Source organism: Heterodontus francisci, chromosome 18 (assembly GCF_036365525.1).
Source record: "Heterodontus francisci isolate sHetFra1 chromosome 18, sHetFra1.hap1, whole genome shotgun sequence".
Classification (NCBI taxonomy): Eukaryota; Metazoa; Chordata; class Chondrichthyes; order Heterodontiformes; family Heterodontidae; genus Heterodontus; species Heterodontus francisci.
The window spans coordinates 68,010,739-68,154,917 of NC_090388.1; the positions used below are offsets into that span (position 1 = coordinate 68,010,739).

The 144,179-nt window shown below is 41.5% G+C and overlaps 1 protein-coding gene across 6 annotated transcripts; it reads right to left on the reverse strand.

Annotated features, from left to right (window-relative positions):
* Positions 1-764: 764 nt before the first annotated feature.
* znf800a (zinc finger protein 800a) lies at positions 765-115,816 on the reverse strand. 6 transcript variants are annotated; one of them, XM_068050918.1, is made up of 7 exons: positions 115,581-115,816; positions 63,869-63,949; positions 50,530-50,644; positions 42,370-42,465; positions 40,823-40,966; positions 12,024-13,760; positions 765-9,295 (listed from the first exon to the last, which is right to left on the reverse strand). In XM_068050918.1, the coding sequence occupies exons 2-7, from the start codon at positions 63,905-63,907 to the stop codon at positions 9,282-9,284; spliced, it is 2,145 nt and encodes a 714-aa protein (XP_067907019.1). In that variant the 5' UTR covers positions 63,908-63,949; positions 115,581-115,816; the 3' UTR covers positions 765-9,281. The 6 variants fall into 6 exon arrangements, with proteins under 6 accessions (XP_067907019.1, XP_067907015.1, XP_067907016.1 ...); XM_068050914.1 differs by lacking the exon at positions 115,581-115,816 and adding an exon at positions 115,419-115,570; XM_068050915.1 differs by lacking the exon at positions 115,581-115,816 and adding an exon at positions 114,827-114,934.
* Positions 115,817-144,179: the final 28,363 nt, after the last annotated feature.

The following is a 144,179-nucleotide window of genomic DNA, read 5'->3' on the forward strand; positions in this document are numbered from 1 at the left end:
CTTTCTGATTTGGCACTTTACAGCCTTCTGAACTCAATATTGAGTTCAACAATTTCAGACCATGACCGCCATTTTGATTTTTTTTTCACTATGTGCCAGTCTTAGCTTGTTTTTCATGTTTTTGCTTTTGGACAAAGCTGTTCATTATTCTGCCATTAACGCTCTCTCTGGACAAATGCTTTGTCTTTTACTACAACTATTACCACTCCCTTTGCCTTTTGTTCCATGGCATCATTATTTAATCTCTCCCACCCTACATCCTATCACAGACTTTCCCATTTGTTCTTCTTTCCCCTTCCCCCCTTCACTTGCTCAAAACCTATTACATTTCTAACCTTTGCCAGTTCTGATGAAAGATCATCAACCTGAAACGTTAACTGTTTCTCTCTCCACAGATACTGCCAAATCTGCTAGCATCCGCAGTATTTTGCTTTTAGCTTTGAATATAGGGCTGGGGGATTGATACCCAAGGTGAAAATGTATGATGCTCAAAAATGTAAAGCTGCAAGAAATAGAGTAACCAAAGATTGTAATCTTTGAGGACTACCTTCTAGTAATATGAATAGTCCTTCTGATCCCTCAGTATAAATATGAAGACTCAATATGATAAGCTTTGGTGAAGGCAATGTACATTGTCATCTAGTACAAAAGATTCTTCAGTTCAGAGTTTAAAGTCTGAATGCAGACACTGTAGGACTAAGGTGAAAACATATAAACTAAAAATAGTTCTGCAATCTATAACAGAGAGACACCATGCACAGAAATTTAAGTTTGAATGGCTTTATTTTCTGTTATACTTAATGTGGCTGCCAGTATTATACTCTATTGCTAGTCACTGCTACCCAGAGGAATTTTCAGGCAACTTTTCTATTTTTTTGTTTTCTGAACAATTTTCAGGACAAACTGTCATATGATATGATCATAGAATAAACTGGTTTATTAAGTCAAGGATGGTATTCAATTGCTCTGCAATGACAACTACTCTTGTTGCTGCACCAGTGCAGTTTCTTCATTCAGTCTTCCTCAGTATATCTTTGTTCCTATATTTTACTTCAGAAACAAAGTTCGTCTACATTCAATTTACCTATAGCAGCAAGTAATATCCAGTACAATTGAAAACACATTCCTTCATACACACACACACAAAGATGCAAATTTATAAAGAAAAAAACCTACAAAAATTGCACACTGTATGATTGAACATCTCTTCTAAATGAGCAAAATAATTGAAAATTTTGATTTTTGTAGAACTATTTCCTTCCCTCCAATTTTTTGACACATACTATGCCCCCCACGACCTGAAGCAAACCTGATTTGTTTTTGTCACTTTTCCTGTTCCCACGAGGGTAACAAACTGTACTGGCACCTGTAGCACTCTCTGAAACTCTGAAAAAGTATCCTTTCAAAGAACAAGGTTGAGAATTGATGACGTCTTGTGCTTGAAGCCAAAGATCAACTGACCCAGTGACTTGAGCGCCTGTTTCAAGCTTCAACTTTCAGGCCCCTCCTTGCTTCAGTAAGCTGCTGTCTCTCTTTAGAAATCAAAGAACTAACTAAAAGCTGCTATATTCGAAGAGACATCAATCATGTTTGGCAGCAAAGGTGGCACTGGTTCCATAGTCCTAAAATCAGGTAATGCTTTCACTAAATGAGCTCCTAATGCATTCAGCGGCACTCTAGATTCTAGTTTATGCTAGAAGTTGTGTGACCGGATTACTCAAAAAGTGGCTCTGTAGCTTTAATTGTCAGGACAATTCATTCTCAAGTTGGAGTTTTAGAGCTACTTGACAATCTAGGACATATTTAACTGATGCTTGGTTTTAACAGAACAGCCACGGTTTGCATAAACTAAATATTTTATCTATTTTTTTGGAAGGGAGGGTGATGGACATCTTTTCTTTTGTCTTCAACTTTATGAACATATGAATTAGCAGAAGTAGGCCACTCGAGTCTGCTCTGCCATTCAATAAGTTCATGGCTGAACTGATTACTCCACATTTCCACCTACCCCCGATAACCTTTCACCACCCCCTTGCTTATCAAGAATCTATCTACCTCTGCCTTAAAAATATTCAAAGACTCTGCTTCCACTGCCTTTAAAGGAAGAGAATTCCAAAGACTCATGAAGCTCAGAGAAAAAATTTCTCCTCATTTCTGCGATAAATGGGCAACCCCTTATTTTTAAACAGTGACCCCTAGTTCTAGATTCTCCCACAAGGGGAAACATCCTTTCCACATCCACCCTGTCAAGACCCCTCAGAATCGTATATGTCTCAATCAAGTCGCCTCTTACTCTTATAAATTCCAGCAGATACAAGCCTAGCCTGTCCAATCTTTCCTCATAAGACAGCCCGCCCATTCCAGGTATTAGTCTAGTAAACCTTCTCTGTACTGCCTCCAACGCATTTACATCCTTCCTTAAATAAGACCATTATTGTACACAGTACTCCAGATGTGGTCTCATCAATGCCCTGTATAGCTGAAGCATAACCTCCTTACCTTTATATTCAATTCCCCTCGCGATAAACGATAACGTTCTATTAGCTTTCCTGATTACGTGCTGTACCTGCATACTAACCTTTTGCGATTCATGCACTATGACACCCAGATCCCTCTGCATCTCAGAGCTTTGCAATCTCTCACCATTTAGATAATATGCTTCTTTTTTATTCTTCCTGCCCAAGTGGACAATTTCACACTTTCCCACATTATACTCTATTTGCCAGGTCTTTGCCCACTCACTTAACCTATCTATAGCCCTTTGTAGCCCCCTTATGTCCTCTTCACAAGTTACTTTCCTACCTATCATTGTGTCATCAGCAAATTTAACCATACCTTTGGTACCTTCATCTAAGTCATTTATATAAATTGTAAAAAGTTGATGCCCCAGCAGAGATCCCTGTGGCACACCCCTCATTACATCTTGCCAATCAGAAAATGGCCCATTTATACCTACTCTCTGTTTCCTGTTAGCTAGCCAATCTTCTATCCATGCCAATATGTTACCCCCTACACCATGAGCTTTTATTTTCTGCAATAACCTTTGATGTGGCACCTTATCAAATGCCTTCTGGAAATCTAAGTACAATACATCCACCGGTTCCCCTTTATCCACAGCACATGTAACTCCCTCAAAGACCTCCAATAAATTGGTTAAACATGATTTACCTTTCACAAAACCATGTTGACTCTGCCTGATTACCTTGAATTTTTCTAACTGCCCTGCTATAATGTCATTAATAATAGCTTCTAACATTTTCCCTAAGACAGATGTTAAGCTAACTAGCCTGTAGTTTCCTGCTTTCTGTCTCCCTCCTTTTTTGAATAAAGGGGTTACACATTTGCTGTGTAATCTAGGGAATTCTGGAAAATTAAAATTAATGCATCAACTATCTTACTAGCCACTTCTTTTCAGACTCTAGGATGAAGTCCATCAGGACCCATTGACTTGTCAGCCCGCAGCTTCAACAATTTGTTCAGTACGACTTCCCTGGTGATTGTAATTTTCTTGAGTTCCTTCCTCCCTTCCATTTCCTGACTTACAGCTAATACTGAGATGTTACATGTATCCTCAATAGTGAAGACCGATGCAAAATACCTGTTCAATTCATCTGCCATTTCCTTATTATCCATTATTAATTCCCCAGACTCACTTTCTATAGGACCAACACTCACTTTGTTAACTCTTTTCTTTTTTAAATATCTATAGAAACACTACTGTCGTTATATTTCTAGCTAGCTTTCTCTTGTACTCTAATTTTACCTTCCTTATCAATCTTTTAGTCATTCTTTGCTGTTTTTTATATTCTGTCTCCCATCTTTGTGTAATTATAGGCTTTTTCTTTAAGTTTGATACTATCTTTAACTGTTTTAGTTAACCACGGATGGTGGGTCCCACCTTTGGAATTTTTCTTTCTCATTGAAATGTATCTATTCAGTGTATTCTGAAATATCCCCTTAAATGTCTGCCACTGCATCTCTATTGACCTATCCCTTAACCTAATTTGCCAGTTCACTTTAGCTAGCTCTGCTTTCATGCCCTCATAATTGCCCTTATTTTAAGTTTAAAAGACTAGTCTTGGACCCACTCTTCTCTCCCTCAAACTGAATGTAAAATTCAATCATATTATGATCGCTGCTACCTAGGGACGCCTTACCTATGAGGTCATTAATTAATCCTATTTCATTGCATAATACCAGGTTTAGTATAGACTGTTCTCCGATTGGCTCCAGAACATATTGTTCCAAGAAATTATCCCGAAAACATTCTATGTACTCTTCATCTAGGTTATCGCTACCCATCTGATTTTTCCAGTTTATATGTAGGTTAAAATCCCCCATAATTATCGCTGTATCTTTCTGACAAGCTGCCATTATTTCTTCCTTTATACCCTGTCCTACAGTGTGGTTAATGTTAGGTGGCCTGTACACCACTCCCACAAGTGACTTTTTGCCTTTATGATTTTTCATCTCTACCCAAACTGCTTCTACATCCTGGTCTCCTGAACTTAGGTCATCCCTCTCTATTGCACTAATACCATCATTAACTAACAGAGCTACCCCTCCACCTTTTCCTAGCCTCCTGTCCTCCCTAAATGCCATGTACCCTTCAATATTCAGGTCCCAATCTATGTCGTTCTGCAGCCACGTCTCTGTAATGGCTATCAGATCGTACTTATTTATTTCTATTTGCGCTCTCAGTTCATCTGTTTTGTTTTTTGAAACTTTTTGTTATAGTTTTCTGCCCTCATCTCCCCAAGGTATTTACTCTCTCACCAGAGAAAACAGTTTCCAGTGCCTCATCCTAGAAGCCATTATTCACAAGAGTCTCGACATAAATTGCCGACAAACCATCAGTGCAGAGGACATCACAGCCAAACCTCATCATGTCCTCACCCAGAATTCACATAATCCTGCATAATGATCAATGGTGAGGAGCTGTATCTGACTTTTTTACTCCATAACATTCCAACCGTAACATTCCTATGACAAGCCACAGCAGCAAACATTAATTTTCTATCTCACCCTGGCATAAGCAGGTCACCTGTCAGTTGATAATAGGATATCAATGGGCAAATTTAAGCTCATGTTGCCAGTAGCTAAGATAACAGTGTGACTCTCCAAAGCTGGCAGAAAAAAAAAGATGCCACTGAAGAAGCAAGCTCTGTAATGGAAAAAATTGGGTGAAGCATTTCAAATTCTTGGCTGTGAAAGTGATTATCATAGTTAACTATTGTTAGCTATCTATTAAATAATGGTCCTAACAGATATCTAATTTCCTTGGAATAATCAGCCTTCAATAAACTCATTCGATTTTACAAAAATTCATCTGGTCAACTACAGTGTTAGGTGGGATGTTATAGATAAAATACCAAACAAAAAATAAGCAATGGTTGAAAAACAGTAAATGCTAATAGGTAATGGAAATTTTTGCCATCATTCATCTGCCTTATTTATAACTACTAGAAACATAATTGTTAACTTTATTATTTCACCTTCAGCTAATTTCCTTTAACAAATGAGTTTAATGTTGTCTTTGTGGTAATATGCAACACAAAACAAAATGCAATTTTGTTTCCTCAAAAATAGTTTTTTGCTGAGACCTCAATTGAGGCACATCATTTAAACTGTAGATTAGTTGCACTGCAAGTTCTTCTCCCTGTAGAATTGTTGAAATGGAGAATTTAGCTTTTAGATCATTTCAACTTAATAACCAGTCACTGTATCTTCTTAGTGCAAAGCTTTAGTAAGACTATTTTTGTGCTTCATTTTCAAAAGTATCCATTTTGTTGTTCCTACAGCATTTGTTGATCATATCACACTTGTAGGTTTGCTAAACCTTTTAGCAAAAAGGTTGCATCTCTTAATACAACAAATCTAAACATGTGTACTCAACAATAACTGGGCAACTATAGCACTATATTGCCCAACAACTGTTCATTTCATTGCCAATGTAATTCAGGAGTAATTCAGTCATATCCTTATTCCTGTACAGCCAATCAAAAAAAAGTCATCACATACTCCAAGTGCAAGTAAACATTGATACAAATGCCAAACAGACAGTTGTACATGTTTAGCCAGAAGACCTTAGTGTCAACTTTGGTGGGGGAGTATGTGGACCAATATTCCTATACTGACATAGATGTCATACCTTTAACAGAATGAGTACTAGTTACTCTGTTAACCCCTTCATTGATGTGGTGTAATTCCTGTAAAGGCAAGGTTAGCAATCGGTAACTCATCAGACTGATGCAATTTATACTGTTAGCCCTGTGTCACTCTCTGGCCCGGGAACACAAGTGCATTGCAGCCGTTGGCTTTGTCAACATTAGAAATTACATTTAAAAAAAACCTGGGAACTTCCTGCTCGACATGGTCACGCACAACTGACAAAAAATCAATTTGACTTCACACCCAAGTTACATCACACAGCTGCAGCAATGAGAAAACTGCTTCACGACACAGAATGTCTTTCAAGCTGGCTCCCACAGACAGAATTCTTGCCATTTATTTCAATATCTGACTGAACACAAGAGCTTGTTGTGCTGCAATTTACTGAAAATTAGTCATTTGGTAGTACAGAACTTGTGTATTGCTAAAAACAGAGACATTCTGTTGAAGCTTTTCATCTTGCACTCATGAGGACAATACGCAAGAATAGCAATGTAAGGGAAAGCAACAAATTTATAGTATATAAGAGAGTGCTGATTGATTGGCAAGTGGACTCTGATTGGTAGAGACGTTGCCATGGAGAATGCACCAGTTTATGGTGACTGACAGTTAACCGCCAAGCTTTGTTTGAAATTTAAACCAGGCAGCTTGACTCTGATTGGTCATGGCATTGCCCTGAGGAATGAACCAGTGAATGCCTGTCACTTATTTTGTTCAGCTATAACAGGCGCAATGTGTGTACATGTTCTTTCTGTCTGCAAAGAACAGGGCCCTGTGTATTAATACATGCAGCTTCCAGTATGTGCAAATGCAGCACACTGCGAGCCCTACTGACAATCTTAAATTGGTTGTCAGCGAAATTCTTAGCACACTGTGGATTATTTAGCAAATGTTGTCCAATCGCAGAATCACATCTAATGTTGGATACTGTGTTCTGAGTTTTGCAAGCACGGGCCAGTTGGGTACGGTGTGTACCTTGCCAATTGCGAACTGCAGAAGGGACTTGTTGTTTCATACGATCCGCCAGTCTTTGGAACGTACGGCCTATATATCTAGCATCACACTGGCACTGAAATTCATTTATCACATTACTCAGGCAGAACATCTTTCTGGCTTGATAACAGCATCCTGTCAGTAGCGAACACCACAAGTCTACCTCAGATTACCCTGGAACAGTAAGTATCCCAAAAAATTGAGCAACAGGTGAAGCTAGCTGTTTCGCGCTGCTACTATCAGCCACCAGAGTCCACTTGCCAGCCAATCAGCACTCTCTTCTCACATAGTATAAATGTGTTGCTTTCCTTACATTGGTATTCTTGCGAATTGTCCTGAGTGTAAGACAAAAAGTTTTGACAAAATGTCTCTGTTTTCAGCAATACTCAAATTACTGAAAATTGGTAATGCAAAATTAAGTTATTTTACGAAGTATGGAGAATTCCAAATCATAATTCTTTTGATATTGGATCAATATCAAATACTGTCGTTTTTCAGAACTTGACAAATAAAAATAGAAAAGCTGTTCAGATATTTACAGCAAGAGATTCTGTCATTTGCTGCAGGTGTGCATTATTTCCTAGAATTTAATAGTTACCCTATACTCTCACAAACTAGACAGTTCTCCTGCCAAACTGAACTGAATGCTGACAATAAAATCTCTGTTTCCATCAATCCAACCGATCAACCCCAAAGCAAAAATTGCTAGACAACAAATGGGCTGAACGCAGAAGAAAATAAGTTGTTATCTTGACAAATATTAACTACTATTTCAAGACTCAATATTGGAAACTCACAATTTTTCGTCATTTTAAGATTATTTTGGACCAGTAATCATAAAATAGGCAATTTGTAAGGAAAACAATTACTTGATCACTGTAGTTGGTCACAGTACAATTTGCACCAAAAAAGGTTAACATATTTTAGCAGATATACAGTTGAGGGCAATAAATGGTGCTACAGTATTTGCATATTCTGCTTTTGTTCACTTTTGCAACATAAACCTTATCAGTTTCTAAGGGCATCCTGAAATAAAATTATACTTTAGCTGAGCATATTGGACTTTTAAATGCAAACAGTTTGCTGTACCTACACACAGATGATTTGTTTTTAAACTAGCTCCACAATTTAAAACACACATACACAAAGAGAATGTCATGGTTAAAAAAACTTATCATCTTAAATCTATTGCTTTTTCCTGTGAATCGCTATCAAAACATCCATATTTGACTGTGTTAAAGAAAAATCAGTTTACCATGTATGAATTAGATACAAATTACAAGTTTTTCTTACTATCTGGATATAATTCTGTTTCTAGTATCTGCTATAAGTGTGGGGTAATTAATCATATTTCTTACAACCTTTTTATAGATATGTAAAAGTTTTGGATGTGACTGTCACGCATGCAAAAGTTCTGCGCCACACTTAAAAAATATATAAAAAGAAAAAAGTCATTTCCTGCTGGTTTCCTTGTCGTCTAATTGAACACAGGAATGCACAGCAATTGGAATTTGCGATCTTAAAAGGGACATGACGGGGTGCACACAGCAGAGTTTTTGCAGGGGGACAATACAGCGTGTTTTCATGGTGTATTGCTCCTTCCTGTTCAAAACAACATTCCTCTGGCTTACCCTAAGCAATGCCATGGGAGATCTCCCAGGAGTTCATAACAGACATAAAACACACTAGTAGCAGACTGATAAATGTGTCGTGATTTTTGATAACCTTGTTCTGAGGTGATTCCCGTACAGGCTTTGTAGGTCAGTTGTAAGGTTTATACACTCGAGTGCAGATCGCATTTCCGCTAAGGTGTTAGAAAGGAACTTGCCGTTCAAAGTACAGCACAGTACATTTCCGCCAGTAAGGCTGCACAGTCCGTCTGGAATGTTGTACCATCTTACATTTGATACGTAAAAAGGGCCTTGGTAATTTGAATGCCATTATCATCTCTTGTTTTAAATGTCATTTCACAGAATCGCTCCTAATTTCATGTCTGTGCTGCTTTGGTTTCCTGTTCTTTCACAGCCTGCTATTTATTCGGAATGACTCTCAGTGGCTTGGCCACCAAATTCAGTCTTCAAACTACAAGAATTCCATAAAGTTCATTTGATGACATGTCATCTGGAAGTATCTGGGGTGAGAAAGGATTTAAAAAAAGACAAGTTTAATGTTCTGATGTTTGTTACAATGTAAGCAGTGAAAATATCTGCACGTTGGATTGTTTAATCCTTTAAGTCTCCATACTTTCAGGAACCACAGTTACATAAGAAAAAGGCTACTCACAGTAGTAACTTTTCTTCAGATACTGCATTTCTACCATGTATCTTTATTTCCTGGATATTCCACTTACTAGTGGGTAGGAAGGTGCAACATTTTTTAAAGTTTGCACAGTAATAGTCTGTAGCAATTATATGACCTCTATATTCATACTGAATCTATAACGATTGAATTACTGTTCTCTGCTAGGACCAGGAAGACAAGACGCCAGGGAAAGATTCTGCAATCCTTTTGGCTTGTTTCAAATATAGGTGACATGAGCTTCAAATCAGTACCCATTAAACATTCTCCCGCACCAGATGGATCAAGGAGTTTAGCTTAGATAACTTGGCCCTGTATGTTGTTATAGTTATCACAAGCTTCCAGCCTTTCTGCGCCTGGAGTGAAACACACCTCTCAACTTCAGAATCAGCCAACTTAGGACACAAGAACTTCAGAATATTTTTGTCAATTGCATGCATCATCAGACCTTTCTTGAACTCTGTTTACAGATCTCATTAAACTCCTTTCCCTTGTGTTTCTTAAGTGTCTCACAATTATTTAAAGCACTGCGTCTCTTGTTTTAATTTAACTATCCAGGAAGGTTCATTGGCTTGTTGTTGAAGACAAATCATAAGAACATAAGAAAGAGGAGCAGGAGTAAGCCATTTGACTCCTTGAGCCTAGTCCACCATTTAATGCTGATCTTCCCACACTATTCCCATATCCCGCGATTCCCTTCTATTCCAAAAATCTATCAATCTCTGACTTGAATGTACTCAGCAACTGAGCAACAACAGCTCTTTGGGGTAGAGAATTCCAAAGGTTCATAACTCTGAGTGAAGAAATTTCTCCTCATCTCTGTCCTACATCAGCTGTAATTGCCCACGATAGGTCTCTGAATGCACTGAGTCACCATAAGACCACTATTTGAAAGCTGGGCACTGCTGCGATCTCATTCTTGCAGAGAAAGTTTCAAAATTTCACAGGAGATGAAGTATTTATTTTAAGCAGACATCCCACATATTGACGTGGAGTTTATTTATTTTTATTTAGAGATACAGCACTGAAACAGGCCCTTCGGCCCACCGAGTCTGTGCTGACCATCAACCACCCATTTATACTAATCCTACACTAATCCCATATTCCTACCACATCCCCACCTGTCCCCATATTTCCCTACCACCTACCTATACTAGGGGCAATTTATAATGGCCAATTTACCTACCAACCTGCAAGTCTTTTGGCTTGTGGGAGGAAACCGGAGCACCCGGAGAAAACCCACGCAGACACAGGGAGAACTTGCAAACTCCACACAGGCAGTACCCAGAATTGAACCCAGGTCGCTGGAGCTGTGAGGCTGGAACATAATGGGAGTTCTTGTATTAAGTCAGGAAGAAAAGTGAAATGACCATCCCATGTCCAAATGAAACCAAGGGTTCCATTCCCAGGGACGACTCAAAATAAAATCTACTTGCTGTGAGCAAAATTATCTCTGTACTACTTCCAGATTCCCACATTTATGTTTCTGTGCTGAATTTTCACTGGAAGCAGCGTAACTTTAGGATAAAGCCTTTCTGTATATAGCAAATGAATCAGCTTCAAATCAGCACAGGAATTATCCACACATAGGTCTCAGAGCAGTTCCAACGTAATTGCTTGTGAATGAGTGCCTGCCAGAATATTACAGGCAAACCAAGTCCATGCTATGCATTACCTCTCATTCGATGCTGTTGCCACTGCCACCTTGTATAGAAAGCATACAGCACAGAAGGAGGCCATTTGGAAAATCGTGCCTGTGCTGGCTCTTTGAAAGGGCTATCTAGTTAGTTCCATTCACCTGCTTTCTCCATAGATTACAACATTCTCCCCTTCAAATATTTATCGAACTCCATTTTTAAAGTTACTATTGAATCTGCTTCCACCACCCTTTCAGGTAGTGCATTCCAAATCCTCATCTCCCCTCTGGTCCGTTTGCCAATAACCTTCAATCACTGCAATCCAATACCAATGCTAATCTGCAGTAATAAAAATCAAACTGTCCATACACATCCAACAGATTATTGTCCATCGGGATAGGTGGAGGTGATTCTGAGTTAAAGCAAGCTGTTTCCACCAGTAAAACTCAGGTTGAAGCATTGGATCCCCACACAACATACAAGAACAGCTTTGCCGATTGATTAAACAGGGAAACAAAAAAAAAACTTTCATAGTTAAAAGTCAATACTTTCTTTCTAATCAAAAAACTAAGAGGCTAATTTTAACCTAACCCATTGGGCAGGAAACCCATGGCATCAGGTGCAAGGCCAGGTGTACAGAAGGAGAGTAAAATCAGGTCAGGTGTGTAAAAAAAAAGTGTTCCACCCGATCCTGTGGGTTCCTTGATGGATAGGTAAGGTTCACTGACCACCTCTAGGCGCTTACCCATTGTCCCTCGAGACAAGGAGGTCAAAGAAGATGTAAGGTTAAAGTTTATCCCATTAGGGCTTTAAATGTTAGGACACAAACATTGAACTAAAAAAAAGAGTTGGGAACAGAGCGATGGGTGACCAAACAAAATTAATTTTTAAAGCACAAAATGAATGACATCACTGCACCCTTACCAGAGAGAAGGGCCTTGGATCGGGTGCTGCGGCCAACAACATTTTTGTTTCCTTCTAGTGTCACAATTGCGTTTTTGTGTGTCTTCTTGTGATGCTCCAGGTAAGTCTTTTTGGCAAATGCCTTTCCACACTTAGCGCACTTGTGCAGCGAGAAGTGTTTAGTGAATTTTACTTCAGTGCCAGGGTCTGCTCCATCAGTTTTCCTGCCAACAACAGCGGAGCACGGGACAGGGGAGGCAGAAGTGCCTTCATGCTTCTTGGCATGCTTGGTTTCGTCCCTCTGGGGACCTCTCCTCGGCACTCTGTTCAGGACAAATTCGATTGGTTTCTTCACAGCCCGGCTCTCCAAATTGGCAGTAATTTTGCCCAGGTAGCGGGTTGACTTCTTATGCACCACCGTTATGTGCCGGACCACGTCCCTCTTGCGACGTGTCTCATAGGTACAAAGGGGGCACTTGTAGAACTTGACATAGAAATTATTGCCATCCGTGTGCAGCTCGATGTGCTTTGTCAGGTTCTGTTTGGAGGTGAACTGCCGCTTGCATAGCTTGCAGTAAAGCTGCTTGAAGTCAAAGCCCATTGAGAGCTTGGGCTTCCTGGGCTTGGGGTGGCCAGTTGCAGCAGCCGGATTCGAAGCCTTTGGGCTGTCGTTCTCTTGCTTCACTTTGTTTTTCAGCGTTGGAGTGATCTTTTTCTCACCTGTTTGACTTGAGCCTTTGGGCTCACCCTGAGGTGAGGACTTGATGGCAGGCGGAGAGACCTCCATGTTGCCTGTGCAGTTGGTGCTAGCTTCGGTCACCTCCACAATGCGTGCCACGGCCATGCCCTGCTCTGGGAGTTTGGATGGACTCTCGCCCAGATTCATCTTGTGTACAATCAGCATGTGGCGCTTCAGCATGATCTGCGAACTGTACTTCCTCTTGCACAGAAGGCACTTGCACGCTGTCAGGTTGTACTCGGCCTTCAAGGATGACTTGCGCCTGCGGGGTAGACGGGCAACCAGATGCTCAGGGGATGACTCTTCCAAACTGAGCGGCTGCCCTGGTTTGGTGGCTATGTCAGGGGTAATGCAGTCCCTCCTCAGGCCTCTGTGCACCTCATCGAAGTGCCGACGCACATTCGCTTTCGTGGCAAAGAACTTGTGGCAGACAGGGCAGTTCCTGCCAACAGTGACCATTCCGATGCCTCTTGACTGCCCCCTGGTGTTAGATAGGGAGGACTGGTGCCCCATGCTGTTCTTTGTTTCAATGTACTTCTTCAGTTCTTCCATCTTCTTCTTATGTACTTTTCTAATGTGCCGCCGTACGCTACGCCGGGAATTGAATGTTTTTGCACAAAGGCAGCAGACCAAGTGAGAAGCAAGATTGGAACCATCGGAGATCTCCACTTCAGAGAGGAGGGGTTCTGGACTTTCTTCCAATCTTTGGGCAGCTACTTCTTTCTTCATAAGCTCTGCAGGAACTGAACCAACAAGTTCCAACTCTTCCTCTTGTACAGTCTCTGGCATTGGCTCAATGTCTGACTCTTGCACTGGTAACGGGCTGGAAGTTTGTGTACTGTATGTCTCTATGTTGAGTGCTGGATCATCGAGTCTAGTTACGTGCTGGTACACAGCATTCTGATTTGTTTCTATGGGTTCTAGTTTGATGATGTAGTCTTGCTTATCAACCCTAGGATAAATTGCTTCCAAAAGTTCCCGTATAGTTTGGCTCTGTTTATCACTTGAATCTGGGAAATCTAAAATGGTAAAAATAGGTTACTTGGATGGAGTGCACCAAATAATGATCTAGTAATCTCTTTAAATAAATTCAAAAGATGAATTTACAAATTCAACCAATACAAATTAAAATTATTCCTGTATAATTATTTTGGTGGAACAGTGCAGATTATTCAAAGAATTGAGTTGCAGCTTTAACAGATATGTGTAAATATAATCTACAAAGGTCAATGAGTCATGCTTTCCGTAGATTAACTAGTATCTGTATAGTTACTGGGCGTTTCTGTCTTCATTTAAACTGAATAACTTTGCAGTCAGTGAATTTTCATTTCCTGGACAAAAGAGAAGAACAAAACCAAAAAAGAAATGTATGTGCAAGACTCTGACTAATAGCATTGTCTCACATGATGAAACAATTGAGAGAATTTGCATTTCGACAGCACCTTTCATGATCTCAAAAGATCTCAAAGCGCTTTACAGCCAAGAAAATACTTTTGAAACATAGTCCTTGTTCTAATTTAGGAAACATGGCAGCCAATTTGCACACAGTAAAGTTCTGCAGAAAGTAATGAAATAATCACAAGATAATCTGTTTTAGGTGATATTGGTTGAAGGAACAACATGGGCCAAGATCCAGAAGAATTCCTCATTATTCTTGATTAGTGTCATGGGACCTTTTGCGTTCACCTGAGAGTGAAGATGGGGCCTCGTTTTAATGTCTAATTTGAAAGACAATACCTTCAGCAGTGCAGAGCTCCCTCAGTACTGCACTGAATTGTCAGCTCAGATTTTGTGTTTAAATCTCTGGAGTGGGATTTAAATATGACAAAAGAATTACATTTGTGAAGCTACTGCATCTATCACTGCTCAACATATTGTCTGCAAATAGGGAGTGGTTACATATCGATGGGAAATAACAGCCGCACTTCATTCAGCCCAAAGAATCCCTCACTCCCCTCGCCACCATTCTTTAAATGGTGATCCTGGTAGACAGCAAGAATAAAAGCAGCCTTGATACTAGCCAGAACTGGCACTAGGTCTACGTGGCATGTTGCTACCAATATCCTATATTAAATATCCCACTTTAGGTAGTATGCTTTATTGCATGATATTCACCTCAAATACATCACTCTCTTATGAAAATTTCTCAAATACAACACTGCAATCCAAGTAACAACACTGATTGATCAAACTGAAGCAGAAAAACTTCTGGCTCGAAAGACAGTCATCTGGCTCGAAAGAGTCATTTTTATTTAAGGTTTTTGCGCTACACTTACTGACATCTGAAGTAGTGGCAACATTCCTGCAGACAACACTTACTTGGTTCTGAAATTTACAATGACCAGTTTCACAACCTACTACTGGCTGATTACATTCACATAATTTAGCTATGGCAGTAAATTTATACGTTCTGATGAGAATCCTGAGGCTTACTTAAATAAGAACTCTTGCTAATCTCATTACTTGCTGAAGATGACTCATACTGATATACAATATGTACTGAACATAGAATTTTCAAATAATTAACCCAAAAGCTATTTTTGTAAATATAGAAACATAACAAATTTATAGCACAGAAGGAAGTCATTCAGCCCATGATGTCTGTACCAGCCAAAAAGGAGCTATCCAGTCTAAACCCACTTAGGAACATAGGAGCAGGAGTAGACCATTCAGCCCATCAAGCATGCCCCGCCATTCAATATGATCATGGCTGATCATCCACTTCAGTGCCTTTTTCCCACACTATCTTCATATCCCCTTATGTCACTTGTATTTAGAAATCTGTCAATCTCTGGTAAAGAAGGAACTGTATGCTGTAATGAGGAGATGAACACTGTATATTTCTACAAATGATGAGTTAGAGGTTAGAGTTCCGAAGAAGGGTCACTGACCCGAAATGTTAACTCTGCTTCTCTTCCCACAGATGCTGCCAGACCTGCTGAATGATTCCAGCATTTCTTGTTTTTGTTTCAGATTTCCAGCATCCGCAGTATTTTGCTTTTAGTTAGAGGGGTGAATGGGCACTTCACTTACCTTGGTGATAATAATATTATGCCAACTTGGAAACAAAGTATTCTGTGAGACTGTTGGCATAGGACCCAGATGTTCCAGCATGTTCAGGTCCTCAAGCAACTGACAAGGGTCCATCTAATAACATTCTGATACTACAGCATGAGCTTTCTAACATTGCAGGCATTCAATGAGTTATGTGAACAGTAAGTTTCAAATACTGAAAGCAGGTGAAGGGAAAAGAACAGTTGTACTCGCATTTCATTAGCACCTTATTACATACTCAGGGTGTCCCAAAGTGTCACAAGCAGTGAATTACTTCTGAAGAAACAGATGTCTGATGTCCTCTTTTGTTGTTATGTTGGCAACAGGGAAACCAATTTCCACACAGCAAGGTTCACAAATGTCAAATACAATGAAGGTCCTGTAAATCTGTTCTTTGGTGTTGACTGAAGACGGAATATTGGCCAGGATACAAGAGAATTCCCTGCACTTGTCTGAATAATGTCACAGAATCTACAACCTCCAACTGAAACAAGTAAATGTCTCATCCAGAAGTGGACACCTGCCAGCAATGCAGCAGGCCCTCAGTACTGCACTGAATTATCAGGCTAGATTTTCTGCTCAAGTCCAGGTGTTCTGATTCAGGGGGAGTGCTACCAACTGGGCCAAACAATGCGTCTCATTACACAAAAATCTTCTGGAGCCATAAAAGATGAACTCTGAACATCACAGAGATGTGCAAGAACTCCAGAGTGGTGATATAGGGGGAATTTACACAAATATCGATTTTAGAATAAAGGGAAAGGACAGGGAGGAATTTTTGGATTGTGTTCAGGTGAACTTCCTCATTCAGTATGTTCTCAGCCCAACTAGAAAGGAGACATTGCTGGATCTGCTGCTGGGAAACGAGGTGGGCCAAGCGGACCAGGTGTCTGTAGTGGAGCACTTTCAATGTGATGAGAAGGGATCTAACTAGGATGAAATGAAACCAAAAGACTGACAGGAAAAACTGTAACAGAACAATGGGTTATCTTTAAGGAAGAGATGTTTCAGGTACAGGCTAGGTACATTCCATCAAGCACGAAAGGTAGGGGAACCAAAAACAGGGGTCCTTGGAAGATGAGGGAGATAAAGATTATGATGAAACGAAAAGAGGGTGTATGATGCATGTGAGGTGAATTCTTCAAGTGAAAATCTGGCCAAATGCATTAGGTTGAGAGGGGAGGTGAACAGGAAAATAAGACTGGTAAACAGAGAATATGAGAATAGAATGGCAGTCAACATAAAGGGAACCCAAGAATCCTCTATCGGCATGTAAATACTAAATGGGTAGTAAGAAGTGGAGTGGGGCCTATTAGGGACAAAGAGGTAATATATGTTTAGAGGCACAGGGCAAGGCTAGAATACTTAATGAGTACTTTGTATCAGTGTTTATTAAGGAAGAGGAATCTGACAAAATATCAGGAGAAGTGGAGAGAGTAGAGGCAATGGAAAGGGTAAAAATTGAGAGGGAGGAGGAACTCGAAAGGCTGGCTATGCTTAGGGTAGATAAGTCACCTGGTCTGGAAGGCTTGCATCTCAGGTTGCTAAAGGAAGTTGGAGTAGAGATAGCAGAAGGGCTTGCCATAATCTTCCAATTTTCCCTACATATGAGGGAGATGCCAGAGAAAAGCCCGAGCAACTACAGGCCAGTTAGTTTAACATCAGTGGTGGTAAGATTTTAGAAACAATAATCAGAGAAAACATCAACAGACACTTGGAGAGGTTTGAGTTAGTTATTTAAGGATAGCCAGCATAGATTTGTAACAGGCAGATCATGCTTGACTAATCCAATTGACATTTTTGATGAAATAACAGAGAAGATTGAAGAAAGGAATGCAGTGGATGTTGTTTATATGGATTTTAAGAAAACGTTTGATAAAGTACCACATAAAAGGCAGGTTAACAAAACTGAGATTCATGGAATAGGAGGGTCACTGTCCATTTGGATAAAAAAAATTAGCTTAAGGGCAAAAAACAGCGAGTCGTGATGGATGTTTGTTTTTCAAACTGGAGGATGGTAGACAGTTGTGTTCCCCAAAGGTCAGTGCTAGGCCCACTTATTTTTTTGCCATATATAAATGACTTAGATGCTGGAACAAAGTAGAATTTCAAATTTGCCCATGATACCAAACTTGGAGGAGTGGCAAACAGTGAGGATGATGCGAAGTGCCTGCAACAGGACATAGATAGGCTAGTAGAATAAGCAGACAAGTGGCAGATGAAATTTAATACAGAGAAGTGTGAAGTGATGCATTTTGGCAGAAGGGCTAGGGTGAGGCAATATAGACTTAATGGCACAGTTCTAAAGAGTGTGCAGGAACAGAGGGACCTGGGGGTGCATGTGCATCCATCGTTGAAGGTGGCAGGACATATTGAGAGAGTGGTTAGTAAAGCATATAGGATCTTGGGCTTTATAAATAGAGGCATTGAGCACAAAGCAGAGATCTTATACTGAGCCTTTATAAAGCTCTGGTTAGGCCCCAACTAGAGGATTCTGTCCAGTTCTGGTCACCACACTTTAGGAAGGATGTGATGGTCCTTCAGAGGATGATAGAAGATTTACCAGAATGGTTCCAGTGATGGGGATTTTAGTTACAAGGTTAGGTTGGAAAAGCTGGAGCTTTGCTCCCTGCAGCAAAGGAGATTTGATAGAGGTGTACAAAATTATGACAGGCTTAGATAAGTTAGACAAGTAAGTAATGTTCCCATTAACTGATGGTATAACGACTAGGGGACACAGATTGAAGGTTTTGGGCAAGAGAGGCAGGAGGACTGTGAGGAAGAACATTTTTTTTACACAGTGAGTGATAATGACATAGAACACACTGCCCACAAGGGTGGTGGAAGCGAAGATAATCAATGCTTTTAAAAGGAAATTGGATGGGCACTTAAAGGAAATAAAGTTGCAGGGCTACGGGCATCAAGCGGGGGAGTGGGACTGACTGGATTGCTCTGCAGAGAAGTGGCGTGGACTCGATGGGCTGAATGGCCTCCTATGCTGTAAATGACTCTGTGACCATTATGCTAATGGAAGATTTCACTCACTCACATTCAAAGCAGGGGAGAATATTTTCCTTTGGGCATTCTGTATAAACAGATTTACAATTTGAATCTTCCTCCAGGTTTTTAAGCTAATTTAAAGTAACTACAAGGGACTAGTTTGTCCTGACAAAATCTGTTACATGCACTAATTTTGTATTAGCAGGAAGTTATTTTATGATTAGGCATTAAGTAGGCAGGTGCAGCTTTGGACAATGTTCCTAGTGCTACTCCAAGGAGTAAATATTTTTAACATGTTAACCCACAAGATCAACATTAGCATTTTTGTTCATTAGTTGCTTATTAAGCTGCATATGATGTGAAATGTGCAACATTACTCATATGAACATACAAAATTGATGGGTAGGAAGAGTCCATCAGTCTGCCCCATACTCATGATAGCTGGAGCATCTTGATCAAACATTTCCTCTGTTCCCCACAGGCATTCACCTGAGAGAGGCCACAAACAAAAGAGAAAAACCCAGGACCAAGAAGGGAAAAATACTCTGGAAAGTTCCTCTCCGATCCTCTCAGGCAATCAAAGTCAGACAGCTGAAACTGACCACTGGGAGGAATTTAACCCCCAAGGACAAATGGGAGGGTAAATGTTTTCAAATGCTCAAACCGGACCTAAACTCACCTATTTGCAGTTTTAAAGAAAGTGGATCAGGAAATCATGTTTAACCAATTTGTTGGAGTTCTTTGAAGGAGTGACATGTACTGAGGATAAAGGGGAGGCATTTGACAAGATGCCACATAAAAGGTTATTGCGCAAAGTAGAAGCTCATGGTATGGGGGTAACATATTAACATGGATAGAAGATTGCCTGGCTGGCAGAAAACAGTGTGTATAAATGGATCCTTTTGTGATTAGCAGGTTGTGACGAGTGGAGTCCCACAGGAGTCTGTGCTGGGGCCTCATCTTTTTATAATTTATATCGATGACTTAGATGAGGGGAGCAATAGCATGGTAGCTAAATTTTCAGATGACACAAAGACAGGTAGGAAAGTATGTTGTGAAGAGGACATGAGGAGGTTGCAGACCGATATAGATAGGTTGAGTGAGTGGGCAAAAATCTGGCAGATGGAGTATAATGTGGGAAAAGGTGAAGTTGTTCACTTTGGCGGGAAGAATAAAAAAAAGCAGAGTATTACTTAAACGGAGAACGACTGCAGAATTCCGAAGTGCAGAGGGATCTAGGTGTTCTAGTGCAGAAGTCACAGAAAGTCCGTATGCAGGTACAGCACGTAAAAAAAAAATGGCTAATGGAATGCTACCCTTTATTACGAGAAGAATTGACAATAAAAGCAAGGATGTTATGCTTCAGTTATACAGGGCATTGGTGAGACCACATCTCGAATACTGTGTACAGTTTTGGTCTCCTTATTTAGGGAAAGATGTAAATACATTGGAGGCGGTTCAGAGGAGGTTTACTAGATTGATACCTGGAATGAATGGGTTGTCTAATGAGGAAAGGTTGGACAGACTGGGCTTGTTTTCACTGGAATTTAGAAGAGTGAGGGGAGACTTGATTGAAGTTTATAAGATCCTGAACGGTCTAGACAAGGTGGATGTGGAAAGGATGTTTCCTCTTGTGGGTGAATCCAGAACTAGGGGGCACAGTTTTAAAATTAGGGGTCACCCTTTCAGAACAGAGATGAGGAGAAATTTTTTCTCTGAGGCTTGTACAACTTTAGTACTCTCTCTCAGAAGGTGGTGGAGGCAGAGTCACTGAATATTTTTAAGGCGGAGGTAGGTAGATTCTTTTTAGGCATGGGAATAAAAGGTTATCAGGGTAGATGGGAGTGTGGAATTCGAAACACAAACAGATCAGCCATGATCTTATTGAATGGCGGAGCAGGCTCGAGGGGCCGAATGGCCTACTTCTGCTCCGAATTCATACATACGTTCGTATGTTCATTACAACACTGAGTGAAGCGTGGGCCATGGCTCAGTTGGTAGAACTCTCATCTTTTGAGTCAGAAGGTTGTGGGTTTAAGCTTCAGAAAATTGAGCACATAACCTCGGCTGGCACTCCTATACTGCCCTAACGGACAGCTGAACTGTTTTTTTTATTCATTCATGGGATGTGGGCGTTGCTGGTTAGGCCAGCATTTATTGCCCATCCCTAATTGCCATTGAGAAGGTGGTGGTGAGCCACCTTCTCGAACCGCTGTAGTCCATGTGGGGTAAGTACACCCACAGTGCTGTTAGGAAGGGAGTTCCAGGATGTTGACCCAGCGACAGTGAAGGAACAGTGATATAGTTCCAAGTCAGGATGGTGCGTGGCTTGGAGGGCAACTTGCAGGTAGTGGTGTTCCCATGCATTTGTTGCTCTTGTCCTTCTAGTTGGTAGAGATCGCAGGTTTGGAAGGTGCTGTCTAAGGAGCCTTGGTGCATTGCTGCAGTCCATCTTGTAGATGGTACACACTGCTGCCACTATGCGACGGTGGTGGAGGGAGTAAATGTTTGTAGATGGGGTGCCAATCAAGCAGGCTGCTTTGTCCTGGATGGTGTCGAGCTTCTTGAGTGTTGTTGCAGCTGCACCCATCCAGGCAAGTGGAGAGTATTCCATCACACTCCTGACTTGTGCCTTGTAGATGGTGGACAGGCTTTGGAGAATCCGGAGGTGAGTTACTCGAAGGATTTCTAGCCTCTGACCTGATCTTGTAGCCACAGAATTTGTATGGCTACTCTAGTTCAGTTTCTGGTCAATGGATAGTTGATAGTGGGGGATTCAGTGATGGTAATGTCATTGAATGTCAAGGGGAGATGGTTAGATATTCTCTTGTTAAAGATGGTCATTGCCTGGCACTTGTGTGGCGTGAATGTTATTTGCCACTTATCAGCTCAAGCCTGGATATTGTCCAGGTCTTGCTGCATTTCTACACGGACTGCTTCAGTATCTGAGGAGTTGCGAATGGTGCCGAGCATTGTTCAATTATCAGCGAACATCCCCACTTCTGACCTTATGATTGAAGGAAGGTCATTGATGAAGCAGCTGAAGATGGTTGGGCCTAGGACACTACCCTGAGGAACTCCTGCAGTGATGTCCTGGAGCGGAGATGTTTGACCTCCAACAACCACAATCATCCTCCTTTGCGCTAGGTACGACTCCAACCAGTGGAGAGTTTTCCCCAATTCCCATTGACTCTAGTTTTGCTAGGGCTCCCTGATGCCATACTCAGTCAAATGCTGCCTTGATGTCAAGGGCAGTCACTCTCACCTCTTGAGTTCTGCTCTTTTGTCCATATTTGAACCAAGGCTGTAATGAGGTCAGGAGCTGAGTGGCCCTGATGGAACCAAAACTGGGTGCAACTGAGCGGGTTATTGCTAAGTAAATGCGTCTTGATAGCACTGTTGACGACACCTTCCATCACTTTACTGATGATTGAGAGTAGACTGATGGGGCAGTAATTGGCTGGGTTGGACTTGTGCACAGAACATACCTGAGCAATTTTCTTCATTGCCAGGTAGATGCCAGTGCTGTAGCTGTACTGGACCAGCTTGGCTAGGGGCACGGCAAGCTCTGGAGCACAGGTCTTCAGTACTCTTGCCAGAATGTTGTCAGGGTCCATATCCTTTGCAGCATCTAGTGCCTTCAGTCATTTCTTGACATCACACAGAGTGTGATGCTGGGGACTTCAGGAAGAGGCCAAAATGGATCATCCACTTGGCACTTCTGGATGAAGACTGTTGCAAATGCTTCAGTCTTATCTTTTGCACTGATGTGCTGGGCTCCCCTTTCATTGAAATGGGGATATTTGTGGAGCCACTTCCTCCAGTTAGTTGTTTAATTGTCCACCACCATTCACGACTGTTCGAACTGCTGTCTTTCAATTAAATATTAAACTGAGGCCCTGTCTATCCCCTAAGGTGGAAGTAAAAGATCCTGTGGCACTATTTCAAAGAACAGCAGGGGAATTAACCAAGTGTTCTTCCAATATTTACCCCTCAACCAAAATCACTAAAACTGATTATCTTGTCATTACTACATTGCTGTTTATGAGAGCTGGCTGTGTGCAAACTGGCTGTATTTCAACAGTGACTACTGTGATAAAAGTTGGACTTTGTAACATGATTATGTTTTAAAAATTGTGATTTTTAAAATTTTCAGATAGAGTCCAGAAGGTCAGGTGACCTCACATCTGCTCTGCGAAAGGACAAGACAGATCAAAGACTTTTTTTGAAAAAAGAGAGACCACAGCGATAACACCTGAAGAACAATGAGTTTCGCCCTCCCAGACTTTGGGGTCGTAAACAAGGGGGTCAGTGATTCCAAAGATGCAAATGTACCAAGCAACTGTTAATACCTGGGAACAATGGAAGGTCCAGGTGGCTCTGTGAAACCGGACTTTGCACACTGGAACAGGACAATCAGCTATTGACTTTTCAGTCCAGATAAATTTAACAGATATTCTGAAGGCAGACAGGCTGTAAGAGATGAAACCAGGGGTTGCAACCTCAAGGCAAGCTGTAAGAAGGGAACCCAGTGGCTGCAGCCTGACAGCAGGCTGTAAGGATGAGAATCAGCAGTTGAGGGGGTTGGGGGGGAACACCTGTTCTCAGAAGCCTGATACAGTAAAAGACAATGAATAAAGCATTGAACCTGTTTTGAAAGTTGAAGCTTGCGGAGAAGTAGAAGACCAACAGGATCACCAGGAATCGCCTTATTCACAGACAGCCAGGTCACACGTGCTCGGCAAAGTAAGCAAAGGGGACATTGATTTTTGGAAAGGTCTGGGAGATCCAATCCATTGCTACTGGGAGGAGTTTGGGATGACAAAGGATTTTGGCATCAAAAAGGACTGTGTAATGTATAATTGTGGTATGGGGTTTTCAAGTATTTTATTAAGTAAAGAAAATGCCTTTCTTTGTAATTTGGGATATCAGCTACTTACAAAGTACGATTTGATTAATAGGGATTTCTTTTAGTTTATTTGTTACAATAAGTCTTAAGACGTAAAATCTTGTTGTGTAATTCTTTAAATTGGTCTGGGGGTTTATACCTCGCATTTTAACGTTAATGGTCTCACTGAGGTCATAACGCTACACCTAAACATACTTAATTGGCTGTAATGTTCTCATGTTACATGGGTTACATCAACCCAAGCCCATCTACTGTGGCCCAAATGTCCCAGGTTACTGCCTTCTGCTGTTGCTGCAGGAGAGTCAGACCTAATGTTAACCAGTCACATGGCAGTGCCCAAGTATAGAGATTATTCGCTACATCATGTCACCATTCATACACCAGCAGGCAACGCCACCCAAAAAGGGTTACTGTTATCCTCAGGTGGTACATGACCAGCAGCCAAAATAATTATGTAAATGAATGCTCATTTTTCAGGAGATCCTTGTGACACTGCGTGAGAAATTCAAGGATTTCGCAACTGTTCCAGTCGGAGTCTGTGCTGTCGAAGAGGTACTACTACTCTTCTCCTGTGCAAACATTTATCACTTTTGTCATTTTGCAATGTTGCCGTTTTCCACCTTACTTTGGGTTTTAACAAAACATTTGTTTTCCAGTTTAGCTTGCAGCTATGTTCCTGCTGTAATTCAGTTCTCCTCAAAACATGCATAATTACTTCATCTGCCTGTGAGCACATGTACTTACAATCAGTTTTGTAAATTAATAATGTCACTAGCCTGTTAACTGTCACTCATTCACAGTGCAAGTGACTGGATTTGCTTTTTTAAAACAATTTTATTTGTTTTGATGCCAATCTCCCTGGCCATAAATGGCACTTTTAATATTTGCATGCTGCTGAAAGCTCTTGATGTATTTGTGGTTTCCAAAACATTACAGTGACTGTTTGTTTATTGTCTAGTATACTGTAGAGATCCAGTAATTCCACAGGCAATGTCATTGCAATATGCCACTCTTCTTAAAGGGCACCAAACTGTGATGGACTAGAGTATCCAGGGGCTACTTTACTGTAAAGATACTGTATACACAGATTGGTACACTTCAACATTTCGTATCAGTCACAGTTTTAAGTAGAGTGGTAGTGCATGAATTGGTTGTGAGAGCAGTGGTCCTTTGTGCCACTCTATCGCACCATTTCCATAGATAGCTTCAAGGAGCCGGCATCAAGTTTCAGGTATTAGCTGGCCATTACTATCAGTGGGTGACCTAGCCCTATGACGCAGGGCTCCATGCAGCAGACAGCACAGCTCTGCATCTGCCTCTCTGCTGACCCAGACTCTGAGAAGAAAACCCTCTGCAGTTACTGTTAGGTATACCCCAAACCATGGAGCCATCTTGGCCAATCAGGATACACTTGTTGCTGATTACACTGGCAAGCTTATAGATGGCAGACAGTGATTAGGGTGCCCACGAAAAACTATCCAACATTAATGTTAGTCAGGCATTCACCCATTTGAGTAGCACCATTGTCTGGTTTTCTTTAAGAAGAGGAGGCTCCATCTGCATTATCTGTCTGCCAAAGTGAGTCATGTTCAGCTCTGTCTGCAAAGGTCAGTGTGCAAGTACAGGAAGATGGGCACAGAGTACTGTTTGGGAATTGTCTTTTTTTCAAGGCAAGACAAACACAACAGAGACCGATGGAAGGAAAAGAACTGAGGATGGACGACATTAGAACATTACATGATCTCAATAGAAGAGCAAATTGAGAACATAGAAATCTCACATTGAAGATTGCTTTCATCTGTCTCATCTACACATAGCAACTTGAAATTAACTAGTTAGATAGAAAAAGCTCATACCATCTGCAGAACAGTGCTGCTGTGATTAGATTTGATTAGACTTCCCCCAGTAAACTTTTTGTTTTAAAATTGTAAATTCCCCTCCATTCTTCTTCTTTAGTTCTCTTTCACGGATCATTCACAAGAATGCACCTGGTTTAATTTAAAGAAGCAGAATGGACTGAACCAGCCTGAACGTTAGTTTGCGATCTGCCAACAAACGGTACAATTCAGGTGTGATAGGTCCCTGTAGCTTCCTGATCGCAATTACTTAGCTAAGGAATTCTGATGCACATTTAAACAGGAAAGAAAAATCAAAATGACAGATGGTCCCAGGGTACAGACACCAGATATTCTGATTGGGAATCCAGTATTCAAACCAGTTTGAGTGGTTTACCTGCACTCCAATAAACCATTTGTCTTAATTGCTTACTAAACATGCTTTGTCTAGAAGTGTGACCAGCATATGCACAGTAGACTACAAAACTGATGAAACTCTGAGATTTCAGTCTGCAACAGATAGCATTAAAAATCCTCTTGACAGATAAAAAGGGTCACAAGGGAAGAAAGTTTGGATTGATTCAATGGGTTCCTTGTTTTGAACTGAATAAAATAAATTTTAAATTTTAATTATTGCCAACAAAGAAGGTCAAACACTAAAGTTTTTACAGTTTGAATTTGGTGATGTGTGTGAAAATAAACTTTTCAAAGAAAAATTTTGCAGGACACAACCAGCACATAATATAGATCTGCCAGGGAAAAGTAAATCTCTGATAGCAGGTTGATAGAATGTTTGTTTACAGGATATAATGTGTGTGATACTAAGCAGTCAAAAGGCTGCAGCAGACAACATTAATTAGCAGCATTGATTGCTGCACTCTGGGCACCAGAAAGATTCCCAACCGAGTCCCATCGTTGTTAGAAACGCAAAGCACACACTCAGGATTTGGCAGGCATGAAATATAATTGTTATAGTAACAACTATAATAAAACCCCATGAAGCAATAGAAATACAATTTAACTCCAACTGTGTGTCTGTTAACACAAATTTCAGTTCATGTGACAGCTCCTACGCAAAATTCCAGATCTGTTAAAGTTATAGTGCATGTAACAACGTACTATAAACCATAACGTATACCACATCACAGTTATTACTGTGCTCTTAATTACCATTCTGCATTAAAGAAAGTACAAGCAACTTATGAACGTTAAGAGTACCTGGAAATCACAGATTTCGAGTAGTCCATGCAGAATGATATATGAATGCTGCTATTTTAAAAAGGGGGCCACTATCCCTGAAATACTTCATATATATAGCAGAAATCCCTATTCAAAGAACCTACATATTATATAGGCACCAGTAAAGAATAATGATGGGTTTGACATTGTGTATTACCAGCAGATTTCCATGGAGCTGCTCATAATCGAAGGTATGTTTGCTAAATTTGCTGATGACACAAAGATAGGTAGGAAAGTAAGTTGCGAAGAGGACATAAGGAGTCTGCAAAGGGATATAGATAGGTTAAGTGAGTGGGCAAACACCTGGCAAATAGAATATAATGTGGGAAAATGTGAACTTGTCCACTTTGGCAGGAAGAATGGTGAAGCAGTATATTTAAATGGAGAGAGATTGCAGAACTCTGAAGTACAGACGGATCTGGGTGCCCTGGTACATGAATCACAAAAGGTGCTATAGAGCAAGTGGTTAGGAAGGTAAATGGAATGTTGTCGTTTATTTCGAGGGGAACGGAATATAAAAGTAGGGATGTTTTGCTACGGTTGTATAAGGTATTGGTGAGACCACATCTGGAGTACTTCGTACAGTTTTAGTTTCCTTACTTAAGAAAGGAAATAAATGCGTTAGAGGAAGTGCAGAGAAGGTTCACTTGGCTGATACATGGGATAGAGGGGTTATCTTATGAAGACAGTTGGACAGGTTGAGTCTGTATCCATTGCAGTTTAGAAGAATAAGAGGTTATCTTATTGAAACATAAGATCCTGAGGGGACTTGACAGGGTGGATGCTGAAAAGATGTTTCCCCTTGTGGGAGAGACTAGAACTAGGGGACACAGTTTAAAAATAAGGGGTTGCCCATTTAAGATGGAGATGAGGAGAAATTTCTTCTCTCTGAGGGTTGTGAGTCTTTGGAACTTTCTTCCTCAGAGAGCAGTGGAGGCAGGGTCATTGAGTATTTTTAAGGCAGAAAGAAATAATTTCTTGACTAACAAGGGAATCGGGAAAATGGAGTTGAGGCCACAATCAGATCAGCCATCATCTTATTACATGGCGGAGCAGGATCGAAAGGGCCGAATGTATGGTTAAAATCATCGGGACAGGAGTAGGTCATTTAGCCCTTGAGCCTGCACCAAGATTCAATTGGATCAGAGCTGATCTGTACCTCGACTTCATCTTCCAGCCGCTGCTCCGTATCCATGGATACCCTTAACTAACAAAACGCTATCGATCTCAATCTTGAAAGCTCCAATTGTACCAGTCTTTTACAGCCTTTTGGGGAGAGAATTCTAGATTTCTATTACCTTGTGGGTGAAAAACACGCTTCCTTACTTGGTCTTAAAATTAGAGCCAGGCCACTCAAGATCTATGTCTCCTCGTTCTCCCACCTTCAGAAATAATTTATGTACCAAATTCTTCAAATATTTTAACCAGTTGCTATTAGATCAACTCTCAATCTTCTAAACTCAAGGGAATACATGCCAAGTTTATGCAACCTGTCCTCATAATTTAGTCCTCTGAGCCCCAGCCATTCTGATGAACCTGTGACTCTAGAGCTGTTATTGAGCATAATGTCCCTTAAACTCTGCTAGATCTAACCACTGTAAATAGGTCAGAGTCATTTACGGCACAGAAGGAGGCCATTCGGCCCATGGAGTCCATGTGGCTCTCCACAGAGCTATTAAGTCAGTCCCACTCCCCAGGCTGATCCCTGTAGACCTGCAAGTCTATTTCCTTCAAGTGGCCATACAATTTCCTTTTGAAGTCATTGATTGTCTCCGCTTTCACCACTCTTGTGGGCAGCTAAATCCAGGTCATTACCAACTGCTACGTAAAAAAATTCTTCCCCATATTCCCACTGCATCTCTTGCCCAAAATCTTCCATCTGTGTTCCCTAGTCCTTGAACCATTAGTTAATGGGAACAATTTTTCCTTGTCTAACTTATCGAAGCCTGTCATAATCTCGTACACTTCTATTAAATCACCCCTCAATCTCAATTGTTCCAAGGAAAGCAACCCCAGTTTTTCCAACCTAACCTTGTAACTAAAATCCCCTATCTCTGGAAACATTCTGGTAAATCTCCTCTGCACCCTCTAAGGGCTCTCACAAGCTTCCTAAAGTGTGGTGACCAGATCTGGATGCAGTACTCCAGCTGGGGCCTAACCAGAGCTTCATAAAGGTTCAGCATAATTTCCCTGCTTTTGTACCCAATGCCTCAAAGTCCAAGATCCCATATGAAGCAGTGCCTGGAGTGGCTATAAAGGCCACTCTCTCAATATGTCCTGCCAACTTAAAAGATCTATGCACATGCACCCCAGGTGCCCCTGTTCTTGCACACTCTTTAGAACTGCACCATTAAGAATATATTGCCTCTCACTATTGCTTCTGCAAAATGCATCACTTCACATTTGTCAGTATTAAATTCCATCTGCCACTTGTGTGCCCATTCTGCTCGCCTATCTATGTCCTGTTGCAAGCAGTTCATATCATCCTCACTGTTCACCACACCTCCAAGTTTGGTATCATCAGCAAATTTTGAGATTCTACTCTGTATTCCAAGATCCAAGTTATTTACATATAGCACAAAAAAGCAGTGGCTCCAGCACTGACTTTGGGGAACACTACGGTCTACCATCCTCCAGTCTGAAAAGCAACTGTTTACTACAAGTCGTATAACTTGGGCAGTAGAGAGGGCTTTAAACTAAATAGTGGGGGGGGGGGGGGGGCGAGGGATCAAGCGAGGGAAGATGTGATAATTTAAAGAGAGAGAAGGCAAGAGAGCAAGGTAGCAATAAGGATAATGATAATCAGGGTGTGGTTTAGGGACAGTACGTACAAACTCAAGAGTGAGCCAGCAGATAAGACTAGAAGTTGTAAACTAACAGAGTGGGGGAGGGTTCAGGAGAAGTGAGATTTAGAAATCCGAAGCATCGGAACAGTATTGCATTGTGGGTAAAGACAAGCAGAATGCGACAGGAAGGGACACGAAGTTTAACAAAAATTGTACATCAGCAAATAAGGTCATTAAAGGGAATAGAAGCAAAAAATGAAATTAAAGGTTCTTTATCTGAATGTGCAAAGCATCTTTTATTTTTATTCATTCATGGGATGTGGGCGTCGCTAATTGCCCTTGAGAAGGTGGTGGTGAGCTGCCTCCTTGAACCGCTGCAGTCCCTGTGGGGTAGGTATACCTACAGTGCTGTTAGGAAGGGAGTTCCAGGATTTTGACCCAGTGACAGTGAAGGAACGGCGATGTAGTTCCTAGTCAGGATGGTGTGTGATTTGGAGGGGAACGTGCAGGTGGTGGTGTTCCCATGCATTTGTTGCTCTTGTCCTTCTAGTTGGTAGAGGTCGCGGGGTTGGAAGATGCTGTCTAAGGAGCCTTGGTGCATTGCTGCAGTGCATCTTGTAGATGGTACACACTGCTGCCACTGTGCGTCAGTGGTGGAGGGAGTAAATGTTTGTAGATGGGGTGACAATCAAGCGGGCTTCTTTGTCCTGGATGGGGTCGAGCTTCTTGAGTGTTGTTGCAGCTGCACCCATCCAGGCAAGTGGAGAGTATTCCATCACACTCCTGACCTGTGCCTTGTAGATGGTGGACAGGCTTTTGGGAGTCAGGAGGTGAGTTACTCGCCGCAGGATTCCTAGCCTCTGACCTGATATTGTAGCCACAGTATTTGTATGGCTCCTCCAGTTCAGTTTCTAGTCAATGGTAACCCCTAGGATGTTGATAGTGGGGGATTCAGCGATGGTAATGTCATTGAACTTCAAGGGGAGATGGTTAAATTCTCTCTTGTTGGAGATGGTCATTGCCTGGCACTTGTGTGGTGCGAATGTTACTTGCCACTTATCAGCCCAAGCCTGGATATTGTCCAAGTCTTTCTGCATTTCTACATGGACTGCTTCAGTATCTGAGGAGTCACGAATGGTGCTGAACCTTGTGCAATCATCAGCGAACATCCCCACTTCTGACCTTATGATTGAAGGAAGGTCATTGATGAAGCAGCTGAAGGTGGTTGGGCCTAGGACACTACCCTGAGGATTTCCTGCAGTGATGTCCTGGAGCTCAGATTATTGACCTCCAACAACCACAACCATCTTCCTTTGCAATATCTTCTATCTACAATATGATAGATGAACTAGTGGCACAAATAGAGGTCCATGATTTAGATCTAATAACCATTACAGAGACATGGTTACACAGTGATCAAAATTGGAAAATAAATATTCCAGGGTACACAATATTTCGGAAAGACAGACAGAATAGTAAAGGAGAAGGGGTAGCACTGATGGTAAAGGATGACATAAGGGCATTAGTGAGAAAGATTAGGAAATAGAATCAGTATGGATGGAAATAAGGAATAGCAAGAACCAGAAAGCAAGGATGGGAGTAGTTTATAGGCCCCCTACCCATTGGACAGAGCATTAAATAAGATATTATTGGGGCTTGTAACAAGGCAATGTTATAATTGTGGGGGACTTCAATCTTCATATAGACTGGGACAATGAAATTAGCAGGACTGGTCTGGAAGAGGAGTTTGTAGAATGTTTTCAGGAGATTTTCTTGGAGCAATACACTGTGGAGCCAATTAGGGATAAAGCTATCTTAGATCTAAGATTGTGTAATGAAGCAGGGTTAATTAGTAATGTCATACAAAAGATCTACTGGGAAACAGTGATCATAATACCATTGAATTCCATGTTAAGTTTGAAAGTGACATGCTCCAATCACAAACAAGAACCTTAAACTTAAACAAAGCCAATGTCTTAGACATGAGGGGAGAACTGGCTAAGGTAAATTGGGTAAACAGACCAAAAGGTATGGTGGTAAATGAACAGTGAGAAACTTTTAAAGAAACAATTCAAAATGTTCAACAAAAATACATTCCTTTGAAAAACAAAAACTCAGCAAAAAAGACCCATCCATGGCTCACTCAGGAAGTTAAAAGTAGCAAGTCTGAGGATTGGGAGTGTTTTAGAAACTGGCAAAAGGCCACCAAAAAGTTGATGATAAAGGAAAAAATAGAATGAGAGTAAACTAGCCAGAAATATAAGAACAGATTGTAAGAGCTTTTATAAGTATATAAAAAGGAAGAGAGTAGCTAAAGTAAATGTTGATCTCTTAGAAGCAGAGACAGGAAAAATTATCGGGAATGAGGAAATGGCAGAGGCACTGAACAAATATTTTGTGTCTGTCTTCACAGTCGAAAACACAAGTTCCATACCAGAAACAGACAATAGATTAGGGGCTAAAAGAGTGAGGAAATTAAGGCAGTTAATAACAGCAGAGAAAAAGTATTGGAGAAACTTAAGTGACTAAAATCAGACAAATCTCCAGGACCTGATGGCCTACATTTTAGGGTTTTGAAAGAGATAGCTGCAGAGATAATGGATGCGATAGCCATGACTTCCCAAAATTCCTAAGATTCAGATTGGAAGTTGGCAAATGTTACACCGCTTTTCAAGAAAGGAGGGAGAGAGAAAACAGGGAACTACAGGCCAGTCAGCCTAACCTCAGTCATTGGGAAAATGCTGGAATCTATTATTAAAGAAGTCTCAACAATACACTTAGAAAAGCACAGTATGATTAGAACAAGTCAACATGGTTTTAATAAATTTATTTGAATCTTTTGAGGATGTAACTAATGGGGTGGATAAAGGGGAACCAGTAGATGTAGTATACCTGGATTTTCAAAAGGCATTCAATAAGTTGCCACACAAAAGGTTAATAGGCAAGATAAGGACTCATGGAGTTGGGAGCAATATATTAGCATGGATAGATATTGGTTAACAGACAGGAAGCAACGAGTGGGGAGAAAGAGCAACGGATGGCAGCAGATGACCACGGATAGACGTGAACAGTGAGGAGTTTCCTAGGGAGCTGACTGCCCAGGAGCCATCTTAGTCCTTAACCTATGTGGTTTTTGGATGTGGTTTTTCTCTCAAATCTGGCTTCAAATTCCTGGCTTCACTGGACAGCTGTGCTGGACTACGTTGGAAAAATGTAAGACTCTGCTTCCATTTATAATCTACCTTTTTTTCTTTTTCTGATCTGTGAGCTGTGGAAAAAATCTGGAAAGATCTAGATCTTTGAAACTTGGCTTCAAATTTCTGAACTTATCATCTCAACATCAAGAATAGGCTTTTGCTCTGGACTACACTGGTTATAATGCAAAACTCAACTTTGTCTCTGAATTGCTGCTCTGTTGTGATAGTTCAAGTAACTTTGATCAGTTTACTGCCGTTCCCCCACCACTGCTGTGATTGAGCCTGTGACTGACCACTCATTATACTGGTTTTTCCACTTCAGCCTGTTCCTGGCCAGAAAATCACGTGCCTGCACTAAGTTCATTCCTAAGCGACCTACAGTCATCTCAGATTGACCACCTGTGGGCGTAGTAGCTGGAGGGTTCAGGGGATGGAGGTGGCAACCTGGAGATGGGAAGCAGCGACCTGTAGCTGCTCCCTTTGCACACCTGGAGGACAAGATCACACCTACTCTTGTGCCAATCATGGGTCCTGCTGGTCAGTGCCGTCAACACTAACAACATCAAGAGTTAATGACTAAGGGAGTAAACCCAACAAAGTCTGGAGTAGAGTCCCATTAGGTTGTTGGTGTTTCCCTCAAGTTAGCAGCTTCCAGCAACTCCTGCAACCGAATAGGCCCCAGACGTATAGGGTTTCGTCTTTCTTCTGGACACCAGCCTATGAGGTCGAGAGGGGGCTGCAGAAGCTAGGCAAGTCTGCACCTCCTAAAACCATGCCTAGGCTACGCAGCAAACAAAGAAAGGTATGCTTTCAGGTTGAAAGCTTAAATGTGAGGATGTGTGTCCTGGAATGAACAACGACCCACACTCCACAGCTAGGTGTATGCAAGACAGACCTGATTGACTGTGAACTACACAATCGTGGTGGTGACATTGCCGCTCTACAAGAATCCAGATTCGAGAGACTAATTACACCTTCTTCTGGCTTGGAAAGAACGCTGAAGATCGTCGAGAGCATGGTGTAGGCTTCATAGTGAGCAATTGGCTGACACTGTCAATTAAGCCGCCAGCAGCAACTTCATAGCACATCATCTCCCTCTGGTTATCATCCAATGGAGGCACAGTCAACATCATATGCATCTGCGCACCAACTCTGAATGCCAGCATCTCAGATAAAGAGCATTTCTATGACTCCCTAGCTGACATTCTGAGAAACATATCAGATGGTGAGAGGCTATTCATCCTGGGTGACTTCAAAGCACGTGTCGGGGCAGACAGCAATTCATGACCAACATGCCTCGGTCATCATGGAGTGGGCAAGATCAACGATAACGGACAATGCCGTCTTGAGATTTGTGCCTTGAATGAATAATGCATCACTGACACCTTCTGCCAGGGCAGTCATCGCTACAGGATATAATGCTTTCACCCAAGATCTGGCCATTGGCAACAACTAGACCTAGTCATCATGAGGAGGCACGATCTGCCCAGTGTTCTTCACACTCGCACCTACAATAGCGTAGACTGTGATTTCGACCACTCTCTTATCAGCAGCACAGTGAAAGTACATCCCCGAATGTTCCACACCTCCAAACACGATGGCCCGTCACACATCAACATCCCTTGAATCAGCAATGATGCCAAATACCAGCACTTCGCACTATCGCTAGAACATTTGCTACCCACCAAAGCTTTAACGGGAAGCACTGATGCTGGCATCAATGAAACTTGGAAGTCACTAAGCTCAATCATCTATGAAGCAGCAGAAGCATAATTTGGTAAAGACACTGCACAACCTGAAAGTAGCCAAGACAGCAGTGGAAAGGAGAGGGAGATACTGCACAAAGAAACACTGGATCAGTTTATGTCAAGAAATCCAAATTGCATGCGACAAAGGAAATTAATGAGCTATATACGAAGGGATCAAGAGGGCGCTTGGTCTTGCCATCCCCAAAGTTGCTCCCCCGAAGTCGGCAGATGGTGAAGTACTGACTGACAGAAGTCAACAGATGTCCTAAGCTGAGCACTGCTGTAAGCTGTACTCGTGTGAGTCGGACATCTCCAGTCTGCGTCGACACTCTCCCGCAACTTCCTGTCATGGATGAGTTAGATGAAGAACCCTCATCACTGGAGCGCGAGAAGGCCATAGACTACCTAGCGAACAGAAGGGCACCTGACAAGGACGGAACCCCAGCCAAACTGCTCAAGCACAAAAAGTCCCATCTACTGCCACACCTTTATGACCTTCTCCTTTTCTGCTGGAAAGTAGGATCTGTTCCACAAGAGATGCGTGATGCCAACATCATCACACTATACAAAAACAAAGGCGATAGAGGAGACTGCAACAACTACAGGGGCATCTCACTCCTTAGCATCGCAGGCAAGGCCTTTGCTAGGGTCATACTTAAAAGACTCCATTTACTTGCAGACCGAGTGCACCCGGAAACACAGTGCGGTTTCCTTGCCAGCAGATCTACAGTGGATATGATTTTCTCCATACGCCAGCTACAAGAGAAGTGTAGGGAACAGAATATACCCCTTTACCTTACTTTCATAGATCTTACTGAGGCATTCGACACAGTCACCAGAGCAGGACTCTACAAAACTTTGGGAAAAATTGGCTGTCCATGAAAGCTCCTCAATCTCATCCACTTTTGATGACTCCACTTCCAACAGTTTTGGAGTGAAGAATGGAGTGAAACAGGGTTGTGTCCAAGCCCCCACTCTGTTTGGCATCTTCTTCTCCATGCTTCTGACCTTCTCCTTCCCTGCAAATATGGAAGTTTACTTGCACACTAGATCAGATGGCAAGCTCTACAATCTATCAAGGCTGAAAGCGAAGACAAAAACACATCACGTCCTGATCAGGGAATTCCTCTGCACTGATGATGCTGTGCTATTTGCTCAAATGGAAACTCAGCTACAAATACTCATGGACTGTCTCTTCCATGCCTGTAACTTGTTCTCCTTGACCATAAGCGTCAAGAAAACTGTTGTCATGGGACAAGGTGTTGCATCTCCACCCCTGATCACACTAATTAACATCCTACTGGAAGTGGTTAGCAAATTCTGCACCTTGGGTCCACGGTGATAGACAATCTGTCCCTTGATGCAGAGCTCGATACACGGATAGGGAAAGCAGCTACCACCTTTGACTGACTTGCGAAACGTGCATGGGATAACACCAAGCTGACCCATAGGACCAAGGTGATGGTTTATAAGGCCTGTGTTCTCAGCAACTTGCTGTACAACTGTGAAACATGGGTGACTTACATCTACCAGGAACAGAAGATCAATCATTTCCATCTTCGCTGTCTGTGGTGCATTATGGGTATATCCTGGCAGGACATAATCACGAATGTGGCAGTCCTCTCAAAGTCAGAGCTCTGAAGTGTTTTGGAACTAATCAAACAGAGGCGGCTTCCGTGGATCAGACACGTCCACAGGATGGAAGATAGTTGCCAATCCAAGGAATTTTCTGTACAGTGAGGTAGCCAGGGCCAGACAACCAGTGGGGCGCTCAAAGCTCCACTTCAAGAATGCTTGCAAGCATGACATGAGGGCCCTAAATGTCAACTATCACACCCTGGTGAAAAAGGGAAATGGCGACAAATCCTGGGGACTGGTGTGCACTACAACCATGGCCAGTTGCGGCAGCAGCTTGGCAACAGGCACCAACGTCAAAAACAACTCTCTCAGCGTCACTTGGCAGCGTCACGTGCAGCATTTGTAGCAGAACCGGTCTCTCAAGAAGCCATCAGCAAAGGTGCACCCAGCGAAGACATCCCACCTCAAATGGATTGTTTGCTGCGTGTCCATAATCTTCCGTAGATGGAAGGATGCCAACTGTAATGCACTGATACAGTCATAGAGTTATATAGCGCAGAAACAAGCCCTTCGGCCCATCGTGTCTGTGCCAGCCATCAAGCACCTAACTATTCGAATCCCATTTTCCAGCACTTGGCCCGTAGCCTGTATGCTCATCTAAATACTTCTTAAATGTCCTGAGGGTTCCTGCCTCTACCACCTCTTCAGGCAGTGCGTTCCAGATTCCAACCACCCTCCGAGTGAAAAATTCTTTCCTCAAATCCCCTCTAAATCTCCTGCCCCTTGCCTTAAATCTATGCCCCCTGGTTATTGACCCCTCCACTAAGGCAAGAAGTTTCTTGCTATCTAACCTATCAATGCCCCTCATAATTTTGTACACCTCAATCATGTCTCCCCTCAGCCTTCTCTGCTCTAAGGAAAACAACCCTAGCCTTTTCAGTCTCTCTTCATAGCTGAAATGCTCCAGCCCAGGCAACATCCTAGTGAATCTCCTCTGCACCCTGTCCAGTGCAATCACATCCTTCCTATAGTGTGGCGCCCAGAACTATACACAGTACTCCAGCTGTGGCCTAACTAGCGTTTTATACAGCTCCATCATAACTTCCCTGCTCTTATATTCTATGCCTTGGCTAATAAAGGCAAGTATCCCATATGCCTTCCTAACCACCTTATCTACCTGTGCTGCTGCCTTCAGTGGTCTATGGACAAGTACACCAAGGTCCCTCTGACCCTCTGTACTACCCCGGGTCCTACCATCAATTGTACATTCCCATGCCTTGTTAGTCCTCCCAAAATGCATCACCTCACACTTCTCAGGATTAAATTTCATTTGCCACTGCTCTGCCCATCTTACCAGCCCATCTATATCGTCCTGTAATCTAAGGCTTTCCTCCTCACTATTTACACCACCACCAATTTTCGTGTCATCTGCGAACTTACTTATCATACCTCCTATATTCAAGTCTAAATCATTAATGTACACTACAAACAGCAAGGGTCCCAGCACCAATCCCTGTGGTACACCACTGGTCACAGGCTTCCAAGCGCAAAAACAACCCTCGACCATCACAGTCTGCCTCCTGCCACGAAGCCAATTTTGAATCCAATTTGCCAAATTGCCCTGGATCCCATGGGCTCTTACCTTCTTAACCAATGCCTGTTGACCGTGGCAAGCCAACTGGGTGCTGGGGAGACGAGCATTTGTTTAGGCCATCTTTTCTCGGTTTCTCTCCAATTTCGGAGCAAGCAGTGCTGTCCTTCAAAAAGCCTGCTTGGTCACGCAGGGTGCTACCAGGTGATGATGTCGTCTTTAGGTCATCATCAAAACGAACAATATCCTGAGCCGCCTGCATGCAGGACTAGAACTGTGGCTGCCAGTGCCATCTTGCACCTGCCGTTTTCACCCCTTTCCCATCGCTACAGGACTTACTTGTTGAGTTATAGTTGGGGTGGATGGATTTCCTTCCTACCTGCACAGTGGTGCTTTAAGGTGCAGGACAGTTTGCGCTGACTGATTCTACCCTTTAAACCTGGAGCTCATCTGTCGTGGCCCAGTGAACTGGGACGGCAGCAGCAAGGTCTCCAAGCCGTAGATTTGGATTCAGAGTTTCCCTCTCCTAGGTGAGTTGGCGACTAAGGCTTGAAGTCACCCTCCTTCCCTTGCTATTTTATCCAAGGCTGGTATACCAACAGTCGTAGCCCACGCAATATACTGTGATACGCCAAATGACACACATGTGATGAACTGGATAGGTCAGATGCTCAATCATGAAAATCTGCATATTTTTATGATTCCTTCATGAAATTTTGATACTTGGTCAGCTAATGGACACCATGTTTGTTGCTTGCCGGAATTGAACTGCGTATGGTCCTGAAACATACTTAATCCACTCGCATAGATGACAGACAGACTTAGTATTAATGAGCTAGCTTTGAGGAGTAGACAGAGGTAATTGTTTGGGATTGCCAGACTATCAATCAGGAAATCTAACCTTGCTCTGTACATGTGTAAACATAGCACCAGGGAGCTTTGTCAGGTCAACTCTTGCCTTTGAACCCTATTTTGATTGACAGCTTTGTCTTTTGAGATGGTACTCTGTCCCAATTCAGCCTTCAAAGTCATGATGGGTACAATTCTGAGGCTCTGTAACAAGGTTTCTTTAGTGAACATCTGCTTTATTTAAGCAGTCGATGAGATGAAGAGACTGTAAACACTTCATGAATGTCTGGCTTCATGTATAATCTTTTCCTCATAGGCATGTGTTCCAAGCCATCAGAATTACGTCAGTTCAGAGTTATTTGGTTATATTGAATCAGATTTTGTAAGAAAGCCACTTGGATTTATTATTAGCCTATACTCAGGTTTTTCATCTGCCAATTTTATTTTTCAATAAACCTATTTCATAGTTTGTAACCCAATATGTATGGTAGTTTGTTATTTGTCCATAAAGAGGTCAAGAGTTACTAGTGTCAGTGAGTTTATCAGTAGCATGTAGGGTTTATTACTCACTCCAAATTTCTTACATTATCAGATATATTTCACACACGCCATACTTCAGTTCATTGGGAGCAAAGGTTTTGAGTCCTTTATGGCATGCACAAGAAAAAAGTATTTGGTGGAAACCCAAATCATAAGAATATTGAAGTGTGCTAGAATAAAATTAAAGCCTATTAGCACAACATTAAAGCAAATTGGTTTGAGTATGATTTTTCCTGTAGTTTATTGGCATCAACAGATTAAGTATGCCCAGTGATAACACTATTAAAAAGTTAGACATGCTTCCACTAAGATGGCACAGTGGATTGCCACAGTGCTCTTTCAACTTTGGGAGCTGGGATCAGACCAAGGCCAAACTAATGGAATAAATATTCCCCTGTCCACTGGCTGTCATAATCCATTCTCAAATGTTTATGAAGTCTCAATCCAGTACTCAGTTGGCATGGCCACAAAGCATGATAATGTCAATTAGCAATGCCACTCAGAGAGGCTGAAGGATTGCTGGTGGGAGAAATGGAAAATTTCACACTGAGGCAGCAGAAAGTGGATCCAGTATGCACACAAGGCAGAAAAGAGGGCATTTTTCTATTCAGTTAGGTATTTGATGATGATTTGGATAGTACAGTCTACAAAGTTTCAAACATTATCCCACCAACAGGGGTCTCAACCACTGGCAGAAGTCCCACATTGCCTCCTCTAGGAAAGGCCTGCCAGATCAATTGCCAATTGGGAACTTGAGTGGACAGCGGTGGGCCTTCCCCGGTCAAGGACCCTGGCAGCGGAAGTCCTGCCCGCTGAGAGCTGTCAGCCAATCAGAAGCCGGCAGCTCTTTAACTGAGCAGTGCCACCGCGGAGGTGGTGACTGCTGCCGGTACTGGACTCACCCAGGGCCCTGGACACAGGCCACAGGTAACTCACAGCGGGAGGAGTTTCACAGGGTGGGGATCACAGAGGCAGGGGGTGTAGGGGCGTCAGCAGCAAGGGCAAGGGTGGGACTCACAGTGGGCACCCCCCTTTCCTGATGCCAAGTCCCTCATTCAGGCACTGTGCATTTTAATGAGGGACCCCGACCCGACCGCTTCCCCCCACAACCACCGGAGCCAGCAAGCAACCTGCATGGGTTTGCCTGGGGTGTTCCCCGTTCGGGAACATGCCTGCCCGTTGCTGGGCTAATCTCAGCGGCGGCAGAATGAGGCCCTTAATTGGGCATTAACTGTCCACTTAAGGGCCTCAGTTGGTGGCAGGGCAGAAAGGCCATTCACAGACCTTACCACCACGGACTTAATTTGGGTGGAGACAGGAAGGTGGTGGGGTCACCACCAACCCCCACCCGGCCAACATCCCACCCAATTATAAGCTCTCCCTGCCTCCAAACCCAACATGGAGGAGAGTATAAAATTCCTCCCTCAAAGTCAATTTGCTACCTCAAAGCATGATGGAATCTTTACTGCAGTGAGGGCTTATCTGGTCTGTCATCACAATAGGACATCAGATATGACAATTTAATGAAATTTAAAACTCTACAGCATAAAAGTCTTCATCAACGAGATGTATATTCACCAAGTGGAGATCAACACTAGCCTTTAAATCACAGTCTGGAACAAAAAGAATAAGTTTGCTTGCTTCAAGACTGCAGAAATGGGATGAGCTACCAGGTTTGATAATTAAGTAGCCTGAACTGTTCTGAATCATAGGCAAATTCCAACCCTGGAACAAAAGAACAAACTATAAACTTACGTTCATCCATCTTCAGACTTGGGAAGCAGTAAAACTCCTTATGTGTAATCAGATTGGGCAATCCTCTGAATAGACTTCGACACAATTTGCATTCAAAGATGGTGTCCACCTCTTTCAGTAAAATGTGTTTCAGTTGTGTAGTTCCTGTGTGCACAAAATATCACAAATATTCAATACAGATATCCCAAATAAAAGGTTCCTAAAATAATGATTTTCTGAATGACATATTATCATGACATCACTGGCTCCATTTATTCATTTTTTCTATGATTTTGTCAAAAATCTACCAGTTAAAAAAAAATTTTGGTTGATTTAGGATTTTGTTAAAAACAGAGTATATGAAGGAAATGGTTAATACTGTGAAAATATAAAACTACAATGACTTTCACTGCCTCGATTTGCATGGTATCAGCTTGCAACAAAATACTATATTCTTAAAATAGCCATTAGCATTTAAAATGTGTGTTCGGGGAGATGATAAGAAGTGGAGAAAGTGATAGAAGTAGAAGTAAGCAATCCAATGGGTGACAGTGCAAGGTGTTAAATTTAATTTCTATTCATGTTGCAGGTAATAATAGGAGCCTGACACCTACTTTTGGATTGCACAGGACTCTATAGGGGTGATCCTGTAATTCATGTTTCCATTCTTGCTTTTAGGAGCCACAGATCTTAGATAGACCTCAAAATACTGTGACCCCAATTCTCCCACTGGCACCTCCTGCTGGAAGCTTAAGGCTGCAGATTCACCCCTTATAACACATGTTACAAACTTGATGCCTTAAATTTGGAGATTTTGGTGGTGTTATTCAAAACATTACTGTGCTCAACTGATCAGCTGTCTACAATCATTAAAATCTGAATTACAGCATAATGATAACAAAGGTTGCTTTCACTTTTGAAAAGATCTTACTTCTTTTGCCAGAATTTCACACTAGCCACTTCATTTTTAACTGCAGCTATTACATATTATCAATGTGAAACTGTTGCTGCCACAGGTAGTCTTGCATTGGCGCATATTTTCCCATTTGAAATTGTGCATCAGATATCAAACCAGCATACAAGATAATGCCACACAAACATTGACAGCGCAGTACAAAAGTGCCACTAAAAGGTCCCAATGGCAAGAGATAACATATTAAATTCATGCAGCCACCATTCCCATAAACACATATTACAAATAATGAGAATGTCATGGAATTAAAGTGAAGATAACTTAATTATTCAGCCATTATATAACAGAAACACTCGTCTTACCCTCTCAGTTACAGACAGAATAAAAAACTGACTGTAAATTACCTGAATAAAACTGAATTAAGGTACCAGTGAGAAAGAGAGTAGTCATTTTTCAGTTGCACTGGAATGTGATAAATTCTGTCGATCTGACTTCACATTCTTTTTTCACACCATTGAAGAAAATAGGCAAAATGATTTTGTTCAATTAAATCTACAATGGCCCATCATAGCAGCCAATTATGACAGTACAGACTCATTTTACTCTGCGGTACAATCTTGCACTAGAGAACCATCAGTAAATTATTACTCTGTACCTGTGCGAAAACACTCAATGATTTGCTGAATTCCTGATTTTGAAGTCGGAAGCTGTTGTTGTAACAAAGGAGGGTCTCCTGGCTCCTGTGTGTAAGCTGTAAAGTTGATGTATAAAAATCAGAGCAAAGTGACACTGCTACATGGAAATATGGTTGTCAGTTCTTGAATAAATGATACTGGATCAAATCTACTTCACATCCAAGGTAAAATTACACCATGTGCTATTAGTAACAAACCTGTTAATGCATTCGTACAAAATTCCTTTGTCCACTATTTCAACAAAAGATGTGGACCCAGCTTCTTCCTTCCATCAAACTAGGAGAAGAATTTGCTACACACCCTGCAATGTGCTCGCATGCTTATCATCGCACAGCACAACTTCACACCAGTAATTGCTCAACGTTAAAATGCACTAGTCTCAAACATGGATAATGAAAATGGTACAATGCTAATACATATCCCACAGTGTTGCACAGGGGCAGAATTTTATGGGTCTCCGGAAAATGGGATGGGAGACAGGCGGCCAATAAAATAGTGATGGAAGGTGGTGGGGCAGAGTGCCCGGCACCTTCCCGTCGCCCTGCAATTAAGTCAAGGGTGGGAAAGGTCGAAGACGGTTGTCCTCACCTTTTATGTCCAGCATTGGGACCACCGCCGCTGCACAAAATTCATCCCAAGTTAGATGCCATGCTGCTCCATAATGACAGCAATTTAATACCATGCAACACAATGTACTGTGCTGCTGCTAGGGTGAAAACTTTTCAAGCTGGACTCTTCCTTTAAGGTCATAAAATCTAAATTCTGCAAGTAAACACAGCTAGAGGGCAACCAGAATATAACTGCTATTTGCTAAAGTGAGTTGCAGATTGGAAAGTACTTGTATGCCTCTATGTCAGGATGGTCGAACAGATTGAAGGAACTGCATTTTAAATTCTTTTAAAACTTCTACAGGTAGCATTCAAAACATTTCTTCTGATAAATGTATTTTTGCTTGTCGCAGATATGTGTGCCTAGGTAGTTACGCTAAGTGTCTAATTTTAAAAGAAAGCAAGATAATCTGTATCAAATAAACAATAACACACCAAGCCACTATAATAAAAACAAAAAATGCTGGATCGAGAAGGGAAGTAGAAAGCAATGAAGGTGAACAAGGTAGAAAAGTCATTGTAATATTTGGACACTGCAGTGGATTAAAGCTACTCTTGACTTCTTAGTGGGAAATACATAAAATGATTATTAAAGGTTTGCGGGTTGGCGCCTTTCATGACTGTTGTTTAGTTTAGTTTAGAGATACGGCACTGAAACAGGCCCTTCGACCCACCGCGTCTATGCCAACCATCAACCACCCATTTATACTAATCCTACCCTAATTCCATATTCCTACCACATCCCCACCTGTCCCTATATTTCCCTACCACCTACCTATACTAGGGGCAATTTATAATGGCCAATTAACCTATTACCCTGCAAGTCTTTGGCATGTGGGAGGAAACCGGAGCACCCGGAGGAAACCCACGCAGACACAGGGAGAACTTGCAAACTCCACACAGGCAGTACCCAGAATTGAACCCGGGTCGCTGGAGCTGTGAGGCTGCGGTGCTAACCACTGCGCCACTGTGCCGCCCATTGCATTGTTGTAGTGTAGGTCGAGTGTTGTTTAAAGAAGTCTCGGGTTCTTTGGAGGACTAAAGAATAACTCATTTATTATATACAAATAGAACTATTTACACTCTCCATAAGCCTGTCCAGCCAGCACACCTCATGCTACTTCTAGCTTCTTTACAACCTAATACCCATGTGACCCATCATCATCACTACAGTGGATAGGGCTCTCTCTCACTGGCTCAAACATTAACCCTTTCAGGCCCTTATACTACATCTCTCCCCAAGTCTTTGTCCCTATCTATTTTTTATATATATACATTCATTCATTTTGACTTTACATACTACCTCGTCTCCCCCCAAGTCTCTGTCCTTCATAAATTCAGCCCATCAGGAGGCTTCACGACTTTCCCTGAACGTGTTCTTATTGGGTTCAGAAGATCGGTAGTCTTGCTTGAAAGACTTTGTGGACAACTTGGATGACCTTGACTAATGTTTGTAGTATCCTGTTGACTCTGGGTTTCTTGATCATCATCTGGTTCGTCCAGATAAATGACTGATTGTTGCTTCTGCGGAATAGAGATAATGTCTCTCCTATTTTGTCATACAGTACTCTCTGCCGTGCATATTAGATACGATCTCTGATAATTTTCTTCTTTTTGGATGACAACACCTTCCCATTCTAGGTCTCGTATCCATAACTTCTTGCCTTCCTTTGGCGGAGGTAAGTTTCTGATATCAAATCTTTTGTTGTATTTGTGAGCTTGTTGGTTCCTGCAGCACTTCTCTTTTTGGACTTTTCAGTAGTCTTTGACGTCTAGCCCCGGAAGTAGTTTTCTAGGCAAAACGGGAAATTGGGTTTTTGATCTTCCTCCCCATCAACAGCTCAAAAGGTAATAGTCCACACAACAACGGAGTAGTTCAATAGTTAATCAATCCGGTTGAAAGATCTTCATTCTTCTTCAACAGTGCTTCTCTTTCGGCCTCGTCGTTCAACTGAGGAAATCGTGACGAACTCATGAGATGTTCAAATCCCCATTTTCTTGCAAATTGTGTGAAGTATTCATTTGCAAACTGTTGTCCATTGCCTGACATAACTTTATCAGGCATACCATGCACCACAAAGATCTGCAAAATTGTTGAGTACACCCTGTTCACTTCAATCGATCATGAGAAATAATCGATCACGATTATATAGGATTTTCCGTTATGCATAAATAAATCCATCCCTAGCCATTCCCAGGGTCTGGTTAGAAATGTTGTTGTAATCAAAGGTTTTCTCTGTTCTGATCTATGTATTGCACATACTTGGCAGTTTAAAACCATGTTTTCTATGTCTTTAGATATTCCTGGCTACCACACTGATGACTGAGCCCATGCTCTGCATTTCTGCAAGCCAGGATGGTGTGAGGCTTGGAGGGGAATTTGCAAGTGGTGTTCCCATGCATTTGCTGCCCTTGTCCTTCTAGTTGGTAGGGGCGGCACAGTGGCGCAGTGGTTAGCACTGCAGCCTCACAGCTCCAGGGACCCGGGTTCGATTCTGGGTACTGCCTGTGTGGAGTTTGCAAGTTCTCCCTGTGTCTGCGTGGGTTTTCTCCGGGTGCTCCGGTTTCCTCCCACAAGCCAAAAGACTTGCAGGTTGGTAGGTAAATTGGCCATTATAAAAAATTGTCACTAGTATAGGTAGGTGGTAGGGAAATATAGGGACAGGTGGGGATGTTTGGTAGGAATATGGGATTAGTGTAGGATTAGTATAAATGGGTGGTTGATGGTCGGCACAGACTCGGTGGGCCGAAGGGCCTGTTTCAGTGCTGTATCTCTAATCTAATCTAATCTAGTTGGTAGAGGTCGCGGGTTTGGAAGGTGCTGTCTAAGGAGCCTTGGAATGTTAATGCAGTGCATCTTGTAGATGGTACACACTGCTGCCACTGTGCATAGGTAGTAGAGGGTGTAAATGTTTGTAGATGGGTTGCCAATCAATCGGGCTGCTTTGTCCTGAATGGTGTGGAGCTTCTTGAGTGTTGTTGGAGCTGCACCCATCCAGGCAAATGGAGAGTATTCCATTACACTCCTGACTTGTGCCTTGTGGGAGGCTTTGGGGAGTCAGGTGGTGAGTTACTCGCCGCAGGATTCCTAGCCTCTGACCTATCTTGTAGCTACGGTATTTATATGGCTACTCCAGTTCAGTTTCTGGTCAATGGTAGCCCCTAGGATGTTGATAGTGGGGGATTCAGTGATGGTAATGCCTTTGAATGTCAAGGGGAAATGGTTAGATTCTCTCTTGTTGGAGATGGTCATTACCTGGCACTTAAGTGGCAAGTAACATTCGTACCACACATCAGCCCAAGTCTGGATATTGTCCAGGTCTTACTGCATTTCTACACGGACTGCTTCAGTATCTGAGGAGTCACGAATGGTGCTGAACATTGTGCAATCATCAGCGAACATCCCACTTCTGACCTTATGATTGAAGGAAGGTCATTGATGAAGCAGCTGAAGATGGTGGGCTAGGACACTACCCTGAGCAACTTCTGCAGTGATGTCCTGGAGTTCAGATGATTGACCTCCAACAACCACAACCACCTTCCTTTGCGCTAGGTACGACTCCAACCAGCGGAGAGTTTTTCCCGATTCCCATCGACTTCAGTTTTGCTAGGACTCTTTGACAACCATCAAGCTGTTCTTGGAAAAGGACTGCCCCTAACCCTGTGAAATGAGGCATCTGCAGCAATCGTTGTTGGTAGTATATAGTTATAGTGTGCAAAAATTAACATTTCTTGAATCTTTCGGAATGCCTGCTCATGATCTGAACTCCAACACCACGCTTGATCTTTTTTCAGGAGTTGCCATAATGGCTCAGTTACCTGTAGCAGATGAGGTAAAAATTCGGCAAATTGATTCACCATTGCAAGAACTCTTTAGAGCTTTTGGACAGAAGTTGCAGTTGGAAACTCATTGATGGCTCTCGTCTTTTGCAGATCTGCCATTATGCCATTGTTACTTACTATGGGTCCCAAGAAATGGATGGACATCTTGGAAAATTCACATTTGTCATTAAGTCATCTTCAGGAAGAAGGGCTCATGCTAAAGACCACTTTTACTCTCTGGTCATGTTCTTCTATGGAAGCTCCATGCACCAGGATGTCATCCATGTGACATATCACGTTTGAGGCCTTGCAGAATGTTGGTCATGGTCCTTTGGAAGATTTCAGGTGCAAAAGTTATCCCAAAAACAAGACAATTGAAGCAAAATCTTCCAAATGGTGTGATAAATGTTGTGAGTAACCTTGACTGCTTATCCAAAGGAACCTGCCAAAAGCCACTGTTTGCGTCGGGTTTATTTAACCTTATGCTTTTGGATAGCTTTGCCAGGCTTTCATCCACCATTGACATAGGATGAATTTCCCTTTTCACTGCTTTGTTACGCTGTGTTAAATACACAGATACGGAGAATACCATTTGGCTTTGGAACTGGAATTATAGGCAAACACCACTCCATAGGTTTCATGACGGAGGAAATGACTCCGATTCTGGTCATCTCTTCCAGCTGATTGTGTACTTGGTTCATCAACAGGTATAGTATCTTTCTGGGTGTGAAGGTTCATACCGGTCTCGTATCTTCTTTTAGTGTTAATTTTATACTTCGTCTTCAGCCTTCCTTGACCCATAAACAGTTTGGGATAGTCTCCTTGAAAGTGACGGTTTGTCGTTGGCTGTTTGAGTTCATCCATCTTTTTGAGTAGATGTCGGTCTAAGCATGCTTTTCTGCTCAACAGGGAAAATTCTTGGTTTTCCAAAATGTATCGGGTTTCCATAATCTGTCTTCCTTTATATTAGAGAGTTGCTTGAAGCTTACCCTTCACCTTCAGTTGGATCCCTCCCGGACCATGCAATTGTATGTCTGCTGATTGGAAGAAATGTCTTGTGAACCATCGCTCTTGGTGTGACAAAACTGTGTCCAATTAGAAATTAGTAATATGTCCATTGACATAGATGTCTGCCATCCAAAATCCCTGATTGGGGTCATTAATTTCCCCTCGGAAGTCTCCTGGTTTATCTTCCACTGGACGTTGTTCCACCTCGTGTGTGCGTGTGTGTGCGAAGGCTTTTTGTTTTGTAAATTTAAGAGAAGGGTTCTTGCTCTGGCATATCTTTCCAAAGTGGCCTGCCATTCTGCTTTATTAGCAGGACACTGATCACGTCTGTGGGTCTTTCTAGCTCCACAGTGCTGGCATAGTTTCCCAGTGTCTTGCACCCTCTCACCTGTGTGTACCTTCTTATCCGGAGATCGTTTTTCCATCCTGGGCTTCAGGAACTGAACCGTCACTGGATTTTTTCTGATCCAAGGTCTCTCTCAGGCCTCAGAGTAGCTCTGTTTTGTCTTCGGACTTCTGCCTGTTGCACTATTTTAATTGCTTTCTTGAATGTGAGGTCATCTTTGGACTGCAGGAGGTCTGACAAGGACTCGTCAGCTATTCCCACTACTATTCATTCCCTGGTCAACTCAGACTTCAGTTCTCCGTACTCACACCTCTCAGCCAGTCTGTAAAAATCATTAACAGTTCTGTGTACCACACTATAGGAAGGATGTGATTGCACTGGAGAGGGTGCAGAGGAGAGAGACTGAAAAGGCTAGCGTTGCTTTCCTTAGAGCAGAGAAGGCTAAGGGGGGACATGATTGAGGTATACAAAATGATGAGGGGCATTGATAGGTTAGATAGGAAGAAACTTTTTCCATTAACGGAGGGGTCAACAACCAGGGGACATAGATTTAAGTTAGGGGTCAGGAAGTTTAGAGGGGATTTGAGGAAAACAAATTTCACCCAGAGGGTGGTTGGAATCTGGAACACACTGTCTGAAGAGGTGGTAGAGGCAGAAACCCTCAAAGTATTTAAATAGTATTTAGATGAGCACTTGAAACGCCATAACATACAAGGCTACAGGCCAAGTGCTGGAAAATGGGATTAGAATAGTTAGGTGCTTGATGACCGGCATAGATACGATGGGCCAAAGGACCTGTTTCTGTGCTGTATAACTCTATGATTAATGAAAGCATCCATTCTTTGCTGTTCCCCTTTAAGAAATTTTGTTTTTCTTTTTGGCTTGTTTGCTTTAATGGAGGTGTCCACATTCTTGGAGAGTTCTCGCGCTTTTTGGAGATTTCCCGCTCTTCGCCCTCGCGTTCAGCCCGAGTGCAGGATTTGTCTTCTTTCCCCCTTTTTTTTCTGTGCACAATGCCATTAGAAAATTACCTCAACCTTTCCAAAAGGCTTGTTACCCTGACCGTCAGTATCGTGACTCGCCCAATCGCTGAATTCTTCTTGCAGGCCACTACGCTTCTGTGGTGCAGCCTGTATTTCTGTGCACTGACTCCCCAACTGTCTGTGTCAGAGCAGCTCTGGAGAGTTTCACAGCCTCTTCTGCAGGTCAGCAGTTTTCTTCAGTCTTCAGGCTCTACTGTACCAGCAAGTATTTTCTTTAAATTTTTTGTTTACCACTTCTTCTTCTTTGACCTCCTTGTCTCGAGAGACAATGGGTAAGTGCCTGGAGGTGGTCAGTGGTTTGTGGAGCAGCGCCTGGAGTGGCTATAAAGGCCAATTCTAGAGTGACAGACTCTTCCACAGGTGCTGCAGAAAAATTTGTTTGTCGGGGCTGTTACACAGTTGGCTCTCTCCTTGCGCTTCTGTCTTTTTTCCTGCCAACTGCTAAGTCTCTTCGACTCGCCACACTTTAGCCCCGCCTTTATGGCTGCCCGCCAGCTCTGACGATCGCTGGCAACTGACTCCCACGACTTGTGATCAATGTCACAGGACTTCATGTCGCATTTGCAGACGTCTTTAAAGCGGAGACGTGGACGGCCGGTGGGTCTGATACCAGTGGCGAGCTCGCTGTACAATGTGTCTTTGGGGATCCTGCCATCTCCCGTGCGGCTCACATGGCCAAGCCATCTCAAGCGCTGCTGACTCAGTAGTGTGTATAAACTGGGGATGTTGGCCGCCTCGAGGACTTCTGTGTTGGAGATACGGTTGTATCATACGGTTGTTGTAGCATAGGTTGAGTATTGCTCAAAGAAGTCTTGGGTCCTTTGTAGGGCTAAAGAATAACTCATTTATTATAAACATATATAATTATTTACACTCTCCATAAGCCTGTCTAGCCAGCACACCTCGTGCTGCTCTTAGCTTCTTCTCAGCCTAATACCCATATGACTATTACATCATCACTACAACATGGAGGGGGTTACTCTCTCAGTCTCAAATATTAACCCTTTCAGGCCCTTATTCTACAATGACAATGCCACTTCGGTTTATCAATGACAAAAGACAGGACCGCACTGTGTACCCCAGAACTACCTCCCAGGTGGGTCTCCAAGAGGTTGTTCACAAGTATGTCATCAATTCCACGGTACAAATCTGTTGTCAGTTTCAGCAACATGTTACAAAGGTGGGAGGGGAAGGCGGGGGTCAGATGATACGAAACAGAAGAAGAATTTTGGAGATTTCCACTGATGCTTAAATAATTTTGTGAAGCTGATTTGCAAGGACATTTCAACATACCTGGTTCACAGCAGCCATGATGATGGTGGTCTGTCTGGCAACATTTGTCCCTCACCAGCGTTTTTTGAATTCGCGACCTATTTTCTTCTGTATCAGTTTCATTCCGACTATTATACTAAAAGCAGCAACACAAAAAGTGAACAAATGTTACAAACCATGACATTTTTTCACATTTAGATATTCAAATTGTTATAAAATTGCTCAGAATTCTTGCTTTGGGAACGTTTTGGCAGCCCCAAAGGCCAAGTAGGTAAAACTAACCTCCAATGTAGCATTAAGCCACACACCAGAAAATCCCAGGTTCGAATTTCAGCTGGGACAGTAGCTGGAGGATTACATTTGTCTCAGCATCAAGGGAGGAGACAAATCAGCCAGGTTTCTGATTAACATCCAGTAATTCGTATTGGAAAGTGTGTGCGTGTGGAGACATCAGACATCAGACAAGCACTGTGCCTATTACTCGCTGCCTAAGCTCAGTCTCCCTGGAATCAAAACCCAGAAACACCCTTCAAGGAGAAGAACCAGAGGGGAGGTGAGGTATATTTTCATTTTACACAGCGATTTACAATGATCTGGAATTTACTGCCCAGAAGGGTGGTAGAAGCAGTTTCAATAGTAACATAAAATAAGGGATATATACTTGAAAAGGAAAAATTTGCAAGGCGATAGGGAAAATGCAGGGGAGTGGGACTAACTGAATAGCTGTTTTAAAAACTTGGCACAGGCATGATGGCCAAATGGCCTTCCTCTGCGCTGTACGATTCTATGAAAAGGAGAGAATTTGCAAAAAAAAAAGGTTTTGGATAAAATCATACCACAATTTCAACAGAAAGGGTTTGATGAAGAAGACACCAAAAACTCAATGGTAAACATTGGAAAAGATGCATTAAATATAGTCATTAAAATATTGCATCTGGTAGATGAAAACAACACAAAGAAAATATCTGTGCACTATATTAATACTTCCTGCTGTAAGAATCATTGTTCGAGAGCATTAATTAAAATTACCAAATAATAATCCACTAAATTAACTATGAATCAACAACAATTGGATTTGCAAAATGCTTCTAACGTAGGAAAACATCTCAAGGCAAATCAGAGTTGTGATTCGATAAAAATGTATGCCAAGATTAAGGGGAGATAAGGAAAGTCTTAAAGGATATGCAGGTTGAGAAACAGAGGGACAAAAGGAAAGAATTCCAGAGTACTGCATCAAGACAACTGAAGGCACAATCAGCAATGACAGGACAAAAGGAGGGTGGGATGAACAAGAGGCCAAATTGAAGGAATGCAGAGTTCTGGGTGATTGTAAGACTGGAAGTGGTGACAAAGATAGGGAGGGGTAAGCTCCGAAGAGATTTAAACACAAGGATGAGAATTTTAAATTGGATGCAATGAGGGGGGGAACTGGGAAACAAAGAAGCATGGCAAGGACAAGAGTAATAGGTGAGCGAGACTTGGTGCAGGCTGGAATGTGGGTAGTTTTGGATGAGCTGAAATGCACAGAGCATAGAGGATGGGAGACTGACCAGGAAAGCACTGGAATAGGCTAATCTGGAATTGATAAGGACACAGATAAACGTTTCAGCAGGAGCTGGGCTGAGGCAGGGCGAGAGACGGGCAATGTTACAGAATTATAGAAATGTACAGCGCAGAAGTCCATTCAGCCCATCATGCCCGAGCCAGCTATTTGAACCATGAAAACTGTTTCAACAACATACTGTGGTGAAAAAATATTTCAGTAATTACCACTACATTTACATTTCAAAAATATTTTAAAATACACATTACAGGCATTTCCCATTGAAAAGAAAGTGCATAAAAAGATGTGTTGCTGCGTTATCCAAATCCTTTTAGTAATCAAAAATGGTTTCCCCGTAGAGTTGATCTGAAACTGTTAACAAATATCTGCTAAAAAGGTGGCTTTCATAAAACGCTCACCCCATTCATTTTGCAAATAGCTCCAGTTTTTGTAAAGTACTATTTTCCACACGAGGAATGGGTGAGATGACTTGCTTCCAGATCTTTGCTATTATGGCTCCATTAACTGGCCATTAGGAATTTTGTGAAAGTAGCTTTGGATGGGGTTTGAAACTCAACCTTTTAATTTCCCCATTCTCTTGAAGCACCCTCAACAGCTCTCCCTGGTGGCACAGTTAAGGCAGACAACATTTTACCATGGGAAAACTTAAGCACAGACTTGCATTCCATCAACTTGAACTCTGCTGCCAGAAAGGCTCAAAAGAACGAACGAACTTGCTTTTATATAGTGCCTTATCATATCCTCAAGATGTTATGGAGGTGGAAGTAAGAGGTCTTTGTGATGGAGTGTTGGAACTCAACTGAGGGTCAAATGGGCCATCTTGACTGCTAATAGTCTGGTTCACCTGAGGCTGGGAGGTGGAGGTAACTGGTGTCAATGATACAGCATTAGTGGCAAGGACCGAAGATGATGGCTTCAGTCGCCCCATTGTTTCACTAGAGGAAAAAGCAACTCATTCAAGACTGGCAACACAGACACAGTGGCGGGGTGGAGTGGTAGAGCTGGGCATCATCAGCATACATGTGGAAGCTGACCCTCTTTCTTTGGATGATGTCACCAAGAGTAGTATATAGAAAGAGGAGGTGGCCAAGCATAGAGTTAATTATGGAACCATCTGCCCTTCCAAACCCCAGTTTATTGGTCAACGATGGCTGAAAAAATATTGTCTCCTGCTGCCTCCTATAAGCTGAGCTGCTACAGTACTGCTGGCATTGTCCTTCAAGTAGTGTACTAGATTGATGACCTAACACATCTACCCAGCCCACATTTTCCAAAATGAAACATAATAGCCCAATAATTCCAACAGATAAACTCTTGGCTCCTGATCAGGCAATTACAATTTGGGATTCTCATGGCTGTTAGTCATTCAGGCTTCCTTGCATGAGTAGTGTCAGTTCCCACTCAGCTGCCAGAAAGTAACAGTCTGCTAACTTCCTCCCCCACTTGAAGCATACTTCCAATTGATGGCACACAAGTCCACGATCCCAGATTAAGCTGCTTTACAGCTGACAGGCAATGTCAAGTGTTACAAACTGGAATGGGAGGAAGTAACTTGTCATGGAATAAGATGAAAATAGCTATTTTGAAGCCTCAAGTTTCACTCAGAATAGGTTCTGGAAACCAATTTAAATAAGGCTTGATCGTCTATGATGAGTTGCTTTAATTTAACAAAACATCTCATTATTCATGTAATGTATTTGTATATTATGCTAATGATGTAATGATGTGATGACGTAAATAAACACTTCCTTGATCTGTCCATGCTTGGTGTGCATTGTCTCTGCTAGTGCCACCCGGATATATTACAGAAAATGGCAAGGAGGATGAGATCAATGTTTGTAAATATAGGCAGCAACCAGCAGCAGGACTACAGTGAACAAGATCAGCCTGCTCCAAGTGACCTATCTGCTCAGATGGCAGAGATTTTGGCTGGATTGTGAGAGGTGGGAGCCTCAAACTGTCTCCCAGTTGAATGGGATGCCACAGGGTCCTAATGTGCACCGGATTCAAAGTGCTTAATTGGGTAAGAGAATATTTTCAACCACCAACTAAACTGGTTTTAGGTGTCACTGCCATGGACAGCCACAATAAAATGTTTACTGGGTTACAGTGAATTTGGAAATGGGACAATATGGCTGCACCCATGGGATACTTTGGAAGGCTAGGAACATATGAGAGGGCTCGAGAACCATTCAGAATGGACATGTTTTTCAGAGCTAATAATATTTTTCAACTCAAAGATGAAAATGAAGAGATCAAGACTCAGAATTAAGTCAATTCTTGGACGCAGGACAAGGCAAAAGATGGGTCATTCAAAACAGTCACCAAGTTGGAGGAACATTTCGACCCTAAGCCACTAGAGATAGCAGAAAGCTACAAATATAGAACCATAAATCAGAAAGATAGTGAAACATTTGGTGAGTACATTTTGGTACTGAAGAATGTATAAATCACTACATTGCAACTTTGGCACATTCCTCGGCATGCATTACGAGATAGATTTGCATGTGAATTGGTGGACGAAAGAATCCAACCGAAGGCACTGAACACAAAAATCATACATTTGAGCTAGCTTGCATGATTGCTCTTTCTATGGAGATGGCATCAAAGAATGCTCAGGAATTTTGTCCAGCGACAGTACAGCGTCTGTCCACTGCCAAGCCTAAAGTGGACAGACCTAGTCAGAAGAGTGCTGGTGATAGTGGTTTAGTGTTTGTTATTGCTGTCGGAAGCATGCCAGTACAGAAATGCCAAGTGCTTTAATTGTTAAATGAAAGGACATTTCGCAACTGCTTGCCGAGCGAAGACGAAAGCAGGAAAGGGAACTCATTCCAGTGGTAGTGGGAAAACCGCGACATCACATGGGTGGAGTTCATAATCTTAAAGTGAATCCAGAGTGTCTAAGCAAAGAGGAGCGAGGGCTGAACAGCATTTATGCCACCAGCAATCACTCAAATGACAGAGACATTTGTACAAAGGTGTTGGTAACTCAACAGTACATCAACATGTGCACTGATACAGCTATAAATTGCTCCATTATGAGAGCAAAGTCAGTGAAGTACCTCTAACTGACAGCACAGTTCAGTTGAAAACCTACGCTGGTGAGGTGTTAGAAATGTGCAGAAAAATGGAGTGCAATGTCCACTATATGGGCAAGTTCCTGAAGTTATCCATTGTTGTAGTGAGATATGTCAACAAACCAACATTAATGGGCAAAGACTAGCTTTGCAAACTGAAGTTAGACTAGAAGCATGTTGAAATGACCAGGAAGCTTGATCAGCTGTTGAATAGCTACAGCAACATTTTTGAGGACAGCTATGAAGGCATAATCAGTGTGAAAGCTTGCATCCTAATGAAGCCTGACGCAAAACCAGCAAGGCTGGACCAGTTCCTTATGCTCTCAAAACCCAGGCTGAAGAGCAACTAAGAAAGCTAGAGAGAAATGGTGTGCTATGAAAACTGATCACAGTGATTGGACAAGCCCAATTGTAGTAATGTCCAAGTGTTACGCTCATGCAAAATGCATAAAATTGAAAATACAGAACTCACCCTGAGGAGTTATAAAAATGGACTTTTCTTTTATTAAAAATGGACAATGTGCTAAAACATGGCTGCCAAAGGTTAAACGACTTAGCTTTGTACGTTCAAACTGTCTGGTAAAGACAAAAGAATACATTCAAAACAAAGAGGTCTCAACTATACCCATCCTGAATCCACCAGGAGACATTTTTTGAATTGAATGGGTTCTCCTGAAACAAAGAAGGTGTGAAGTACCCACATACTGGGCCATTGTTGGGCACCACAGGGAGGAAGTCCCTGTCTCCCAGCAGAGGCGAGATGTGAGAAACTATTAGCTTTAAAGGTAGCTCCCTAAAGAGAGATAGAAAGGGAGACCCTGGAAGAAACATCACCAAGAGCTTGTCCAGCTAAGAGCTGGGAAAAAAATCCAACAAGCCAAGAAAAAGGGCGCCCTGCTGTGAATTCTACATTTCCAACTTGTGCAGCAGTGATTTGCAAGTGATCCTCTGTCTTCAAACTGAACTTTCAACCAACAGAGAAATCTACAAACATCTCAGGCCTGCAACCAAAGAGAACTTGACCTCCAAGACCATTCAACAGGTTTACAGTGAACCCCCCAAACCCTACCTTACTTGAAAGCCACCTGCCCCTTGTCCTCTCTAGCTCTCTCTCGTGTGTGCACTCATGCGCACACGCGACAATTTCAGGATAAGGCATATTGCTCAATAAATTTATATTCTGTTTTAAACCTACAAGAACATCTGTTTATTTGACAAATAAAACACAAAGGGGTTAAACCCTAATAACAAAAAACACTTGCTACGGTCAGGTGGGAGTTGAACAGTGGGAACCACTCACAGCCCTCATCACGTGGCCATAACATCAAGTCAGCCAAATGCGTAAGACTATGTGGGGACTACAAAATCACAATCAAGCAGGCAGTGGATGATGCGCAGTATCCAATACCGACCTGTCAAGATTTATATGCGGAGTTAGCAAGATTCAAGTTATTCACGAAGTTGGATTTGTCCCATGCTTATGCACAGCTCAATGTAGATTGAGAGAGTCAGCAGTATCTTACAATAAACACGCATATGGGGTTAGACTCCTTCATGAAGCGGCCCGATGGTGTGAAGTCTTCTCCAAAAATCTTCCAAGCTACAATGGATATGATTTTGCAAGGAGTGCTGCATTGCTTGTGCAATCAGGATAATTTGTTGATCATGACCACAACAGAGGAAGAGAATCTTCAAGTGTTGGATGAAATGTTAAAAAGGCTCAATGATCACAATGTGAAGCTGAAAAACAGCAGTGAGCTTTCGTGCAATCTGAGGTAGTGTACCTTGGCTTGAAAATCAATGAGAAAGGACTACAGCCAGTGAAAGAGAAGACAGAGGCTACTGTCAATGCCCCAAAGCCAAGAGATGTGTCTGAGCTTAGATCTTTTCTCAGCATGGTCTAATACTACTCATGATTTCTGTCTGAACTTGCGACGGTGTTAGCTCCAATCTGTGAGCTTTTGAAGAAAGATGTGAAATGGGAATGGCCTAAAGCACAAGATACCTATAATGAATGTAAGAGAAGCTTGATGAGTGATCCACTACTTGTTCAATATGACACGTTTCAAGGTCAGCAGACACATGGGAACACCACCACCTGCAAGTCCCCACCAAGTCACACACCATCCTGACTTGGAACTATATTGCAGCTCCTTCACTGTCGCTGGATCAAAAACCTAGAACTTCCTCCCTAACAGCACTGTGGATGTACCTACACCACATGGACTGCAGTGGTTCAAGAAGGCAGCTCACCACCACCTTCTCAAGGGCAATTAGGGATGGGCAACAAATGCTGGCTTCGACAGCAATGCTCACATCCCATGAACGAATTAAGAAAAAAAATTGTGACCTGAAGCTAGCAAGTGATACTTCAAACTATAGAGTTGGAACAGTGAACAGTCATGTCATGGAAAATGGTCAAGAGAAGGCCATAGCATTTGTGTTGTGTACGCTGACCAAGAGTGAACACAACTATGCGCAGATAGAAAAGGAAGCGCTTGGAATCAATACGTTTCACCAGTTTTTGTTGGGTAGAAACTTTACACTACTAACAATTCATAAACCTCTAGTAGCTATTCTGGGGCCAAAGTCTGCAATACCAACAATTGCAGTATCAAGGATGCAGCAGTGGGCTGTACTTCTCTCAGTACAAATACAACATCAAATATTACAGTTCAAAAGAGAATGCTATCGCTGACATACTGTCTGTCATGTTTGCTGCATGAGGACTCAGAAGCAGACTGCGAAGGTGCAAACTTTACAACAGTAGTAGATGATGACTTTCCAACCACATCAACTGAAATTGCAGCTGAAACTCAAAGACTCAGTGTTGAAAAAAGTCTGCGAACAGACATTGAATGGATGGACAGAATTTGACCGGTGTACAGACGCGGAACTGAAATCGTTCCACAATCGTTGCAATGAGTTGTCATGTGAACAGGGCTGCATTAAGTGGGGTCATAGAGTGGTGGTACCTAGTTCTTTGACAGAAGAGATGCTGGCAGAAATCGACACTGAACACACAGGAATAGTCAGTATGAAATTCATAGCAAGAGATTTTGTTTATTAGCCTTGTCTGAACAGTGATGTAGAATCACTGGTTAGCAAATATACTATCTGCCAAGACAATTGTGGCCATGGCCAACTCGATCATTTCAAAAAGAGTTCACGTAGACTTTTGTGAGAAGTAAAATAACAATTTCTTTATACTCATCAACAGCTACTCGAAGTGGATCAAAGTCAAGAAGATGGGTCAAAACACCACTGCTGAACAAACAATAGACGAGTTAGTCTATTTTTGCTTGGTTTACCAGAGGAGCTTATCTCAGATAATGGTCTTCACTTTCATTCTGCTCTGTTCCAAAATTTCATGAAGTAAAACTGTATCAAACATACCCTCACTCCTCCTTATCATCCAGCATCAAATGGAGCAGCTTGAAGATGCATTAGGATAGTTAAAGAAACACTCAAGAAACAAGTGCTGCATGGGTGTTCAAATTTCAGTATGAAATAGCAGTTGGCTAATTTCCTGCTGAAGTATAGAACAATCCCACACTCCACTACAGGGTATACACCTGCTGAGCTTTTGATGAAGAGAAGGTTAAGGACACATTTGAGTCTGGTCCTACCAAACTTGACTGCTAAAGTTGAACACAAGCAGTTCAGTCAAAAACATTAGCATAACACAAACAGTTTCAGGTAAAATGAGCAAGTTTGTGTTAGGAGTCCCCCCACAGGTCACACAAATGGGATATGGGAAATGTGTTAGAGGTGTTTGGAACCAAAAGATACTTGGTTGAAATTGAAGGAAAGGTGAAAAAAGTTCATGCAGATCACATGATTCCAGCAAGGGATGAACCAAAACATGAGCATTATCCGCTTGATCACAAGCTCATGCCATAGTTTGAACCAGTTCAGAGTTCAGTGTCTGAAGTACCAATTTTTGAGAAAGATACAAGATCTTCTTTAAGCACTGAACCAAAACCAAGCAGTCCAAAACCTAACTCTACACCAAATCCTGTACAGAATTCAGAAGACCTTTTTTTTATTGATTCATAGGATGTGGGCGTCGCTGGCTAGGCCAGCATTTATTGCCCATCCCTCATTGCCCTTGAGAAGGTGGGGGTGAGCTGCCTTCTTGAACCACTGCAGTCCATGTGGGGTAGGTACACCCACAGTGCTGTTAGGAAGGGAGTTCCAGGATTTTGATCCAGCGACAGTGAAGGAATGGTGATATAATTCCAAGTCAGGATGATGCATGGCTTGGAGGGGAACCTGCAGATGGTGGTGTTCCCGTGCATCTGCTGTCCTTGTCCTTCTAGGTGGTACAGGTCGCGAGTTTGGAAGGTGCTGTCGAAGGAGCCTTGCTACGTTGCTGCAGTGCATCTTCTAGACGGTACACACTGTTGCCGCTGTGTGTTGGTGGTGGAGGGAGTAAATGTTTGTGGATAGGGTGTCAATCAAGCGGGCTCCTTTGTAAACCAGTTATTAACTTGATTTGTAGATATAGTTTGTTGAAGAGAAACAAAAAGAAAAATACTTTCTTTTGAATGGGGAAGCAGTGTAATGTACTTGTATATTATGCTAATGACATAAACATTTCCTTTAACTGGCCATGCTTGGTGTTCATCGTCTCTGCTAGTGCCACCTGAATATATTACAATTCACTTTGGACAATGGAAAGGAACATCAGGCAAGGTTTATTACAGGCAGCAGATCCAATCTTGGCTATTTCACCCCTCCCCCAGGCAAGTTGAAAGTTCCAGCAATTGACTCCCTACAGTAACATATCGCAAATGCAGTCTACGCTTAGAATAAATTAGCATGCTAAGTTATACAACATTACTTTCTGCAATTTTCTCATCCTGGTGGCATATCCTGTCTTGTCAGGTCCCCCACTTCCCCACCCAATCATGTTTCTCATGCATCTGTGATCAATTACAGTGTAATCTTTTCGAAGGCTTTAATGAGGTCTGACAACATTGGTGATGCAGGTTACAAGAGCATTCGCTCCAACAGCAGAGTAGGCACCTCAGCTGCAGTAAATGTCAAGAGGGTATGAATAACGAGGGGTTTAATGGCTATCGATTTGCACTGTATTTAAAAACATATTTGTGGCACTAGGCCCATCGAGAAATCTATTCTCTCTCTCTCCATCTAACTTCATGTTTCTTTGACAGAATGTTACAAAGGGAGGCGATGGCGTTAATTAACTATTTGTTTATAAGAGCCACCAGTATTTCATTGCTTTTTAGGTGGTGCACATGCCCATTAGAAATGGGAGCTTGGATTTTCCTCTTCCGCAGGTGAATTTTCCACAGTCAGCCTAATATATCTTGCTGGCTTCCCAGCAGGGTTTCTGCCAGCCCACAGAGGTTGGAAATGGTGGAAAAATTTAAACGAAAAGGAGTGAAACAACACAGTTGTGCTGAGGGGAGGGTCAAGACATGACTGACGCAAATGGAAGGAATGCAAGAAATTCATTTCCTGTTAGCCTAATTTGAGTTTAGTTAGTTTATTTTTGAAGTGCACCCATATCATAAATTTTGAATTTTAATATTGCAAGCTTGAAAAAAAACGCAAATTTGCAAGAGAATCGCCATCCTCAGTGCTTATAATGCATACAAATTAATGATTGGTTAAATATATTATTTATTTTTTTAAAAAGTGGGTGGTGCAGCGAATTAGACACTGGGATTTTACTTCTGGCTCCTGGGTTGAAATCTAGTCCTCTCTGATAGGATGATAGTCCTCTCTATCTGGCTATAAGAGTCCTAGGTGAAATGTTTGGATGGCCTCATTCCAGTTGCGAGTGGGCAAGCCACCAACAATGTAATATTCGGCATTAATTGGCAATGTCACTTAGAGAAGCCCCAATATGGGACAGGGAAAATTTGTCACACTGGTGCATCAGGGTGTGCTCTTCTGAAATTTGGGGTTGAGGTGTGCTGTTGGGGCAGAGCAGAGACAGCTTTACACTGCATCTGGCTGTGCTATGCCTAACTTGGAAGTGCTCAAAGCTGGCAAAGGGTGCCTGAATTGGAAAAGTTCCAATCCCCAGCAATAACATTACTCGTCTTGATGAGCATAAAAATGTTTTAAAAAATAGGAAGATGAAAACTTGATTTACATTTCTTAATTGTGAGGGAATTTTTATTTGAATTAACTTTTCAATTTTGCCAAAGGATTAAGTAACTGATTATCTGCTGCCAGTGTTATCCTTGTGGTAATATTTATAAAACATAATGAAGCTTAATCATTTTGCAAAACAAAGGTCCCACTCTGACCTTGGACTGAATTTTATTAAGTTGTGTGTCAGTGCCATAAGCTGGAGTGTGCTTGGTTACAAGCTAAGTTGGCAAAGTAACATTCCACACCCCCAGTTAAATGTACATTACCCAATATTAAAAGTATTTCTCTGGATGACTATGTAGTGGGATATGTTGGGTATATGGAAGGAAATGGCTCCTCACTGTGGTGTATTAGGTTAGGGAGCATTTTTCCCTGGGCAAAAAGGTAAGGATCAGCATTTTTATTTTGGAAAAACTTGCCATTTATTGAAATTTAGAAAGTTATTAGTGGAACTAGCTTTTGATTTGAATGAATCATTTCCCCTTTCAGTGGCCCACCTTGTAGCTGAGACAAAAACTTAGTCAATTAAAGGCAAGGAAGATTGAATTGCAGCTACTAGTGACATACAAGCTCATAAGGAGAAGAATTCCTTTGCATTCTGTGTAATAAACAGGCTTTTGATGTAATTATCAAACAGAGGAAACTTTACATCAATGTTTGTAACTGGGAGTCCATAACTACAGTACTGAATACTGAACTATCACATACCGTTACACTTTTAAAATCAGAATCAAACCCAGAGTGAAGGTTTTGTTGCTGACATTGCATTTTGTTTTATCTTTCGCCTCACACTTTCCTGCCTTTGCGTCGTGCACTATTCTTTGCAGAAATGTGTGCAACTTTCACCCCAGCTACTGCTAATGCTACTTGTCACTTACTGGCTCACCCTTTAATTTTCTATGCTTTGTCAGAAAGAAGCACAACCACACTAAGGTGTCCCAAGGGTCAAAACAGCTGGGACTATGAACTTGCTGCACGGAGTCTCAAAAGCATAAACCACAATGATATTTGTTTCATTTTTACATGGTTTTCTTTTTACTTTCCAAGGATGAAATTGTTCTGCATTATGATTAGTTATAAAAAGTAATATTTTGCATTACATTTGGGTTAGTATAACATTAACTGAAATAAGAATCATCTCAGTCTCAGGTAATTTATTAGTATGGTTTTATTAGTAGTAGTAAGCTTTACTACCAGTTGTAAAGCTTATTACCAGTAGTGGGGCTTGGTAGTAGTGGGGTTTATTAATTATAAATTAATTAAAATAAATTAATTAACATATAATAAAAATGGCAGGACAGGTGATGTGTTGCAGCTGCAGTATGTGGGAGCTGGTGGATGCCAGTGTGATCCATGGTAAACACACCTGCAGCAAGTGTCTGCTTTGGCTCACAGTCAATGAGCTGGAGGCCAAACTACAGGCACTGCGATGTGCCAGAGAGGGGGAAAGTTACCTGGACACTTTGTTTCAGAAGGCAGTCACACCCCTTAGGATAGGATCTTCTGATTTGGTGAGTGGTCAGAGACAGGAGGGTGTGACTGCAAGTGAGGCAGGTAAGGGGATCAAGAACCCCAATTTACTCTTTGATCGCTAGTGTTTCTTCCAGATGCAATTGGAATTGGATTTTGATTTAATTATTTCCTGTTAGCTTCAATCTGCATCACTAATGAATAAAGATTGTTTTACATTTGAGAGACCTCAGCTCTCTATTGTTTTTGTTGCATCGAATATTAGTTTAATAATCAGAAACCCTCAACTCAATGTTTTTTATTATACGTCCTATTATAACTTTCTAAGATTAGTCTTGCACCTTTGTAAATATGGAATCTGAACTCCCCTTCAGTTTTGGGGATGGAGTTGAGAGACTTGTTCGTGCAATTGAGGAGCCTCAGCCCTTGCAATTGTCCAACAGGCATGAGGTTCTTTCAGCTTGTACAGATGAGAGCAAGGGCTGCAGGGTGAGTGAGCAAACTGACCATGGCACCGTGGTACAGGAAGCCATTCAAGCGGGGAAGTAAATAGGAATGCAGTGGTTGTAGCAGATAGTATAGACAGGGGGAAAGACACAGTTCTCTGCAGCTAAGAATCAGGGACAGTCTCAGAATAAGAGGTGGGCCATTTAGGACTGAGATAAGGAGGAATTTCTTCACTCAGAGGGTGGTGAATCTTTGGAATTCTCTACCCCAGAGGGCTGTGGAGGCTCAGTCATTGAGTATGTTCAAGAGAGAGATCGATTGATTTCTCGATATTAAAGATATCAAGGGATATGGGGATAGTGCGGGAAAATGGCATTGAGGCACATCATCAGCCATGATCTAGTTGAATGGTGGAGCAGGCTCGAAGGGCAAATGGCCTACTCCTGCTCCCATTTCCTATATTTCAAATGCTCCTGCCTAGAAATTACAGCATAGAAATAGGCCATTCGGCCAACTGGTCTATGCTAGTGTTCATGCTCCATGCAAGACATTCCTAAAAAGACCAAATTCCTGAATATATATTTCAAACACTGACATGTGAGGTTCGACCACAGATCTTTTTTTTTAAATCCACCACTATAGATTTCAATGGGAATAGGTTCAGATTTACCTGATTTCGCTTACGCAGTACAGCATTTGTTCTATCCATTGCCACAAGACAATAAATTAATTTCGAAGTTCCACGTGTGATCTGTAAAATAAAAGCCCAGAAGTCACATTGGTGTTTTACTGTGGACTAAACATAATTACCTTTTTGACTCTTTTTAAAATATGCTATCTCTGTTCAAAATTTATCTTGTAAGTGCAAAAGAAACATACATTTTCAATTGACAAAAAAGTTGCTATGTTTTGGGAAGAAAGTGAAGGTTTAAATTTTTTTAAATGGAACAATGCCTATGGTTTTACCAGCAATTAGTGACCTGCTAACAGAATCCCGCAAAGATGGTTTTGAAATGTGTGATTTAGGTAGTTAGTTATTGATTGCAAAGAGAACAGATATTTTGCCATCTTTCATGATAAGAAATGTTGCCTCTTACAAACAAGCTTTGTCAACACAGAATCTGAGGTTCTTCCTGACCTTCTTCCCCCAGTACATACCAGCAAAGACCAAAAAAAAAGATAAGCTGCTAATTTGTCCGACTGCTGCTTGTGGGATTTTGGTTGTGCAGTGCGGGCACTGCAATTGCCCACAAAAACAACAATGTTGCCACTAAATTTTTTTGGTTGCGTGTGGCCTGTTCATTTCAATACGTGGCACCTTTAAATATTTTTGCAAAGCCGCATAGAGTATCTTCAAGGAGGCAACTTGTGAGTGTCTTGCACTGAACCTTCTGGGTTGCTGTGCAACTGCAGATGCGCACAGGTTAGAGAGAACAATGCTGAAGGTCATTGGCCTCTTAAGGTAAAGTCACCAAGTGAAGCAGTTTTGGACACTTCAAAAACAGGACAAGGCCCTAAAGCCAGGAATTTCCATGCGGTTCTCCCAATTAGCAGCTGTAACTTTGACCGAACAATAACAGAATACACCACGTGAAGTGGGCTTCCGCCGATCTTATGCTGAAGTTACAGTGGCTGATCAGTGGAACCACAGAGGAAATTCCCTGCTTATATAAGCAAACCCTTTCTTAAAAGAATGCTTTGAGAAAATAAGGATGGAGGTTATTATTCCTACCATAATTGTGGTTTACAAGGGATGCTGCTTCAAGGAACAGATTGTACAGATTATGGTCATAGAGTCACAGAGTTATACAGCACAAAAACAGGCCCTTCAGCCCATTGTGTCCGTGCCGGCCATCCAACACCCAACTATTCTAATCCCATTTCCCCACACTTGGCCCGTAGCCTTGTATGTTATGGCATTTCAAGTGCTCATCTAAATACTTCGTAAATGTTGTGAGTGTTCCTGCCTCCACCACCCCTTCAGGCAGTTTGTTCCAAATTCCAACCACCCTCTGGGTGGAAACATTTTTCTTCAAATCCCCCCTAAACCTCCTGCCCCTTACCTTATATCTATGTCCCCTGGTTCTTGACCTCTCCGCTAAGGGAAAAAGTTTCTTCCTATCTAACCTATCAATGCCCCTCATAATCTTGTATACCTCAATCATGTCCCCCCTCAGCCTTCTCCGCTCCAAGGAAAACAACGCTAGCCTTTTCAGTCTCTCTTCATAGCTGAAATGCTCCAGCCCAGGCAACATCCTGGTGAATCTCCTCTACACCCTCTCCATTGCAATCACATCCTTCCTATAGTGTGGTGACCAGAACTGTACACAGTACTCCAGCTGTGGCCTAACTAGCATTTTATACAGCTCCATCATAACCTCCCTGCTCTTATATTCTATGCCTCAGTTAATAAAGGCAAGTATCCCATATGCCTTCCTAACCACCTTATCTACCTGTGCTGCTGCCTTCAGTGATCTATGGGCAAGTACACCAAGGTCCTACTGACCTTTTGTACTTCCTAGGGTCCTATCATCCATTGTATATTCCCTTGCCTTGTTAGTTCTCCCAAAATGCATTACCTCACACTTTTCAGGATTAAATTTCATTTGCCACTGTTCCACCCATCTATATCGTCCTGTAATCTAAGGATTTCCTCCTCACTATTTACAACACCACCAATTTTCATGACATCTGCAAACTTACTGATCATACCTCCTATATTCATGTCTAAATCATTAATGTACACTACAAACAGCAAGGGTCCCAGCACCAATCCCTGTGGTACACCACTGGTCACAGGCTTCCAATCGCAAACTCAAATACACTCAGGAGGTTTGCCAGATTATTCCTCCGCTCCACTCCACCCACCCCTCCTTTTCAATTTGTAAACCTGTTCATAGAACCTAATGGGAAAGGAGATACTATTGGACTTATGGTGAAATCTCATTATAAGCTATATTTCTCCAAAATCAAATGGCACAAAGCAAGATAGTGCCAGATAGAGGGGCAGGTTACTGAGCTTCTACCAAAATACACACTATCAATTTTAAAGCAGGTAACGTCTGCCTGCATTTTTGACCCTGTCAAAACTGATCTATATTTTGAGGGAGGATTAAACTCTGCAAAGGTAGAAAGTACCTTTGAACCAAAAGGTGCACCCTCAGAAACACCACAAAGAAAGAGAAATCATGAACCAAAGAGGAAAGACTACAATCTCTGCTAGAGATCCTCCACATCCACCCCCAACCAGTATGGACATTGGACCTTAATTGCCCTAGAGTACTGGAATTAGCAACTAGGCCACGAAGGATGCTGATCTCTGCTTGATTATAATGAGAACTTCTCAAAGAAGGATTTGGTACATATATTACCATGCAACCTAGGCAATGGTGAAACAGGAGGTAGTTCAGATACTAGAGGGGTTTAAAATTAAAAGAGGATGTATTAGATAGGCTGTCTGTACTTAAAGTGGATAAAGCACCAGGACCGGATGAGATGCATCCAAGGATACGGAGGTAAGTGAGGGTGGAAATTGCAGAGACACTGGCCATAATTTTTCAGTCTTCCTTAGATTCAGGGGTGGTACCAGAGGACTGCAGAATTGTAAACATTACACCTTGTTCAAAAAAGAGTGTAAAGATAAGCCCAGCAACTACAGGCCAGTCAGTTTAACTTTGATGGTGGGGAAACTTACAGAAAAAATAATTCGGGACAAAATCAATCATCACATGGACAAATGCGTGTTAATTAAGGAAAGCCAGCATGGATTTCTTAAAGGAAAATCACATTTAACTAACTTGATGGGAGTTTTTTTGAGGAGGTAACAGAAAGGGTTAATGAGGGCAATGCTATTGATGTGGTGTACATGGACTTGCAAAAGGTGTTTGATACAGTGCCACACAACAGACTTGTGAGCAAACTTATAGCTCATGGAATAAAAGGGACAGTAGCAACATGGATACGAATTTGGCTGAATGACAGGAGACAAAGACTAGTGGTTAATGGATATTTCTCGGGCTGGAAAAAGGTTTGTAGTGGAGATCCCCAGGGGTCAGTGTTGGGACCCTTGCTTTTCCTGATATATATTAATGGCCTAGGCTTTGGTGTACAGGGCACAATTTCAAAGTTTGCAGATGATACAAAACTTGGAAGCATTGTGAACTGTGAGGAGGATAGTATAGAACTCCAAAAGGACATAGACAAGTTGGTGGAATGGGTAGACAGGTGGCAGATGGAGTTCAATGCAGAGAAATGTGAAGTGATTCATTTTTGTAGGAAGAACATGGAGAGAAAATAGAAAATAAAGGGTACAATTCTAAAGGGGGTGCAGGAGTAGAAGGACCTTGGCGTATAAATCATTGAAGGTGGCAGGATAGGTTGAGAGAGCTGTTAATAAAGCAAACAGTGTCCTGGACTTTATTAATAGAGGCATAGAGTATAAGAGCAAGGAAGTTATGCTGAAGTTGTATAAGACACTAGTTCGGCCTCAGCTGGAATATTGCGTCCTGTTCTGGGCACCGCACTTTAGGAAAGATGTGAAGGCATTGGAGAGAGTACAGAAAATATTCACAAGAATGGTTCCAGGGATGAGAAAATTCAGTTACGAAGATTGATTGGAGAAGTTAGGACTATTTTCCTTGGAGAAGAGAAGGCTGAGAGGTGATTTGATACAGGTATTCAAAATCATGAGGGGACTGGACAGAGTAGATAGAGAGAAACTGTTTCCACTAGTGAAAGGATAGAGAACGAAAGGCCACAGATTTAAAGTATTTGGTAAGAGAAGCAAAACTGACATGAGGAAAAACTTTTTCACATAGCAAGTCGTTAAGGTCTGGAATGCGCTGCCTGAGAATGTGGTGGAGGCAGGTTCAATTGAAGCATTCAAAAGGGAATTAGACAGTTATATGAAAAGGAAGAACGTGTAGGGTTATGGGGAGAAGGCCAGAGAATGGAACTGAGTGAACTGCTCTTTTAGAGAGCTGGTGCAGACAAGATGGGCCAAATGGCCTCCTTCTACACTGTAACAATTCCTCAATTCTGTGATTACCGAAACAAGCTTTCTCAGACAGAACAATGAACAAGGCTAATCTCTAACAACCTGAGAAGTTGGAATTTCTTCTTTCAGTTAGAAGAAAATACATAATGATGTATGTTAAAGTGCTTTTTGGATAGGAAAGTTCTTGGGAGGGACAAATGAGGAGCGCACTATACTCGAGTATTAATCTCCTGACTTTTTACGCAATCTCCGTCATTTTGTAAGATAAGTTACTTCAAATCAGCACAGTAAGCTCAGACAAACACCGTAGTTCAGCTTATTCACTTACGTAAAACAACACATCAAATTAAAAGAGAACTTAGGGAGTGGGGGGGGCGGTGGTGGAGGAAATCTGGCCCAACAATTAGCATTAACAACATCTATAGAGTTCTATCATATTCCTCATATCATGTAATCTTTGCAGGATGACTGCACTTCAGATGAAAGCAGAGTTCCCTAATGAAATAAACACAATAGATTTTAGATTTAGAGATACAGCACTGAAACAGGCCCTTCGGCCCACCGAGTCTGTGCCGACCATTAACCACCTATTTATACTAATCCTACACTAATCCCATATTCCTATCACATCCTCACCTGTTCCTATATTCCCCTACCACCTACCTATACTAGGGGCAATTTATAACAGCCAATTTACCTATCAACCTGCAAGTCTTTTGGCTTGTGGGAGGAAACCGGAGCACCCGGAGGAAACCCACGCAGACACAGGGAGAACTTGCAAACTCCACACAGGCAGTACCCAGACTTGAACCCGGGTCACTGGAGCTGTGAGGCTGCGGTGCTAACCACTGCGCCACTGTGCCGCCCCATATGTATATGTAATATACATATTACTGGTTTACCAAGACAGGCGGATTAGTACTTGCTGAACATTTACTTTTCACTGCAAATCCAACAGTATTTATTGTTCTACTGTTAATGTAAAAGGAAAAAGAACTGTTGCAAATTAAAACTGATTAAACTATTGACACTTTCAGCTGTTAAGGTTTACTGTATATACTTGCATACAAGGCTTGAAATGTTAATATATGGGGCTAAAAGTGGGGTCATATCCTACACAGGTTTCTCTCCTTACATGTTTCTTCTTGGCAGGGAAATCTCTGCAAAGGTGGTGGACCCAGCATCATACCCAGTGTAGTCCCATCAGCTCCCATTCTATTCTGCTCCTTTGGTGCCTTGACATTTAAATGCCAATTTCCCTCATCGACCAACCTCACTCCAGTGATGGGAGTCAGAATGGATGTTACAAGGGAGCGTTGCTGCTCAAATATTGTAGCTAGAGAAGATCATTACTATTTTAAGGTTAAAATGAGGAAGCAGAGAGAAAACATATGTGTATGCACCAGTCAACATGAAGATGAGAATTTTAATGGACAGAAATTCAAATATTGACTCTCCTCAAGTCAAATATTTTTGGGAGCTTTAAAAAGGTGGATTTTTCAGGGATAGTCTTTATGTGGACAGTTTTACTTGAGCATAGATGGCACTTCTTAACGTACCTGAACAAAATTCTGGAGGCAGGGCAAAAGATACATTTTGAAGAAGGTTTCAATCACATATCAGCTGCATCAAAATACATCACAAGAGGGAGGCAAGCACCAATTCAAGAGTTCTTGTTTCAACAATACATGGAGATTTTAGATTTTACATCTGATCAGTACAGGTCAGTAATTTTATTTTTCAGATAGAATTACAAGTCAGCATTTATCTTGCAAAAGTAATTTTGGAATAATTACATGCGACCCAAGCTGAAAGGGTGTGCTGTACACAGTGCTGAGCTCAAACGTCAACTGTTGGTAGGTCGGACCAGGTTATAAACAGCCTCAAACATTTTAAGTATAATAGCAGAATTACATTTGTTAAAGGAAGGCAAAAAGATAAGATTTTTCAAGAGTCTGAAACCTCAACACCAACTCTTGGGTCTGTCAATGAGGATGGATGTCTGGGCAACTGCTCACTAGCTTTCTGCATCAAAAGTGACTGATCCTCCAGCAGGATGGCTGTGAGACAAATAAAAAGGAAGATTTCCCCCACCCAGAAGGTTGATGTGATCAGTGTAAAAGTACACAAAGGAGTGCTTGGTATCAAAACTAACTTCTCCACAGTGAAGTAACTTCAAGGGTTGGGAACCGACTGCATGATTGAAAATATCCACACGAGGGAGCCATTTACTGCAAAAGGTTTACTTTTGAAAAGACTGAACATTATCTACCAGCCCTTCATAAATAAGTCGCACTATGGACTTCAATCCTTTCAATGTTTTGCTTTCTGTCAATAGATCGGAACATGGCCCAGGCAAATGATACAACTAAAAAAACAAAGTGAAAGCAAAACCTTAAACAAATAAAATTTATTAGATTAGATTAGAGATACAGCACTGAAACAGACCCTTCGGCCCACCGAGTCTGTGCCGAACATCAACCACCCATTTATACTAATCCTACACTAATCCCATATTCCTACCAAACATCCTCACCTGTCCCTATATTTCCCTACCACCTACCTATACTAGTGACAATTTATAATGGGCAATTTACCTATCAACCTGCAAGTCTTTTGGCTGTGGGAGGAAACCGGAGCACCCGGAGAAAACCCACGCAGACACAGGGAGAACTTGCAAACTCCACACAGGCAGTACCCGGAATCGAACCCGGGTCCCTGGAGCTGTGAGGCTGCGGTGCTAACCACTGCGCCACTGTGCCGCCCAATTATTTTCTAATATCTGGGAGATTTTCACTGGCCTCATCCGCTAGAGTACAAAAAGGGACACTAGAAGGTGAAATGAGACCTGAGTGGACAATAATCACACATCCACAGCTGCAAAGTAAACTCAAATATATTTCTCTGGAGACACATGAACCACAAGTATACAATTAGATTCATACTACCTTTACTCCAAACATTAACCTATACTCTATTTCACTGGCAACTTTAGGACAAACAGTGAAGTCAGACCATCCATTATATCTGTCAGCTCCTCAAAAATCTGTATCAAGTTTGTCAGGCATAAGCTTCCTTTCCTTTGGCTGCTTCTAATTATTTTCTCTTCCTGTAGATAGTTAGCAATTTCATCTTCAATTCAAGATTCAAAAATTTTCCCTACTGCAGATGTTAAACTAACTGGCCTGTAATTACACAGGTTAGCTCTCCTCTCTCTTTCTGAAATTAGTAGAACTCCAGATGGTCTCCAGTCCTCCAGCACACATAAGATCCTGAATGGTCTTGACAAGATGGATATAGAAAGGATGTTTCCTCTAGTGGGTGAGTCCAGAACTAGGGGATACGGTTTTAAAATTAGGGGTCACCCTTTTAGGACCGAGATGAGGAGAAATATTTTCTCCCAGAGGGTTGTGCGACTTTGGAATTCTCTGCCTTAGAAGGTGGTGGAGGCGGGGTGATGAATATTTTTGAGGCGGAGGTAGATAGATTCTTGTTAGGCAAGGGAATCAAGGATTATCGGGGATAGATGGGAGTGTGGAATTCGAGTCAGAAACAGATCAGCCATGATCATATTGAATTGCGTAGCAGGCTCAAGGGGCCAAATGGCCTACTTCTGCTCCTAATTCGTATGGTATGGTATCCACTCCCAAAACAATCCTGAAATTTAATTAATAGGGCCGCTGCTATATTTTCCCCATTTCCCTTAAGATTCCTTAGATGTTGTCAATAAGGTCCTGGCACCTTGTCCTCCTCCTGCTTAGCTATCTTCTCTAATACATTCCTTTCATTTATTATTGTATCTCTCATCTCACTTTGAACTAATTCAGGATTAACGTCCTCCCCTGCATCCTTCATTTTTGTAAACACTGATGCAAAATACTTGTTAAATATCCATTTCCATTTATCTTCTACTGACTCATTATCCTGACCTCTCAGGAGTCTCACCTCACACCTTTTTCCTTTTTGCTCGTATATTTGTAGAATATTTCGTGGTTCGTAACATTTTTTCTGAAATTCTCCTCTCTTCAGAGCCCCTCAGAGTCTTCCTTTCTACTCTCTTAACCACTTCCCTTATTTTAACACATTGTCTTTTCTATCCACAGCATTCTCAAACTTGAAGTAGCCTCCTTTTTAATGGAGTATATTTATTCTGCATTCTAACAATTTCCTTTTTAAAAATATCCCATTATTGATCTACAGTTCTGCATGCCAATTTCTCTATCCATCTCACCTTAACCATCTCACTCCTCCTCTTTCGAAAATCCATCCTAATCAAATCCACGGCCTATGTTCTTGGATTAATTTCCCCCCCGCTATATTTGAGCCTTATAACTCACCATATTATGGTCACTGCACCCAAGGTGCTCACCCACATTTAACTCATCTACCTGATACATTTGGTTATTAATAAATAAATCGAGCAATACCTCTCTTCATATAGGCATGTGAACATACTGCTTGAGGAAGGAGTCTGGCACACATTTTAAGAATTAAATTAAAATGTGTGACAGAATCCCACTTACTTCCTCCCTGTCCCAGTCAATGGATGGATAATTAAAATCTCCTAGAACAGTAATTATTATTCCTACTCATTTCCCTAATCTGTCTGTAGATTTCCTTTTCCATTTCCTTCCCACTACTAGGGGATCTGCAGTACAACCCCACTAATGTAACAAATCACCTTAAAAAAATCTCTAATCTCTAACCATATTGACTCTGTCTGAATCTCTATTTGGGCAAACCAGTTCTCTCTGATGCCAGTCTTCCTCCTATCTTACCTATTTTGTCCTTCCTAAAATTATAACACCGTGTTTATTTTCCACTCCTGCCCAGCTTGGAGTTGGGTTTCTGTTAGCAATATTAAATCTTTAGCTTCCTGTGACATAATTTCTTATAATTACACAAATTTAGCTCCCACACTAAGCACTGCAACACATTAACTTTATCCGTTTTATCGCAGCTCCTTTTTAGTCAAGATTTTTGTCCAAGCTGCCTTCACTATACAATCGTATGTCTGTGCGAAGCGAAACTTCTTCCCAATGTTACAATCGCAGTTTAAATGCATCCGATGAAATACTTTAGATATCTGTTTCAGATGAACATCCTAACAGCATAATATATAACCCACTCAAGTTATACCGTTGGCTGAACCTGTAGTCACACTAAGCCCAGTGACAAAGAGGCACAACACACAGCCTCCATTCTTGAGTGGCTACTTAACAACAACTTGCATTTATATAATGGCTTTAACATAGGAAAATGTCCCACGGCACAAGATAAAAACTAACACTATGCCAAAGGTGGAGATATTAGGAGGGGTCAGCAGAGTGGAACTGGAGCTTCTAACACTGAATCTATTCTATGCTAAGCCAAATATTCTTATGCAGTAAACTAGGGGTTGTGTTACAATGATACCTGCCCAAACTACAAAAACAATCAATTAGCTGTTATCTCATATCTTCTGGCTTTAGTGCACTCGTGATTCAGAATGATCCAGAAGATGTGCTGTAACTCTTATGGCAATGCTTATTGAAAACTATACAAAATCTGTTTAATACTGGATTCCTCATGGTTTTCCACTTTAATATAACTTTCAATTCAATGCCACCTTCTGGTATGGTTTCAGAGTGTCAATGAACAATACTGTCGGAACAGGAGCATGTAAAGTACATTTTTCTTTAAATGCTTGGTTTTAATTTCTCCCATTCCTGGTCAGCCCAAAACCAGCAAAGGGCGCTCAGCTGTTTAAAATGCGAGCAAGTCCTGAGGAAGGCTACACTCAAGAGTGTTGGGGTTTTAATTTGAGCGCTAAGTTGGCTAACTGCCATATGGATCATTCCAATTGGATTCCACTGTACTCAAGTGCTCCATGCAGGATTTCCCTTGAAGATTCCTCTTGCAGGGACATGAGGGACCCATGCATCTGTGCTAAGAAAGTGATCGTCAGCCAGGTTCGACAAATCAGATTATTGTACGAGTATAAAGCTTAGTGAGTGAATTAATAATGTGAAGCTAGACAGAGGGGGCATCACTTAACACTGAAGTACATCTCTACCTTCAGCTATAGCGTGACGCAGCTGTAGAACCTCAACAAAATCACATATACAGCTGCAGAATAAACAGAGCTCAATTCAGCGCTTACATCTAGATTCCACTGAATAAGCAAATTTATTCTCTGTATCTGCAGGAAACAGGTGGAAAACTGATGGATTTTTCAGCGCTTTTCTCCACTGTTATAATTTATTGTCTGCATTTGTTACTTGAACTGTGACAACAATGCAAACTGCCCACCAAATGTTTCAGTATTATTCAATCATGTTCCAGTTGCCCATTAATATTGACAAGAACACAAGAGATGCAAATAAAGACGGCAGAGAACACTGGTGACACTGGCTTTTGTGAAGTGCCGCACCCAAAAAAAAGCTCTAGTTACATTTTACTGGAGAGAAAAAAAACTTGGTTACCTTATTTAGAAAACTGCAAGCAGAGAGATCCAGGGGCGGCGGGGGAGCAGGGTGGAAGGCGGGGGAGCAGGGTGGAAGGCAGGAGGGGAGGGCAGGGGGGAACCAAGTCAATTTAAGAGGGGAAACAAAAGAATGCCCAGCATTTAATTTTATTCATCTCATGATTGCACTGTTCACATTTTTTTTCCACGGTTAAACAATCAACTGATCATTATTGACACCAACTCTGAACCATGACATCCACACGTGACTTTTTGAAAACCACTTCATTTTTTTCACATTCTTTCAGCAAACCTCCTATATTATAAGCAACATGCTTTATCAATACATGGCAGCAAATTACATTACTTTTTTTAAAACTTGACTCAATACTACAACATAATAGCTCAAAATACTGCTACTTGCGAGACGTTAACTGTAATGTAATCATTAAAGTTCCTGGAGTATAAAAGACTCCTCTTCACCACAGTTAAACATGCCATGAAACATAACAGAAAATTTAAACAATTTGACCATTTAATTTATATTTCAAAATGTCTTTTAAACTGTCTTTGCAGTTATGTTACAGAGAAGGAAAAAAAATAAGCTCAAAACCCTCACTTCCATTATGGTCTTTGCCAAAGAGAAGGACATAAGAATTTGGCAAACTTCTGTTATTTTGTTAAAAGTTTAAAAAGCTAGTGAAAGTTCTCACTGCATGCACTATTGCACCATAATAATCAAGTGTGCTTGAGTAAATGGTATTATAAATAACACTGTGTTCTTTTGGTGCCAAAATCATGATGCCAGAAAGGGAAATGCAATCTTTAAACTCTGTTGTACTAAAAATGTAATGACAGGTCCCCGAAGCACCAATCTACAGTATCGTCCTTCCGAAACATGCCAAATTGGGAAATACAAATTTAAAATAATTAATAAGTAGATGGGGGTGTTAAGCCCTGCACAAATCTTTGTCAACACTTGTACAAAAAGTAATTCACATTCCAATGTACTTTGAAAAAGAATTAGATCAAGAAAGACAGAGTGTACAAGCTGTCCTAGGATAAAATTTATTTTGATCAGTAAAATTCGTAAAAATGCACAATGCAAAGTTCAAGGGCTCCATGAACCTATTATGGCCCTGAATTTGCTGCCAAAATAATGGCATGTTTAATGCGCTCACCATTATTAATATACAATTCATCCAGCAACGTGCAGCAAGGAAGATACCCCATGAATTGTGAATTGCCAAAGCTGCTGAATGATTTGCACCTCTCCACCATTAACCTTGTGAAAAAGGCAGCTTGCCTTCAATCTCCCAATGAGTTTCACAAAATTGCTGCATTTTCACTTTAACTGCCTAGTAAACTCACCACAGAAAGTTAGGGCTGGAACATCACAACATAAACATCTTTTTAACAGGATGTGTCATCCATGACTCAGTTGGTCGTACACTCACCTCTTAGTCACAAGGTTCTGGGTTCAAGTACCACTCCTGGACTTGAGCTCAAAAATCAAGGCTGACACTTCAGTGCAATACTGAGGGAGTGCTGCACTGTCAGAGGTGTCATCTTTCAGATGAGCCTTAAACCAATGTACTGTCTGTCCTCTTAGGTGGAAATAAAAGATCCCATTGCACTGTTTCAAAGAATAGCAGGGGAGTTATCCCTGGTCAATATTTATTCCTCAACCAACATCACAAAAACAGATTATCTGGGCATTATTGTACTGCTGTTTGTGGGAGCTCGCTGTGCGCAAATTGGCTGCTGTGTTTTCTACATTACAACAGTGCCTACACTTCAAAAGTCCTTCATTGACTGCAAGTGAATAGCACTATATAAATGCAATTCTTTCTTTTCTTCATTTATTTATGTTCCTGCAATGTCAATCAACCACTCTGGCCCAGAAAGAGAACGATTTAATAAATTGGTATATATTATCCAGCTTATACTTTTAATGGATGTTGGATGTGGTGTTTTATTCCTACAGACTGTAAATTGTTGTTAGAGATTCTTCAAACATAAAATTCTAGAATTTTTCTTAATTTTCCTTTCAGCCTGTTTTTGGGTTCTTTCTCGAGCTTAATTCAATCTCTTTCCTTCTCTTTATTTCTCTTTCTGTACCTTGGCTTTAACTCACCCTCCTTCTCAATTGTTCCAGCTTCTTTCTCAATTGTTAAATCTCACTGGTTAAAAAGATAGGCTGTCGGTCCCATCGTTCATGGAGGTCCCAGATGCCCCATTGTGCTCATCATGTGGTTATCAGCTCGGACTTCCACCAACTTACATGGCAAAAAATTTTCAAGCTGAAGGGTGAGGGAAAATGTCTAACAAATGGGGCATGCCACGAGATGCCCCACTCCAGTGAATTCTGGAGAAATGTATAAAGTTAGACTACAAGGAAATTCTTTTATCAGCCTAAATCAGCTTTTATTACGCACACTTGCAAGACACAACAATTTGGTGCTGCAGCAAATACTAAGATAATACACCACTTTATTGCATGTTTGATTTACATCCCCCACCCTGAATCAGCATTAGCAAACCACTTCCAAGCAGCACTTTCTCAGCATGGGTTCTTTTATATATTCATATGCAGAATAAGTCACAATTTGTACAAATGTAATCCCATGCAAAAACATATCAATTGGTGAAGCCAATCACAAAAATTGGTATAGTATCACAATTTAAAAATTAATTAAACAGGACTGCATTAACACAAAGCTTAAAAATGTTGCCGATTTAGAATTCATAGAATTTAGTTAGCATACATTACCCAGCTTATATTTTTAATGGGCATACTGAAAGAGTTGCATAACCTACATGACCCAATGAAATACAAAAGCTTTGTACCACTCAATAAAAATACTAGATACTCACCTGGGTATGAATTGTTTAGACAAGGAAAAAGCCGAACTATAAGTCTCCATAAGGCAAAAAATTAGGGAAATTGTCAGCAACATAGAAGGCCCAATTGTTGTAAACGTATGATCTATGTGGGATTGGTTAAAGAGGGGCAGTGACTTCTTGAGTAAAATTAAGTTCTGACAGTAAAAAGATCATGGGCTCAAGCTCCATTTCAGTAGGTGAGCACATAACTTTGGCTGGCACGGCAATGCAGTACCAAGGGAAAGCTGCACTGTCAGAAGCACCCTCTTTCTGACAAGTAGTTAAACCAACGCTCCATTTATCTGCTCAAGTAGACAATCCCATGGCACTATTTGAAGAATAAAGGAGCTCTTACGGTGGACTGGCCAACATTTACTCCTCAAGCAGCATCACCAAAACAAGTTGCAGCCATTTGTATTTTATTTTATTTTTTATTTTATTTAGAGATACAGCACTGAAACAGGCCCTTCGGCCCACCGAGTCTGTGCCGACCAACAACCACCCATTTATACCCGACAGTAATCCCATATTCCCTACCACCTACCTACACTAGGGGCAATTTATAATGGCCAATTTACCTATCACCTGCAAGTCTTTGGCTGTGGGAGGAAACCAGAGCACCCGGCGAAAACCCACGTGGTCAAAGAGAGAACTTGCAAACTCCGCACAGGCAGTACCCAGAATCAAACCCGGGTCCCTGGAGCTGTGAGGCTGCGATGCTAACCACTGCGCCACTGTGAAAGCAAACCCCAAGAATTTCTCAGCCAGGAAGTTCTAATGACATGACTGGATCATATTAAAACCCAAAACTGTAATAAGTAGAATTAGGAGCAGTTAAAGTGACAAAAAACATTTTCAGGGTTATTAACTGTTGATTATCCAAAAATACCATTTCTTAGAAAGAGGGGGTGCACCTCGAATCTCCAAGTGGAGTCCAGTGAAAACAGTTTGTGAAGCTCAACTAGAAAAATAAATGCACACAAACAATTTGAACCACTCCTCAGTGTCAGGCTTAAATTCTGTATTTGGTGCCCAAACAAAAGACACTGACTAATTTATTTGGTAATTTGGGCACCGTCAGAGCAGGTAGATCTGTTTTGCAAAAAATGTTAGACATAACTTTTTGCCAACCTACACCCACTGTTGAAATGTAGGAATGTACAAGTCTTTTGCTATCAGTCTGTCATTAAGTTTCCCCTTCCCTTCCTCTGCTCCCCTTTCTGTACGTCGCTCAATGGCTGCCACATTGTTTAGTTTAGTTTAGTTTAGAGATACAGCACTGAAACAGGCCCTTCGGCCCACCGAGTCTGTGCCGACCATCAACCACCCATTTATACTAATCCTACACTAATTCCATATTCCTACCACATCCTCATCTGTCCCCTATATTTCCCTACCACCTACCTACACTAGGGGCAATTTATAATGACCAATTAACCTATCAACCTGCAAGTCTTTGGCATGTGGGAGGAAACCGGAGCACCCGGAGGAAACCCACGCAGACACAGGGAGAACTTGCAAACTCCACACAGGCAGTACCCAGAATTGAACCCGGGTCGCTGGAGCTGTGAGGCTGCGGTGCTAACCACTGTGCCGCCCATAACTCTTCTTGTTCGTTTAGTGGATGGACACCAGACCTGACAGAGAGAAAAATACTCACCTTCTTGAAGATTTAACACAAGAAGCTCTCAATTTTGCAAGAGTTTCTCATGACTGGTCTTTAACTAGATCTCAACAAGCACAAAGCAGCTTTCTTTCCCCAACTTTTCTGCTAAAGCCCATTAATCCAGTTTTAGAGGAGGAATTTCAATGAAATGCAAAACATTGACACCAATTTTGACTCATTTAATGTTTCACTAAAATTAGCACAGATTTGATTTTCTTCATACAATGTGCATAATACAATATAAATAAATAGAGATAGAAATACTGTGGCTACAAGAGCAGGTCAGAGGCTGGGAATTCTTCAGTGAGTAACTCATCTCTTGACTCCCCAAAACCTATCCATTATCTTACAAGGCACAAGTTAGGAGTGTGATGGAATACTCTCCACTTGCCTGGATGGGTGCAGCTCCAACAACAGACAAGAAGCTCGACACCATCCAGGACAAAGCAGCCCACTTGATTGGCACCCCATCCACAAACATTCACTCCCTCCAACACCAGCACACAGCAGTAGCAGTGTGTACCATCAACAAGATGCACTGCAGCAACTCACCAACGCTCCTTCAGCAGCACCTTCAAAAACTTCTGACCTCTACCATCTAGAAGGACAAGGGCATCAGATGCATGAGAATGCCATCACCTACAAGCTCCCCTCTAAGCCTCACACCATCCTGACTTGGAACCTTGCCAGCGATGCTCATATCCCATGAATAAAAAATAAAAACATTGAATTTATTGATTAATTGAACAAATTTTAAAATCTTCAATATGTACTTTAGGTATCTATAAACCATAAGAAAGGTTTTTCTGATTGTACTGAGATGGGAAATTTCAACCACAGTACCACTATCTATTTTAGTGTGTGGCTTAAATCTTGAATGAAATCATCGACAGTTTATACAACTATTTACTTCATTACCTTTCACCAATCCCTGCCATATCCTGAAGATAATAGCAAACAACAGCAGAGCAGATTCACTAGAACATAGAAAAATCTGCAGATGAATGACTACTTTTTAGTACTAGTGGCAAAAAGGTCAATACAAATTAGCTTTTTGTTCCCATTGACAAAGTTTTGCTAGTGGCTATTAATTAGCAAATCAAAGCACTGCAAATATTTCAGTCACCTGGGTGCAAAGCTGTCCTAACATTGCACGTCTGAGGCATCAGACTTTAAAGCTTAAAACAAAAATGTAACTGAGTATTTTAAAAGAAGATTCCACTAGGTTTTTGGCACTGCCTCATCAAACTCCCAACTCTGCACCCTGTACTGGCTCAGGACAAAAAAATATACTTTTCTTTCTTTAAAAGAAAACAGAGCTTCCTAATTAACTGCCATTATCTGGTACCGCATGTCAAAGGTCAACTGTGGGCAATATGCTTTTGTATTATCTGTCACTCGTTTGAAGTACTGAAGGAGGAAACATAAAAGCAGTTGTATGCTACTAGAGTCGGCATTATCAGCAGGTGCACATCACTGCAACTAGAAGTTATGTGGGCAAAGTAGCAAACCACATCACTCTCAAAACCAGAGTACCACCAGTATGAATTCTGCATTAACTTCCTATGGTTAGGTAGAGAACTAGGTCGTGAAAATATTTGTTCTGAATTTATAGCAAAGCCATTCGAATTGGATTGTTTCATCATGCATTTGATGTTTCTACTATTTTCTTTAACCTCTACAGATACTTGGACAAAGCAAACCTGAACAGCCATGAAACAAGCAATTTCCTTAGTAGGCCTCCGACTCTATTTTTTCAATGTACATCACAATATCAGAATGATTTTTACACTGATTTGTCCTACCCTGTAGATACCAATCTACAAGGTCATTGACTTGCTGAACTGTCTTTACACGAGTATTAAGTATATATATTACCAGCAATAATATATCTCAGTCCACAAAATGACAAACTGTGAAAGAAGTTTAGAAGAGAATCTTTTACAGAAGTAAAATCTTCATGGACCACAATTAAAATTACTCCAAAGTTAAGGGCACTCTCAAACAAAAATATGTAATTCAAACTGATCATTGCTTGGGATGACTGTGCTTCAAATTATTTCTTTTTTGTTTCCACCAAATCCTGTGTTTTATTAATAAATTATTTTATTTCACAAAAAAGCCAAACTCGTGATAATATTGGATTTCTTTTTTGTGAAAGTTTTTTCCTCTTAGAATCACCCTTCAACCTTGGCAATGATAAGTCCAAGATAGCAAAAACAAAAATGGTGCAACCTGTTGATACTTTCCTTGCTGGTGATGATGAGCTTGGAGATGGGTTTGCCAGGATGGATGCAGCAAGTGAATAACATCTCAGTGCAATATGAGTGACAAACACAACAGCAAGGTCGTATGAAAATTTAATTTAATGGAATGTTGGACTTCAATAAATGGCCAAGAAATTTCTTTGGACTAGCTTGACAGGTTACCAATATCACACAGGGCAATTGCAATCCATTTATGTCAGAAGCATTGAAACAATGAAAACTAACCATACAGTTTTAAAGTTTTTTAAAAATCTGATTTTTTATTTGGATCAACTGCTTCTGTGGAATGTCAGAAATGTATTTCATCCACTTCAAAAGGCATTGCAAATGGTGAGCGTCATGACAGTGATGCTTGCCTTTTATCATGTACAATGGAAAAGTAACCTTACAGCGTGATTGTTGTTGGCAAGCAAGATAAGGTACAGATAGCATGTCTCAACTTAAAAAGCTCTTTGCCAACCTTACTTCCCCAGTGCAATTTTGTTAATGATTTACTGATTTTGCATCCAGAATTGGCAGGAGTGGAATGGATCATTCTTCTCTGTTCTTCCTTTGCATTAACACGATTAATGCAAAATCAATAAATCATTAATGAAATCATGAATGTTGATAATACTGCTTATGCTCAGATAGAATTCAGGAATTCTGCCCCACTATACTGAATATTCCTTACAAGTGGAGACGTTCTTAGATACTAATAATTTCACCAACAGTTGGCGATACTCTCATTGAGAAATTGCAGCTCACAATAAACCATAATCCTTTTCACTGTCCAATGCAGTTTTGCAGCACTTAATTTTCTTTCCGATTACTTCTGCACTGAGCAGAAAATGGTTTCTTGTTTATTCTGTACTGACCAGAAAGACCCAGAAACCTATAGAAGCAGACATATGATGATATTTTACAGCCACTCAGGCCACTGGGTCAGTCAGAAGTGGAACAGGCCAGTTGGGTCTTGAAAATCAATATAGTCAGATCTGAACAGTTTTGACCAGGCCCAAGTTTGATTTGTCAAAAAGAAGCCATAGCTTCAGTTAGATGCTATGATACATTGAAATGAAATGGAGTATGATTTTCTGCCACTTTAGGAAAGGATGGGGGTGGGCACCCTACACTCACTATACGCATCAGATCTGAGGCATTGGGCTGGATTTTACCTTAGGCGGACGGCAATTCGCCACCAACGTGCAAGTCGGTGGCGAACCCGCTTCCGCCTAGCCCGGGGATCCATCCCACATTTTACGGGTCCCCGGGCTTTAATAGTCCCGAGCTGGGACTTCCACCCACTTGATGGAGGGGGTCGCGCCTCAGTGAGCTGCCGGCCAATCAGTACGCCGGCAGCTTTTAGTACCAGCAGCGCCACTGGGAGTGGTGGCCACTGCAGGAACTGCAGCCCAGCTAAAGCCATGGAGCAAGGAGTGAAAATGAGTAGGGGCATGCCTCACCAGGAGGATCGGTCCTTTCTTAGTGAGGCTGGAGTGGTCGTTTGGGGGGGGGGGGTGGGGCGCGTCTTGAATACCGGGGGTGGGTTGGGAGGTGGAGGCAGCCCTCAATCGGGCACCCTGTGCCTGATTGCCATGCCCCCCACCCCCCGGGGCGCGGAAAGGCCGCAGCTATGGCTGGGCGGCCTTTCACGTCCCCAGCACGCCCACTTGCCACGGGTAAACTACCTGTGGAGGCGGGCGAGAGCCCTTAAGTGGCCACTTAAGGGTCTTGATTGGCCTGCGGCAGGCAGGCCATCCCCCCCCCACCTGACGCCGTAAACATGGCCGGAGGCAGAAGCGGAGCGGGTAGGCCTCCTGGAGCCTCCCGCTCAATTTTGCCCCACACCACCATCCGACCCGCTGGGGCGACATAAAATTCAGCCCATCCTTTTTAATTTTCCAGTATTACGTTATATCATTAGCACAGGTTTCTATTAATATTTGTTGACTTTATGAAAACATTTTTCAACTTTGAAATTAATTTTTGGAGCTTTCTTCCTATAGTACTAATAGTTGACAACCACTTGGGAATTCACCAGAAAGCCATCTGCAATTAAAACATTTCCAGTACTTCATCAGAAGAGGAGCTGAGAAACAGGAGAACTGAAAAAGGATCTTCTGAAGAAGCTCAGAGAACAACAAGGCAAGCACATGAAGAATCGCATTTGGGCAGCAAGCCAAGTTAAAATTAATCATTGGGACTGGCTTTAAAGCAACATAAACCCAGTATTTCATGTTCAAATGTCATGAGGAGGCAGTGGCGTAATGGTACTGTCACTGGACTAGTAATCCAGATACCTAGGCTAATACAAAAACAAGAAATGCTGGATTCACTCAGCAGGTCTGGCAGCATCTGTGGAAAGAGAAGCAGAGTTAACGTTTCGGGTCAGTAACCCTTCTTCGGAACTGACAAATATTAGAAAAGTCACAGATTATAAACAAGTGAGGTGGGGGTTGGGCAAGAGATAACAAAGGAGAAGGTGCAGATTGGACCAGGCCACATAGCTGACCAAAAGGTCACGCAGCAAAGGCAAACAGTATGTTAATGGTGTGTTGAAAGACAAAGCATTAGTACAGATTAGGTGTGAATATACTGAATATTGAACATCAGCAAGTGCAAACCTGAAGAAAAACAACCTGAAAAAAACAGTGGGTAAGCAAACTGAACAAACTAAGATGAAATGAAATAAATGCAAAAAAAGATTGTAAAAAATGTAAAAAGGAATGCAAAAAAAAAGGAAGAAAAAATAACTAAAAATGACTAAAAATGAAAGTAAAGTGGGGGGCTGTCATGCTCTGAAATTATTGAACTCAATGTTCAGTCCGGCAGGCTGTAGTGTGCCTAATCGGTAGATGAGATGCTGTTCCTCGAGCTTGCGTTGATGTTCACTGGAACACTGCAGCAATCCCAGGACAGAGATGTGAGCATGAGAGCAGGGGGGAGTGTTGAAATGGCAAGCAACCGGAAGCTCAGGGTCCTGCTTGCGGACTGAGCGGAGATGTTCCGCAAAGCGGTCACCCAGTCTGCGCTTGGTCTCCCCAATGTAGAGGTGGTCTCCTCTACATTGGGGAGACCAAGCGCAGACTGGGTGACCGCTTTGCGGAACATCTCCGCTCAGTCCGCAAGCAGGACCCTGAGCTTCCGGTTGCTTGCCATTTCAACACTCCCCCCTGCTCTCATGCTCACATCTCTGTCCTGGGATTGCTGCAGTGTTCCAGTGAACACCAACGCAAGCTCGAGGAACAGCATCTCATCTACCGATTAGGCACACTACAGCCTGCCGGACTGAACATTGAGTTCAATAATTTCAGAGCATGACAGCCCCCCACTTTACTTTCATTTTTAGTCATTTTTAGTTATTTTTTCTTCCTTTTTTTTTGCATTCCTTTTTACATTTTTTACAATCTTTTTTTGCATTTATTTCATTTCATCTTAGTTTGTTCAGTTTGCTTACCCACTGTTTTTTTCAGGTTGTTTTTCTTCAGGTTTGCACTTGCTGATGTTCAATATTCAGTATATTCACACCTAATCTGTACTAATGCTTTGTCTTTCAACACACCATTAACATACTGTTTGCCTTTGCTCCGTGACCTTTTGGTCAGCTATGTGGCCTGGTCCAATCTGCACCTTCTCCTTTGTTATCTCTTGCCCAACCCCCACCTCACTTGTTTATAATCTGTGACTTTTCTAATATTTGTCAGTTCCGAAGAAGGGTCACTGACCCGAAACGTTAACTCTGCTTCTCTTTCCACAGATGCTGCCAGACCTGCTGAGTGAATCCAGTATTTCTTGTTTTTGTTTCAGATTTCCAGCATCCGCAGTATTTTGCTTTTACCTAGGCTAATAGTCTGGGAACATGGGTTTGAATCCCACCACGGTGCTGAAATTTGAATTCAATTAATAAATCTGGAATTAAAAGCTAGTCTAATGGTGACCATGTGACCATGAAACCACTGTCGATTGTTGTAAAAACCTATCTGGTTCACTAATGTCCTTTAGAGAAGGAAATCTGCCGTCCTTACCCGGTCTGGCCTACATATGACTCCAGACCCACAACAATGTGGTTGACTCTTAAATGCCCTCTGAAATGACCTAGCAAGCCACTCAGTTGTATCAAATTGCTATGAAGTCTGAGAAATGGAATAAAACTGGACGGACCACTCAGCATGGATCTAGGGACTGGAAACGCCACATGCAAACCTAGCCCTGTCGACCCTGCAAAGTCCTCCTTCAAAACGTCTAGGGGGCTTGTGCCAAAATTGGAAGAGCTGTCCCACAGACCAGTAAAGCAAAAGCCTGACATAGTCATACTTACTGTATCATACCTTACAATGTCCCTGACACCATCAACATCCCCGGGCATGTCCTGTCCCACCAGAGCTGACGGTACAGTGGTATACAGTCGGGAGGGAGTTCCCCTGGGAGTCCTCAACATTGACTCCAGACCCCATGAAGTCTCATGGCATCAGGCCAAACATGGTACAAAAGACTGCATTGTAAGAGAGATGAGAAAGCACCAGAGCCAGAGCGGCAACATCCACCATTACATCGTCAATCATACATGAATGCCGTGTCACATCTACCTCACAATGACCAAGAGGAACCAGTTCTTCAAACTCCAGGTCCGTGCAGGGCCACTTACAGGTCTGTACCATCATCTGCAAGGATACCAGCAGCCAACATAGCAATGCCACTGCCATTGGCAGTCAAGGTCATTTCCTCTCAACTTTTTTGCTTCTGCCTCCTTCCAGACAAGCAAAGAGATCCACTGGCAACATCAGCCAACGTGACAGGTGCTACTATCCTCTCCTTTCTCATTGAATAGCAATGGCAGCATGGAATGGACACTCTGATTTAACTGCACTACTTGATTATCCAGAATAAGTGGGTCACGGATGGCAGCCATTTGACCATTCTGTCCATTAATTAGTGCCATGCATCATGCATTGAGTTAGTGATTTTATGCATGATGCCTGTTGAAGTGAGAGTATGGCAAGGCTTGTAAATTGTCACTTCACTGGGTGTTCTCAACAGCATGTTGCTTTTATGATCTGGCAAATGCTCAGGGAAGACTGAGAAAAAAAATTACTCTGTATAGGCTAAACAAAACACATTATCACCAAATGCATCACAAGAAAATCTTCTTAGCTCCAAATCACTCCAGCACACTCACCCCTCTGATGTGGATTTATGCAGGGCTCTCTGTAACTACAATTACTTGATAACCAAATGGGAGGGTGAGGGAAAGACAAGGACTTCAGTTGCCTTTGATTTACGCATGGATAAATAATACAAAATAAACCTAGTGTTTTCACAAAGGGGAACTTCTACATTAAGATGCAGCCATATAGAATCACTAGTCTTTTGTTTTTCAAAACATACACTAACCTTGGTATTCCAAGACTAGAAGTTTAATAGTTCATACACCCCATACCTTTTCAAAAGCATCAAATACAAGTGCAGCAAGAGAAAAACACTAAAATCTTTCAGCGTAATGGATAAGGGTTTCCCTTCCCACTGAGATGTCAGTTAATACTGATGATCAGCATCTGAAGAGAAAACTTAACGCTCATGCAGTCAAAGTTTTGCTACTTCATTTACAATCTTTGCTAAACAGGATACAGATGCTCTTTTGAAAGCGACCCTTTCCTGTGCCAAAACCAAAACCTGCACAATGGCAGCCATGGCTGTACTGCATGCCATATGGGACCACTGCAGGTGTAAATACTGTTAAATAATACTCACATAATTAGGTCCTTTTGTACACGCTTTCAAAATGTCCCTGAATCAGTGAGCAACACAATGAAAAGCTACTAAATTGGATTGCAAGAAATCTATTAACTCAGCTGTTCACTAAAGTCGTCACGCTGAGGACTTCAAACTTTAAGATTTAGGTGTTTTTTCTGAAAGAAACCAACAAGCAAAAAGAAAAAAACCCATCTACATGCACACAATGAAGTAGGATGCATTACCTTCTCCTTTAAAATGGTACTTAGCATGTTTCAGATTTCCCTGCCATTCTCAACCCACTCTAAATTCTGGTTTGCCACAATCTCTCGCCACCTCAGAAATAAATAGATAAAAGAACACTAATCACAAAATTTTAAAACAAGTCAGGTCAGTTCCCTTTGCCAAGCATAAACATTTTAAACCAACAGGGAGCAGAAAATTTTCATTTGCCAGTATCAAATTGTGCATGAGCAACACCTTTTATCATCTGGTTACTGCCGTTTCCCAGTACCGTTGCTGCCTTTTGTTAGGCTAGAGTCAATGTAGAAAGGGAAGGAGCTTATTATGACTTCCAAGGAACCCAAGTACCCAAAACATGCTGGTAATAATCTAAGAAACCAGAATAACTAACTGACAAGTTCTGGAATCTCGTGATTACATCCACGTTTTGGGACAAATAAAAGGAAGCAGCAACAGATGAAAAGACAATTCCATATCAACTAGTCCTCCTGGCATGCAGGGAAGGGGAACAGGCACAAGTCAAAAGGCTGCGTTGCACTTAGTAACAATGAGAACAAAACCAAACCAATGTCTGACCCACTTTTCTGTTGAGTATGACCAGCTTTGCATGTTTTGTAAACTGCTCTATCAAAAATGTAAAAAATGCACAATATGATCCAAACAGATGTCTTTGTTAAATAATATACACATGAAGCAAATTACTATTATCTAATGAATCATATCAGTCAGAATGTGTGGCAACTGGTTGACAACTTGTTCTCAATACATCTTACTAGATTAGCTATATTATAGAACATATTACAAATAAAAAGGCAATCTATAATATTAAATCATTAAGTTCAAAAACTGATATTCAAAATTAGCAAAAAAAACTTTCAAGAGCTGCAGAGTTTTGCAGTTCCTGCCAAATGTGTAGGAATCTCAAAATACAAAATTGTATTTTACTAGTTTTCAAGGCACAGACTCTATGAAGACTTGTGGGCTTTGGACAATATGTTCTGCCACAAACGAGCAGTCACATGCATCTTCAGCAATTCTGAGCCACTGAAACCTTCACAGGTTGCCAAGTCTCCTGCTGATCCACAATCCCCACCATCTGAATGCTGCCAAATACTCATTATCTAATGAAAGCAATTAACATTTATCTCTGCCCCATACATACTTTTGTCCAGTTGTGAAGCAGTAAAAGGCTGTCCTTTGCATATCATCAAGTAATAAGATTCTGAATGGTGTTTTGGTTGCAAAACTACTCCAAGTATCCCTACAGAGGCAACGTTTAGGATGTTAACTCTGAAAAAAGAGCTGGCCAACTAGGGTAAAATTTTGTTAAATGTCTTGAAATTTTATGAAAGTAAAATCTAAGTAAGAACTTAAAGGAATCTGTAGTGATTTTTTTTTTAAATCATAAAAGTAGGAGCAACAAATATTCAGGCACTAATTAACCATAAACACTTTCACAACTTGTGTAACTGAGCCTCTTTCTACCGATTCAATCACCTCATGGCAACTGAATTATTGCCCAATTGACAGATGGGTCCATATGATAGGCCTATGGTGAAAGCACCAACAGTACTGAGCAGCACAGCACAAGAGTATTGATAGACGGGGCACTTTGCAGTTTTCAGTAATGTGCCTGAAAGTATTTCTTTGATCTATTTTCAGAGCACAATCTATAACTGAGCCCAGAATTAAGAATAATCAATCCCGTTTTCTTGGGGCGGGGTCATTGCAAAGATAGGGATTAAGTAAATTCCAGGGACGCGCCAAAATGGTTAACTGCTAATGATACAAAAAAGGCACATATCAATCAGATCCTGACTTATAGAATCAAAGAATGGGTACAGCCAGTCGTGACCATGCCAGCTCTCTGCAAACTCAGCTAGTCCAATTCCCAACTTTTCCCCATAGTCCTGCAAATTTTTTCTCATAATTATCCAATTCCCTTTTTAAAGTCACAATGGAATTTGCCTCCACCACACTCTCAGGCAGTGCATTCCAGATCCTAAACACTCGCCACATAAAAAACATTTTCCCTCATGGTGCCTTTGGTTCTTTTGCCATTCACCTTAAATCAGTGTCCTCTGGTTCTCGACCCTTTCATTAAAGCGAAACAGTTTCTCACTATCTGCTCTGTCCAGGCCCATCATGATTTTGAACCCCTCTATCAAATCTCCTCTCAACCTTCTCTTCACTAAGCAGAATAGCCCCAGCTTCTCCAGTCTATCCACATAACTGATGTCCCTCATCGGACACAATACTCCAGTTGAGGCTGAACCAGTATTTTATACAGGTTCATCATAACTTCCCTGTTTTTGTACTTTATAAATAAAGTCTGGTATGCCTTTACTTTCTCAACCTGCCCTGCCACTTTCAACAATTTGTACACATATAACTCCAGGTCCCTTTACTCCTGCATCCCTTTTAGAATTCTATCCTTTATTTTATATTGCCTCTCCTCGTTCTTCCTACCAAAATGCATCACTTCATCTGCCACGTGTCTGGGCATAACACCAGCTTGTCCATGTCCTCGAAGTCTATCACTGCTTTCCTCACAGTTCACAATACTTCTAAGTTTGGTGTCATCTGCAAATTTTGACATTGTGCCCCACATGCCCATGTCTAAGTCATTAACATATATCAGAAATGCAGTGTTCCGAGTACCAACCCCCTGGGGAATCCCGCTGTATACTTTTCTCCAGTCTGAAAAACAACTGTTTACCACTACTCTCTGTTTCCTATCACTCAGCCAACTTTGTATCCATGCTGCCACAGTCCCCTTTATTCCATGGATTTCAACTTTGCTGACAAGTCTGTTATTTGGCACATTATCAAACGCCCTTTGGAAGTACATGTACACCACATCAACTGCATTACCCTCATCAAAAGACTCAAGCAAGTTAGTTAAACATGATTCACCTCTAACAAAATCCATGCTGGCGTTCCTTAATTAATCCACATTTGTACAAATGACTGTTAATTTTGTCCTGGAAAATCATTTCTAAATGTTTTCCCACCAGTGAGGTTAAACTGACTTTCACCAAGTTCCTCTCTTCCTTCCACCTCCTGATTTACAGCTATTACTGGAATGTTTTTTGTATCCTCTATAGTGAAGATAGAAGCAAAATATTTGTTCATTTCATCTGCCATTTCCTTATTAACTACTATTATCTCCCCATTCTCACTCTCTAGAGGTCCAACACTCACTTAACTTACTCTTTTTCTTTTTAAATACCTGTAAAACTCTTGCTATCTGGTTTTACATTTCTAGCTAGCTTCCTCTCGTACTCTAATTTCTTTCCCTGATTAATCTTTCAGTCATTCTCTCTTATTCTTTATATTCTGACCAGCCACTCATCTTTGCACAATTATATGACTTTTCCTTAAGTTTGATGCTATCTTTAATTTCTTTAGTTAACCATGGATGGTGGGTCCACCCCTTGGAATTTTTCTTTATATTAGGAATATACTTATTCGGTAAACCACGAACACTTACCTCACTTGGGATTTTAAACTACCTCTTCCCCTTTCCTCTCTATCTATCTATTCTTGTGTGTGTGAGAATGTGTAAAAATAGGTTTTCTTGTAGGTTTAAAAAAAAGCTTTCATTTTTCTGGTTATTTGACCCTAAAGACATTCAGGTACTAAAGCATCATTTTAACGAAACATGATTGCTGTCAGTTGGGGGGTGAACAGTGGAAACCACCCACACGCTTTACCACCTGTCCATTAACAATGTATTATTTTAACTGATGTGATTTTTAAACCAGCTTTTGGCTAGATATAGACCAAAAGGCAAGCATCACTAAAAAAAAGTATGTAGGTTAGCGACATATTTTATGATTATAGAATGCTCGTGTTACTATTGGTTGGAATAAGTTAAAGAATTTTGACTAGATATATTCACCTCTTTCAAATACTGAGTGTCCATATTTTAAGTTTGTTTAATTTTGATGCTTCAATTATGATTTCCAAATCTGAATTATTTGAAACTTGATGATTTTCAAACCACCATGATTACCCCATTATCTACCAAATTGATCATCAAACAATTTTAAACAAAGACGTGTCTCCCTACCCACAAGCATGTGTACGAAAATCAATCCAAAATTTAACCAAGCATATCTTCATCACTAGTACTAAAAACAATTGGCCAATACAATTACTGCAATATTTTAAAAATATATGTAAATCAGGCTTCTACAATGGTAAAGGCATTGCAATGTGGAACCGAGCAATACCACAGTAAGATCTTGCATATGATCCCCAGTCTGAGTTGTATTATCAAATTTTAGGCAAAGCAATAATCTTGGGGTTAGGGAGAGGAAAGGTTAGTCAGTTACTAGTCCTTGCAGGAAGCTTTTTCCTGTTCACTATTGGTAGCACAATCAGAATCAGATGTATAAAGAACACACAGATGGCTCCGCTACAAAGAAGAAGCATTGAACGATTCCTCCAATCTATATGCAGTAACATCCACGCTAGCTAAGCACAAATGGATATCTACTGAATCAGGCTTTTGTGGACCCTGTAATCAAATAGCCTCCTGACACTCACTGCTTAGGTTCACAAATGAAGAATTGCCACTTGGGTGAGGTACCAAAGTGCAGCCAGCATTCATGGAACTGTACCCCATCATAAATCACTACCTTTAGGAAAGGTGGGGAGAAATTTGAAGAGGACCAAAGGAAACAAAAAAGTACATACATTGCTGTATTTGACTTATTTCAAATTTTATCGACAGCAATCAGTTCTATCCAAGATAAGATTCCTCAACTGAAAAGGTTAATCATGAAAATTATAACTTCCATAAATCCCTTTTGTGTGAAGAATTATGTTCTGGACAGGTACAAGAGTGAAATGGATCAAATTAGCTCAGTGCAGATTACAATGCAGGTAGCTGTGTTCATTCTTAAACTAATGTGAACGAAAGATACCAGGCACTACAAAAGCACTTAATGAATAATAGTTCCAAAAGTGAGCGTATTCTCAAAGAATACACCTCTGTTTGGCAAGATTAAATACTCCAGGAATCCCAAGGGAAATATGCAGATGAATAAGTGTTTTAAAGCAGGATTGCCACTATTTAAAACTCTCTGTCATGAGTTCTGTTTCTAGTTTTTGAATTATTTCTGAAACAGTGAGCATGTCATGGCAGTGGGGGTCCTTCACAATGATACAATTTCAATTCTCTACATCTGCATTGCTTGCTCTAGCTTTGTAACTCCTCTAGGTTAGTTCCCCTTAAAAAGTTGCTAATATTCCCGATTTAAAAGTGCATGTGAGGGTTCCAGAAGTTGCTGTTAAAACGGTGAGCACGGTTAACCTCACCATTATTATCAATGAAAAATTGAGTCCAACACTTTTTAAGGCCATGTATCTGCGTCCAACATGCATAGGAAATTCCAGGCCATTATCCAAACAACAGTGGGCAAAGTATTTGCAGTTGGTCCCACAGGATAAGTGTGAAGCCAATGAACAGTAATGGAAGAAACCCTTTCTTGGTATAATCTGATTTGACACAATATCTGAGGACCATTGTGACAAACTTGGTCCTCCAACTGTAACAGGTCATTAAAGGGTTATCAGTATAAATGTAACTTTCTATGCCTTGATATTTACAGTGATCCCACTCAGTAATCCCATGAGATACATCTCGAAGTAACCTTATCTGCTCCACAGCGTGATAGTCTGTGCTCCAGGAATACTAAACAGCAAGTGTCAAGTTTTGCTGATACCAGTATTGTGGCTGCATAATCATTAAGGCACAGGATCAGGAATAATCTACAATCCTTTTTTGTTTACATAATCCACAGCACTAGTGCTGTCCTTCCAATTTGATACAAACTTATGCACTGAAGAACAGTATTGAAAACCAAGCAGTTACAAATTTAGATCCAACATATAGATAGCTTCTAAGGGTCAATGGTCTCAATTGCTCCCTTAAGCTGTCTGAATATTTTACTTTCATGGGAACTGGCATATAACAGCAAACCTAGGGATGTAGCAATAGCATCTCCAAGTGATTGTGACTGGATACTCATGTCTTTTGTATGCGTATTTCTTCAATCCCTCTGAAGGCAATCCAGGTGAACATTCGGTGCAAAGAGACTGGATATGAATTGTTAAACTGCTTTATCTCATTAGAGGAAAATATAGAACAAGTTAGGAACAGATTCATTTATTTCCATCAATGCAACATGCCTTTGTATAATATCAAAATAATAAATATGCTTTGTTACCCCATTTCACTGTGGTGTCTTACTTGGCTTAAAGCTAATTTTCCCTCTCCTTTCTCCTGTATCTCATCCTTCTTTCAGCCTCTCACTGCTGCTAGCTTTTACGGGTCGCTGCTCAACAGCCGCTGTTAGCTTTTAGTCAAACTGACTACCCTACTAGCACCACGCCCCACCCTCCGCCCCACCCCCTGGCAGAATCTATCAGCCTAACTTGGCAGTAACTCCTGCAGAGTTCAGGTTAATAGATTTGATGCAGCTGTAGTTAATGTGGATGATCACTGAAACATTAATTTGTGTAGACTACAGCACACTGGTTCAGAAGCCCTGTTTGAAATCTATTCCTCACCTGCCTGCCCTGCGAATTTAACACACAGAGCTATATTTAGGCCCACAGTAGCATGTTCAACATCAATCACATCAAGGTCCCCACATGAAAGCACAGTCTGAAATCCCAAAATGTGATAGAGCTACACAAAGTAGGTTTACCCATTTTACAGATGTGATAAATGTGGCTGTTTTACCTAAACCTGGATTTTAGTTAGTGGCAAGTGGAATCAGTGTTACCTCTCACAAACAGCAAAAGACTAAACTTTGGCTGCTACAAATGTGACAGCTTTTGTACTTTCTCATCCTGCTTCCAGTACCCAAGATAAGGAATGGACTCATCTAATTCTGGGCACTCAGCAACAATGAGTGAAGTGAGACCCAATTCAGATGGCATTCATGGAATTCTCTTATCATGTGGCATGCCAGCCAACCACTCCGGTAATGTTATAATCTGGGGACTAAATTTTTAAAACTTGGAAAAACAGAGAGATCAAGATTCAAAGTGAATCAATCATAACAATGGATGTAATTGACACTGCATCAAAAAAGTTACATTGCAAGGGCTGCCTGTTCATATCTGTACTAATCCAAAAATGTATTGCCTGCAGTGTAACACAACGTGTACTGAAAATCTGACCAACACTTAGATTCTTAGAAAAATTATTTCATTAGTTGAATTTAAACTAACGCAGAGATCCCCATCCATTTGCCCCCGATTCATTCATGTTTACTTAGCTTGCTCCCTCCTTTTCCGTACACAAGTCTGCCTCATTGGCATTGTCAGTCGCCTGTGTCAAGATCCAATACTGCCCCTCTTTGGTCAGAGACAGAAAGCAATGGAATACATTAGGAGGTAGAGCTGTCCCAGCCTCTACCACAGGCTCTGTTAACTACAATGGAATTATAGAATTACTTTAGGTCACCTTGACTTCCCTTCTTACTGGAGATAAAGGAGGAGCGACACTAAATCCTGACCACCAGCATTTCCACCTATCTCGGCTAATGCACAGACTTGGAAAACTGGACAAAGATGAAAGGGGAATTTCCATTTGCAAGTAAAGTACTGCTATTTACTGAGGCAGTTGTGTGAATATCAGCTACAAATGTGAAAGATGTTCTGAAAGTCATTCAGGAAAGCATATTTAATAGGATAAAAAAGCACAAGGATGCATATGTTATAAATAAAAAAGAGCACTGCGTATAAAAAAGCATAGCATAAAATAGACCAGTAGACTTTCTCCTTTTGAATCTATTCAACAATGTACATTTTGTCACACTCTGCTGGGACCAACCCTGCATTTCCTTATCAGTAGTAATGAGAAGTAATGATGCCCTTTCACTGGTAGCAGAAGTTATGGGGATAAAGCCAGAAATCAGCTACTATTGAGGCATCACTTGTTTCTTCATTTATACAGAAGGAACACTGGAGAATGATGTTAGTTCTTTAAAAAAAAGAGACTCGTCTCATCAGATATAGTCAGGCTCCCATTATCAGCAACAGTACAACTTCACTTGTATCTTTAAATAGCACAAATGCATTTTAAAATTGAAATTGAAAACTTCTCATCCTTTTCATACCAATACTTGCCAAAATAAATGTGTACCACAACATCCATAGTCTCTTGAGTGAACTTTTACATGTTAACATTAGAGAGGTGGGGCCGGAGGTAATAACTGCTCCAGGCAACATGTACAGCAAAATTGTAAATGCATTCGCTTTGAATACATTTACAACAGTATGAGATGGTAACCATGGCAATTGGTCTTGCCCTGCACCTGCAGCACCCCCAACCCCATACTGGTTACCACCCTTTAACCCTGCTTTGCCTCAAGGCCACCTGGTCTTGATTTCCCAAATGCAACACCATGGAGGATTGACTAACATCTAAAACAAACAGGTGAGGCTCAAGATGAGTTCAAAGTTAAATGAAGATGAAGATAAGCCCATCAGGAGGATTAATTATGAGTTAAATATTCAAGACGACATCACTTTTTAAAATTTATCTTTTAAAAAGTCAAATTGTGGAATTTTGTCAGAGTGCTCAACAAAGGGAAACGATTCCTGAAGTTTTGTTTCAGTCTAGTGAAAGGATTCAAGTTGAGATAAGTAAACCCTTTTCTATAGGGGATATAGGATGCATCTATGTTCAACAAACGCCCATTACCCACGGAGAAGACTTAAAAGCTTGTAGTTTGCAGGATTAATAATTGAGGGAGGCATTTCAATTTTAGGATACTGAAGAATGTCTGAGTGTAGGAGATAGTAGAATTAACTTTGATTTCAACAGAGAGTTTGTAGGGAACTGGAATCGTCTATAACAAAACATATTTGCAGCTTTCAGAAACAAAGAAGAAAATGTGCACAACGACTGACTTAACATAGTGTTTACATAAAGCAAACCCATGAGTAGCCTACATATCAATCTAAAAATAAAAATCTTACATCAGAGTGCATTTTCCTGTCAAATGTGTCCATTATAAATTCTTAATTCTACATTTATAGTGGCAATTCATGACACTGTAATGACAACCTCCAATCACTGGAGGCACTGCTGAGCCACCACAGGCAGCAGGGTGTAATTATGTAGGCAATTTGCAGGATAAACATTGGGATTTACAAAATATACAAAAAGGACACTTCAAAATGGGGAGTGAATTATGCCTATGTGCCCTAATCCAATTATCCCCACTCTCTAACCCCACTTCACCACAAGACCACCTGGTCTTGAATTCCCAAACAGAACACCATGGGAGATTGACTAGTATATAAAGCAAACAGATGAGTGAGCATCTGGCATTTACATAAAACAAGAGAGGTTACAATGGAAACAAAGTGGGAAGGACCAAGCAAAGTGCTTAGAATTAATAACATAGGGAGGAAAAGAATGGAAAAGTTTGATAGTGCCAGTGATAAGTTTTACAGAAGCTGGGAAAAATGGTTAATACATCGAGGCACAAAGAACAATAAATGGGAAAGTTAAGAGGAAGAAGGAAATCAAACAAAAATGTCATCTTTATATCAAATGCTAGCAGTATTGCAAATAAAACACAGGAACTAGAAGTGCGAATCTAGGTAGAAAAATATAATAGGGTAGCAATTACAAAGACTAAGTAAAAGTGGGAGATAAATATTAAGATATTAGAAAGGATTAAAAATAAGGAAAGTGGTTGTGTGGTGGCAGTGCTCACAAAATACACTGTCAAAGCAGTAGAAAAGGAGTGATGTAAAAGACTAAATCAACAGGTGGAACCACATTGGGTGGAACTCAAGAACTGAAAGGATGCAAAACCCTGATGGGAATATTTTATTGATCGCTTGACCTTGAAATAGAGGAGTGTGCATATATGTAAATTAGGAGGAGCCCTAAATACCTGCATGAATGGAGCAGGTAATATTCAATCTAATTACAAGTAGAAAACCAGAAACTGAGAGGTGGAGGTAAAGCTGCATCTCAGGAATAGTGAACAGATGATTGAATTCACCATCAGACTTGAATGAGACTCCACACTTGCAAAGTTAGTTTTTTTAGGGCCAGTGAGGTTGTTCAGCAGTAATGATTACTTATTAAAAAACTCATTTATTCCTGAATGCACCAGCCCTAACTTTTTCCAGCCATTTTAAGCATGGAACTGCTGAGCAGGTACAACATGTTGACACCACTGCAGTCATTTCAATGCTGTGTTTATCAGAGAGGACTGCAGCAGCTCACCTTGTGGATAAGCAAGGTATCTCTGACGGAAACATTTGGAATTCCACATTTCACTGCACATGTGTGTACTCCTGAACTTCTTATCAGATTTCCTCCATTATAATGGTAAGCATTATTCTCATTGCAAATTCAGAGCCAATGTCTTTGTTGAAATGTGCTTTGACTTGTCCCACAAGTTTACTGCCTTAATCTACCTAATCTTTACAACATTTGTATTGAGTTAGGCTGAGGCATGATTTCAAAAAGTTGGCTTTAATTGGTATTGTAATTGAATTATGGGGAGCCACTACTAAACGGAAAGTAAAAATACTTGATTTATGTCTCAGTTGTATACGTGGAGGTTAAAATGGCATTTGATATGGTTCTGTACAAGGAATTGCTAGCTACTATTGAGTTGTTTGGATATGGAGGCAACTTCTGTTGTGAATAGGAAAGTTGTTGGAAAGCAGGAAGCACATAATTGGAATTAGGAGACATTCTCAGACTGATAGCGAGAAGTGTGAACCGAGGTTTTCACCATCTATAAATGATCTGAATTTGGGAAGAGAGGGGAATAAATTTAATGTTTGCAGATGAAACCATTTTGAATTGTGAGGAGAGCTCAACATTGAAAAAGAGTATGAACAGATTCAATAAGTGGATGCAACTATGACTGATGGAATTGCACAGTAATATACTTTGATCAGAATACGATCATTAGCTTATCTAGTCCACCCCTTCCAAACTTATCAGTTGCATTACTATGTTGCATGAACAAATAGCCTTGCATTCCCCTTCCTTTTAGAAATGTATCTGTAACTAAATGTGTGGTGGTATATTTCAGATGCAAAAAATAGCAGGTGGGAGCAAATCTAAATGGCAAAGCACTGGGGAGATAGGTGAACTGAGGGAATTAAGGATCCAGATAATTAAGTCATTAAAATCTAGCTCACAGGTGCAATGATTAAAAAGGCTAATGCGATGTTAGATTTTAATCACAAGAGATATGTAGAATATCGAAAAGAAGCACTGCTGCAACTGAACATAGCAATAGTCAAAAAACATTTGAAATACAATGTTCAGATTTGGGTTCTGATGAAAGGTCACTGACTGGAAACGTTAACTCTGCTTCTCTCTCCACAGATGCTGCCAGACCTGCTGAGTTTTTCCAGCACTTCGTTTTTATTTCAGATTTCCAGCTTCTGCAGTATTTTGCTTTTATTTTTAAGTTCTGATTTGGGTGTTGCCGCTTAGAAGGATATTGTGGCCTTGGAGAAAGTCCCTCAAAAATCCAGTAGGATAATAAAGGGACAAAACTATAACAAATGAACGGGTAAATTTGAGATGAGTGGTGGTCTTATTTAAAACAACAAAGGGAACTGACAAGGCAGATAGGAACTGATTCTGCCCTCTTATAAGAGATAACCTGGTTAAAAAATATCAGGAACAACTTCATACAAAAGAGGTGCGAGACAGTGGAAATCATTGCCACAGAAGACCACAGATGCAAAATCAACTGAAGACATTAATAGGAAGATGGATATTTTCTTGGTTGTTAAGTGGGAAAAAGCAGGGTTTTGAGGAAAATGGCTGACTCGAATCCAAAGTGAGAACACTATCAACTAGGCCAAACCAGAACATCCAAGAACAAAGGTGTTACGAAGTTTCACTGCAAACAAAGTGTAGAAAAGTGTGGCTAAGAATAGAACTGCCATAACTAACAAAGTGGCTTAGCAGGATTAATTGGCCAACTCCTGAGAGACACATTGCAGGCTTGAGGAAAGAGAAATCACTTTAGAAGTTTTTCTTGTACCCTATCTAGCATAATGTCATAAATTTGATATTAGCAGTTTTAGCTTGAGCTATCTGGTATTTCAGCATGGCGTTTTCCAACAATTAGAGAGGTCGGAAGTGTGTGATGGGCAATCCATGCTACCTCTGATATAACCCAGCAGTAATATAATGGACTGTTAGCCTTTCACCCTCACTATAAGCATATGGTCAAATTTCAGTTTATGAAGTGGCTACACTTGCGCAAGCTCATTTCTGTAGTCATACAGTGTTGGAGGACACAGTTCAAATTGTAACATGCTTGAATACTTTTTACATTCTTATTGGATCAGTCTGGGAGGGCAGAAAGAAAGAGACATCATTCACCAATGAAGCCTTTTTTTAAAACTGTGTCCAAGAAAAGTTGGCATGGCTAACTTATTAGATTTAATGGTATGTGGACCATTCATGAGAAAATAATCTTGTATCCCTGGCTGACCCCATTTAGACACCATCTACCCCGGTTGATAATGTTTCAGTATTGACAATAGTTGAATTGTCCGCGTCTAATACCACCTAGCCATGCCAGCCTGAATCTGATCCTTGGTAATGTAAGACTGCATGAAATAAAATTGCAAGTGTGAATACGGAAATGGAAATTTTTTTTTTATTCGTTTGTGGGATGTGGGCATCGCTGACTAGGCCAGCATTTGTTGCACATCCTCAATTGCCCTTGACAACTGAGTGGCTTGCTCGGCCATTTCAGTGGGCATTTAAGAGTCAACCATATTGCTGTGGGTCTGGAGTCACACGTGGGCCAGACCAGGTAAGGACGGCAGATTTCCTTCCCTAAAGGACCATATGGGTTCTTACAACAATTGAGAATGTCACCACTAGACTAGCTTTTTAACTCCAGATTTGTTATTAATTGAACTCAAATTCCACCATCTGCCATGGTGGGATTCGAACCCATGTCCACCAGAACATAAGCCTGGGTTACTAGTCTAGTGACATTACCACTACACCACTGCCTCCCCAAATCCTTTTGCTAAAACCAGTTACATTTTATTTATTTAAAATTTTGCCAACAAGATTTAAGCTACATCTACATCTCTTTACTGCTTTACATATTGAATACACCACTTTGAAACCAATTCCAGATTCAATCCCTGGTCTACATTTAGTTGAGTGATGCCACTCTTAGCTATGGTGGAGGTACTAGAATTGGCAGTTTATCATTTTAGAGAGGGGAGAGGAACTAATAAAAGCCAGAATCCCAGTACCTTCTCACTAACCAGTAACTCCTGCTATGAAGTGACAAGATTGATCTTGGGTTCCCCAGTAACAAACAACAAATCAACACTCCTTTTCCAAGCAGCACAAGAAGAATGGTCACTATGTAAGTCACTGCAATCACGTGAGGAGGGCTAAGGGTAAAAGAAATAAAACCATTACATCAAAATACAGTAATCAGTCTCAAAGGTTGAATTCAAGGGCATGTCACAGAAAGAATATTTATTTAAGGAAGACATATAACCACACAGGTTATATGATAATTGATGCGATCCAAGTGAGGTCTGTACCTTCAGCCCACACATTTCATAATTGGAAACGCTAGCCTTAAAAATCAGGGCATTTTGTTTCACCATGCATAATGCGATTAATATGCAAATAGCCTAAGGAACTCATTTCTTACTATTATTTAGGTTTCCAAGCAGTTTAATACTGTTTCACAAATAATGGTTTCCACAAATTCAACTATAAATTAGATACTTTTGGTCTGATGTGCTTAATTTGTTTTTTCTCCCCTCCCAAGCTTTGTATTCAGATGGATTATTATTTAATACTTTGATGGTAGAGTTTAAGCCTTAAACTCAGTACCATCAAAACATAAAATTGTGTTAATTCCTCTGACTGAGCAGCATCAAAACAACAGATTAAACATTTCAGATTTGCTTCCTTCTAACTCCTGTAACTCCAAGAAGCAGCTTTAGGACCAGCTGCTTTGGTATTAAAGGACATGTTAAAATTCAGAAATGATGCACCAAGGTTAATACACTGGGATTGAAATCCGCCTGCAAGATAGTAACAGGTGATAGGTATCTGCAGGTATATTGAATTAAATTATAGGTTTAATATATTTCTTCAGTTTTCTGTGTTTCTCTGTTGTCAATCAATGTCAATTTCAGTGCATAATTGCCTTAAATTTAAAGCAATGCCACAATCATAAGACAAAATAAAACTGTACTCAGCTTTCTGAATCCAAAGTATAAAGGGTGTAAAAGAAACGTAATACATTTATTGCACAAGTATGTAATTCCATTGCAAACCTTTGCCTCCTTGCTACCCTCTCCCATGACAGAATATCAGACTGTTATAAATGTAGCATTAATTGCACATTTGTAGCCAGGAATGAGATTGACATAACATGTAATGGCACAATAGTAAACAATTAAATCTCTTATGGTTTAAATTTTCAGATCTCTTAAAATATTAAGCAAATAAAGTGCATTTCCCCCTGAATTTTTGCAATTACTTCATCCTGATCTGTTGTAGACATTTTTCAGTGCCATTCCATTTCCACATTTTCCAAATCACAGAAAATAACTAGCTTGTCATCAATATATTTACAGTAATGATTTAAAACCTAGAATGGCTTTAAATTTGCAACAGATATGCTACCAATAACATTTTACAGCATTTCGAAGCAAACATGGTTCCAATTTTTTTCCACTTTCAATCATTTACAATTGTTCCATCTCCCACTCTATGTACTTTTATCCCAACCAAGATGAAGGACTGCTAACTGGATTCCAAGGATACTCCTAATTCAAGTGTTACACTAGGTGCTGGAGTAGTGACTCCCTTGTGCAGGTGAAGTCAGTACCAAGAACACTAATGCAACAGCTAACTGTACCACCTGGAGCCCATTTGTTTTCAGAACAGTAGTTTTTGATGCAAAACTGCCATTGTCCAATTTCTGTTTAACTTGTATTTATTTAATATTCAGTCTTGTCTTCATCAGGCATCTGTACTCTATTTAGTCCAGAGCACTAAATTACACTGTATTAAAATAGAAATTAATAGATCCAATTAGTTCAGTTGGTAGCACACTCACCTCATAAGTTAACAGCTGTGGGTTCAAGCCCCACTCCAGGACTTGAACACATAATCTAGGCATACATTCTGTTGCAGTATTGAGGAAGAACTTTTTGGATGAAATGTGAAACTGAGCTCCTGATCCACAGGTAAATATCTCATGCCATAATTTAAGAAAGGAGAAGGAAAGTAATTTAGTGCCCTTGTCAACGATTATTTGTCTCATTACTTATTATAGATCTTGTTTGCAAAATGGATGCTACATTTTCCTAAACAGTAATAATCAGCACAGCACTTCAAAGCAATGCACTACATATGAAGTAAAGATATTCTGAGCCTGGATTTTGCTGTAGAAAATAATGGTGAGGCTAAGAATGCCCACCGTTATTTATGTGAAAATTGGACTTCAACATCTGGCTTGGCAAAATGCAGAGATCCCGACGTTGGTGTTCCCAACGTCCTGCTCTTCCAGAAGCTGCCTGAAAAAGGCACCTTGTTGTCTGACTCATCAGACTCATACTGAACAGCCTAAGGTTGCTCCACTTATCTCATAGATACAGACTAAATTCACCTAAAAAAGGTCAAAGCTTATCCATTCCAAGTACCCTTTTAACAGTGTGGTAAGTCTTAATTATTGACAAATAACCTCTCTGGTTACTGAAAATTAACTTGTACAATAATAAAAGATTTTTTTTATGAACATGCTAGTTAATCTCCCACAGTAGCTGCACATGATCAGTCAGAGAATATGGTCACTCGTTTCCCTGCCTGTGTCATCTTTGTGTTACTGTTTCTCTCTGCCTCGCTTTCTATTCTGTTACTTCCCTCCCTTTAACTCCTTGTCCTTCTCTGTCCTTACCAGCTTTGATGTTGGACTTTTCCTTTTTTGGGGTGGGTAGAGAAAGAAGCCACCAATGGCTGATAGCTGCATTTTATGAGTGGGGGTTATGGGAGAAATACAGATCTCATTTTTTATCCTACCCCTTCTCTCAATCAGTAACATTCTCCCTCCCAGTTTACCCCTGAAAGTGAGCCATTAGAGACTAGAGGTCCCCTAACCTTCAGCCAGCTTCCCTTCTCCCCTCCCTGTCTGTTAACAAATTCAACACTAATTTAAATCAAACTAGAATGAGGAAAGATACTGCCTGCCTTTCCTCTACTGATGTCTTTATCGTCATATCACACTCTTCCTCTTTTACAGATGTTTGAAATTAAACCTCCCCTCACATACTTAAGCCATTGACATTGATCTTTTATAGCTGTTAACACGGGGGAGATCATTAGTTTCTTCAAAATGATTTTTTTTTTTAAATACTAAAGTAACATTAAATGAACACACGATGAACACTATCTTTGTCATTCCCTTTCGCTACAGTGTGTCTTCCTCCCTCCCGCCCCACCATCACACATGGGCCCTAATACACAGCTATAAGCAATAATTAGAAGTTGTTGTTTTCTAACCATCAACATAAGAAAGATAATTAGCTGGCTTCAAAATTCATCTTTTGTTTTGATGAAATGAATATCAACATGAAGGCTTCACTGCTCTCCCTCAGCTTAATACACTTTCTGATGTTTACAGAGCACAAAATAAAAGCTACAAGTTTCTAATCAGAAACTGTAATTTTCCTTCCTCACTCACATACATAGAAATGCATACAGAAGCACAACTTCAACCACTTATCATCTTGTTTTTAACAACTATTTGAAGAAAAACTAATGGGCAAAAACTGTTACAACTACAGGAAAAATATTCCATTAGTACAACTGATTGAATAGTACTGATGAACCTTAAGAAGCTAGGCACACTACATATGCTCAGGCTACACAGTCCAAAATCAGCTCACATAACCTTTGGAAAAAAAATAAATTCAAACCTGGGCTTTTTGGAAAACCTCAGGCCTTCAAGTAAAAATTATAATGAAGGCATTAAAAGACACAAAAAGCAAATCAAAAGATAACTTTAATCAGGTTATTGTGAAATAAGTTTTGTTTAAAACTTTATTTTAGACTTTAGAAATTCCCAGAAAGCATTGAGTAATTTGTGGGAACCCAGTGAATAAATGAAAGCATGGATAACAATATAATTTTACTATAAAATAGCAGCCATTATGTATCACACAGGACTACACCCTTAACGTTGAAAGAGCATCACAGCGCCATCTATAGGAATAACAAGTACTAAAAAGTTTGCAATGGAATATATGCACTAATATATGGATTGATACATTCAAGAAACTACTTAAGTAAATAAGATTGTGGGTGTTGACGTTTTACTTTTCTATTGCAAAATATTAAATCTTCTAACGATAGAATTCTTCCTACTCTCCCTGTAAGTATATCAATGACACATTCCAAACTAGATCTCCTCAGGCCTAAACCAATGCCACTCTACAACCAATTATCAGATAGCAGGTGAACAGCCCTCAAATTTCCCTTTATGTGGGGAACAGGGCTGGTGTCCTTACAATGCATAACCTTGAGATCACAGTTGAAATCAAGAACTTGTCACTCAGTGCATAGTCACAACACCAACTCAAGAAAGCAAGATGCCTAATTGTAGGACATTTTTTTCTTGATTTTTCAAACAAATTATTACTACAGGAATAAGCCCAGAAGACAAAAAGGAGAACCATTACGGGTAAAATCCTTTATATTTCACTCAGGCAATTCTTCTTCATCAAACCATGTATGGCACCATCCTCAAATTGGCATTCGTTTCCCTGGCCCCTCCCCATCTCCAAGTCATACACAGACAGAAAGAATGACTTACATGCAAGACTTTTCACAATATCAGTAAGGTTGTGGAATGCCATTGGCCTATTTAATTCATCAGTCCAGTAAAATCCTATTGCTGTATCCAAATGGTTTTTAAATAATTTAGGGTTTTTTTGTCTTCCATTACTCTTCCCAGTAGCTCATTCCATCTGTTGTATGAAGAACATTTTGCCATCAGTTCTAAGTTTATCTTCTACTAGTTGTAACCTAAGTCTTCCTGGTCCTACTCTATCAATTTAGTTTGCAATAATTTTACAGCTTTAGCTTTTCCATATTGCTTGTGACATTATATGTCTCTATAAAACAAGCTCTCAGTCACCCAATTCTGAGACGGAAAGGTCCAGGTTGCTCCCATCTTTGTTCACAGCTCAGATGTCTACCCTTAGAGATTAGATCCTGTGGCTCCTCTCTCAACTGGTTCCAATGCTTGCATCTGGTGACACAACACTCAACATTTGATCTGATCTAGGCAACAGCACTATACAGTTTGAGCATGATTTTTCTCGGACTTGTACTCTGCTACTACGGTTATGCGGTCTCGCATTCTATTTGCTCTAATGATTGCTGCTCTCAAGTGGTTAGATATGTTGATCATCCATCAAGTCTATGAGGACCCTAGATCTCTCCTAATTTTATCCTTACTTATTTCAAAACTATTCATGGAAGTGAGTGTTGCCCATTTTTCGATGTGCATTACTTCACACTTCCATATTAAATTTCCCCTCCCATTATTCTGCCCACTTCTATGTTCTGTATTTCTCAACTCCAGAGAATTAACTACCCCTCCTAGTTTGGTCTTATCTGCAAATTTAACAAATTTAGAGTTTCTGAATCTACGTCAATGACATAAAACAGATATGGTGAACCCAATATCAATTTCTGAAGCATTCCACAGAGCACTTCACTCCACCTCTCTCCACAACTGCTACCTATTGATTTCTACCATCCAGCCAATGTCTTATATATTCCCATGCTTCACCCTAAATCCTCACTGAAGTGAGCTTAACTATTATATTAGTAAACATAACTTTGTCAAATGCTTTTTAGAAGTCTAGTTAAACCCTGCTGTTAGAATTTCCAAGGACCGGCCATTATGACTTTTTTGAGGAACTGATGTCAAAGAGACTAATCAGGCTGAATCCGGCCCTTTGGAATCCATATTAACTGTCATTTACCAGTTTCTTACTGCAGATAATCCTCACGTTTCCTGCTGATAATTGATTCAGTTACCGCATACAATATTGAAATGAAATTAATGGGAATATCATTGTTTACATCTGCTTTGTTGCCCTTCTTATAAATGTGCACCATGTTAGTACCATCCCAGTGTTCAGCGAATCCCTTATAACGGGAGTCAATGTCTCATAAAGCTTTTCCCTTCTCTTAGCACTCTGGGATAAATACAAATCTTTCCCTGGGATTTATTTGTTTTGAGTCCTTTCAGCTTTTCTAGTTATTTGTATCAAAGTCATTTATTTCACTTAGGTTATTACTTAGAGAGCACACAGTACTCTCTTTGTGTGAAAGATTGAAGGAGGTAATCATTCACAAAACTAACTCGCATATTTATCCTTTTTTTTCAGCTCAGTTTGCACCTTTTTGTAGTTCTCACATCTTTTACTGCTATCTTCCTGTTGAATGACTGATAGATTCTCTTGCTATAAGGTTGTGTGTGTGCAGCTACTTTTTGGACTGTTCTTGCTCTTGTACTGAGTTTCTGCACAGTGAACTTCTTCACTTTTCTCCCTGCAGGATTTGTAGAGATGGTTCTTCCATTTCACTTCTGATAAATTTATCATTTAAAGGAAATGTGGAAATGCTTGCTAATCATAGGCATGTGTTTATCCTGAATGCTTTGTAATGTTCACTTGTCTTCTGCTGAAGCACTGTTAACAACTGCACCCAGCAACCCCCACCCCACCCCATCCTAAATGGCCAACCATGCCAAAGACTTGCAGGTTGATAGGTTAATTGGCCATTATAAATTGCCCCTAGTATAGGTAGGTGGTAGGGATTAGTGTAGGATTAGTATAAATGGGTGGTTGATGGTCGGCACAGACTCGGTGGGCCGAAGGGCCTGTTTCAGTGCTGTATCTCTAAACTAAACTAAACTAAACTAAACTAAATCAATTTGCTAAAACTGTTCCTTTACTTCTTTGAAGGTAGCACTTGAAAGCTATGTACCTGACTCCTGGTTTTTGGTATTTCTGAACACCAAGACAAGCTGAACTTTATCATTCTTTGGTTACTACTGTCCAAGTGTGTCATGCTATCTGGTCAATTACCATAATCAGGTCAAGGTGCGCTCTGCCTTTTTACCCCATAGTGTGAAGAATGGCTCAGAAACGACGAGATTTTTAAAGTAAAGACTTATATAGACCTTTCATGACATCCAGATGTCCCAAAGCCAATGAAATACTTCTGTAGTGTAGTCACTCTTGTAATGTAGGAAACATAGCAGCCAATTTGTCCACACCAAGCGCCCACAAACAGTAATGTGAAAATCTGTTCTTAGCGATGTTTGCTGAGGGATAAATATTGGCCACGATACCAGGAAGAACTCCCCCGCTCTTCCTCGAATAGAACCACAGAATTATAGAATGGTTACATCACAGAAGGCAGCCATTCGGCCCGTTATTTCCATGCCAGCTCTCTGCAAGAGCAACTCAGCTAGTCTCACTCCTTTTCAAGTTTTCCTTTTCAGATCCTTATCCAATTCTCTTTTGAAAGTCACTACTGAATCTGCTTCTGCCACAGTCTCAGATCCGAACTACTTGCTGCATAAAAAGTTTTCTTCGTGTCACCATTGGTTCTTTTGCCAAACATCTTATATTGATGTCCTCTGGGGTTTCTATCTACTCTGCCTAGACCCCTCATGATCTTGAGCACCTCGATCAATCTCCTCTCAACCTTCTCTTCGGAAAGCAGATCCAGCTTTGCCAATCTATCCACATAACTGAAATCTGTCTTACCTGGAACCATTCTCACCCTCTCCAAGGCCTTCACAGCCTTCCTAAATGTGGTGCCCAGAACTGGACACAATACACCAGTTGAGGCCAAGATAGTGTTTTATACAGGTTCACCATAACTTCCTTGCTTGTGTACTCTATGTCCCTATTTATAAAGCCCAGGATCCCATATCCTTTATTAACACTTTCCCAACCTGCCCTGCCACCTTCAACAATTTGTGCACATATACCCCCAGGTCTTTCTGTTCCTGCATCCACTTTAGAACTGCACCTTTATTTTGTGTTTCCTCTCACCATTCTTTTTACGAAAATGTATCACTTCACACTTTTCTGCATTAAATTTAATCTGTGACGTGTTCGCCCATTCCACCAGCCTGTCTCTGTCCTCTTGAATAATCACTATCCTCCTCACAGTTCACAAAACTTTCAAGTTTTGTGTCATTTTCAAATTCTGAAATTGCGTCCTGTACACCCAAGTCTAGGTCATTAATATATACCAAGCAAAGCAGTGGTCCTGGTGTTATAATTCTAAAGGGAGTGCAGGAGCAGAGGAACCTGGGGGTATATGTGCATAAATCATTGAAGGTTGCAGGGCAGATTGAGAAAACAGTTCACAAAGCATACGGAATCCTGGGCATAAAGCACAAAAACAAGGACGTTATGATAAACCTGTATAAAAGACTGGTTCAACCTCAACGGAGTGCTGTAATCAGTTCTGGACACCACACTTTAGGAAGGGTGTTAAGGCATTAGAGAGGGTACAGAAAAGATTCACAAGAATGGTTCCAGGGATGAGGAACTTCAGTTACATGGATAGGTTGGAGAAACTGGGCTGTTCTCCTTGAAGAGAAGATTAAGTAGAGAGTTGATAGAGTTGTTCAAAATCATGAGGAGTCTGGACAGAGATGATAGAGAGAAACTGTTCCATTGGCTGAAGGATCCAGAACCAGAGGACATAGATTTAAGGTGATTGGTTGGCAAAAGAAGCAATGGCAACATAAGGAAAAACTTTTTTTTTTAAAACACAGCGAGTGGTTAGGATCTGGAATGCAATTGCTGAGAGTGTGGTGGAGGCATATTCAATTGAGACATTCAAAAGAGAATTGGATAATTATCTGAAGAGGAAACATCTGCAGGGCTATGGGGAAAGTGGGACAAGGTGAGTTCCTCTTCAGAGAGCTGGGACAGACATGACAGGCGAATGGCCTCCTTCTGTGTTGTAACCATTCTATGATTCTCGTATCAACCCCTGATGAACCCCTCCAGTCTAAAGAGAACCATTCAGCACTGCTCTCTTTCCAGTCACTGAACCAACTTTGTATCCATGCTGCCACTGCCCCTTTTATTCCACAGGCTTGCCAGCAAAGTTGAAGCCCATTAAGTGGAATAATGTGGTATATTTTGTGGAATAGTACTGAGATCTTATGTCCATCTGAGGGGGAAGACAGGGCCTCACTTTAATATCTCATCTGAAGGACAACACCTTCAACAGTGCAGCACTCCCTCAATACTGCTCTGAAGCATAGGTTGGGATTATATGCTCATGCCTCCAGTTGTTCCCTCCACGGCTCATTGCTCAAACAAAGAATGACAACACTCAACCTTAAGCTGAGCTTCAATTGACAGCAAGGCACGTCAATCACAAATAATTCTATAAAAAACCTCAGAAAAACTACTTTTTGAAAATGTCCCAAAGTAACAAAATGGTTTATATCAGGCAATTAGTATTTTAAATATTTAAGTTGCCTCACAAGCTTTGACATTTTTCAATTGAGAGTGTTTCACTCACACGTATCTTTTTGTAATAACTGAATAATCATGCACCACCCAAACAGAAAACCCTCCAAGAACCCTCATGCACTTTGACATTGATAAAGTGCTGACTGAAAAATCTTTTTTTTAAAAACAACCCTTCCAACAGGCATTATTTTAAACTATTCACAAAACAGAAGTGACAGAGGATTGGAGTCAGCACCCATGTTATTTCCAGGCACTACAGACCATTACTCTGCTTTTTCATCCCCCTGCCATCCAGCTGTTCCTGTTAAAATTCATTTTGTCTGGCTTTTGCTCAACCCATTTACTGAAGTTGCCCCAATCAGAAAAAAAATCCTGTGTGACTGGAAAACCTGGTGCCTTATCCCTATTTGTTCACTCCATCCTCCTCCATCATCTCTTCTCTTTGAGTCCACCTCTATTGTACCAGTCTCTCACGGTTCTTGTTCTACCTGTCTCAGTATAGCCAGCACAGCTCCTGCAATGGCTTCTGCTCCCACATCCATCTGAACACTTTTTTAAACATTACATCAGCATATTCTTTGACTCTCCATGATCAATGCAACTGGAGATCTATTAGTGCATGCATCTCTAAAATATGTATTGCAGAGTATGGTAACTGAATAACTATGCAACTCGAAAACAAACCAGAAACACCGTGTTCCTCCAAGGTTCCTTCCTTGACCCATCCTATTCCTTATACATGCTGAATACAGGTAATGTTGCCGGCAAGCACGGAGATTACTTCTACCTATGATATCCAGCTTTGCCTTTCTGCCAATACTCTCAAATTAACAACTGCTGCTATATTGTGAGACTTCCCATTAACCATCAAGTCATGGATAAGCTAGAACTTCCTCAAACTAAACATCAGGCATAAAAATAGCCATCTATTCGGCTCTTGCCAGAAATTCTAATTTGGCCTCCAGTTGTTCCCTCCACAGCTCATTGCTCAAACAAACAAAGAATGACAGCACTCAACCTTAAGCTGAGCTTCAAGATCCACATCCAGTCCACCACCAAAATTGTTCATTTCCATCTTCATAGCACTGCCTGCCTCTGCACCACCAGTCAAACCCTCATTCACCCCAGTCACCTCCAGGCTCAATTTTTTAATGCCCTCAAACTGAGTTCCACCCTACACAAACTCCAACTCTATCTGTATCCTATCCCACACCAAGTCCTCGTCAACTTACACTCCAGTCCTCATTGCCCCATGAGATCTCGCTTCCCAATGCATTAACTTCAAAATCCTCATCTACAAATTCCTTGTTGATCTAGCTACACCCTTCCTTTACAACCTTCCTCAAACTAACAATTGAACTGTCCATTTTTTGAGTCTGAATCCATACCCTTGGTTATAAGCACCAGAACCTGCAGCATTATGGACCTGCCTGCTAGAATCACACCCCATTTTCCCTTCATATGCCTACTCTAAACTCATTTCTATTTCTCCTTGTTGTTCATTTAGATGTTCCCCGATTTCTGCCCAGTGTCCAGTCACCCTGTGAAGCACCTGGGGACATTTTGTGACATTAAGACCCTAGTTAAATCTAAGTTGTTGCCTGGTCAATTCCAACAATAAATGCTGGAATTCTGTAATAACTGCTGGTGAACAAAACCTTGAATACTACCAGGCATGCTCTGTAAGCTCTCTAAGAAATATTTATTTAAATACACCTTCATCACAATATCCTTTAAAAGCCCACACTGGCCAATTTTGACGATTCTATCACAACTTCGGTAACTTAAAAGAGAAATCCTGTTTGTGTGATGTTAGCAGCAGAAATTATTTTTAAAAACACACTTTTCCCTTTCATAGAGTCATTTCCTCCCCTGAAGGTGACTCATGCTGGTCTATAGAGGCTGGTAGTTCTCTGGTACCTCACCTACGTATGGCCATTTTCCAGCTGCAAGTTCAGACAAGCCAAATATTCTGTGTTTTTTTGGGGGGGGGTGGGGGGGGGGGGGGGAAGAGAAACATTTCACTATAGCGAAGCTTGATCCTTTCTCACCTACTGTCCAAACAAAACCACTTTCCATCAGGAGTCACTCAATGCAACCAAGGGCGCAACTGCTGAATTATGTTTTCCTTGGCAAGCCAGAGGCATTGTGTTCATTTGTAGTAACCCCCATTGGTGCCATAAACTGGGATTTTCCAATTCAAAAGGGAGGAGGAATTATATCTGAGGATCTGGCAGTCTGACCGACTCAGTAGCATACTGTGCAGAGTATTTACCCCGAGACATCAGGGAAGCTCCCTAAAATGTCAAATGCATATAATATTTTTTTTAAATCTTTTAAAGAAACAATTGAAATCTAAAGCTTCTCCAAAACTTCTGCGATAAACCATAATTCAATGGAAATTTGGAGATGTGTATTTCATCCCTCTCCTCCTGCTCATAATCAAACTTTATTCCCCTGACAAGCTTGTTCCTGCGCCTGTCACAGTACGTGACTGAACAACTGCAGAGGTGAAAAGCTTCATGCAATTTGCTTATCTAAGATTCCCTTTAGAAATAAAGCCCAAGTAGAATTGTTTTTAAATTGGAGTGCCAGAATAGTTAATAATACAATTCTAGTATAATTGTTGTTAAATTTGAGTGGCAGAATAGTTAATAATACAATTCTAGTATGATTTTTTTTAAACTTGTGGGGAAAAATTTAGCAGTGAATGTGTGGCTATTACTTTGATTTTCACTCGGTTAACCCAATGTAACCATAACGTGCATTCCCAAATACAATGTTGCAATTTCCAAGGCAGCCCATCATAGAGGAACAGACCCAGTAATGAGTCTATCCGACTTGTACCTGTGACTAAATTTATATTAGTTAATTATATAAAGTAAACCCAACCCAATAATTGGCCTTGAAATTATTTTAGAGATTTTCATAATTCCACACCTTCAAATAATGGGTGCTTGTTAATAGTTTAATGAAAACAAGTGATGATGATGCACCCTGGACATGTGTCAGTATTGAGATCATTCTTACCCCCACCCCCCCCCCAAAAAAAATTGAAAGAAAAAAAATTGCAACAGTTAGGCTTGAAAATGCTACTCCATAATTTCTCAAATGGATTTCCGAATGATGTGCTTGACACGACTGGAGAACTGAACCACAGGGCAGTTGACAGTATTGTTCAGAACTTAAAATGACGCAAAGCAACATTCAATAACGCAGCAAACGTCGGCTTTACTTCCTCAGCCCGACATAGCGAATAGCAATTTTTACTTTTTAAAAAAATCCCCAACCATAACGCAGTCCGCCTGTAAAACCCCCACTTCTCAGCTGAGGCAATGGGGAGCCCCAAATGAAGACCAGGATACCCCCAACTATCTCCATGGTGGGGAAATCCGGCTACAACAACCCATGGCAAAACTTCTTTGAAAATATCGACACGAATTGCAACTGCCACCCCCACCCACCACCACCGCCCACCGGTTACTCTGTCACTCGGTATCGGGGGAATAGAGGGAGGAGGAAGGGAGGGAGTTTGCCGCCTCTTGTGCTCATGTTCGATCGGCTGCTTCACTCGCGAACAACCTCAACCAGGCTGCGTGGCGCATTTGCATTCGGCGTGACCTGAACATTACCTCAGTTCTGAGCAAGTGTGGACACAACTCTCGGCGGTCCGGCTCCCCAGTCAACCCACTATCACCCTCACTGTGTCACCTGCACTTCAAGAATTTTATTTAAAAAGAAAAACAAGTTTTTTTATCCACAATTCCAAAAAAAAACTATCCTCCCTCTCGGTGCGCTTCTAAAAGGCAAACAATTATTTAAAACGTATGTTATTGTCACTATGTTTGATTGTTGCCACTAAACGTTCCGTTTAGCCATTTCACAGCCTCTTCCCCTTCTCTCGCCGGCTTTGGTGACTCCTCCACGCCGGGAACGCATGAAGTGAGACCGTGGACTCGGTGCCATTTGTCAGCCTCCCTTCCCCAAGCAGCGCGGGTCTCTGGCAGCTCTTGCGGGCCGCACAGGGGAAGGGATACAATAAGTTAGCAGCAGCGGCTACACTGTAGCGAGCCGGGGAGAGCCGCCACTCGCTGAAACACTGAATGGGGCTTCAGCCAACACCCAGACTGCGAGCCCCGCCAGCGGCTACAAGATGTCAGCTCCGAGTGTGCGCAAGGCAACATTTCGGTTGCGCAGTTCCAGTCTCAGTACTTAATACAAATAAACCCCGCTTTTACCTGACAGCCAAAACTCCGGCTCTTAAAGCAAACCTGGCTTTTTTTTAGCCCCGTCTTCTTGCCACCTCCCGGGCGCACAAAACAGCTCTTTTTTTCCTCCCTGTGGCACGATTTGCATCGCCCTATTATCCAAAAGGACAGAGAGAGAGGGAGGGGGGAGGGGGGTGGAAATCCTCTTTAACAGCTACTTTGTCAACAATAAAAAGACTCGAATTTGGACCATTAAAAAGGCAGATTAACTTGATCAAAGGCACGATTGAAGGCTACAAAACATAAACGTTTTCAATCTGCACGGAATGGTGCCCCACGCTCGCAGTCACTTCACCAGAACACTGAGACTGCAGCGCAAAGAGAGAGAGAGAAAGGGAACAGAGGAGAAAATGCAAAGAAAGCAGCAGCAAAAACTGATGCAAAAAGCCCAATAGCCAGAAATCTAGAGGGCGAAAGGAAGGCAACCGGATTCCTTTTTTTTTGCCATGACATTTTTTGTAACAAAAAAGGCGACTGATGCCCATGATGAGAGAGGGGAGAGTGATTAAGCGAAGACTGTGCTGTTGAGGTGGATACCTGTGCCAAGTGGTGCCCGCTGGGGCTCTCCCGCTGCCCGTGCGCCTTTGGCGGCTGCCCGGTGCCCCGCACGGTTCCAAAGAGGCAGCAGCTTGGCGCACGGCACCGGGGTCACCCCTTCCGCCTTTACGCGCCTGTCAAAACCCCGGGGCTTGATAGCAAATGCAGATGCAATTCTACGTTCAACAGATCCTTTGTGTTTAAAAAGGAAAAAAAAAAATCCAAGCTCAGCTATTTTTTTGCAAAATTGCAATGAGGCAAAAATGTGTTTTTTTAAAAATTCAAACACCGGCCTTTCCTGCTTGCCTCTCCTTTTAAATCAACTTTCTGCAACGCGTAAATATAAATCCACACACGCATTTTTATTAATTCGCAAAAATCCCGCCGCACGGACACACACAGATCAGCTCCCGACCCCTGGCTTTGCTCCTCTCTCCTCCAGCCCCTGTCAGGAGAGAAGCGCAGGAGCCAGAGGCGCCATTTTCTGTCAACCCAGCCGAGGACGGAAATCCACCGCTCCACAACTTCCAAGTTTGCGATCGCAGCGCGCAAGCACTAGGCCCCCCAAACCCCGGCTTCGCTTAGGTCTCACCTGGGAGGAGAAGGAAGGGAGTAACGGCCCCCTTTCTCTCTGTGTGTCTGCTGCCCCGCTCGATTGTAGCTGCCTCTCCTGGTGTGTGTTGTATGTGTGTGTGTGAGGTATTTTGTGAGGGGAGGGGTTGGGTGGCGGGGCGGGCGAAGAAGCTTTCCTTACCCCAGCTCCCTCTCCCTGTTCCCCCAGCCGTGCTGTGTGGAGAGGCTGCTGACGGCGCCCTCGCTGCGGTGGAGGGGGTGGGGAGGATCTGCCAGTGGTTTGGCCCCTTCTTTCCTCAGTGCGATGTCCGGGGCGAATGAGCCAGCGCCGTCTGGAAAGAGAAAGACACACACGCCTGATGCCAGAGTGCACCGAGCTGGAGTGGAGGGATGAGGCCAGCACACACTGAGTGTGTAGAGCTGGATTCCCGTCTGTCAAGGGATTCAGGGACTAGGCAACTGGATGGAGATTGAGTGATTGCTCCTGGGGCTGCCTCCAACCTTTTGTCACACACACAACCTTGCCTTGCGCAAAAAAAGGTACAGGGGATCAGACATCAGCAAGCAATATAGCAACCCAGCAGCAGGCAGGATGTATAGCATGGGAAGATTAGGGTTTAACATCCCCTGCCCCTTAACATTTTCAGATCGAGTGGGGCAATTTCATTTCTACCTTCCGTTTAAAATTATCTCTTGATTGCTTTTCTGTGAACATTAGTTTCATTTTCAGATGTCTATCAAATCCCAAAAGAGTAGCTTTAAGTTTAAAAAAAAAATTTAACGCTTAACAAATTTAGAAATATTCCCAATCTGTTACTAATTTAGATTATTTTGTTCTGATTTAACTGCGATTTAATCTTTGGAAGATTTGCAAAAAAAACCCCTGATGTTTGGCGCATAGGAATTGTACTTATTTTCAGCCTAATCGGTTACTTCAAAAGTCGAACCCCATCGAAACTCCAGTTTCTCGTCGTCATTTACTTCATAACATCGGGGTTACAGTGTTCTGAAATTTTACTGAATTAAAGAATTGCTATTAAGTTAGATATTTTTATGCAGTTGGATTCAACAACTAGATGCCCACCTAGTTTTAAACTCTGGATGTGATCTTAAACAAAGAAGCCTTAAAAGTCAGTATAATACTTCCAGGCATATACACTTTGTAAAGACAATATGCGGAGGACAAAATTTGAAAACCACCTTCCCTCAATACAATTTAAACAAAGCCACACAAATTCTCTCATTTGACAATCTAACTTTCAAATAAACTAATCAGTATTTTGTGACATCTTTATGTTTCTCTGTATAATGTATTTTGTGGCATTATTGGATGTATGATCAGCAATTTTAATTGATTATGCAATATTGCATATAAGACCAGCATTAACTATAGTAATATTCTTTATAAATTAAACATACTTCATATGGATTCTAATTTTTTAGCCATCTCAGTACTACCAATAGGAAAAAGATAGTTTCTTGGTTTAGCAGAAGACTGACTAAAATAAGGATAAAGAACTTCACAATTGCATTGAAATGGTACAGAAAAATATGTAAGGAAAGGATTCGTTACTAAGTCTCCTAATGCTATACTGCTATTGATCTCTTATAACAATATTCACCCTTAGCCTTTGCCTGTTAAGTGAGCAAGTATAAATCAAGTTAAGGTATTGCTGAGCTGTTGGGCCAGGTCTGACTCTGTGGCAATGGTCTGTTTCAGGATAATGTGCCATTGCATACTGTTTCAGAAGTTTCAGAGCACTTCAATCACTTGATAACAGAATGGCAAAATAGTTAGTTCTGCAAAGGAAAATATTTGGACACACATCATCCTTTTATTTGTAAAAAATGATACAGAAACAAAGGCAGACTTAAAACTAAATGTTTCATTTGGTAGAATAGCAATCATATGGAAGAACAGTGAAACTATCAATAAGATAATGAAGTAAGAAAATTATACTAGTTAGCCGAATGGAAAACGAGCCTGTTAAGTAAAGAAAACTAAAGTTATTGGTAAGGGATAAGTCAATTCTCCTTATATAGAGTCTTTTATGTCTATATAATTATGTAATGCAGAATTGTGTGGATTGGCATGTAGAGGGGGTGCCAGAAATGTATAAAAACTGGCAGATTGTAATTAGGATTTGGAGTTATAAAGGCCTAAGATGCTGAGCTCAGAACTGTAACACATTTGAATTCCCAATCAACTATCATCAGGTGTGGTTGTAAGTATGATTATTTACGTGTCTGTTTAAGCACTGTTGCTTGTACTGTATGCTTAATAAACTATGACTCCTAATTTCAACATTCAAAAGCCTTACAGAAAACTTTAAATAAACAATAGGATGTTTTGTACTTGTTAAATGGTCTTGGGAAGGCATCCATTTTTTTCAGTTGAGACTACAATTCTGGACCAACAATTTATGCTGTTCATCAACATATATTCCTTCCATGTAGAGTTATCACCATGTTTGTACAGACAGGGGTAGTGTACTTGTAATTGTTAAAATGAAGATAGTCATATGTTTAATGGTATAGGAAAACTATAAATTCAGCTCATTTACTCAGTTATTTTCAGATCTTACTCCAATATTTCAGAGTATGTGTAAAGTGTTTCTACCTTCACTGGCCTGATCAAGGTTCATTATCTCAGTAGCTATAGAAGCTTTCTGTCCACCATGATTTGGTAGAACACTTACTCTCACTTCCCGATCCAATCTGGAGTCAGACAGGGCTGTCCTCTCTCCCCGGTCTTGCTTATTTGCTGTATGGAACCCTTTGCTGAGTCTATTAGGAAGGATGCGAGCATAAGAGTGGTGACAATCCCAGGCAGCGGAGGCACTCAGGTTAAAACCTCCCTGTACATGGATGATGTCGCCGTCTTCTGTTCGGATCCGCTGTCTGTGCGCAGACTGATGAGCATCTGCGACCAGTTCGAACTGGCCTCGGGAGCCAAAGTTAACCACGGCAAGAGCGAGGCCATGTTCTTTGGGAACTGGGCTGACCGATCCTTTGTCCCCTTCACCATCAGGTCAGACTACCTGAAGGTGCTGGGAATATGGTTCGGAAGGGCCGGGGCGTGCACCAAAACCTGGGAGGAGCGAGGAGCCAAGGTACAACAAATGTTGAACATGTGGGGGCAGCGACCTCTCTCCATTGTGGGTACGAACCTGGTCATCAGGTGCGAGGCGCTCACGTTGTTGCTGTACATGGCGCAGGTCTGGCCCATACCCCACTCCTGCGCTGTGGCGGTCACCCGAGCCATTTTACGCTTCATCTGGGGATCTAAAATGGACCGGGTCCGGAGGGACACAATGTTCAAACCTCTGGATAAGGGCGGGAAAAATGTACCCAACGTGGTCCTCATCCTGATGACCACCTTCGTGTGCAGCTGCATCAAGCTGTGTGTAGACCTCCAGTACGCAAACTCCAAGTGTCACTACGTGCTGAGGTTCTATCTGTCCCCGGTGTTGCGAAGGATGGGCCTGGTCACATTGCCGCGGAACGCTCCATGCAGTTGGACCGTGCCATACCACCTATCCTTCGTGGAGCAGTTTCTGTGGGAAAACACCTTTGACCACCGATCCATCAGGCAGTGGTCTGCACGGAATGTCCTCAAGGCCCTACGGGAAAAGGAGACGGAGGATCCTGTCGGATGGTTCCCTGAGCAGACCGCCAAAGTCATTTGGCGGAATGCCTCATTACCAGAACTTTCAAACAAGCACCAAGATGTAGCTTGGCTGGTGGTGAGAAGGGCCCTCCCCGTCAGATCCTTCCTACACGCCCAAAGTCTCGCCCCCTCCGCGCAATGCCCCCGCAGTGGCTGTGGTGGGGAAGAGACGGTTGCCCACCACCTCCTGGAATGTGTCTTTGCAAAGCAGGTGTGGAAAGAGATGCAGTGGTTTTTGTCGAGGTTCATCCCATGCAGCTCTGTAACACAGGAGCCTGTGCTCTACGGGCTGTTCCCAGGGACGCACACCGAGACAAACATCAACTGCTGCTGGAGGACTATCAATTCGGTGAAAGACGCCGTTTGGTCTGCCCGAAACCTGCTGGTCTTCCAGCGCAAAGAGTTGTCCACCACCGAATGTTGCAGACTGGCACATTCCAAGGTCCAGGACTACGTGCTGAGGGACGCACTAAAGCTTGGGGCAGCCGCGCAAAGGCTCAATGGGGAAAGACCACAGTGTAAGGTCCCCCCACCAAGCTGAACTGAGGGACTCGATCCATGGGAAACCCCTCGAACTGTATCGGGAAAATCTTCATTTGCTGTAAAATGTTAAAATGTAATTGGCATGACAAATGTGAAATGGAAGGGTTGTGAGGCAACCCATGATTGTATAGAAGGAAACGGACCGCCTTTGCACTGTTTATATTTTTGACTTGGTGCTGTTTGAAACTGTTTGGCAATGTATTTTTTACAGATTTTTATGAATAAAGTATATTTTGGAAATTAAAAAAAACTTACTCTCACTTATCTAGAGTAATTTACATATTTTGCTTGAAAATGTTGCCTATTCCAGAGCATCACCCTTATGTTTAAATGGGTCTACCATCTATCTCATTCCTTTTGATCATAATTCTCATTGTTAACATTTCTACAATTTGACAGCATGGAGATTGACTCCAATGACGAATGTACATAGTAAAGCCATTTTTGCCACTACCACTAATATCAGTTTTACCCAAACATATCAACATTAAAACAGTTTTCTTTCAGCACACCATTAACATACCATTTGCCTTTGCTCCGTGACCTTCTGGTCAGTTATTTTCTGTGATCTTGTCCTATCAACACCTTTTCTTTGGTTATCTGTTGCCTCACTCTTGCTTTACTTGCTTAAAACCTTTTACATTTCTAATATTTGCCAGTTCTGACGAAGGGTCACTGACCTGAAACGTTAACTCTGCTTCTCTCTCCACAGATGCTGACAGACCTGCTGAGTATTTCCAGCATTTCTTGTTTTTATATCAACAGTAAATCCTAGTTCTAATTCTTTTCACCTCTGTGTCATCACATGAAGCTCTGAGCCATTGTGACAACAAAGAGAGCCAATGGTGTGAATTGCTCAACCTACAAAAGGCAAAATACATGAATATTCACAGTAGAAGACACAATGCTAATTTTATCCAATAAAGGAAAAATTAACACATAACAATATTAGTGTTGGTTTCTTGGATGATCAAAAGTCCTGCAATTATGAGAAAATTCATTAAATCTATTGTACCACCATCAGGGTTATCTTGAGACTTTCATTATTGTGTCTGCCTCCTTCACATTATCGTATCGCTCATCTTTAACAAAAAAAAACATATTTACATAGTGCCTTTAACATAGTAAAATGTCCCAAGTTGCTTCACAGGAGCATTATTAGACAAAAGTTGACACCGAGCCACGTGAAGAAATATTAGGGCGGCACAGTGGCGCAGTGGTTAGCACCGCAGCCTCACAGCTCCAGCGACCCGGGTTCAAATCTGGGTACTGCCTGTGTGGAGTTTGCAAGTTCTCCCTGTGTCTGCGTGGGTTTCCTCCGGGTGCTCCGGTTTCCTCCCACATGCCAAAGACTTGCAGGGTGATAGGTTAATTGGCCATTATAAATTGCCCCTAGTATAGGTAGGTGGTAGGGAAATATAGGGACAGGTGGGGATGTGGTAGGAATATGGAATTAGGGTAGGATTAGTATAAGCGGGTGGTTGATGGTCGGCACAGACTTGGTGGGCCGAAGGGCCTGTTTCAGTGCTGTATCTCTAAACTAAACAAAACATTAGCTCAATTAGGTTTTCAGGAGTGTCTCAAAGGAAGGGGGACAGTTTTTGAGCTATTTCACCACTAGAGGTATTTGAAAGATTTAGAATCATAAGAATCATAGAAGGTTACAGCACAGAAGGAGACCATTCAGCTCGTTGTCCCTGTGCTGGCTCTCTGCAACTCAGGTAGTCTCACTCCCCTGCCTTTTCCCCATTGCCATGAGGATTTTTTTTCTTTTCAGGGGCTGATCAAATTCTCTTTTGAAAGTCTTGATTGAATCTGCCATGCCACCACCACACTCTCAGGCAGGTTATTTCAAATCCTAACCACTCGCTGCATAAACATTTTTTTCTCATGTCCCCTCTGGTTCTTTTGTACTAAATTTCATCTGCCACATGTCCACCCATTCCACCAGTCTGTTTATATCCTCTTGACATCTATCACTATCTTCCTCACAGTCAACGATACTTCCAAGTTTGGCGTTATCTGCAAATTTAGAAATTGTGCCCTGCACAACCAAGTCTAGGTTAATATAGATCAAGAAAAGCAGTGGTCCTAATACTGACCCCTGGGGAACCTCACAACATACCTTTCTCCAGTCTGAAAAACAATCATTGACCACTGCTTTCTGTGTCTTGTCACTAAGCCAACTTCGTATCCATGCTGCCACTGTTCCTTTTATTCCATGGGCTTCAACTTTGCTGACAAGCCTGTTATGCGGCACTTTATCAAATACCTTTTGGAAGTCCATGTACACATCAACTACATTACCCTCATCAACCCTCTCTGTTACCTCATTGAAAAACTCAATCAAATTTGTTAATCACCATTCGCCCTTCGCAAATTCTTTTTGTTGGAAGCAATATGCATGGATTATACTTTTCCTAAGCGGCCTGGGTGCAGAAGGCCCATATTTGCCGTAATCAGGCAACTGCAGCTAATTGATCTCCATGGTTAGGGCTTGCAGCTTCTTCTCTGGAAGATCTTCTGTGAAGTTATTCTAAGAGGCATTGTTGCAAAGCATTCTAAAAATATATTATGGAGCTTCCCTAGGGCATACAATGGTGACAATGATATTGAAATGGATCCTTAGCATGTCATACATTCTAGTAAGTCCATGGACCTGGCTGCATCTATGCTTGGAAAGATTTCCAAGGTTAGGTAAGGAGTCATCAGCCACTATTGGTTGTAAGTCAATCCTATAGCATTTGATCTGTCTGAAAAATGCAGGCAATTACACCAGCATGAAGGAATCACGTGTAAAGTCAAGGTAATTAACATACAGTTGTATAATTATATTTTTGATGCAATGGAACGTTCACAGTGAAATCTTTCCAATTTGGGTATTTGGAATGCAGATAGATGTCCAATTCTCAACATTTATACAGTCGATAGCACCCACAGTCTTTGGTGGCCTTGCATAGCATTTTTTGGATATTCAGTTGCTGTTTTTCTTTTGGGCAAGTCACCTGTGAGCTGGTGTATACAAAGGTTTGTGGTTGACTAATTGAATCCTCTCCCAATAGAAGAGAATAACACAACTACTGGAAATGCAGCTGAAGTTACTTACTCAGTTTCTCAGTCAGTCTCATATTGCTCCTATAGATACGTTAGAATGCTCTGCTGAGCCTAATCTGACAAGAGCTAGATGAGCAGTTCTAAGCTAGTAAATTCTGTTCCTCCTGTACTCCAGTTACTGGGCAGCTACTGCTGCTATCTGTTATTAATGTTTCTGTTCCAAATATTGCTTCCAAAAAAAGTGGAAGTTGTATTTCTTCATGAATTTTACATTGTTCTAATAGTGACTGTCATGTGCATCATTATCAATGGGTAGAAAACAGTAACACAAGTAATTCTGTTGTGCTTGGATTTAATGACTCTACTTCCCTCAAAAAAAATGTTGTCCGACAATTAAATCTATTCAAATGGAAGCACCAGTAAGGAGAATCTAAACAATTGAAATTTCAATTAAGGATCCTCTTTTATGCATTAATACAGTAAAGGTAATTATACAGGAATCAAATGGTAGGAAATTAATATAGACTAATGTCAGGCAAGCCCCCCCCCCCACCTGCCAAGAATGAGGAAAATTAATTTCACCACATCAACATTGATTTTAAACTGCTGATGATGAAGAAAGAACTTGCTTTAAAAAAAAGTAATTGGAGACTTTGGCTGGAGAGAGACATTAGCATATCAACAGACAAGTACTTCAAAGGACAAATGAGCTATTCCCTGCTCCAATGTAATTCACAATGGACTTTTGATTACCAGACCTTGAAGCATTCCAAGTTAACTACTAAGATGGCAGAATACACAAACAGACATAGTCAGGCCAGTTTGGTCACATGACTGACTGTGGAGTTTTTTGAATTTGAGCTTCCAACAGAATTTTGAACTCAGAAGGCTGTTAGCTCCTGGACTGAGAACACCTCTCTCCTGTCTGCTCTCATCTTGCTCTCACCAGTATCGGAAACCATTGAAGACATATGAACACCAAGATTTAAGAAGACTACTGGCCCCCAACGAAAAGTAAGAACTGTCTACAATCAAGGCCTCTACGGTGAGCTGGAAACACAGAAATAGTAACAAGAAACCCCCTTTTAGAGACTGTCTCAAACCTCTCCATTTTATTTTTCTTCTGCTCTTTCTGTCCCTATTTGCATGTGTGTATCACGTGTGCATGCTAGCGTGGGCACGTCGTATATCCGTAGGTATTAACTGTATTAGAGTTTAAGTTTAAGATTTAATAAATTTCACTTTTATTCTTTAAACCTAAGGAAAACCTGGTGTACTCATTTCTTTGCCTTATAATCGGAAAGCTGTGAACAAGGATTCAAAAAGGGGGAGCTCAAAATACAGTGTGTTTAAAATTAAACCCTGTTACAATAAGACCAGGTGAATATGGTAAAAGACCCCTAGACACCTTTCTCAATTTGTCGTAACAGAAATTTGGGTGCTAGCATCTGGAATTTTACCCACAGATGAACGAGTGAAATTGGAAGTGGGAAGCCAAATTGTTCCCAATTAAAAAGAACAAAATTTCAATCCAGGTTTTCTTGTGGTTGTGTGTGATTGAATACTATTTTGTCAGCAACTGAAGCTAGCAGCTCTCCAAGCCAGGGTGAAGTAACTTAGGATAAGTTAAAAGCACTGTCTATGGAGGAGTTGAGGAAAATGGCTGAGCAGTGTGGGATCACTGTATGGTGCAAGGCTAGTCAGTCTGAACTCCTAAGGATAGTGGCCAACCATTTTACCCTTGAATCTGAAGAAGCAGAAGCAGTGTTAGAAACAGAATCCGACAGGGTTTTGTTAGCAAAGATACAATTGGAACAAAGGAAACTTGAATTTGAGAAAAGAGAGAGGGAGAAAGAAAGAGATGAAACGTGAAGGAGAAGGAACGAGAGAGAAAGGAGAGAGAGAAAGAAAGAATGAAGAAGGAACGAGAGAGAGGAGAGAGAGAAAGAATATTCCAGAAAGAATCCGAAGAGAGAGAGCTGAGGCAGCTTGAGTTAACTAGGGGATGACTGAGTAACCCCAGTGAAAGCATGGCCAATATGGAGGAGCAGAATTCAGGGCTGGGAATAAGATTGCTAAAACTCACTCAACTAATTCCAAAATTCAATGAGGAAGATGTGAAAGTGTTTTTTGTGTTTTTTGAGAAACTAGCAAGGCAGCTACAATGGCCCGCTGAGACCTGGTCTCTCTTATTGCAAAGCAACTAACCAGAAAAGCCCATGAGGTTTATTCCTTGTTGACAGATGAGAGTTCATCAAATTATGAACTGACCAAAAATGCTATCCTCGCGGCATATGAATTCGTACCTGAAACCTATCGCCAAAAGTATAGAACCCTCAAAAAGCAAGCCAATCAAACTTATCTGGAGTTTGAAAGAAGTAAGCAGCTTAATGTTCTTCATTTTCCTAATGCAACAATTGCATCCCCATAATTTAATAACCCATCCAGAAATTAAGCATACATTGCTAAAAGTTAAGAGAATTAATTCAAAGTTTTATTTAGTTAAAAATTGTATTTTGTAGGTAAGTGATTAATATTTAGAGTCTGTTTTATTACTAATCAGTAGCCATATGATTACTCTTTGGCAATACTCCTGGAACATTAGCACAAACAACATGAGGTGGAAGAAAATCTAGGATAGGTCAAGACCAGCAATTAGCAATGAGAAATATTTTCACAACCTGGACTGGTTAGTTAGCTCATTACAATCTCTCTCTTTTCTGGCCACGGAACATTCTATTTATCACAATTGCATCTATTCAACTGGGGTTGGGGAGTGGGGGGGTGGGAATATAGCAGCTGTATCATCTCAAAAAAGGATGTTCTAATGAAGAGTTACCAGAGAACACAATCAGTTTCTTTTTGTCAGCTGCGTGTCTGACATATGTATAAACCCATTGTTGTACTTTAAAAGTCTCAAACAATGCTGCTGAGAAATCTGCAAAGGTAGAGTCTCTGTTGACCCAATACAGAGGCACATGAGGGAGCGACCTCAATTCTCTAATTCCAGACACCTTAGGTTCAGATTGGCGAAAGACAAACCTTAGGGACTCCAAGCACAGAGGTATGGTTGGAGTTTAACCAGCTGGAACAATGTAGCTTATCAGCACGATGCATTAGTTAGCTTCTCTCTGCGTGTCCAACCAGCACCAATGCTGGTTATCACATTGGTTTGTGGGGTTATGAAGAAATAAGTGGGAAGAATCCCAGTGACAAATCTACCTTTCCTGCTCCCATTAATGAGCCAGGCTGACTGGTCAGCCATCAACAGTGCCTGGAATAGTGCAGACTTTTATTCAGGTGTGAGATTCATGAGCCTAGAGTGAAGGGTCGACTCATTTGGCAAGCTTCAAGAAGGAGGCATTTCTCTTGAGAGTCAGCTACTATCAGCAGAATGTTAGTGGTGTTCTTGAGTGGTTTCTAATGATTTTATTGATGTTGACAAGAAAACCCAATATGCCAAATCAGAAATATTAATTTCATTGGTTGGAAACTTACATTAGACACTTAATTGAAAAAAATCCTACAGTAACTTTTTAAAAAACTAGCAGCCAAGATGGCCACTGCAATTTACATCTGAAATACCAGGAGATTGAACTGGAGACAAAAAGTCTAACAAGAAGCTCAGCCAGGACAATGGCTTGGTCGAAGTAATTGAATTACCTAAAATGGCTTCATTAGCATGGCAGTCAAGGCCATCATCACACATTGACTTTGAAAGAGCTAACCCCCTCCAAGTGTGAATGGGCATCCTGGGGCATGTAGAACCTTGAATTTCATTAGCAAGTTCCAGAAAACTTCATTAAAACCAAAGGGGATTGTACCATGTGATCATCTGTCCATCTCTGAAGAAACTAGAAATTTTGTCACACAGCCAGAGACAAACAGTAACAGAGTGTGTAGCAGCAGAAAGCTGCATACCCCACTTTCTCTCTCTGTTTCTCTCTTTCCCCAGAAAACATCAAGTGTGAAAACCGTCTGCGACTGGGGAATCCTCCGAGCCTACAGATCACTACTTCCAGCAACCAGGAGAAGAGAGCCAACTACAGATTCTGCCTTCGGGAAAACCCTGAGCAAAGCAAGCCAGCCAAAATACACTTTGACCAACCAAGAACTTCAAGAATACAGCTTCAGCCAAGGACTACTGGATCATCCACCTTACAGACTGTATTTAAGTTCCGTTTATTCTGGACTTTAATCCAACCACCAAATCTATTTTCCCTCCTGTAATCTATTTGTGTGTTTGATTCTCGTGTGAATGTGTGTGTGAATGTGTAGCGTATTTTTCGTATTTTTAACTCGGGTTAGAGTGATAAGTGTAAGAGTGTTAAGTATAATAAACCTACCTCTTGTTTAAACTCAAGAAAACCTGTCTCATTGGTTCTTTCACAATCACAGTAAAGGAAAAAGGTAAAACACTCATGGAGGTGGCAAGCACAGCCACTGTTTAAAAGGAATAAACCCGATTGCGGTCAAATAAGAAGGGGTAAAAGGGGAGCCTGAGAGCCCTTCCTCAGCTGGCTGTGACAATATTAGATCCTTGAAACAGTTCAAAAGCTCAGAATAATCAATATCTAAACCATTTAAAGACATGCCTATTATAAACAATTCAAGAAAAGGGAAAAATAATATTTTTTAAAAAGTTTATGTTGATTTTCCGCTCCTGTTGGCGAACAACTAAGACCATTTCTCTGGGAAGGAGGAAACTTTGGCTATCAGATGCTTCATATTTTTTATGAACTTGTTGCTTTGCTTTTGCATGGTGCTCCCTTTTTGTGGAGTTCACAATGGGAAAACACATGAATTTGAAGGCTTTGGAATTTCATGAAGGCTTTAAATCAATGCAATGAAAATCAGGTGGGTTCTATAACGGGCAGGCAATCCATTCCACTAGATTACTGACGATCTGCTGGAGACAAGATTTGCTGCAATGTAACTACAATACCAGCTCACTAAGTTGCAGGTGACAGATATTGTGCTTACCTCTGGGTTTAATTGTCATTATCATCTTGGTAATATAGCTTTCTGAGTAGAACTTTGCAATGATGGGATTATTGATAATGTGTTATGATATTATCACATTATGAACCACACTGTTGCTAATAATATTCTGTTTTTTTAAAGTTATTTCAATCTAAGATAGACTATGTAACCTGCATCCACTTCACAACATTCCTTAATCATCAAAATAACTGTCTTCCATCTGTTTTCTTGGTTCCTTTGTCATAAATGTATTTGAATGTTGGCATAGCAACATTTTGCATTTATATAGCATCTTTAAAATAGTAAAACATGCCAAGGTGCCTCACAGAAGCATAAGGAAAATGGGCGCTGAGCTAAAGAAGGAAAAATTAGGAGGTGACAACAAGCATAGTCAGAGGTGGATTTTAAGGAAGGTCTTAAAGGAGGAGAAAAGGGAAAGGCAATTCCGGAGTGTGGAGCTTAGATGGCTGAAAGCATGGAGACTAATGGTGGGGCTAAAGGAATGATGGAAACACAAGTGGTTGGAGACAGAGGAAAGGATAGTTTGGGGATGGGACACTGGAGGGAGGTTACAAAGATAGGGAGGGATGAGGTTACAAATAGATGTAAACAAGGGTGGAAAATTTTACATTTGAGGTATTGGTGCACAAGAAGCCAATGTTAGTCACCAAGGCCAGGGGCGATGAATCAGTGGGTCGGTGTGGGATAGAATATGGTCATCAAAGTTTTGAATGAGCTGAAGTCTGCAGAAGATGGAGGATGGGAGGCTGGCCAGGATATCAGTAGAGGAATTGAGTCTGGAGGCGACAAAGGAATGAATGAGGATTTCAGAGACCGAATGGGCCTATATCATATCAGAGGTGGAAAAACAAGGGGCTGGATTTTCATTACAGAGGTGGAAAACAGGAACCGGGTCTGGCTTTGGGTCAGAAACCCATCTCTTAATTGGTATGGAGACAGGTTTCCTGTCCACAGTGGCAGTGGGGCCAGGAATGGAGGTGGGTCAGATGAAGTGTGGGACTCAAGTAGAAGCCACACGGCAGCCTTCGCTGAGGCTGCTGGTTGTCCTGAGGGAGAGATCTGCGGATGGTTCCAAAATCCTTCACTGTACCAGAAGGGAGAGCGATGTCACAGGGGATTTGTAGGCCTGGCACTAGGGGCAGGACAGACCCTTGCTTCATTGATGCTGACCCCGATCTAATGCTGGAGGCCGTGAGGGAAAAGAGAGCGATCCTCTTCTCGAACAGTGGCATCAGGAGGCCACCTTGTCATGCAGCAGGGGCACCTCTCTGTTCAGTGTTATCTCGCTTCACCTCCCCTTCCTCCTCCTCTCTTACCTCCTGCTCCGCCCTTGATGAGCTGTCTCCTTCCAGGGCCTCACTGTCCTCAGGGTCCACTCCACCCTGGAGGGCCATGTTATGAAGAGCCCAGCAGACCACCACAATGACAGAGACCCTTGCAGGAGGGTATTGGAGGATGCTACCTGACCAGTCCAGGCACTGGAATCACTTCTTCAGATGCCCGATGGTCTGCTCAATGGTTGGCTTGCTGAGCAGGTAGCATTGGTTGTTTCACTTCTCTGCCTCTGCCTGGGGCTCCCATGGTGGGGTGGGGGGGCGGTGGTCAGAAGCCATCTCTTCAAAGGATTTCCACAAACTTAGGCAGATGGAGTGAAGATCCGAGTCAGTCTGGACTGGTGAAGGATGAAGGAGTCATGGCAGCTGCCAGGAAAGTGAGCGCGAACATGGAGGAAGCTCTTGTTGTCATAGACCAATTGAATGTTGATGGAGTGGAAGCCCTTCCTGTTGATGTATTTTACTGACCAGTTACTGGGTACCTTGATGGCCACATGGGTGCAATCGAAGATCCTCTGCACCTGGGGGAATCTAGCAATGGAGGCATAACCTAATGCCCTCTGTGCAGGCGCATCTGTGTCAAAGTGGATGCAATCCCCCGCCTTCCTGAATATGGCATCTGTGACCAACCTGATGGCAAGGTGAGCTGCCAATTGTGAGATGCCACCTAGATCCACAGCTGATCCCTGGAATGACCCAGTTGCATAGAAATTCAGGATGACCATGACCTTGATGGCTGTAGGTAAGGGACTGCCATGGGGGCTCAGGTCACTGGGGATCAGAGCACACAGGTTCAAGACCATCTGCCTGGATAGGCATAGCCTCCTACAGCACTGGATCTCTGTCAATTGCATGGAGCTGATTCTTCAGGGATAGACCCGATGTCTAGGGTAGCACCTTCTTCCCTTTGCGGCCCCCAGCCGTGCTTCTCTGGCCTCCTGCTGTCCAGAAGTGTGCTTCTGCTGAAGCTCATCCTGGCTGCTCTGTCCAATGTCACAGTAGCTTGTTCCCATCTGAACTCCCTCAGCCGGGCTTTGTGCGTTCACCAGGCCGTCCCCTGACAATCCCAGTGATGCCAGCTGGCTCACATCCTTCTCCAGATTCCTACCACTCACCACTGTGAAAAGCAAGTCTTACAGCTCCAGCAGTGGCCACTCCAAGGCACTTTTGGAGTAGTTGAGCTTTATTTTGGACCTCTGTGTCATGTGAATCAGCCCTTAGCTCTCATGACCCTCTGCATTGTTCACGCCTTCTAAACCCTGCTGTGGTCCAGAGTTGGTGTTCTCCCCGTGCCCTACCTCTGAAAATGCCAAACTGTTGCTGACAAGCCTGTTAATGAGCTCCACAATGAGATCAACAGGCAATTTTGAGGGTTTTAAACAAACATTTCTTGAAGAGATGGACATGGATCTGGGAGGCGGCAACACATTCAGAAAACATGGAGAGCAAAGAAAGGTTCAAGATGAGCTGGTAGTTAGTAATGGCAGTGGAGCTGAGCATTTTTCTTTGGGTGGGACAGTACAATGGAGTGGGAAACATTTACAACATAATCTAGCATGGAGATCAGGAAGAGAAGTTGAGTGGTCAGCAAATTAGTGTGCATGGGGTCAAGGGAACACCTTGGTCTAATGGATGCGATGAGTTTGGAGAGGGAATAGAGGAGTAACTAGTGAGAAGAAAGTTCTGATCTAGGGTGGGAAGGGCATGGGGGTCAGCCTGATCGCTTGAGAAAGGGGAGAAAGCAGCAAAGGCATCTGAATGGACAGTCTCTACCTTGGGGACAAAGAAATCCATGAGGTCCTCACACATGTTGTTCGAGTTGACATTATAAGGAGTGGGGAAGAGGGGTTTAAGCAGGAAATTGTGAGCAGTGAAAGGGATCCTGGGGTAGTCTTTGCCAAACAGGATGATCCCAGTGTTTTGGCAAAGACAACAGGACCCATGAGAGCCAGATTTGGCAAAAATGGCAATCAGGGTCATACTAATATCATAGGATCTGAAATTCCATATTAAAAGTGGCCTAAAACAGGCAGGTACTTTCGACAGCCATCAGTAGGCCCTTTTCAACATTGAGCCGCTACATTACCAGTGTGGCCCCATTTTGAGGCCATTACTACTTCTTAAACACCAGACTAAAGCAGTCAAATCAACCCCACTGTGTCCAACCATTGCCCTGCACACATATAGCATTTGACTGCTGTCCTAATCATTTGTAATAGCAATCAAAATTCTTTCTGCAATGTCGGTTTGAAGACAAAAAATGACAAGGATATCATTTAAAATTAAAGCATCAACCAACTCTGACTTCAAATAACGCTGACTCAATTAACCTTCACCCCACCTCAATGTATATACAGAAAAACACAAGATTATTGTAGTGAACTAATATCGCAATTCCAAAATTTCAAACAGAATATATTTTTTAGATATTTAATCTGGCTTGTCTAAACATGTTAATGCAAAGTCTAATAATATTTCCATTTCCCATGTAATAATGCTTCAGACTCCCCTACAATGTTGTGGGACCATATCAATGCTGATGACTAAATTGGATGTACAGACTACAAAATTCAGTTGTGTTGTACCCATATTTTCAGTGCTATGGGTACTGTTTTGATTCTAAAATGGTGTCTGCATCGCACACGTACAGCTCTACCCAGCTCTACCACACCACCACCTCTCTCGACTCCTTCACTGTCACTAAATTATCAGATTGCTTATCCAACATCCAGTACTGGATGAGCAGAAATTTCCTTCAATTATATATTGGGAAGACTGAAGTCACTGTTTTGGGTCCCCACTCTAAACTGTGTTCCCTAGCTACCAACTCCATCCATCTCCCTTGCAATAGTCTGAGATTAAGTCAGTCTGTTTGCAACCTTGGTGTCACATTTGACCCCGAGATGAGCTTCCGACTCATATTTGCAGCATCACTAAGACCGCCTATTTCCACCATCGTAACATCGCCCAACTTCACCCCTGTCTCAGCTCATCTGCTGTTAAAACCCTCATTCATGCCTTTGTTACATCTAGATTTGACTATTCCAACACACTCCCGGCTGGTCATCCAGCCTCCGTAACCTTGAAGTCATTAAAAACTCTGCTGTCCGTTTCTTAACTTGCACCAACTCTGCTTCACCCATCACCCCTGTGCTCACTGACCTACATTGGCTCCTGGTCAAGCAATGTCTTGACTTTAAAATTCTCATCCTTGTTTTCAAACCCCTCCATGACCTTACCCATTCCTTTCTCTGTAATCTCCTCCAGTCCCACAACCCTTCAAGACGTCTGCGCTTTCATGAGCATCACCAATTTTAATCGCTCCACCATTGGTGGCTGCTCCTTCAGTTGCCTAGGCCCTAAACTCTGGAATACCTTCCCTACATCTCTCCGCCTCTGCCTCACTTTCTTCCTTTAAGATACTCCTTAAAACCTACCTCTCTGACCAAACCTTTGGTCATCTGTCATATCTCCTTATGTAGCTCGGTGCCATATTTTGTTTAAGAATACTGCTGTGAAGCACCTTGGGACGCTTTATTACAGTAAGGGTGCTATATAAATATAAGTTGTTGTTCTGATGTGAACCACATTGGTCACCAAATTGGATAGGGCATTAGCACGGGTACCAGGAGTATAAGCTGGAAGTATGCAAATTGTGACATCAATCAGCATGTAATGTTGATTTGACGCTGTCGATGCCATTTTGGAGCCCAATGCCTTCTTTAAGTTTCACACAGTTGAACATTCATTCAGCAGGGGGACGGACCCCTTCCCCACACCCCCTCTTCACTAAGGAGGTACTCATTGAAATCTGCCACTTCTTGCAGCCAGAATGGCAGCCTCGGAGCAGGGCAAGAATGCCATTGCCAGTGGCTATGAAGGTGACCATGGCCAAAAATGTTTACGTCTCTTGTTTCTTCCAGGCTGGAGCAGGTAATATTTGCAACATCTCAAAGTTTGCTGTCCACTGTTGCATAAGGGAAGTTACTGAGACTCTGTATTCCAAAAGGACTGAATACATTTCGTTTCCTCTTACCAGAGAGAAGTAGGTGGAATGAACACATGGCTTTGCTAGAATTGCAGGCTACTTGTTGGTGATGGGTACCATTGATTGCACACACGTCGCTTTGCAGGCGCCACATGTAAATTCAGAGATGCACCACAACCGTAATGGATTACATTCCCTCAACATTCAGTTGGTGTTCAGCCAAAGTCAGAGCATCATACAGGTCAATGCCGATATCTTGGAGCAGTCATGATGCCTTCATTCTGTACCATCTGCATTTGAGCTACCATGACTAACTAGAAGGTGGCTATTGGGTAACAAGGGCAATCCAATGACCACCTGGCTCATGACTCCTGTACATAACCCACACACATGTGGGCAACATGCATATAACAAAAGCCATACTGGCATAGGAAATGTGATTGAACAGACTATTGGAGTGCTTAAACAATGCTTCCATTGCCTGGACCACTCTGGAGGAGCCTTTCAGTACTCGGCAGAGCATGTGTCAAGATTCATTGTGATCTGCTGTATGCTACACAAGCTCGCTATCATGAGGGCATAGCCCGTGACACCAGTTATATGGTGGCCAGCTGAGGAGGAGGACGAGGAGGAAGAGGGAGAAGAAGGGAGGAGGGAACCAACACATTCACTTTTTGGCTGGGCTGTCCATGATCGACTTAAGTGACTGCGGTATCAGTACATACAACCCCATTCCCCATTGGACAATAGTCCCAAACCTTATCTTCCCTCTGTTACTGATGATCATAGAGTATCTTGGTTACATATAAAATAAAGGCCACCATAAAATTAACAATTCCAAACCAAATTTTTAAATCAAACCATCCAATATTCCATACAAAAGTCAACTAATCACCCTTGTGCATTCCCTTGGTGCCTGTCTTCCATGTGCCTTTGCCGGTCCTAGTCCTTCTACGCAGTGCTACTCCCATGGTTGCAGCATGGCTGGCAGAAGGCTGTCCACTTTTAGTGGAGGAGACTGCAGATGGCCTTGCAAAACAACCTCGAGCAGCTCTGGGCCTAGAAGGCCTGGCTTTGGACTGCAAGACCTTGGCAGCAGTCTGGGTTGGCTGGCTGACAGGCAACAGCAAGGACACTGGTGGAGTGGCAGTCATGAATGCTGTCATCCTGAGAGAAGACAGCAGATTTGTCCTCCACGGTTCCATTACCACTCCCACAGGGTGACACCCTAGCAATGCTAGTAGTCTGTTGTAGGACAGATTGCTGGAGTGCTGTGACACACTGCAAGGCCCTTTGAACATGAATATCAGAAGCTATGATGCTAGCAGTCTGGGCTTGCATGGCAGCAAGCTGACCTTGTATGACTTCAGTCTGAGCTTCCACTGCAGCACCCAAATATTGGGTAACCTCCACTTGTGCTGTGATGGAACCTGAGTCATCAGCCATCAGACACTCCATGGTGGATGGATTCTTAAGTGTTCTTATGGAGTTTGCCACCACTTCGATACTGGAGAGTATGGGCTCTAAACTCTGTCAAAGCCCTGCACCAAGTGGGTGCTGGACTCCTCCATGCTCCTTGACATTGACCGTAGGCATTCTGGTAGGCTTCCCAATGCACCAAGCATTTCAGTGTGCATACCCATCAATCTTCTTCAGTAGGCTGCCTCATCGAAGTCCTAATCTGAGACCTCTGCAGCAGAATTCATATACAACCTCACCCTTCAGTGAGCTGACACCCATGCTATCGTTGCCCCCTGCCCTGGCTGAAGGCTACTCATGCTTGGTGTCTCACCACATGCAGATCCTGCCTCTAAGCTCTCCTCTAAAGTAGACACAGTGCTCAGATCTGAGCTAGTGGCTGCGAGTGTGAGAGCGTGTGACGGTGTATTTTTTTTAGCACTGTCTTCCTGCGCTTTCACCTCTTTCTCTTCCATCACTGCCTGGCCAGCTGGCAGATCTTGGGTATATGAAAAGAGAAAGGCAGAAGAGTGGAGTTCTGATAAGGCGAGGGATGGAAACAAAAAACAAAAACAAAAAGGGCTTACAAAAATGCAAAACGCAGCACAGATCCAGCCAAATGGGATCGATACAAAGACCAGCAAAGGGTCACAAAGCAACTTATAAGAGCTACTAAAAGAAATTATGAAAGAAACCTTGCAAGAGACATCAAAATCAATAAGAATAAATTTTATAGTTACATAAAGGGAAAACGGGTGGTCAAGAGCAATGTAGGCCCACTAAAAGCTGAAAATGGAGATATTGTCATTGATAATGGGGAAATGGCAGACATGTTGAACAATTACTTTTCCTCAGTAGTTACAGTTGAAAAGGAGGATAACTTGCCGGAAGTCCTGAAAAAATTAATAGCTGATAGGGGACAGGGACTTCATACAATTAACGTAAGTAAATCATCAGTAACAAGGAAATTAATGGAACTAACGAGTCAGAAATCCCCAAGACCTGACGGTTTCCATCTGAGGGTGTTAAAGGAAGTAGGGGAGCACATTGTAGATGCCCTAACTATAGTCTTTCAGAGTTCCCTAGATTCAGGAGTGGTCCCTCTGGATTGGAAAGTTGCACATGTCACTCCACTTTTTAAGAAGGGTGTCAGGGGGGAAACCAAGGAAATTACAGACCAGTTAGCCTGATATCTGCGGTGGGCAAGTTGCTGGAGTCCATAATCAAGGTTAGGGTTACTGAACACCTAGAAAAATTTCAGTTAATCAGGGACAGCCAGCATGGATTCATGACGGGAAGGTCATGCCTGACAAACCTCATTGAATTTTTTGAAGAGGTGACAAAGGTAGTGGGCAGGGGAATGTCTATGGATGTTATTTATATGGACTTCCAGAAGGCATTTGATAAAGCCCACATAACAGACTGTTAACTAAGGTAGAAGCCCATGGAGTTGAGGGCAAATTATTGACATGGTTAGGAAGTTGGTTAAGTGGTCGGTGACAGAGACTGGGGATAATAGGTACGTACTCTGATTGGCGGGATGTGACTAGTGGTGTCCCGCAGGGATCTGTATTGGGGCCTCAATTATTCACATTATTCATTAACAACTTGGATGATGGCATAGTAAGTCATACATCCAAATTTGCTGATGATACAAAGTCAGCCGGCAAAGAAGACAGTCTAGATGATAGCATAAAATTGCAAAGAGATATTGACAGACTAGGTGAGTGGGCAAAACTGTGGCAGATGGATTTCAATGCGGGCAAGTGTGAGATTATCCATTTTGGAACAAAAAAGGATAGAGCAAGGTACTTTCTAAATGGGAAGAGATTAAGTACAGTGGATGTCCAAAGAGACTTGGGGGTTCAGGTGCATAGATCTTTAAAATGCCATGAGCTAGTGCAGAAAATAATCAAAAAGGCTAATGGAATGCTCGCCTTTATATCTAGAGGATTGGAGTATAAAGACACAGAGATTATGCTGCAGCTGTACAAAACCCTGGTTAGACCCCACTTGGAGTACTGTGAGCAGTTCTGGGCACCACACCTTAGGAAGGATATATTGGCATTGGAGGGAGTGAAACACAGGTTTACAAGAATGATACCTGGACTTCAGGGGTTAAATTATGAGGAGAGATTACACAAATTAGGCCTGTTTTCGCTAGAATTTAGAAGATTAAGGGGTGATTTGATCGAAGTCTTCAAGATCTTAACAGGAAAAGTCAGGCTGTCTGCAATCTGTTTGCGTGATGTGGCTGTCATGGTTGAATAGCTGACACTGAGAAGCCAGTGGAAGCACAGCAGTCTAGTCCCGAGGACCCTGATGCAGTGCTGCAAGAAGTTTAATGGCCTCACACTAGTGGTCAAGATCAGTGAATGCATCTTCGAAAGCCATATCCTACCAACTGAACCACTAGCCTCACACACTGGTCAATTCACCACACCCCGATAACTCACCTACCAACTATCTCCATTAATCACGACTCATATCTAACATTCATAGCTTCGTTGCAACTTCACACAATTAGCATTACAGCAAGCCTCACACCCACATCTCCTCCCACTGGCTTCTCAGTGTCTGTCTGGAGGATCTCCTGTTGAATACAGAACATCTCTCCTTCTCTCCACCACCTGGACCAAGGCCTCCAGTGCACCATCTGAAAACCTTGGAGCATGCTCTCTCTTCTGTTGCATCATAGTCACTCCTCTTGCAGGTCTGGCACCTTTCCCCAGCCACTTCCAGCACCTGCTCCAGCCTGAATGCAGCTCCCCTTTAAGAGGCGCAGGCTGGCTTTTAATAGTGCAGGCTAGCTTTAAGTGGTGCTCATGTCACATGAACTTGGGTCCCTTGCTAAGGTGTGCAGCCATTCAACAGCACATTTACTGCTGGGCTACATGCTAAAATAATTTAAATGAGCAGACAGCATGAAATTTGTCTACATCAGAAGCATTAGACATGGGTTAATGACACATTGTGATCTCCACACCCGTTTTTGTGGGTTATCCAATTTTGCCTCCACTGCAATGCTCCGCTGACTTAAATTTTAGCCTACATATATCAACTGCACTTAGAATGTTCCAAAGACATTTTCCTTCTTTAAATAAAGCATAATATAGATTTTCACTATTCTGTGAAGTAGGTGGACCAAACTTTTACAAGCTCTGAAACAATTTGTCTTAATTTCCTAAAAGAAAAAGATTGACTGAGATAATGTTGGTGCAGAATGATTCCTACATTATCACACATAACAAGTCACTAGACAAAATAATTAATTATGCAAATTGCGAGATTATTATAATGACAAGTGTTACGACTAGGTGAGAAGGGGTCTAGGGGTTCCCTCTCAGCCTTTGCCTGGTTTAACCTTAACAGGGTTAAATTTTAGAAACATTGTGTTTTTAGCTCCCCCTGAGTGAATCCTTATTCACTACTCCAATTGTAAGGCAAAGAAATCAGGCAGGTTTCCTTAGATTTAAACAAGAAAGGTGGTAGTTTATTCATCTTAAACTCTAATCCAGTTAACGACTACGAACATGCGATACGACCACGCTAGCATGCATACGTGATAAACATACACGCAGATGGAGACAGAAAAAGTAGAAAAGAATAAAGGGGAAAAGTTTGAGGCAATATTGGGATTATAATTACAATCCTTTAAAGTTCAACGTGGAGTCTTTGGTTGCCAGTAAGTCCTGCAATACGTTGGGGCCCAGTTCATACTTCAACTTGTTTCGATGACGGAGTCTTATCTCTCTCTCGAGGTTTACGTGTCTTCCATGGGTCCAGTGGTTTGGGAGAAAGCTAGAGAAAGAGAGACAGCAGGGAGGAGACTTCCTTGTTCCAGCTTCAGTTGCAAAACTCTGCAGTCTCAATTCAAACTGTCCTGTGTCTCATTCAAAAGCCTGGATCAGCCAGTCAGTCATATGACCAGCTGGTTTAACCAGTCCTGCCTTTGTGGATTTCAAAGCTCTCAGTGGGGGTTGTAGGGCTGTCTCTTACCCCGACAAGATGTGGATCACCGTTGCCCAGCCCAATCTCTGTTAATTCAATCAGTGAACAATTCTTTTGTCTCTCCAAGCACTGTCTCTTAGTATGCAAATGTTCTTCCAGGAAGTGTCTGGTGATCTTCAAACAAGTCATCTCTTCACTCCAGCAACAGTTTAAAATAATGTTCATATGACAAAATTAATATGCCTCATTCCTGGCAAGGGGCGGGGGGAGGAGAGGTTCTACATGACATAAGGTTCATTCATTCATTGGTGTTATCTTCTTCCCAGAAGGCCGACTGCCATGGATCTCCACCTCTGTCTGTCCTGTGCTGTCCTTACACATTCTGCCTAGGTCAACTGCATCCAGTCCATTATATCTGTCATCCATTTTCTTCTCTGCTTCCCTCGCCTACATTTTCCATTGATTTTTCCTTCCAATAATTGTCTCTGTCTACTTCTGCTGCAATGATGTGGCTGGAGTATTATATCTTTCTCTCTTTGATGTTATGCACTAATTTCCTCTTTTCTCCAGCCATTTCCAGCACTTCCCCATTCGTCTTTCTGTCTGTGTAGAATATGCGAAACGACCTCTGATATGCCCACATCTCAAATGCATTCAGCTTATCAATAGTCTCTTTGTTTGTTGTTCATGTCTCCGAGGCATATAACATAGATGACAAAATGTAGCACCTCAGCATTCTTTTCCTAGATTCAGGGTCAGTTTCTTTGATGTTAACAAGTCCTCCATTCTGACAAAGCTAGTCTTTGGCTATCTCAATTTTCCTTCGGATCTCACAATCAGATCAGATAAGGTAATGGATTGCTTAATATTTATCAACTAAAATATTTAAGTGTCTCATGGCAAAATACTAAAGGAATATGAAGAACTATAACATATATGTGTGCAGGAGAAATCAGGTGTACGCCAACGTATTTTGTGATCTCTCCTACACCTTTATTTGCCAGGAATTGAGAGCAACCTGAAACATTATATTGCCAACATTACAGATGGAAAGTGCCTGTTTGCATCTGTACTCATGCTGTTTGTAGCAGAATGACAAGACTGGTAACACCTCATAGCACACTGAATTACACTTTATCCTGTCGCAATAAAAATGGGCTTAACCAGGTTCTCACCATATTTCAAACTCAGGAGACTGACAGCATAAATACAATGCATAAATCAGCAACCACAAAACTTTTGTTTGCTCTTACTTTCAATAGCTCTGTTCATGCCAACTGAACTGCATAATGTACCACAGTGCATAAGCCCACAGGCCCCTGGTTCCGACATCTGAAGGCCACCTCTACAAGCTGGCACACAGCACATACCAAGAAGCAGTGCAGATTCATAACGCAGAGATGCTATTTTATGAGGATAGACTTGCATTTTTAGATTCTATTAATTTTACAAGCAACACAATACTGCTCTTACCTATGTTTAACATTTCAGAACACCTTTAATAGATTGAAGTTCAAATCATGCTTTCTTCAACAAACACAATAAAAAATAGTACAGGCACTGTTTTGCTGCTGTTCAAGGCAACAGGATGCAAGGAAATGTGATGAATGCGACAGAGGCCTAGAGCATCATTACAGCCTAAAGTTATTCTTTCCACCCAAAAAAGAATTTCTGAATACTATCAAACAAATGCAGTTCATATTTTTATTCTACCTGTAGACTAATATGATGAAATCAAATGATATTAATTGAATTCTTTTATATTTGCTTGCCAATTGAAATATACAGGACTATAGTTCACCCGAATTGACAAACTATAAATTTTTTAGAAAGTTCGGTCAAGTGGGTGAGAGCAAACATATGCTCTATTATCCGGCACCTGCTGTGCTATTTTCTTAATGCTGTCATCAAGGTTTTCAGAAGAACTTTCTGTAGTTGCACCAATAGGTAATTATTCTGGAAATTGGCAAGGGAGTTAGCAAGGAAAAACTTATTGTATTTATATGGCATCCTCACTCTTCAATACAAACTGAGGTGCTGGCTGTTACGTTTACACCAGGTTGCTACTACACTAGCCCGTTTATTATTAGTGGGTTACTGCCTTTCCTAAACTACCATATCGTTCATCTGCTGACATCATCAACAATAAAGTCTGCATTTGCATGACATATTCAGAGAATGGAACATAGTTCCCATAAACCAATATCACATGGGAAGGCCACTGGCATCAGAATTTAAAAGTACAAATTGATTTTGAGAATAAGGGTGTCACAATAGTGCACATTATTTAGGGAAGTTCTCTCCCTTGTTAAACATTTGTCACAAGACTTGCCAGACATGATATAATTGCAAGCTGTTTGCTGATTTGCCCATCACACAAAAGGGTTTGAGATGTGGACATTCTTCAAAAAAAAAGGCACAACACTCTAAGCACTTACTCTCAACACAGATGCCAATTTAGTGATCCCAATGCTTTCTCTTACAAATTTTGCTATTTCAAGCTTGGCCATATTTCTTAGTGTTGCTAAGTGAAAGAATGCATGGTTGCTAACCAGGAGGCTTGTGCATTCCTTGAATCCAGGTCTCTTGTGATTTCAGGCCTACATTTCCAACTGGCAAGTTAAGCCCCTGATTGATGAAATGCACGTGAATGATTTAAATGAGTCTTGAGTGACAAAGTGACAAGGACACAAACCAACACCAGGATGTTACAAACAAAATATGTTTGATTACAAGCCTGTTACTGCTTCAATCAAGCACTAGCAGGAACTAGCAAGAAAATTAAATTTAAATCCAAATAATCAAACCTTTATACAATTGGATATTGTTACCTGTTGTCTGAAGTATGAAATCCAAGCAATGGGACTTCATTGATATGCCAATGACCATTTTTCGATGAATAGGTTAAAAGTTGTTAATTTTATCACACTGCATTTCACGGTCCGATTGAAGTCCAGTCATTCTCATTTTGCACCTAAAGTTATATCTTAATGGCAACATCTTGGTTCATTTTATAGTATATCAATTCTAATTTCAGATCAAAATTTGTGAATATGCCTGCTTTGCATATTTCCCTATTTAAAGAAAAAAGTGGAAATATGACTCCTTCCAAGCCCATAACTATCCTAATATTAACTGGGATAAATTCAGTGTAAAAGGAACAGATGATGCAGAATTCTTAAAATGTATTCAGGAGAACTTTTTTTTGCCAGTACGTAGCAAGCCTAACAAGAGAAGTGGCAGGAATGGACTTAGTTTTTGGGAATGAATCTGGACAGGTCGAAGGGATATCAGTGGGAGAGCATTTTAGTGGTAGTGATCATAATTCAGTTAGATTTAGAGTGGTTAAAGGATAAAAATAGACCGATAGTAAAATTTCTAAACTGGGGAAAGGCCAATCTTACAAAGCTGAGATGTGATTTGGTAAAAGTGGACTGGAAACAGCTACTTGAATGTAAATCTGTGTCAGGGCAATGGGAGGCCATATAAGGAGGAGCTAAAGAAGGTTCAGAACAAATATGTTCCACAAAGAAAAAGGGTAGGACTTAAAAATCTAGACCTCACTGGATGTCAAAGATATTACAGAGTAGGATAAGGCAAAACAAGAAAGCTTATGTTAGATGCCAAGAGCTCAATATAACAGAAAGTCTAGAGCAGTATAGAAAATGCAGGGGTGAAATTAAAAAGGAAATTAGGAAAGCAAGGAGAAGGCTTGAAAAATATTGCCAAGTAAAATCAAGGTAAAGCCAAAAATGTTTTATAAATACATAACAAACAACAGGATAACTAAGGAAAGAGCAGAGCCAATTAGAGACCAAGAAAGCTATAACTTGTCTGTGGTGGAGGAAGACTATTGGCTGCATTTTAAGACTCCACTGCTGAAATAGGTGGTGTGCATAAAAAATGCAGCCCACACGCACAGGGACCATGTCGTGGAGCCACCGCGATTCCAAATGCGGCGGCTCATCCATGTCTGGGGCAGCAGCACCCCCCTGATTAAGTGGAGGGGACGGGTGAGCCGATGCCGGCACCAGCACCGGCGCCATTTTTAAAGGGCTTACAGCCTTCAATGTGCTTTTGAAATTTAAAGGGCCAGTTACTGTAAAGTTCTGTAAAATGAATAAAATAAACTTTCCATGCACTCTCCACCACCACCTCCTCCTCATAATGGCATATCACAACATTCCTGCCCTTTTCCCCCCAGAGTACCTACCTTGACAATTTGACCTTTCCCCCCGCTCCAAAGTTCGGAACCTTTGTCCTTTACCCCTTCCCATCACCCCCACCAACAAATCCACAGCGTTGTAGCCCCAATTCCCGCACCCCCCCCCCACTCCCTCACAGAGAAAATCACCTCCTCTCCCTCCCCACAGGTGTTGCGCCTCATTTACCCGAACGGGGATTCGAAGGCGTGGCATTGCTGGCCACCAGAATAAAGATTGCAACCTGCTGCCTAAATCGCTGTGGCCTGCATGGTAAGTAGTCACTAAACTATTTTAATGCGGGTCTTGTCGCCAAGCAGCGGGGCAGCTGCCATGCGGCCTAGCTGTCACCGAGATCGGTACGGGGCCTGCCACCATCGGGGCCTGTGGCGGGCCTCCTCCGTTGCAATCTTCATTGCCCTGCCCCCCCCCCACCGCCACAGTTCCCAACAACGGAGAGGCTTTAAAGTCCTGCCCATTGTGTCTGTTTTCACAAAAGAGGACAAAGCAGACGTTGTAGTTAAGGAAGAAGAGTGTGAAATATTGGATGGGAAAAAGATAGCGAGGGAGGAAATATTAAGGGGTTTAGCATCTTTAAACATGGATAAATATATATATATATCTATATCCCAGGCTGCTAAGGGAAGAAAAACCGAAGCTCTGACCATCATTTTCCAATGCTCTCTGACTACAGGTGTGGTGCCGGAGGACTGGAGGATTGCTAGTGTTGTACCAGAGAGAAGCAGTGGGAGAGGAGAGGATTTAAAAAGTTGGGCCCAAAGCTCACAGGCTAGTGAGAAGCAGCGGGACAGGAGAGGATTTAAAAAGCGTTGCCCAAAGCTCAGAGGCCAGAGAGGAGCAGTGGGAGAAGAGAGGATTTAAAAAGCATGCCAAAAGCTCCGAAGACTGGAGAGAAGCAGTGGGAGAGAAGATAAAGAGGCAAATCAGAAATTGAAAAGTGACATCAGAATGACGTCACTATCAACAGAGAACGCGAGGAAACAAAAAGCCAGCCGGGGTAAGTATACTGGTAAGCTTTTAATTTAACCTAAGTGAATCAATTTTAAAATAAGACTTAATTGATTCATTGGTATAAAAACTAAAAACGAAGGCAGTTTTTACAGTTTACCATATTGGGACAAATGAAACCCAGCAGGGAGGGTATTGCTTCAAGTTAGGAGCTGAGAAATTAAAAATACTCAATCGGGATAGTGAAACAGTAAGTGTTGTATTAAGAGTATAAGCACAGAGCAGGACTAGAGGTATTAATTAAAACTGATAGTTTAAATAGGGTACTAAACACATTGTTTAAAAAGGAAATGGAGGGTTTTGTTTAGATCATAGATGGGCAGCTGTGACCTGTTGTTTGCAATTCCTGCACCATGTGGGAACTTCAGGACACTTCATGTGTTCTGGGTGACCACATGTGTAGGAAGTGTCTCCTGCTGCTTCAGTTCGAGCTCTGAATTTCGAAACTTGAGGGGCAGCTGGAGTCATTGAGGAGCTTCAGGGAGTGGAGAATTTCCTGGATAAGGGGAGATGGTAGCAAATTGGTAATGTCACTGGACTAATAATC

Excerpts from the sequence above, each read along its gene's own strand:
- znf800a (XM_068050918.1), bottom strand. The coding sequence starts at position 63,907 with ATGGATAGAACAAATGCTGTACTGCGTAAGCGAAATCAG. Across the intron at positions 40,967-42,369 it reads CATTGAGTGTTTTCGCACAG|GAACTACACAACTGAAACAC; the intron begins GTACAGAGTAAT and ends TTGTGCACACAG. Across the intron at positions 13,761-40,822 it reads AAGTCTGAAGATGGATGAAC|ATTTCCCAGATTCAAGTGAT; the intron begins GTAAGTTTATAG and ends TTACCATTTTAG.